This window comes from Sus scrofa, chromosome 9 (genome assembly GCF_054392235.1).
Source record: "Sus scrofa isolate SSC_HxYL_T2T_F1_AM1 chromosome 9, Sscrofa_HxYL_maternal_Yorkshire_Landrace_v2.0, whole genome shotgun sequence".
NCBI classification, from domain to species: domain Eukaryota; kingdom Metazoa; phylum Chordata; class Mammalia; order Artiodactyla; family Suidae; genus Sus; species Sus scrofa.
Genome location: NC_139391.1, coordinates 55,258,011 through 55,402,189, shown reverse-complemented (window position 1 = coordinate 55,402,189; position 144,179 = coordinate 55,258,011). Strand labels below are relative to the sequence as shown.

Below are 144,179 nucleotides of genomic sequence, written 5' to 3'. Positions count from 1 at the left end.
ACCAAAACTACAGCAATTTAGTAAAGATGTGTAGTCTTTCTTGAACTGGATGGACCCACTGTTCCGCAGCAGAAAGTAAAATAGATCATTAGAAAATGTGCCAATATATCTTGATTAGAAATTATTTTCAAAACCGACCAGTTACTGATTTTGGTTATAGTTAAAATTTAACAAGCGCAGCCGTTTTAAAAATCGATATCAACAAATACGATTTAGTTAATAAAAAATTCCTGCCAACAGGTATGAGAAAAGGTGCTCAACATCAGTGATCACTAGGGAAATGCAAATCAAAACCACAGTAAAATATCACCTCAAGCTTCTTTAGGATGGTTATAATCAAAAAGAGAAGATAACAAATGCTGGCAAGGATGTGGAGAAAAGAGAACCCTTGTGCACTGTGAGTGGGTTTTTGAATTGGTATAGCCACTATGGAAAACTGTGCTGAATTTCCTCAAAAAAATTAAAAACAGAACTATCATATGATCTAGCAATTCCACTTCTGGGAATACATTCAAAGAAATGAAAACACTATGTGGAAGAGATATCTGCACCCCATGTTCATAGCAGCATTACTTACAATTAAACACACACACACACACACACACACACACACACACACACACACACACACGTATGTTACTCAGCCATGACAAATAAAGAACTCTTGGTATTTTTGACAACATGGATGGAATTCCTGAGAGCACTATACTGAGTGAAATAGGTCAGACAGAGAAAGACAAATTCCATAGGATCTCACTTACATGCAGAATCTAAAAAAAACAAAAAAATCAAACTAATAGAAAAAGGGATCAGAATCATGGTTATCAGAGGCAGGGGTAAGGGGAGGGTGAAGTAAATGAAAGTCAAAAGTACGGACGTCCAGTTATAAGATAAATAAGTACTAGGAATATAATGTACAACACAATCACAATAGCACTGCTGTGTGGTGTGTTTTAAAATTTAGAGAGTAAATCGTAAGAGTACTCATCTCATGGAAAAAAAAATACTTTTCCCTCTTTTTCTGTTTTTGGTCCCTATCTGAGATTATGGATGTTCACTAAACTTATTGTGGTAATCATTTCACAATATACATATAAGTCAATTCATTATGCCGTGTACCTTAAACTTATACAGTGCTCTACGTTAATTATAGCTCAATAAAACTTGGAAAATAATAAAACAAAGGACACAATATTTATTTATTTATTTATTTATTTATTTATTTATTTATTTATTGTCTTTTGAGGGCTGCATCCATGGCATATGGAAGTTCCCAGGCTAGGGGTCAAATCGGATCTGCAGCTGCTGGCCTACACCACAGCTCACGGCAAGGCTAGATCCTTAACCCACTGAGCAGGGCCAGGGATCGAACATGCTTCCTCATGGATACTAGTCTGGTTTGTTAGCACTGAGCCACTACAGTATCTCCTCGTGTTTTATTTTTAATGAAAAAAAATTATATAATAATTAGCAGAAAAACTTAATGACATAGTTAAGATTCGTATCATTTTTATAAGGCATAATCACCACACTTTATTTAGCTGAAACACTCTCTATTTATCTGAGTGGAAATAATTATGATGAAAACCTTTCCAAAATTTTTGTTATAAATCTTTAAATAAATTTCTATCTTAATGAAAAAAATGGACAATTAAAAAAACTAGAAACAAACATTTAAGATGCAAAGAGACAAGAAGCATCTCATGGACAAAGCAAAGCTAGAATTGAAAATTTCTTCTTCACGGAGTTCCTGTTGTGGCTCAGCAGTTAACGAATCTGACTAGCATCCATGAGGACACAGGTTCGATCCCTGGCCTTGCTCAGTGGGTTAAGGATCCAGCATTGCTGTGAGCGGTGGTGTAGGTCGAAGACGTGGCTCGGATCTGGTGTTGCTGTGGCTCTGGCGTAGGCGGGCGGCTACAGCTCCTATTTGACCGCTAGCCTGGGAACTTCTATATGTCACAGGTATGGCCCTAAAAAGCAAAAAAAAATTTCTGAGACCCTTTATCAACTTGTTTTTGCCTTCTATCTTTACACTAATTGTAATTTTTTAATAATGACATGTGGTATTAATAATGGCGTATATGATGAAAATTGTATTAAATGTGTTAATGCAACCTTAATGAAATATGAAAAAGTAACTTTACATCCTTGCTTAGAAATGGGTTATTTCATTATTCAACAGTGGGATTCATCCAACTAAAATATATGCAAAAATGAGATTCTAAACTGGAGGAATTGTGAGCTGAAGATGATTAATAAGATCATCCTGTCTTTCTTCAGTCATGTTACCAGTAATATACAAGTCACTACAGACTACAGAGACTAATTTGACTTATTCTGGATAATGCAGGCCAAAACTCTTGAGAGGAATTGGATAAAACAAATGTTTTTATTTTTCTAATACATTTTGTCCCCGAGCCAAGACTTGCAAGATTTTGCTTGGAATTACATTCTGTTACTTGCAAGCAAAGAGTTCCCTTGGCTGTTAGGTTGGCAGAGCTAGTAAAATACTGCTCATCTGAGGCCATTTAATCTTAGGACTTTGAAAACCTCCAATCTATTACTGCTGCCAAATCTAACCTCCTGTGAGCCGTGCCCTGGGCATGGGGTTCACCATCCTTCCCCGTATGGAAGGTGAAAGTTTCTTCTGCCCATGGTTTGGTTAATACACTCAAACAGAATCAACATGATGCAGTCTTTCTTCAGGAAAGCCCGATCCCCCAGCTTTTTGTTGAGTTAACAGTTATTTCCTTAGTGCCTGCTGTGTATTCAGGCTCCTTGTGAGGTCCTGGGGATATTTCTGCTTCCAGGGGACTCAGAGTCTAGTAGTGGGTAGAGATGCATAAGCAAATGATTGTGATAAAATGTGCATCTGATTATAGAAGTGGACACAGAGGGCTATGGTGTTTCAGAATTCAAAAGAACTAGCCATCTGAGGTTGGAGTTGAGGTGGGGTTGTACCAAGTATCTACCGCCATGTAACACACCAGTCCAGAACTAAGTGGCTTAAAACAATGGGCATCAATTTGCTCATGATTTTGCTCTGGGTCTGGCTCAGGCACACATTTCTTCTGTGGTTGTTTCTTGGGATTACTCATGGCGATTATTCAGGTAGGGTAAGAGAATCAAAGAAAGATATCTATGGAGTTCCCGTCGTGGCTCAGTGGAATTAACCTGACTAGGACCCATGAGGATGTGGGTTCGATCCCAGGCCTTGCTCAGTGGGTTAAGAATCCAGCATTGCTGCAAGCTGTGGTGTAGGTCACAGATGCAACTCAGATTGGGCATTGCTGTGGCTATGGCTGTGGCACGGGGTGATAGCTACAGCTCCGGTTTGACCCTTAGCCCGGGAACCTCCATATGCTGCAGATACGGCCATAAGAAAAGAAAAAAAAAAAAAAAAAAAGCAAAGAACCAAGATATTTACCTACTTGGGCATTAGGTAGAATTCCAAGCAGGGTATCTTTGGTCTCCCTCATGTGGCCTATTGGGCAAATTCACCCAGGTGTTTAATACAGTGGATGCAATGTCCAAGAGAGTGAGAGCAAAAACTGCAAGGTCTCTTGAGCGAAGGCTTGGCAGTCATACAATGTCACAGCCACTGCAGAAGCTAGTTACTTAGAGAACTTGTCAAAGGAAGACTTTTTGAGCTGAGTCTTAAATGATTAATATTAGTTTCCTATGTAGGGGTGTGTGTGTGTGTGTGTGTGCGCGCGCACGCGTGTGTGTGTGTGTGTGTGTGTTTGTGTGAATGTGCAGTACTATGTAATTCCGAAAGGTATTCTGGGATGGACAAAGGAAGCATTCCAAACACAGTGATTAACATGAACAAAGGATGGTGCAATATTTGTGAAATTACAAGTAAACATATGTGGATGAATATAGAATGCATCACAGCTATGAGGGGTGGGGAGCAACCAGAAGGGGAATAACAGTGAAGGGAGTGACAGTAACGAGTCTGGAACCATAGGAGAGCAGATGGTTAGGAGCTTAAGGGAAAGGCTGAATGACTTGGGATTTATCTTCCAGGCATTGGGTAAGCTTGAGTGAGTAACAAGGAAGCATTTTTACATCAAGGTCCAGGCCTGTGTGGCCTGGGGAAGTTACTGAATAAGAATTTGTTCAATAAAAGCAGCTTAGTGGTGTGGTCATATTTGCCACTCTTTTAAAACTGGGATGAAATTGTTTTGTGCAAATGCCCTCCCTTCAGTGGTGGCTCCCAAATATTTTAGGGTAGCAGTGTATCCAGGAGAGGAATGGTGGGGAGGAAAAGATCTGGAAAAGCAGCCTTGGTTTTACTTAGCTGGTATTCTTACTTGGGATGGTCTTGGGGTCTATGGAGATGATGGGGGCGGGCACTAAGGCACCCCAGGCAACCCCTTGGCAGCACCCCTAAAGAGCCCTTTATCTCTAACACAGCAATTGACATTGATACCCTACTGATGGACCAAAGAGCTTAGTTTTTTGCACCATTTTCAAATGTGTGTGTGTGGTTCTTTGTCATTCTCACCCTCTATAGATTCATGTAATCACCTCCACGATCAAGGAACAGATTCCTTCCATCACAACAGAGTCTCTCCTTCACGCTACCTGCTTTACACTTGCACACTCTCATGTCTCTTCCTTTGAGTTTGATTCCAGGAATAAAACGTTGTTAGGAGAATTAGACTGACAAGATATGCCTCAGTTATGCTCCATTTTCTGGGAGTCTTATGCATCATATATTATGAGTTACGCAGAGTGTTTTGGGTTTGGTTTTTGCCTCTCAATACTGGCATTAGCTGGCTTAGAATGGTGTGGGTGAGGAATTTGAGACTCTATGTTGGTCCCCAGCTTACAGATTTCTTTGTCTTGGATGTCTCTTTTGTCTTATGGGGACAACTTTTATGGCCTCTCTGCCCTCCCTCACGCCACCCAGCAAAAAGGGAAAGCTTATCTCATATATTTACTCTCTCTTCATTGGCAGAGGGCACTAATTCAAATGATAACACTCTTTCATGAAATCCCAATAAAATATATATAAAGGTATTATGTGTTGGGGACATAAAGAATCACCACTGTTTTGAAGTGGCTCTTTTCCTTTAATTAGTGACCACTGAAAACAGAGTGATTAACGGTGGTGGAGACAATAATGACAGAGATGACACCGATGAAGACAGTGATTAAGGAAGGTAGTGGTTAAGAAGGATACAGGCAAAGGTCTAATTTAGCATTGTCCAGAAACAAAATAATCCTGGATATTCACGTTTCTTTGATCTGGATTGTGGCTATTACAGTAAATATTTCATTATGAATTAACCATATAAAGGACCCACCTTGGGAGTTCCCATTGTTGCTCAGCAGAAACGAATCTGATTAGTATCCATGAAGACACAGGTTCAATCCCCTGGCCTCGCTCAGTGGGTTAGAGATCTGGTGTTGCCATGAGCTGTGGTGTAGGATGCAGATGCAGCTCAGATCCCACATTGCTGTGGCTGTGGTGTAGGCCAGCAGCTGTAGCTCTGATTGGACCCCTAGCCTGGGAACCTCCATATGCAGCAAGCACAGCCCTAGAAAGAAAAAAAAAAAAAAGGACCCACCTTTCCTTATCCATGCGGATGTCCCTCTTGGATTTCCATTCACCCATTGGTTCATGGACTATTAAGGTAAGGATATTTCCTAAATAGAGGAAAAGAGGAAAGTTGTTTCTTTCCTGAAGGAAACCCTCCTTCCTAGCATGTCCATTTCTTGGGTACTCTACCTAAACCCTAGAATATTTCTTAGACTCCTTTGTCATCCTCTCTTACTAGCTAATCCCCTCTAAATAGCTAACGTTCATATTAAACCTTCATTGTGCAATTTCTGTCTTCTTACTTTACCCCAAATTATATATGAACTAACGAAATAAAATGCCTTTTCACACTGTTCTTCTAGTACAGTGAGAGATCATTTGCCTTACATTTTCTTAATTTGGGGGGACCCTCCAGATTTATTCCAAAATTTCTGAACTATGTTGCACAGAGAATGGTGGTCAGCTATTTGTACTAAGGAAGAAAGACAGAAATTACATAATATGAATTTAAATACATGCAATCATTACATTGTTTAAGATGTCTGTAGACTTAGGGGTGGTTTGTGGTGGAGTGAGAATTGGAATTTCATGCTGACTCTTACCAATAGCAGTAAAAGGGAATTTACAGGGAACCAGCTCCTCTCAATTGTCTTTATTATGAATATTAGGTAAACTTCCTATTTGCCCTGTGCTATTTTTGAAAACCTCATTAGAGCGGTAAAGGGCTCCTGAGATGTTTAAGTTGAATCATCTTGAAAGATAAAACATAGCCAGACATGGACTAGTGAGCTCATAGCCTAGGTAGGAAGTAAGCCAGAATGAGCAGAGATGCGAAGTTGGGAAACAGCTAAAAAAGAGTCCCTTTACCTGCAGGGCCCAGTTTTGTTTTTTGTTTTATTTTTAAAACTTCTTTGGAAGAACTATAAATGCTTCTAGTTGGTTCTTCATTGGATTTTCAAGATGGGCCCCAAACAGAGTTTACTGAGACCTTGAGAGAGAAAGGTTGAGAGAGTTTGAAAAACCGAAAGCCACGGTGAAGGCTGGATAGTCAGTCCAGGAATATTCCAAACCTAACATAAGCTTTCATAAACTTAATAATTATCCTGCACCAAAAGGACCTGCAGTGTCACAGAAAGCTTTGCCACTTAAGGCCTAGCTTGGAATATTGCTCAGACTTGATATCTTTTTTTTTTTTTTCCCCTTTCTTTAACAAAACTCCTTGCCAATGAATCAAACAAGCTGGGATGGAGGCTTTAAGATGTATTTTATTCCAAGCCAGTGGATAATTGGGATCCTTGGTCTTATCTGCCAAACGAACCATGGGTCTCCTGGCCAAAGATATGCTGGCCACATGTGCAACAGGATCTCCTGCCAAAACGCCAACCATAGAAAGTCCTCATTAATAATTTCATGAGCAGACAATGTGATGATTAGTCCCAGCTCTTCACATGCTGGGTTTCAAGGTATTAGAAAACCCTACCCTGCCTGTAGAAGTGGTCATTATCTAAGCACAATGGAGGAGTAGCATCTGTGAGGAGGACAGAGCCCCTCATCGGCGGCTGGCAGAGAATTCCTCTGCCTGCTTTTCTAGGCTAGGAGCTGACATTGCCTGCAGCCTAAAAGAGGTTTTTGTTTTTGTTTTTTCTTCCCCCTGCCTCATTAAGAAGGTGCTGCAGGGATCAGAGTAGTTCAGGCAGAGCTCCTGGACTTTCCCAAGTATATGGAACCCCCTCTCCCTTCTACTCCTAAAGAAAGGCTGTTGCTATCTTTGGCTGATTCCATTTTGGAGGGGAGCCCTACCACCCAGTATGCATCCAAGTCTGCAGCACAAGGACCTGGATTTCAGCTACTTCATTTAAAGGACAGGGATGGGTGGGGACAAACAAGAGGACAGAAGAATCATCCTGACAAATGCCTCCATCCCTACGTATCCCCCAGGCATTATCAGGGGGCAGAGAATTTAGAAGCCGTCGATGAGAATTTTCCCAAATCTTATCCTGAGTGTCTCTTCAGTAGGATTGTCTGGACACATGACAGAGATTAGATTCTCTTCATAAACAAGTTTGTTCCACATACAGACCAGTTCTTGACCTTATTGTGGTTTCCTGCCCTAAGTAGAATTCACACCATTTAGTTGAGTTTCCTTAGCAACTTACCTGTTTTATTATATCGGTTGCTATGTAACAGTGCATTGTTTGTTTAGAGACTTGTCTCTCACATGATTTTCTGAACAACCTGCTTACTAGGATCAACATTATCAGCCCCTCAAAGAGTGATCAGCACAGAAAATGCTTAACAGCACTTCCTGGCCTGTAGAATGTAGATATTTACACTGGTCAATGGATAGACCCGCCATTCTCCTCTTTCAATTTTCTTATTTATTCCAATATCTCTTAAATACAAGCCAAGAAAATACAAGAACCAAATGACTTAATATTTCAAAGTAAGTAAGAGTACAGAGGATCTGGAATCAGATCTTGGCATAGCACTAATTATGCAACCTTAGGCAGCTTATTTAAAATTTCTATACTCACAGTTTCCTTGTCTGTAAATTAATTTAAAAACATTACCAAAACCATACAGTTGTGTGAAGATTAGGTAACATACATAAATGCCTGATATATGATAACCAAGTAAATATCAGCTATTGTTATTTTTACCATTTATTACTCTTCAAGTATAGGATGCCATGTCTGTCATTTTAAGGTTGCTACCACATCATTTTACCAATTATCCTTCGTAGCCTTTATGGAGTGTCAGGAAAGATGTGGTACAACCTTGCTCTGATTGCTCTTTCATAAAGATCTTTGAACCCTTTGGAGAGGGTACATTATAAAGCTGAAGTATTCAATGTTTATAGTTGGAATGGATGGGCAATGGGGCCCTACTGTACAGCACAGTGAACTGTGTGTGATTGGGTCACTTTGCTGTACAACAGAAATCGAAGAACCATGGTAAATCAACTATACTGTAATAAAAAACAAAAAAAATTTAAAAAGCTGAAGAGTTCTAATGATTTGTAGCACCAACAGTCAAAATAACTAGGGATTCCACCAAGGAGCTTAACAACCTTTAGAAGACAGTATTTCCAGACGTTATCACGTCACCAGGAAATTTAGTTTTTTGCAGTGGAGTATGGTAATGCACTTAGCCGTGAGGCTTTTATTTTCAAACAATTTGCATCGGATTCATCTGTGTTAGGAAAAAGGAAACAAAAAAAATTGAGTCAGCTCAAACTGATTGTCTCCTTTCATTGGCTTCTGGGATTCCACTCCACACAAACAACTACAGTGTCAGCTGGTATTTCAGCTGGAAACATCTGCAGGACCCTAAATCTTTTCTTGCATCATTTTTTTTCTTCCTGTTACATTTTTTCCCTCTTCTGTTTGTGATTGCACTCATTGAAAAAAGTGGGCTTGGAAGAGAGACAGTTATGGCCACAGATGGAGTGGAATAATTAGATACAGAACAAAATATAGAAATAAGGTGATTATTGGATAATTAGGACAAAAACTCAATTTACTTAACATTTTCAGGTGATCAGAAATAAAATGGCATTTCGAAATCAATGAAATGCCACATAGACATCATTCAATATTTTGCCTCAGCTTCCAATTAAATCTCTCAGTTCCAGAAATTATTATTGTAAAATCATTGATTAGTGACAAAGATACATAACTCATAATTTTCATCTGATTGTTAACTGAGGCAACAATGCAGAAATATCATATTATATGAATATAGCATTGTGATATGTTAATATTATATAACACTATAGTCATATAAAATATACATATATTATTGTATTTATTTCAGTAATGACCTTATGGTAGTAGGGTATCTATTTCATTGATGACTCTCCTTTCCCATCTGATTTGATATGAGAAGAGAATGCAGCCAAATCAGCAAGCTATCCTTGGGAAAGAATAATTGATCGGGTGTAGGTTAAGCTTCATCAGAGGAACTCTCATTCTTCAAAGTCTTTAAACATAACGTGAGGATGCCACAGACAGTCCGATGGCAATGTCTTGCCATTCAGTAGCCAGCAAGCCCAGTATTTTCTGAAGTTTCTGCCTCCCCAAATATGTATAAATTGAGAGAAGAGAAAAGATGACATTGAGAAATATTCCTACACTCTTTGTAAAAATGAGCATCATAGACCATCACAACTGAAGTATCAGTAGAATGTTTGATCTAGACTCAGTCTTTGGGTGTGGCTTGCTGTGCACTTACCAGGCCACTTAGGTAGCTCTTTGGCACATATATATTTGAGAATTCTTGCCCTGCAATGTCAAGGAATCAGGGGAGCCAGGGATAATGTGAGGATACCAAGCTTTCTAAATTTTAGATTTTCTCAAATGGAGCCTGAGAAATGCTTCTTGGGACCGTTAGCATTGACTTGTAAATAAAAATACCGTGAGGTTGCCAAGAGCTAACTAAATACCCAGCAGAAAAGTAAGAGTTACATTATTTCTCTTAGTACTCTTACCCTCATTTGGAAAATGCTGTCCAGAAAACTCATAGCTTGGGAAAAGTAGGCATTATTACATTTTATCACCTTTCTTAAAGATCACTCTGTTATGTGATTTGTGATTAGTTAATTCTCTACATGGCAAAGCTCTCTGTTTTGTTCTTACATATTTTAAGTCCAGTATTCAGATAGATTCCTTTTTTTCACTTTCTTCCTAGAACCGTAATCCTAAAGAAAAAAAAAAATGTGGACCAAATTCCCTCCCAGACTAATAGAAAACAGTCTTCTACAAATTGTGAGTCTATATGTGAGAACTTGGGAGTTTATATACAGATATATGTGAATGAATGGTTGTGCGAAGAATCAGAAAACTTGGCCAACACCATCTAATTGGCACGGGTCACTTAGACCCAGAAGGCCCTAACATTGCATTTTTTAATTTAAATTACTATTAATGTTGTTTATTGTGTTATTCAATTCAAGAGGGTCTTTGCATCCTCCCCTTTCCCATAGATTGACACTTGCTCTGGAAATCCTTGGAAGCATCCCTCACAAGGTTTGGCACTGCCTTTTGTTTCTGTTATCTGCAGAATCTTTCTGGAGTCTGTAATGCATTAGGAGTTCAAAAAGGAAAGGTGACTGCAAATGTGCTTTGCAGTTTGACCAGATGTTCAGCTAGTGTTGTGAAATACGTTCAATTATACTATAAATAGAGGGCAGAAGAGTACTATTTACCACTTGATAATTAAGAAAATGTGCAGAATTCTGAGACATATCTCACTCCCTTTACTCAGTTACTATAACCATGCTTCTTCCAGTAAAGATAAGTCTTGCAGATGTTAGAGAATGGATTTCATAACAGGAGTCTCTTTAGAATAGCATGAGAGAATGCAGCTTAGAATGCAAACCAGAAAAGGTTGGATTTCGTCTCTTTTTTCCCCAAAGTAATAAAAATGAAGACAAGAAAAAGATGCTATGAAGAACAAAAATCTCTAATCTAATTAAATATTTTTCAAGTCTTGTAGGTAAAAAGATACACATATATTGTGAATAGTTTACTTGTCCAATTGGACTACTATAGTTCCATTTAAATAATTATTAAAATAAATAATTTAATTAATTTATTTATTTTTGTCTTTTTAGAGCCGCACCTGTGGCATATGGAGGTTCCCAGGCTAAGAGTCAAATTGGAGCTATAGCTGCTGACCTACGCTACAGCTCTCAGCAACTCTGGATCCTTAACCCACAGAGCAAGGCCAGGAATCAAACCTGTGTCCTCACGGATACTAGTCAGATTTGTTTCTGCTGAGCCACGATGGGAACTCCAGTTCCCTTAAAATTTTAAATGGGAAAAACTATATTAGTCTTTCATGGTTAGTCACATTACCTGTCTTATGTGAAAGGTGTTCTACCTTCCTCCCCCTGTGATTTCAGGTGTGGACAATAAGGACAATTTCTTTGTGTCAGTTTCATACGCAGTGAAATAGGAATTATGGCCAGTATCATATGGGTAAGCTCCTAACTTAATGAAAGAAATTAAAATTTTGGAGAGGGCAAAATCTATCCATCTGTGTATCTGTGTATTTATATATCTATCAAATCATCTATCTTTCTATTCATCTACTATCTATCTATCTATCTATCTATCTATCTATCTATCTATCTATCTATGCATCTATCTAAAGGATACCAGAGATGAAAATTCCAGGGTAATATATAAGTTGCATTTTTGGGTGGCTGAATGTTGATAAAGGACTTTCCAGCCTTCCAGTAAACGTTAAACCAGCCACTTAACATTTGCCTGCTTCCCCACTGTGAGAACAGAGCAGACATGTAAACAGAAATGCAAACTTCCCAGAATAACATTCCTGATGAGTACACAGGGATTATTCACCCAAATTCAAAATAAGTCCAGGGTATATGTTTCTCGAACAGCCCTGGCAGGAGCTTGCCCATTGTCTATGGCTCCGTCTCTCCTTCCCCTTTCTCTCTTTCTCTCTCTCCGGTCAAAATTAAATACTATCACTCTCTAAGCACGATGATTGATGTCTGGGCATATCTCGCCTGTGGCATGTTTGGGTTATACCAAGCTCTCATTTCCTCCAGCTGTTTCCGAGGTAACTGTTACATAAGATCACCCTTGCCTTGCTTACTCCTTTACAGGAGGAACCGTTGTGGTTCAGTTGTCTCCAAATGCATTTCAGGGCAAAGGAGTACAATAGAAGAAGCAGGAAAAAGGCATGGCTTTGTGAACTGATGTACAGCAAAGCCAAGCGGAAAATTTAGACATTACATACTAAGTTTGAAATATGTTGAGGTATGGGTAACTCTGGACTAAGGAAGACTATTTTTTACAGAAAAGATACTCTGGTCTCATCGCATTCACTTCAAGTGTTTTGTTTTTGTTTTTGTTTTAGACATCTGTGATATTTTTAAATGAGTTTTTGAACAGAAAAGACTGTCATCAATTCCTTGGATTAATGCCCCATTTCCATTAGCTGTTTGACAGTATCTTCTCTCTTTTTTTTTTTTATTTGTTTCTTTGTTTTTTTTTTTGTATATTCTTTTACCATATAGGCCACTCCCAAGCATCTCTGAATGTAGTCACGTATAGTTGAGTGAGATTTAACTTTAAAAATTGATGATGAATGAGGGAAAAGGTGTTTGTTCGAGCTGCCATGCATGTCTGAAAATAAAAATAAAAAGCATGTGGGAGAAAGAGGATCAGAAGGGAAGAAAAGAAAGGAGAAAGGAAAATAATAAGGGAGAAAAGAAGGAATAAAGGATGAAAGGAAGGAAGGAGGGAAGAAAGGAGGAATAGAAAGGAGGGAGAGAGGATGGAAGAGTGGAGGAAAGACGGAAGGAAAAACGTCAATACCACTATCCACTGACTAGAATTACTTTTGGAAGAAGCTTTCGGAAATAACTACCACTGCAGGCCTATTGTCATTTGGTTCCAAAATGAACATGTTACCTGAGTAAGAGACACAGTATCAAGTTCTGATTCAGTGATTTGGTGTTACTGTGGAAAAGACACATTAAGTCTTGCTCTTGCTTTCTCATTAAAAAAAAAAAAAAAAGAAAGAAAGAAATCGATCCCACAGTACTGGCCTCTGGGGCTCAGTCCATTCAGATTTCAAAATATTCCAAGCTTGAAGGCTCCCACCATTTCCCTCAGAGACTATTTCATCAGCCAGCTGATCTGAGACATAAGGAAGTTCTTCCAGTTATTATTCCCCAAGTTACTTTTTTTTTGTAAATGTCATGTCATTATTTATACTGTTTTCACTATGCCTCATTTTTATACTTTGGATTTTATAGCCTTCAAGTACTAGAAGATGGTTGTCATTTAATGCTCTTTATCCATCCCGTGGCCAAGAGAACACAGAAGAGTTATTAAGTTGTGCATTAACTGGAGGTTTTTAAGCTCTATTCATAAATCAAGAATCCTCAAGTCTTGGGAGACAGGGATATGGTAAAAGGAAATTTACCTTTCATGTTTACATTTATTTTTCAGTTCCAAACGTGTCTATCTACTGACGTGGCCACTGATGTTCTGATCAAACTTTGTGTGTGAATGAAACCAGTGTGTGAATGAAAGCCCGTAGGCTTTCTGGGTAAGAAGGAACCTTCTTGGAGTTCCCGTGGCTCAGAGGAAGCGAATCCCACTGTGGAACCATGAGGTTGCAGGTTTGATCCCTGGCCTCGATCAGTGGGTTAAGGATCCAGCGTTGCTGGTATAGGTCGAAGATGTGGCTCGGATCTGGCATTGCTGTGGCTGTGGTATAGGTCAGCAACTGTAGCTCCGATTTGACCCCTAGCCTGGAAACCTCTATATGCCCTGGGTACAGACCTAAAAAGACCAAAAAAAAAAAAAGAAAAAAAGAAACTTCTTGAAGCAGGAACTCCAAACTGATTTTTAGATGCAGAGGCCTAATGCACCTCTTCCAAGAGAAGGAAACACAACACCTCCCCATCCTGGAGGAACAACGGAAATCGCAAAACAGATTCTTTGAGCACCACTCACAGATCAGGCATTCTGGAAATTCAATCGACCTCATTTAGTTCGCATCCCCATAAGAGAAGTTTATCACCAGTTCAAAATGATGAAAAGAGGATTAGTGAATAATTAACTTATTTAAGTTCCCAGAGATTTTCATGGCTGGAATCACTGTGTGTCATTCTGGGATGGATGTGGAGACCTGTGGTGGTTCCATTTTTCCCAAAAGACTATATTTTGAAGCACTAAACAAATACCTAACAGCCACTGGACCAGCTTGGCTCTTCATGGAGAACATTTTATTTACTTCTGTGATGAACAGGTAATTCATTAACCAGGAACTGTTATGTGCCTAGTAACATTTTAGTACTGGGGACACAGTCGTAAGCAGAGCAGGTGAAGTTCCTATTCACATAGGACTTATGTTCTAAATAAAATAAATAGATAAGATGCACAGTTTATCAGAGGGTTACAAGGACTGTAGGAAAAAAAGAACAATAGAGGATAGCATTATACACACATACATATATATGTACGTACATACATACATAACTAAATGCATTTATAGTTTATCTGACCATGTTATTTGCTGAAGGAGAACAATAAAGCAGGGAAGGAGGTTAGATAGAGCTGGAGTGGTGAGGGAAACTCCCTCTGTAGGTGACATTTAGAGCAAGACTTAAAGAAGGTAAGGGAATGATCCAATGGATTCAGTGGGATGGGAATACTAGGCAGTCAGGTGCAGAGGGTCTGAGGTTGGTTGTCTATGTTCAAGGAAACACAGGAGACCTGGTCCAACACGGACAAAGTGTGTGAGAGAAAGAGACTGGGTAGACGATGTGGTCAGAAAGTGGTCCAGAAAGGTTCTGTTGTCCCTTGTAAGCCATCGGAAGAACGATGTTATCTTGAGTGAGATGAGAAGCTATTGGACAGTTTTGAGCAGAATATCATTTTTAGAGGGTCACTCTAACAGCTATTTTAAAAATGCTCCACACACTTAAAAATGTGAAAGCAGGGGTCAAAATAAAGCCAATTAAGACTTAATAGCTAATAATGACTCCACATCATACAAATAGACATTTCTTGGAATGCTATTTTACACTCATTATTATGTTAACTTTTACAACGTATGTGATGACTTTCATCATTAAGTCCTTTGTGTAATTTCTGGTTGAGGCTTTATGAAATTTTTATGGCAGTTGATCCAACACACATGTAGGGGTATACTTGACAAATAAATTTAGTTGTTTTGAAATGTTTTAATTAAGAGCATTTTGAGATTTTTATGGCGATTGCTGTGGTAATTGGAGATGCCTAGGGAAACAATGATTTTTCAACCCTAAATACACACAAAAACTACCAAGAGACTTTTAAAGCATACTGTTTGTCCTTAGAGATACTGACTTAAGGATTTCTTTGGGACCCAAGCGTCTGTACTACTTTTTAAAACTTTTTAATATCTGTTCAAGATGAAGAAACACATGTAACTCCAATAGCTGCAAGGATGAAAGGTGAAAAAATCCAGAAATATTTTAACTTTGAATTACATTATTTTAAAGAAATACATTTCTTAATAAATATATAAATAAGTATATTTCCCTGTGTAAATTTTCTGTCTACTGCTCACAAGTTCATCAGGTCATCATGTATGTATTTTGAGGGTAAACCTCCTGGTTTCTTCTTTTACCCATATTTCCTTATTTTCTTTAAAAAAAATTGTGTGTGTATCTACCTTAAGCTGTTTAATTTTAAAAAGTAAATTAAAAATACAGTACTTGAACACTCAGCTGATAATTAATTTTTCACTAATACTTCAATATCTATATGGACCAGCTCAAATTTTTATGAAAGAGAAGGAATGTTGAAAAATAACTAAGCAGGAGTTCCCACTGTGGCTCAGTGGGTTACAAACACGACTAGTATCCATGAGGATTTGATCCCTGGCCTCACTCAGTGGGTTAAGGATCTGGCATTGCCATGAACTGTGGTGTAGGTTGCAGATGAGGCTTGGATCCTAAGTGGCTGTGGCTGTGATGTAGACTGGCAGCAATAGCTCTGATTCGACCCTAGCCTGGGAACTTCCTTATACCACAGGTGTGGCTCTAAAAAGCAAAAACAAAAAAAGGAAAAAATAACTAAAAAAATGGTCAAGTTTCTATAAAGAGAGATATAGCACTTTCAGACCTAGAACATACAGCTATTTTAAACAAGGGGTGTAAGGAAGGGCTTGATGTGGGAGGAGGATTTCCCATTTTCTCATAGCCTCCCTTTGGCCCAAGCTGTTTAAAAAGACATTGCATCCCAAACCCCCAGTGCATCGATGCTATAAAATTGGTGTGATGATCATTGTACAACTACAAATGTAATAAATTCATTGAGTAATATAAAAAAAGACATTGCAGATAATTACCACTTTTATTTTTTATTCTTTTATTAAAGTATAATTGATGTACAATGTTGTTCCAATTTCTTTTGTACAGCAAAGCGACTCAGTTACACACACACACACACACACACACACACATTCTTTTTTATATTCTTTTATATCATGATCTGCCCCAAGATATTGGATATGGTTCCCTGTGCTATACTGTAGGACCTCATTGGTTATCCTTTCTAAAAGTAATAGTTTCCATCTACTAACCCCAAACTCCCAGTCCATCCCAACCCCTCCCCACTCTCCCTTGGCAACCACAAGTCTGATCTTTATGTCTGTGAGTCTGTTTCTGTTTTGTGGATAGCTTCATTTGTGCCGTATTTTAGATTCCACATATAAATAATATCTTATGATATTTGTCTTTCTCGTTCTGACTTACTTTACTTAATATGAGAATCTCTAGCTGCATCCATGTTGCTACAAATGGCATTATTTTGGTTTTTTTATGGCTGAGTAATATTCCATTGTGTATATGTACCACATCTTCTTTATCCATTCCTCTGTCGATGGACATTTAGGTTGTTTCCGTGTCTTGGCTATTGTGAATAGCGCTGCAATGAACATAGCGGTGCATAGAGCAGACAATGACTTCTTAAAACCAGGATTCAGGTAATTGCTGAGGGAAACTGGGGAAGGTCAGCCCACAAGGCTAGAACTAGCCTTAGGGACAGGCTTAAGATCTATGCAAAGGATCAGTGTTGGGGAGAGAATATTCTGCAGATGGGCAGGAATGATTCAACAGAGACCAGCAAACAATGCTAACACTTCGTAAGTCTACCTCTTGTCCTGTCAGTGGACAGTGTGGTCCACGGGGTGGAGGGACTGTTCTGTCTACTGCCCCACATTTAGTCCTCTGGGAGCCCAAGATTCCTCCAGCTGGTAGCTCCAAGACTCAGAGTGTTAGAATTCTCTACAAGATCCATTCCAACGTCCTGAGTGGAGAGCAAAGAGAGAATCGAGAATCATGTGGAAAATTCTAGAGGCCAATCCAGAAAATGGTAGATGTAACTTCCACCCTCCTTCCCTTAGCCAGAACTCAGTCACTGGGTCCCGATTAAGAGCAAAGGGAGGAAAATGGGTAGGATTACCTGTCACAGGAGCCAAGGGATATTCTGCTAAAGGTAATCTTTAAGAAAAACAATTTCAAGATTATTTTTAAATTTCAGACGGAAATATGCGGATTATATCTAGGAGAGCACAGATAACTAATCTTTCAACATGATCCAATCAATTATCAAATTGGAGCCAAAATAAAGAGTCATAGGTATCTGGGAGAATGAGCATCTGCTGCCTGGGATGGACTCATGTGGAGAATGAGGTCCAGGGCCAGGAGCCCACCTGTGGGGAAGCACAGTGATACAGATGACATTGACTCTGAGCCAAGCAGTGAGTGAGGCTTAGAGGTCTTTGTACTGTTTCTGTTTGGGGCCAACATTGGAGGCAGACGTTGAGGAGAGACAGAATTAGGATGTGGGTGTTTGAATTTGTGCCAGCTCCAGGGGATGGAGTAGGGTTGAGTCAAGCCAAGATTCAAGCAGGTTTTTATAGTTCTTTTCCATCTTCACATGGCCTGGACTCACCCTGTCACTCTGCAGTCTAGATATTTGTTCTTTGGAATGCCTGGAGCCATCTCTAATGGGATACCGGTTGTAAGCACTGCACTGGCCCTTCGAGGATGGTGGGTGGTTGGGAGAGTGTGTGGTTCAGAGACTGTGTCCTCACCTGCTCTGTGCTAGTGAGAAAACCACAGCCTGCCTTTTCTCAGAAGTATCTATGGCCAGACCTCATTGTAACGTACATTAACATGGCCATGATCTCTTCTTACTGCAAGATGGGAAAATCCTCTCATAGCATGTGATTTTCTGACATTCCCCATAATAGGTATGTGTATGCATGTGATTGTGTGCACATGTGTGTGTAAGAGAATTGCAGGAGACTAACTTTAAAACCTTTCTTAAGAGACAACTGATGTCTGTCCAAGAGCAAGTTTTGAGATCATTCTCTAGTTGTCCCAGTGTAGAACTAACACGTTGTCCCAAATCTTGGCTGCCCTTCAACTCACATCTTCTTACTGCACAGCCTACTTTCCAAGTTGGATGTAAAAACTCCAGCTAGCACCCATTCTGTCACAAAGGCTGGGGATGAAATGCTAGCTTGGTATTTGTGTGGATTTTCCCAATGTGTCATAATACTTTTTATTATTATTCCCAGTCAGTCATGCAGACAAGTTCTGATCCACAGGCTTGGAACCAAAGAAATAAAGAAATGAATCTAAAAAGAAGGGGAAAAAAAATTTAGAGCCTAGATGATATTACTGGGTTCTTTCCTTTTTTTGCCTTAATCTTATGTTTCAGATTTTTTTTCTTTCAGTTTAGAAGGAAAGTTTGGTGGAATTTGATTCAATATTTTCTTTTATAGTTTTGGCCTTCTGATGGGAAAATCCACTGCTTTTTTTGTCCACCAGTTGGACAGTGAGCTAGCCAACCAACAAATATTTATGAAGATCCTATCATGTGGAAAGGCCTTCTGTTAGGTAAAGTTCAGATAAGAAGAAGGTCAATTGAACTTATTTTAATATATTTATATATATACACATACGGAGAATATGTGGGCATATACCATATATAATTACAATATGTACATGTATATACTATAGCATAATGTATACTATATATTATATAAATTATTATATCATTATATACATTTAGTTCCTATTATATAAAAAGCACTGTGCAGAGTATCAGTTGAGATGAGATTATCATTTTGAAACATGGGCAGGGACAATGGAAACTGTGAAAAGCAAGTGAAATATCTCAGTCAAATCCTTTTCTAATTATTGCTTGCAAGTTTTTTCCCAGGCATTCGTCTTCTGCATGTACCAGCATGACCCTGCTGGGAAAATGGACCATGCAGACAACTGGAATGACTTTCACAGCAGGCCCTGGGCTCTAGGTCTGTCCTTAATAATATATAAAGAAGACTAGGGTAAGTTCAAAGATAGGGAACATCAATCCTTGATAACGCACATTTTTCAGGATGGTGCGAGAAGTCAGGAATGTGTGACGTGACGTTTAGGGCAAGAAAATGACAGATGTGGCTGCTGAGAGACAGAGCTCACATTACAGTATAAGCACTCATTTTCTCCAGAGCTGGAAGTTTAACCCACAGCTTTCACTCTTCCAAGGGCAAGGTGAGGTTTCAAAATGTTTTGGGACATCCTGGCCAGTGGCATTCTGGGCTTTATGAAAGCCTCAAATCACAGAGTGCAGCCCAGAGGCCAGCTGAGTTTTGGAGTCAGAAATTCTAAGACAGATTTGCTTCATCTGTGGCCCTAGAAATATAGCACATTTGCCTTCTGTCTGGAACAACAGCTCTCTCGCCTTCCTCCTGCCCTCCTGCCTGGCCTGCCGCCTTGCCCTTGAAGCCTCAGAGGTCACCTACTGTAGAAAATTTTTTTCATGACTCAAAGCTGTGTCAGATGCCCAGCCTCTGAACTCAAACAGCACTGCACATGCACTGTGTAATGGCATTTTTCACACTGCGTATTTTCTGCTTGACTGCCTCAACCTCTGAATTTTTCCTCTGGGGGTATGTTTGGATTGTGTTTCTAAGGCAAAGCACAATGTCTGGCAATAGGACCCCCTCAATAACGCTAGTTCACCAGCAGATGAATCAGTGCCCAGCAGGTCTTCCAGAGGCCCATCTGTATTAGAACGTGAGGCCTTCAGGGAACCCTTGCCTCGGGTTCCTATGGCAACAGGGTGCTGCGTTTCACTTAATGTAGAACATCTGAAAACAGGCTTGTGTAGGAGGGGCCCTGGAATGCAGGACAATGAATGGCTCATTAGTGTCAGTGAAACTTTCCTCCATGTGCAAACGCACACACCATTAGCATCTGGCCCTGCATGAGTGGGGAACTCCAACAGATGTTGCAAAGGCTCCCTGGCCAGCTTCTCCTCATTCACAAAAATGTGTTCTTTGCTCTTCTCTTATCAGCCTTGAGAAAATAGGATGATCTTCTCAAAAACCCTCAGTTGGTATCCTTTCCATTGCACCAAATCCTTTTCCTCACCGTGGCTTCTGGAAGGAGCAAGAACGAATGGGCAGGTGGGCATCACTAATAAGACTATATGTGTTGGGCACAGTGTGTGTGTGTGTGTGTGTGTGTTTATGAGAGAGAGAGAGGGAGAAATACTATTAGTTTGTTAGGGCTACCGTAACAAACTAATAGGCTTACACAACAGACATTTCTTATCTCACTGTTTCAGAGGCTGGAAGTCCAAACTAAGGAGTTGGCAGGGTTGGTTCCTCCTGAGGCCTGTAAGGGAGAATCTGTTCCAAGCTTCTCTCCTTGCTTCTGGTAGTTATGGGAATTCACTGGCTTGCAGAGGGTTTTTTCCCTCCCTACGTCTTCAGATCACTTTCCCTCATATGTTTCCACCTCTGTGTCCAAATGTCCCCCTTTAAGAAGGACACAGTCATAATGGATCCAGGCTCACCTAATGACCTCATCTCAACCTGATTATCCGCAAAGACTCCATTTTCAAACAAGGTCACATTCACAGATACTGGGGGTTAGGATTCTAGGATTGCAACATCTTTTTTTTGAGAAACACAGTTCAATCCATATCATATGTGAAATTATTTCAGGCCATTTTAAGGTAAAACTGAACTGAAACACAGAGAAGGTAGCACATTTGTGGTGTTACATTGATCTGAAACCCAGTCTGTTTGATTCTGATCTTCTGCCTTTTCCATTATTTCATGCTCTAAGAAAGAGAGAGAGAAGGGTGTTCTGCAAAGAACTCTGTCCATTCACAAAAATGGCAAAGCCAAATGAAAGATACATAAAGATGGGAGAAGTTATTAGCCACTGATACCCATTGAGAAATTTTTCTCTTTTACTAGTTTGTTCCTAATTAAAATTGTATTTCAAACTAAGGTGGAGGCTACGGCTGCCAGCCAAAAATCTATTCCACACATTTACTCTCTAAATATTCATTGAGTCTGTGATGTGCCTCATGATATTCTAAGAGGTAAAAAGCGCTGAAGTGAACAAGACCTATCCCTGCCCCCATGGAGTTTACTCTCTGGTATGAAGAGACAGTCAATAAACACGTAAGCAAAGCTGATTTCATTCATTTATATTTATACTTGTTTACATTTATCCCCTCATAATAAGATTCAGGTAATGAAAAAATTAGTGCTTGGTAAAGAGATGGAAAGTTACTGGGAATGATACGACTGGCTGGTCAAAGAAAGGAAGAGAGAGTCTCAAGGAAACGGGTAAGAGGTATACTGGTATCTGAGGAAAGGGCATTTCAGTATAAACCAAAGAGCAAGTGCAAAGGTCCTGAGGTAGGCGCATGCTTGGTGGGTTTGAGGATTCCAGAAACAAGGTCAGAATGAGCCCTTGAACATTTATTTAACTCCTATTGAGGGCCAATAAGAAAAAAGGAATTGATTTCGTCAAGACATAGAGTCAGAAAAAAGTATAAGGCATGTTTAGGGCAAAGTGAAGTATATTCCAGGATAACATAGAGCAGATGTTATAATAAGGAAAAAAATATCTGTAACAACAACCATTTCAGTCATCATTATACCTAAGAATATCAAAACAAATATCTCTGTTTTCTTTGTGCTTTGACCTCGTCCATGAAATTGGTCGCCATGGTTAGTCAATTTTCTCTCAGTCATCCTTTCTTTCTGGTCACCCACTGCTACTCTGAAGGACCCTCATCAGGGCTCATTCAGATCACTGGCCATTTATCCAGCTGATTCTTTACATCACCAATTATTTCCTTAAACCTAGTTCCATTCCCCAAAGCACTGCTCTCTGCCTCCAAAATATAAACGTATACCCCTTCCCACAGTTCTGAACACATTTCTCTGGTCAGCACACCCAAAGATCCAAGAGCAAGTAACTCAGAGCAGGGGAGTATTCAGGGACATGAGGAATACTTATCCATGAATATCTTTGTGTTTTTCTGGCCATACTGAAAAATGTCCTGGCCCATTCCCCCTTCCCCTCCTCATTTGATGTAGTCCTTGGCTCCTGGAAGCTGTGTGTATACAACATGACCGCGTTCCTCGGGCCTCTGTCATCTGTTTAAGGAGGTGACACTTAGCCAAGCTGAGCCCAGTGATGTCTTTCACCTCCCCAATTTAAACGAAAAACTGGAGAGATTTCTCCCTTGTTGCTGAAGTTGTTGTCGTTCCAGAAGTATGGATCCATAAGACGTAAATTTGGGAGAGGTCATGTGTTCAACACTTAGATTTGAAGAATCAGAGGAAAGCGGCAGAGGAGTGCAGGGTGGGGAAGAGAGGGGGAGAGAGATTCATGAGAGATAGAGATAAGGAGGTGGGGGAAGGGAGGGGAAAAGGGAGGGAGAGAGTGGAGAGAGGAGGAAAATGGAGGAAAAGAAAAGGACCTCTGACAGCATTTAAGCCAATGTTTTGTTTGATTCCAAACCTTAGTTGCATTGCTGCCCTTGGTTTTTCTGGGTCACCCTTGCCTATCATTCCTTTTGGCTTAATTTGAATGTATTTCTGTTGATGTGCAACCAAGTGTTCAAATAATTCAATTCTTTTTTCAATTTTGCCTCCATCCCAATGTCTGCTTCTAGGCATCCCCCTCTTAAGTGGGTGAGTCAGTTGGCATCACATGAGTACTTGACAAATATGTCTACTATGTACATTATTTTGTCTGCTAAAGTGAAATTTATATTCTTTAAGTCTCTACCATTTGCTGTCCTGAGATGAAACCATAAAAGTAGACTATTTTTCAGTTACTCTATTGTGTTCTGCATTAGGAAATACAAATTACAAAAGATTTTTTTTTCAAAACTATTTATGAGGGTGTTAGATACTTAACCTGAAGGATGTACAAATGCTAAAAGTTGAAGTCTTACGGTCACATTCAATTAAAGAATAAATGAAATGAAATTAAGGCATATGCAGAAAGATAACATTCAGTACAGGAGTAGGATTCCATCTGTAAATGTGAGTACATAACCTCCATGGGCCCTGCAGGATGCAATATTGGATTAACAGATTTGTGTAGGAATAGAGATGAGAAATAAGGAAAGTAGCATGTATCTAATGCATACTGTGCCCCAAGCCCTTGATATGGAAGTGTGAATACATTTTATATGATTTAATTTCTTTAAAACTGGATGACACAGACATAGAGGAGGAAATTGAGATTTAAAACATTTAAACCACTTATCCAAGACTCTGTGGCTCTTAGGTCTAGGGTTAACACACAGGTATCTCTAATTCCAATAGCCAATGTTCACCCCTTTCTCTCTTCTGCCTTCCAGTCTGTTCTGTCTTGATCCTCATTTGGAGTAAGGGTTTATAAAGCACAGTTGGTGGGTTCCAGAATTCTGTGAAGTGATGGCAGCCTGGAATCAGATGCTTCTAGTTCCATCTCAACCAGAGATCCTCCACTCAGATAAGTTTGGTTCAGTGTAAGGAGACTTCTCTGTAAGGCGTCTTTTGAAAAAAATATTCCATTGATTTAAGAAGTTTGAAAGCCGTTAATCACAAACAGTTGCTAGGTCATATTTGTCTGGGAATGCCAGTGTAATACCTCTCAATCTAGGACTTTGAACAGATATGAATCATGACTTTTGCAAGGGATAAAAAGAAAGCTTAGTCCTTTTTTACATGAAGCATAAATAAGGAAAACTGGGCACAGGGTTAATTATATACATCACAAAATCCCACCTGAAACAGGGACGCTGACTTAACTAAAATGGGGAGAACAGGAAGGAGATAATCTTTGTATGACAGTAAACAAATAATAAAAAAAAAATAGATACAATTCTTTTTATTAAATCAGGGTGCAAAATACAATGGCTTTGACTTCAAAATTGCCAACTGCTTGTCTAAGAATAAATGCTTTCCTGCTAAAAAGATGACTTGTTTTTTTTTTTTTTTTGTCTTTTTGCTATTTCTTTGGGCCACTCCCGCAGCACATGGAGATTCCCAGGCTAGGGGTCGAATCGGAGCTGCAGCCACTAGCCTACGCCAGAGCCACAGCAACGCGGGATCCGAGCCGCGTCTGCAACCTACACCACAGTTCACGGCAACGCCGGATCGTTAACCCACTGAGCAAGGGCAGGGACCGAACCCGCAACCTCATGGTTCCTAGTCGGATTCGTTAACCACTGCGCCACGACGGGAACTCCTAAAAAGATGACTTGTAAACCTAGAGGAAAAGCTTCATGACACTGTATTTGGCAATGATTTTTTTTTTGGATATGACACCAAAAGCACAAGAAACAAAAGCAGAATGAGACAAATGGGACTACACTGAGCTTAAACAATTCAGCACAACAAAGAAAATAATCAGCAGAGGAAAACAGCAATCTATAGAATTGGAGAAAATATTTGCAAACTGTATATCTGATAAGGGGCTAATATCCAGAACATACAAAGAACTCCACATGTCAACAACAACATCAATAAAACACCACAAATAATCTGACTAAAAATTGGACACTTGAAATAGAATTTCCCCAAAGAAGGTATATAAACAGTAGACAGACATATCAAAAAATGCTCAACAATAAAAATCATCAAGGAAATGGAAATCAAAACCACAGTAAGATCTTGCCGCACACCCATTAGGAGGGCCACTAAAAAAAAAAAAACTCACAAAATCACCAGGAAATTACAAGTGTTGGCAAAGATGTGAAGTTAGAATCTTTGCACACTGTTGGAAAGAATGGAAAGTAGTGCAGCCACTATGTAAAACAGTTATGAAAGTTACTTAAAAAATTAAAAATAGAATTATCAATTGATCATCCACTTCTAGGTAAATATCCAAAAGAATTGAAAGCAGGATCTCAAAGAGATATTTACACATCCATGTACATTGCAACAACATTTCTCAGTAGCCAAGAGGTAGAAGCAACCTAGATGTCCATCAGTGGATAAATGGGTAAAGAAAATGTGGTGTATACATACAATGGAAGATTATTCAGCCTTTAAAAAGGATGAAATTCTGACATATGATACAACATGGATGAACCTTGAGGACCTAATGCTAAGTGAAATAAGTCAGTCACAAAAAGACAAACGCTGTATCTGAAATAGTTGAACTCTTAGAAACAGAAAGTAGAATGGTGGTTTCCGGAGCTGGGGGTGGGGGAAAAGGGGAGTTTTTGTCCAATGAGTATAGAGTTTCAGTTTTGCAAGGTGACTACTAGAGATCTGTTATGTGACAATTTACATACAGTTAACACCACTGTACTAGTTACCTGAAAATTGTTAGGATGATAAATTTTATGTCTGTTTTTCTCCTATAAAAAATGGATAAAATGGATACACAAACAAACAACTCGTATCCAAGAGGGAGTTAGATATTAGCAAGAAGCAAGTTTAGGGTTTCATTGAACCACATGGTACAAAACTGGTTTGGACCTGACCCACTTTCATGGTGTTACCAAAACTTGGCCTCTGTCCCCTGGTCCGGAATAGAAACACAGAGACAGAGTTTTGAGCAAAGTAGAAAAGAATAGCTTTGCCAGGCAAAGGAGGCCACAGCAGGCGAATGCCCCAAAGACTGTGCCCTCCTTTGGGAGAGAATATGAAGTGCTCTTACAGTTTTAGAGTGGAAAACAGGGCCACAGACAAGGATCAGAGTAGATGCAAGCTTGTATTCTTCTTCAAAGCTGGTGTTCAGTGGTGCCGGGACTGGTTCTGGTGGTCCTTGAGATTATCATTCATGACCTTCTTTCTGGATTGAAGAATGCTTCATCAAGTTGTTAATATCTTTCATTTGTTCAGGGTTTATTTCTACAGAGGAGCTCAAAGATAATGTTATATATATTCCTAGAGGAGGAACCAGGACCCTGCCCCCAGGCTGTACTATTATTCCTTGGTGGCTCCTCCCTGGTCTCTGCATCCCCTTCCTTCCCTGATTAGCAACTGTTTGAACTTGCCTTTTGGAATTCAGGGAGGCTGAAGGAGGCCTATTCCCTGAAAATATGAAATGGGGACACAGAAAGGTGTTTGTGCCCAGAAGCCCCACAGGGGCTTGGTTTCATTGGTTATGGTTTTCTCTGTAGGTAGCTGTTTTCATTGCACAAAATTGTGGTTGTTTATTGGATCACCTTAGATGCTGGGCTGAGAATCCAAGGGCCACCTTGTTGCAGAGTGTATTGCTTGTGTATTCAGTCAGGTCAGAAGGCCGACTCGCCACAGAGTAGTGTTCACTCTGATGGAAGCAGTCTTGGGCCTCAGGCCAGAAACTTGGGAAGCACCCAAACTGATGGTATTTTGAGGTAATGATTACAGAATGAAAAAGACACCAGGATGCCACAATATGCTGGTTGAAGTCCTGGCTCCATCCTTTAATTCTTACGTGACCACTTTAACTCTCTAAGATCCTACTGCACAGCCCAGGGATCCATATCCAATCTCTTGGGAAAGAACATGATGGAAGACAGTATGAGAAAAAGAATGTGTGTATATGTATTACTGCATCACTATGCTATACAGCAGAAGTTGACCCAACACTATGAATCGACTATAATAAAAATAAAATTAAAAAACTGAAATGATCTTCAATATGAAGTGGAGTTGATAATGAAGTTTATAATGAACTTCATTTTATAATCAAAATGTTTATATATTATATAATATATATATAATGTATATTATATAGTTTATAATAAAAAAGATGTAAAGTAATTGAGGGAGTTCCTGTTGTGGTTCAGTGGGTTAAGGACCTGACATCGTCTCCTTGAGGATGTAGGTTACATCCCGGGCCGTGATCAATAGATCTGGCGTTGCCACAAGCTGTGGCATAGGTGGCAGTGTTGGCTATGGATCCAGTGTTGCCTTGGCAGTGGCTTAGGCTGCAGCTACAGCTACGATTCAGCCCCTAGCCCAGGAACTTCCATATGCCACAGGTGCAGCCATAAAAAGAAAACAAAAGTAACTGACACGGTATATGGTCCTGTTCTTTTCCTCCCACAGTATTCATCACACTCTGCTTTCTGTTCAATGTCTACCTCCTTCACTACACTGTAAGCTCAGGGGGCCAGGGATAAGGTTGGTCTTGCAGGCTGCTCTGTTTCCAACAATGAACCCAGAGAGATAGTGCCTGGTAGAGAGACGTAACTGGACAACTATTTACCAAATGAATGAATAAATGATGAGTGAATGAATGCATTGGATCGTGCTTTGTCAAGAATTTTTAAAGTATAAGGAGTTGTTCCTTGAGTTTTTTCCATTTCGTGAGACTTAGCTAGTTAATCTGCTGTCTGGAGAGGATCCTTCTATTATTCAACAGTTGTTAGCAGGGGATGATGCTGGGGAGACGCATCGCTCATGATAAAATATTGACTTGACACCCCCTTGTCCCCCAAACTGCCTCCCGCAATCTTCACCTCATGATAGGATTATGACGTCTAGGAAACAGCCCATTTCTTTAGAGAATAAAAAGCTCCCTCTGTTTCTCATTGTTTCTCAGCCTAACCTTCCTCTCCCCACCCCTGGCCTCCACCCCTGCTCTTTTCCAGGCGCTGCCCCCCGACCCCATCTTGTCCCTAGGCCACTGCTGGAAGTGCGAGCTGCCTTATGTGATTTATGGGCCCAGTGATGCCGAGGTCAGAACACAGATTGTTTTGCAGACATCCCCGAAGTCCCTGTGCGGTGCTGGAGATGCAAGTCCAGAGGGACAGTCACAGGATATGGGGCTGAGTTTGCAACAAGCAGTGCAAAGTGGCACAGGATATCTGTCACCAGACAAGCAAAACAGTCATTGTTTTCTCCCCGCCCTGTGACCCAGGCCTGGGTCTATAAAGAGACAGCAGCTGTGGTTCTGACACCCAGATAAACACTGAATAAAGGACAGTGGATTCGAAGGAAACGAGATGCTGTGTGTGTATATGGATGGTGACGGAGGTTTCTGGGGCTCCATTTCTCTCTGGGGTTATGTTTGCCTAAACAATGTGAGTTCAAAAGATTCCACGGGTCATCCCCCCAATCACTTAATCAGCGACGTGCTACGTATTGAGGGGCCAGGCACTGGGCTGAGGGGCTGAGGCTGACATCATGTTATCACCTGAGCCTTCAGGCCAGATGAGCTTGCTCTAGGTGCAGGCTCACCCCTCCCTCTCTGAGCAACCTCAGATAGCCTGTCCATCCTCGTGGAGGAGACAAATTGTGACCAAATACAATGACATAATGGGTATTAACACCTGGGGATTCAATAGTATAATATATACTTACGTTTACATATAAGACACAGTTCCCGCCTTTAAGAACTATGGTATAGCTCACTGCTTTTTTGTTTGTTTGTTTGTTTGTTTTGTTTTGTTTTTTAGGGCCGCTCTTGTGACATATGGACTTCCCAGGCTAGGGGTCAAATCCGAGCTGCAGCTGCCAGCCTACGCCACAGTGACAGCAATGCCAGATCTGAGCCCTGTCTGTGACCTACACTGCAGCTCACGGCAACACCAGATCCTTAACCTGCTGAGCGAGGCCAGGGATCGAACCCACATCCTCATGGATCTCAGTCAGGTTCTTTAGCCTCTGAGCCAGGGAGGCTCAGAAGGGAGCTCCTAGTTCACTGCTCTTAACTTTGCTGCCTAATAGAATTACCTGGGGGAACTTTTTAAAAGTGCTAAAGCCCAGGTCTTACCTCCAGAGATGCTGAGGATATTGCTAAGGATTAAAAGTTCCCCTTGTCATTCTAAGGCACAACCAGGATGGAGGAGGACTCTTGGACAAAATACAATTAACACTGGCTGAATTACAGAAACCTGTATCACCAAATGCCTAAAACAATCTTCAGACGACTTTAGTCTCAATGGCAATATTCTCATCGAAATTAGCCAGATGAGTCTTGCAAGTTTCCTACAAACTCACCGAACATTTGACCATTGTTTCCAGAGACTGCTTCTAGAATGCATATTTACCCACTTTCAAAAAATTTTCCTTCTCTCTAGTAAAAGTCTTGGTTTCTTTTGTCTTCCCTCCTCTCTGGGCTAAAAAAAGCTTGAGACTTTTATCTCATTAAGATATTTTTGTTGCAAGCCCAATTCCCATGAAAGCCAACACAGGGAGAACAGGAAGAAGCAAGAGAGAACATGTAGGGCCTTTTCCGACCTCCTCCACTTCTCTCTTCCTCCCACCCTCCTCCAACCCAGGCTCACTGGATTCCTATTATGCCCATGTTAATGTCTCCCGAGCCTTGGGCACTTGGAGACATTGTCAACTCCACAGCTTATGTTGGTCCCTTCCCTTCCTCTTCCTCCCGTCACCCTGGCCCAAAACACCAATCAGCTTTGCCCTTGGGTATTGGCGAGAGCATGAACATCAAACATTGACGTGAGTATCTTACTGACGGAAGCCTCCTCCTCCTCCAGTAAAAGCCCAGCTTCCAAGCTAGGGACTCAACACCCTTAACGAATATCAGTAAATTCATCTTCCTGGACACCTGGATGGGGGCATGAGACAAATGCCATCTAAAGATGCAAGTCATTATCCAAGGCCACTGCAAGGAGAGTGAGGCGTGCCCACCGCCCACTTCCCAACGCAAGGCCTAGCTCTCTATTTACAGAGCACAGTGTTGCTGTAATAGCGTAATTGATTTATAATGTTTTCCTCCATATTGTACCATGTGTGCAATTAGTTACTGAAAGGAAATGCAGCTCAGCTCACTTGCCACATCTGCTGCTGGTCAGGGACATCCAATTTCATGCCCTATTTTCCAGATGGCTTCATTAACATTCAGGGAAACCTAGAGACATGGCCAGAGCTGCAAAAGAAGCCCAGGGAGCTCAGGTATAATTGGACCTGGGAGAACTACCCCAGGTGGAAGGAAAACACAGCACCATCTCAAAATGCAAGCCAAACACACAATGTTTTGAGAAAGTCACAAATGCTGAAGGGATCTTCTTTCCCCCATTCGATTCACGTGTTAGTTCATTCATACTCATTCATATTCACTGAAGACTTTGGAGGTGCCAGTTTTCTTTGATTAGATGGTGGAAAGCAAACATATATGTTCCATGCTTTTAGGGAATCCACAGTCAAGTGGGAGGGACACATATTAAATAAATAATCATACCCATAGAAACATGAATGTGGAAGTGATGGATATGGGTTAAGAGGGAAGTACAGCGTTCTGAATCAGGGGAGGCTTCCCTGAAGACAAGGTGTTAAATCTGAGATGGAAAAATGAATACAGGTTAGCTCCAGAGAGGCAGAAAGGCACTCTAGCTTAGAGGAAAGATCTTGGTGAATTTCCCAGAACTGTAGGAAAGCTGGTGTGGCTAACATAGCCCCGGGAGGTGTAGCTAAGTCTGGAACTAGGAAGGAGCTAGATAAGTGAAGGCTTTGAGGCTTCTATTATGAATTTTTTACGTGGAGGAGTTCCCTTGGCGGCTCAGCAGTTACCAAACGCAACTAGGAGCCATAAGGATGCAGGTTTAATCCCTGGCCTTGCTCAATGGGTTAAGGATCCAGCTTTGCTGTGAGCTGCGGTGTAGGTCTCAGATGCGGCCCAGATACAGTGTTGCTGTGGCTTTGGCGTAGGCTGGGAGCTACGGTTCTGATTGCACCCCTAGCCTGGGAACTTACATATGCCCTAAAAAGCAAAAAAAAAAAAAAAAAAAAAAAAAAAGAATTTTACATATGAAATGTAAAAGAAAAAAAAAAGTCAAGGGATTTCCCTGGTGGCCCAATGGTCAAGGTTTTGGCATTGTCACTGCTGTGTTTTGGGTTCAATCCCTGGCCTGGGAACTTACTTCTGCATGCTTCAGGTATGGCCAAAACATTTTTTAAATTAAAAATTTTAAAACATAGTCAAACTCAGAAATGGTAGAAAAATGGCTTCCAGGTGTTGGAAGGTGGAGGAAAAAGGGATAGGGTGGTAAACAGGCATAAAATGAGGATTTAACATATAACATGATGACTTGATAACAGTGTATTATAACACTGAAATTTGCTAAGTCGATGTCAAAGGTTCATATATATGGGATAGATGTGCTAATTAACTCGGGGTGGGAGGAATCTTTTCAAAATGTATACCTCTGCCAAATCATCAAGAAGTTATCTCTCAATATCCCACAGTTTTGTCAAGTATATCTCGGCAAAACTGAAAATATTATATGTTAAGTTAAAACAAATTTTTAAAATTAAGCTTTTTAAGTAGAAGAGATAATATGATTTAAAATTTAAGCTAGGGAGTTCCTATAGTGGTGGAATGGCAGTATCCATGAGGATGCAGGATCAATCCCTGGCCTCGCTCAGTAGGTTAAGGACATGGTGTTGCTGTGAGCTGCGGTGTATGTTGCAGATGTGGCTTGGATCTGGTGTTGCTGTGTCTGTGGCATAGGCCAGCAGCCACTTTTCCAATTTGACCCCTAGCCTGGGAAATTCCCTATGCCGAAGGGTGTCCCTAAAAAGTTAAACATAAATAAATAAATAAATAAAATTTAAGATAGTTCTTTTATGTGCTCCATGGAGAATGGAGACAAGACTGGGAGGCCAAGGAGAGGAAGCAAGAAGAGTCGTTGGAATCCAGGTGATGGATGGTTGTGACTTAGTTTTTGGTGAAGACCAAGGAAATAAGTGAAAGAGACAGTTTAGAGAGATTATCTAAGAAGCAAAGCTCCATAAGATGTGGTGGCAGATTAAAAGTGAGGAGGAAGAGAAAATGGTAAGAAGAATGTTCTGTTTTCTTTCTTAAGCAACTGTGTGCATGTAGATGACATTTACTGAGCTGGGAACAGGCAGAGTGGGAGATATTAATTTTGACTCCTTGTCATGGAGATGGAATTGAAAACAAGAGAGTACCATAAATCAAGTTGAGGAAAAGTGTACACTCAGCGGAGAAGAAGGCTCAAGTCTGAAGCTTGAAGAATTCCAACTTTGGAGGTCAAAATTGGAGAAGGACCTGGTAAGGAAGAAGTGTATCTGGAGAAGAAAGATAACCAGGAGAATGTGGGACCCCCAGAAGCCCAAGAAGAAGAATATTAGGAAGGGGAAGATGCTCTGCTGGATGCCTTGGACTTATCAGATACAATGAGAACTGAACAATGTCAGCTGGGTTTAGAAGCTCGGGCAACACTTATGGCCGAGAGAAGATCAGTTTTGGTGGATGCATGGCATATTTTCAAAGACTCAATCTCAAAAGGAGATTGGCACCTAAGAAGTTATGTAAAGGGCACCCGTATGCTAAAGAATTCTTTTTCTCTGTGAGTTCCGAAGAGGACAATGGGGTGATTTAAATGGGTAGGTGAGTAGAGACTTTGCCTGCATGTCGAAACTTTAAAAAATTATTTTTGAAGTTCCCTGTTGTGGTTCAGTGGGTTACGAACCCAACTAGTATCCATGAAGATACAGGTTCGATCCCTGGCCTCGCTCAGTGGGTTAAGGATCCAGCGTTGCCTTGAGCTGTGGTGGAGGTCGCAGATGCGGCTCAGATTCTGTGTTGCTGTGGCTGTGGCCGACAGCTCTGATTTGACCTCCAGCCTGAGAACTTCCATATGCCACAGGAGCAGCCCTAAAACAAACAAACAAACAAAAAGCAACCCCCCCCCCCTTTTCATTTTCCTAAATCCTCTGGCTGCTCAGAATATAACATGGAAGAAATGAAGAAACTAAAAAGTACTGGAATGGGGAATTGTAGCCTTTTCTCATGCTACGTTGGGAACGCTTCAACTCCATGTTTCAGATGAGGAAACTGAGCCAGAAAGGTTAAATTCACAGGCACTACGTAAAGTGGGGACTTCAATCTAGAAGTTTCTTTGCAAGTTCATGGTTTGATTGGGAGCTGTTCACCCTACTGATAATTGAGATGCAGATGTAAGAGGGGACAATCAGCCTGGTGACCTGTAATATAATCTATACCTTGATACAGAAATACATGTCCATGTATATGCACACATTTTTAAAATGACTGGTTCTATATCAAGCACAGAAAGAAAAACACATAGAAATACCACGATTTCTGTCCTCAACAGAGCCTGTACTCTCAATGCCAAGATGTCGCATCTATTTCTAAGCTGCCTGGATAACTTACAACACAAGGTTGCCAGGCTGAATGCAAAATGAGAGCTATGGATCATATTGGCTGCCAAAGATTGGATGTAAGTGAATTTAAAGTACCTTATGAAGTTCAACTCCAGGCCCTCCACTTGTACATACAAAGTCCTGGAATGGACCCTGCCAGTGTGTTCACATGCTCGTATGTTTTGGTAAAATGTACAGAAATAGAACAATTTAATTGTAAGATATTTCAACTGTCTCTGCTTTGGCTTCAGTTGCATCACGTGTCTCCTCATGCTTCTTTGTGGGGGAGTGAGTGCCTTGGACACTTAGGGATCTGGCTCAAGGGAACTGGAGCTGGGGATGTGTTTATTTCTTGTTTAGTGGGATATGTTCAGAGGTCTCACAGTCACTCCTGTGTATTGTTAGATCACAGTGAGCGATCCTGATGCAGGACTGACCTTCAGCAACACTTCTATTGCCTACTCTGCCAACTCATCAGCATCAGTACAAGGGTTCTGGGCCAGAAGTCCTTCCCCCCACAGTCATGTCCAAGGGTGCCGGCCATGAGAAGCACCTCTGTGAGTAATTGTCAGTGAGTGTCTCAATTCACATACAATTTATTTTTATTTTTTGCCTTTTTTAGGGCCACACCTGCAGCATATTGATGTTCCCAGGCTAGGGGTCCAATCGGAGCTACAGCTGCCAGCCTACACCACAGCCACAGCAACACAGGATCCAAGCCGCCTCTGCGACCTACACCACAGTTCATGGTAATGCCAGATCCTTCATCCACTGAGTGATGCCAGGGATGGAACCTGCAACCTCATGGTTACTAGTTGGATTTGTTTCCGCTGTACCACAAAGAGAATTCCTTTTTTTTTTTTTTTTTTTTTTTTTTTTACAATTTCTGACTAGACAGTGCATAAGAACACTTAAAAGTCCTTGCAATTTTATTGTCTTATATGAAGAAAACCTAATAGAGTTTTCTTCAAACTTGACAGCAATCTCCGACTACCATTTTTTTTTAAATCCATTATTCATGGTAGAGAGATGACTGGGTGCTCTGTCTCCTCTCTCGATAGTAAAAGATACTACAAAACTGTCCTCTGAAGAGGTGAGCAAACAGAATAGAGTCAAAAAATGTATTACAGACCTGTGTCAGGCTGTTTGCTGATGCATTTGGGTTATGTAAAATTTGTGGTATTCATCAACTTCTAAAATTTTCCAAATAAATATTTCTTCTTCTCAGAAATTATTCACTTTGGAAACTAATTTCGTATTATATTTTGTATTTTTTATTTTGCATTTTTTTTTTTAAAGAGCATCCTCCCCAAACTGTCTATACTGCAGGTCCCATAAAAAACAAATCTGCTTTGGAAGTTCCCGTTATGGCTCAGCGGGTTAAGAAGCTGACTAGTATCAATGAGGATGCGGCTTTGATCCCTGGCCTGGCTCAATGGGTTAAGGACCTGGCGTTGCCATGAGTTGTGGTGTAGGTTGCAGACATGACTCAGATCTGGGGTTGCTGTGGCTGTGGTGTAGGCCAGCAGCTGCTGCTCCACTTTGACCCCTAGCCTGGAAACTTCCATGTGCTGCAGGTGCTGCTCTAAAAAGAAAAAAGAAAAAAAAAAAAAATCTGCCTCTGAGTTCAGTGAAAGAATGTGCCACAGTGGGAACTCCCTTTATAACCGGCTTTTAAAACAAATGTTGAACATAGTCTGGTTTTCTTGGTCCAAAAACAGTTTAACACAGCTTTTTACTTTCAAAACTCCCTCCTATAGGTTTTTGTGTTCATTCGTGCCTTTGTCAAATATGGGTCTGTGGTTGTATTAGATTAGAATTATTAGATTTAGGAAATGAAAATAAAGGATGTCCAGTTAACATCCAGTTAATAAAGGATGTCAGAATTGCTGACAGAAAACACAATTTTTCAGTATAAGTATGGGGTCTCATTTGTTATCTATCAGCAATTCGAACTTATGCATGTGTCTGGTGGTTTATTTGGCAACCCTACCTGGGGTACAATATGCTATTCCTGATTTTAGAGCCATACAAATATGAAAGAAAGTGAGAACAAAGACGATAATTTTATAACTATACAACGTACTGTATTTTTAATTTATTATTTATTTTATATATTTATTTATTTTTTCAGCCACACTTGCAACATATGGAAGTTTCTGGGCCAGGGATTGAATCCGAGTCAGAGCTATGACCTGTGCCACAGCTACAGCAACACCAGATCCTTAATCCACTGCACCAGGCAGGGGATCGACCTGGCACTTCCACAGAGACAAGCCGGATCATTAACCCACTGCACCACAGTAGAAACTCCTATTTTTTAAAAAAATTTTATTGGCGTAGAGTTGATTTACAGCGTTGTGTTAATTTCAGGTGCACGGTAAAGTGATTCAGTTATATGTAGACATGTATCCATTCTTTTTCAGATTCTTTTCCCATATGGGTTATCACAGAATATTGAGTAGAGTCAACTATGTTTGATTCCCTTCTGGCAACGGGAAGGTTTGAAGTCTCCCTGAGAGGTTGGTAGAATTACCTTCCTACACACTCTAAAGCTACCCTTGGTTTCATGACCCAGTCCCTCCTTGAGAAAAAAAACAGGTATTTGCCAAAGCAACTGAAGGACACCTGCTCTGCCCAGTCTTCTGTGTGCTGCCCTTACGCTCAGCCCACACGCCAAGGATCATTCCTTTGCCGGGAGCCTCAGAGGCTTTCTAGCAGAGGGCCAGGCAGTTCACAAAGGAATATCTTCCAAAGGACCACCTGTTGCAACTTTCATGGCTTCATAGATTAGCTGCAGTCGCTCACAGGTTCAATTCAGTGTGGGTGGAGACCCTGTGAGCTCTCCCTCCTTACATGTCTGGACATGTTCTGGAACCTCTCCGTTCTACTTGAAGAGTTTGCCCTTCTTTGAAAGTGTGACAGAGGTTTACACTAGGGGAAATTGTGGAAAAATAAAAAATCTGCTTTAGAGTGAGCCCCTTGTGTTTGGAGACTTGGTGAATGTTTTAGTGGGTGTGTTATGGCGATGACACATGTTTGGGTGAATGCATTTTTGAGTGTTGAACTTTGAGGACACGACGGTTTTTCAGGTCCTGAAACTGGTGTGGCATTGCACAGGCTCTAGAATTAAGTAGATTCAGTTTCAAATTCATGAGTTGGCCTTTTATGACTGAATTTTTCTGAGCCTCTATTTGTAAAATGTGGAGGTGTCTACTGAATTGTTATAAACATTAAAAAGATAATGTGTACAAAGTGCATAGCCCTGTTACAGATATAGCAAATCATTGTGAGATAAATGTTAGCTATTGTCCAATGCCCTTCACAGTCTGAGGTTCTGAGATTATACATTTGATGAACTTCAGCCCCCAAAATTAACAATGATGAATTTTTGTTTTTGTTTTTTTTTGTTTTTTTGTTTTTTTGCTTCTTAGGGCCATACCTGCAGCATATGGAAGTTTCCAGGCTAGAGGTCGAATCTGAGCTACAGCTACTGGCCTACACCACAACCATAGCAAGATCCGCGCCACATCTATGACCTATATCACAGCTTGGCTACGCCAGATCCTTTAACCCACTGAGTGAGGCCAGGGATGGAAGTTTCATCCTCATGGATTCTAGTCAGATTCTTTTCCGCTGAGCCACAAAGGGAACTCCAACAATGAGGATTTAAATAGACCAGGAATTTGTGTGTTTGTAAACAAGACTGACTTAGTTCTAGAATGAGATCTTACTATGGCAATGACTGAAAATATATCACACGTCTCTTAGTTGGTGTATGTTTTTGGAATTTGCTCAAGGAGAATGAATTTGGGTTCTACTTTTCTTATTTCTCTCTCCAGCACCTGGCACAACATAAAATACATATTTGGTGCTCAGGAAATAATGTTTCATGGAGCATGTGTTCTTTTCTGCCCTAAATGAGAGTAGGAGCTTGAATGTTTATTCCATGAAACCCTTGGTTAGAAATGAACAAGAAAGTAATTTAGTCCCAAAGACACAATGAGGCTTGTTTGCCTTTCGGCCCCTCTGCAGAACTTCTAAAATGTGGTTGTGAGCTTCGTTGTGGACAAAACGTGCCTACTGGCATTTTAAGCAACCATTAGCAATGGGATCTCACTTTTAAAAAGGTGCAATCGCAAGCATGCTAGGTGAGAGTTGTATGATGGTTTCAGTTTTATGTCCATATTAGCACAGATTAATATGCTCAACTGCCTGCTAAGCTATTTCTCAGTATTTTGCAGAAAACTTTTTTTTTTTTTTAGGGTAAGTCATCTTGATTTGATCTATTTTTCTAAAATAGCACTATCACACAACTCAGCAAATCCAAATAATGAATACATCAGACAGAGAGGCTTTATAAAAATTAGTTTATTTCCTGCCCACATCAGGAATGTGTTGTGTGTGCAAAATAAGCTGGAAGATTAGTTTATGAGAACTTTAGGTCCACCTCGAGTGCACAGAGATAAGTTCTAAAAATAAAGCTGAGTTCGGCTCCCCCACCTCCCCCCGCCCCAGTAAATGCTGAGCCTGAATCTTCCGGAGATTTGAGAATAAACACACTGGTTAGCATCATTCTGCAGTGTCACAGCGCCACCTTTCGGTACACGGTTTTTTGTTTCCTAACGGTGAATTTCACACAGCTGGTTCCTCCCGTGATTTTTACAATACAACTTCCTTGGTTATGGCTTGACATAATTTCCCTGGAGAGTTCAGGCTTAGGGTATGATAATATACCTTGGATCTGCAAAGCATTAAAAGGGAGGATATTGTCAGATATACGATCTACCCATGGACACAGGCCAGATGCATTTGTAACTAAGAGAGAAGGCCCTCTTGTCCTAAGTCCATCCCTAAATGGCTTGGCTTGGCTGTTATCTATCAGCACTTTCCTTACTTTTGCAGAAAGGCTTAGTTAATTTCTTTCTTTGCCTTCCAGCTATGTTGTTGGGAGCTTGGTTATGGCCATATATAACAGGTGACAAAAATGTCTTTTCAGAGAAATAAAACCAAGAGAGCAACAGCAAGAACTTTACAGTATTTTCAAAATTGCTTCTCTGGAATACTTACCCACAGTATAGAGTGAGTTGTAATGAATTATTTATAGATGGGGCAGGCTTTGTTATGTTAATTAATTAGTTAATTAGGACTCGGGTTGCCTTTTTGGCATTAACTGAAGTTAGACTCGAGTTACAAATATAAAACAAAGTTATCCTGGCCAACCTGTTGGAAGGAACTTCAAAATAGTTAGAGATAATGAGATTTTTGTGTTTTATGCTTTTGGCTGCTAGTCAGAAACCTTGAAGGAAAAACAAGCTGAATTCTCTAAAGTCAGGTTTAGTGCTTGCCAAGGCCTTAGAATCCCAAGTTAACCATTTTGGCTGAATTTCTAGTGCTGTCCCAACAACTAGTGAACTCAACGAAAATACAACTCATGTTGTTTGCTGTTATGTATCCAAACAGAAACAGTTGTATTTTTCCTCCTTGGATTTGCCATCAGAAATTTTGGCTTGTGAGAGACATAGTCTAGGTTGGCATCATTGCAAAGCACTTGTTCTATTCTGAGTTCCAAGAGGAAAATAGTGGAGAATTGTTATAGATAGACGCTCTGGTCTCTACTTTTAGTTTGCAGTTTCCTAGACAAGGTCGGCAGGACATTTTGGTGAGAATATTTCAGCTCCTCGACTTCACGAAGCCCTATCCATCCATCACCTTTGAGGTCAAATTTTATTTACTTAAAGAGCCACTCTAGGGAGTTCCCGTCGTGGCGCAGTGGTTAACGAATCCGACTAGGAACCATGAGGTTGCAGGTTCGGTCCCTGCCCTCGCTCAGTGGGTTAACGATCCGGCGTTGCCGTGAGCTGTGGTGTAGGTTGCAGACGCGGCTCGGATCCCGCGTTGCTGTGGCTCTGACATAGGCCGGAGGCTACAGCTCCGATTCGACCCCTAGCCTGGGAACCTCCCTATGCCGCGGGAGCGGCCCAAGAAATAGCAAAAAGACAAAAAAAGACAAAAAAAAAAAAAAAAAAAGCCACTCTAACCCCTTCAATAGCAGTTTCTCTCTACTCTGAATCTCTCTAGCTCTTTTACCTTGACAGTGTGCTGGGCAAGGAATATGGAAAATTCCTAGAGCTCTCAGACCATGTCTTACCTACTTTGGTGCTTTATGCCTAGTTAGCTCTCAATAGATGATTTTGAATAAAATTATGAAAATACATGTGGCAGAAGCACAAGACATTTCCAAAAATGCAGCAGCCTAGCTCCATGTGGTACAAACATCTCTGTCAATAGAAAGACACCCACCTCCTTTAGAAGTGTCTTCTGCTCAATCCACATTCTGCTGCCAAGGCTGACTAAAAACAAATCTGAATACCTTTTTCCCTACCTTAAACTCTCTCTGCCTTTTTCTGCTCCCCTCGCCCCCATACACTCCAAACACCTTAGGTGGGTCTTCCAAGCTTGCACTGCCTGTCTCCAATCCAGTTATACATTCTCACTTCTCACCATTCCACTCTATGTGTATGTTGGTCTTCTTGCACTGAATTTCTCTATTGTTAGCCCTTTATGAAATGTTCTTCCCTCAATTTTCTGCCTGGACAACTTTTTTTGCCATCATTCAAGACTCAATATAAATGTTTTTAGCCTCTGTTTAGGATTTTCCAAATCTCCAAGGCAGAGTAAGACTCTACTTTCTCTGGGGTTTTACTTTAATTTTGTTCATTTTTCATTATAGCCACTGCAATGTCCTATATCAAAACTTTCTACTTACATTAAACCACTTACTAAATTTAAGTGACCTGAAGATAGGGACAATGTTCATTTATTTAAATCTTATAAGCAGCTGGTCCAGCGTGTAATACGTACTGCGCTTCCACAAATGTGTGATCGACGAATAAATCAATAACCCTGAAGGGTAATGATAATAATACTGGACTTGGTGGATCTGGGTTTTAGACTCAGCTGCTATTTTTTTCTATGCGATCTCCAGCAATTTAACCTCACTCATCTCAGATTACTAACACGCACACGGAGTGTTTCAGATGCGGTGGCCTCCCTGGTGATACAGGACCTGTGAAATTTTGGTTCCTGAGTGAAGCTCATCAAGGCAGGCTCTCAGGGAGTGTTCAAATTCAATAGGTCTTAAAGTCATTCGTCATGAAATACGCTTCCATATTTGGTCACTCAGTATATCTGAAGGTAAATATGAAGTTAGTAAGGAAAAGATGGGACTATCTGGCAAGAAATGGTTAAATTCTGGAGCTCCTAGTCAGTTTTGAAGGAATAAAATACTAGTGGCTAAATAGCTTAGTGAACCACTTGAGGTTAATTAGTGGACATCAAAGAATAAAGGGACATATCATGCTAACATCTAAGTGACCATTCTTTAATAAGCTCTAACCACATTCCGTGTCACATTGAATTCCAAAAAAGTAAAATTCACACACTCTTTCCAGAGGGTGGAATTAGCATTTTCTTAGCCATTCTAAGCAGAGGTGCACAGGACAGTTGGCTGAGATGCCAGTTTCCATTCGTGTCATAGTTTACGTTGTTTTCACCTTCTCTGCCTCAGTTTTAAAGAGATCGGAAATCTAGGCAACAGAAGATCGTGGTTCTCTACATATTCAGCTTTCTGCTCCATATCTAATGCTGTCTAGCTGGCATGTCAAACTTAACCAGATGAAAAGAGAACCCTTGATTGGCCCCAATGTCCCAATTCATTTCCCTAAGTAGTACCAATTTAAAGAAATGCCATCCTCATTCACTTAATGGGTTACGACAAAAACTTAGAAGTCATTCCAGATTCCTCTTTCCCTCAAACCCATTGTCCAGTTCACCAATCTGATATCATTTTAACCCGTGTTCTGAATCCAACCTCTTCTCATCACTGTCACTGCAACCACTCTTTCCAGGGATACTGTTATCTCTTTCTAGATCTGTGCAATCAGCTCTGACGTAGTTTTTCTGCCTCCACATTGCTCCCTTACACAGAGTCTCTCCTACATATAGCAGCCAGAGTGGTCTTTTTGAAGCATAAATCAGATTGTTACCCCCTCCCCAATACACACACTTCACAGTTGCTCGTGGCTTCCAAATATACTTTGAATAAAAATGAACTTTTTCAGGATCTACTTCCCTGGGCTCGCAATGCCTCTAACCTCATCTCCTTTTCTTCCTCATTTGGTCAACTTGGACTCACCCATCTTCTCTTCGGGTGTTGTAAGAGTGCCCCCCCCAATCTTCTCATATCTCGGCTTTCGTACTTAGGGTTCCTTCTACACTGAATGCTCTTCCCATATGGCTGCCTTATTTGCACCATTTAGGTCTGAATTCATGACCTAAAGACCTTCTCTGATCCCTCTACACAAAACAACCTCTCCTGTTATAATCACTCTCCAAAATCACTTGGTTGTGTCTTCTTCATGGCACTTACCAGAATTTAATTACCTTATTTATTGGTTTATCTATGTATATATTGCCGTCCTATTAGGTGGAGATTCTGCCTGTCTTATGATATGTTGTGTTCCACACTCTTAGAACATGATGAGCACATCAGAGACCCTCAACACATGTTCATTATCTGGCTGACCAACCAAGCTTTCCTCTTTTTATATGTGAGCTTTAGGGAAACAGAAAACAAAGAGCTGATTAACAATGGGTAGCCCCGCAAACAATACAAAATCCTTTGATTTAGAAAGGAAACTCACAATACATAGATCTCAACTAAATATGCACAAAGCTTTTTTTACATTGTCTCCTTTTTTCTCTTTGACAAAGGTTTAAACAGATATTTATCAGAGTACCTCATGTACAATATATATTTACACACATTTCCTTATGTATTAGATAGATAGATAGATAGATAGAACCAAATAATCACCCAGAGTTATTGTAATAGGGCCAAGGTGGGGCGGGCACATAGCCCATAGCACGCATGGCCTTTAGCACAAGATCAGTGCTGGTGACTTAGCACAGGACCATTAGAGGCCCTGTTCTGCAAACAGTGGTCCACACAGCAGAGGGCAGTGAGGAGAGACTGTGGGCTGTGTCCTACAGAGCTCCAGAGCCCTTGCTATGCCAGCCACTTGCTGGGCTCAGGCCCCACTGCTGAGACCAGCTCAGCAGGATGGGGCTGAAGAATGGGTGCTGTGAAACTTAAGGAAAAAAGTTAACATAAAACAAGACACAGAGACATTTATCTTAAGTAAAGGTGGGAACCGGGGACTCAAGGTCTCAGGGACCAAGAGCACCGCCTCAAGAAATCACACTGCTTTTATTGTGCTCTTTAGGATTAGGTCAAATGAGCAGGGGGCTATGGGTGGAGGACATAGGGTTTTTTCTTTTTTATTATTTTATAAATTCTTTTATTATTTTAAAAGTCACTTAGCTGGTAGATGATTAAGCTTTTACTCTTACCTTTAGGCATTTAACAAAATTGGCATTTGAGTTCGCTATCTATGCAATGCATTTCAGAGAATTCTCACTATGCTTCCACATACTTGCGGCAACCCAGCGTGCCTAGGTTTGCACCTTGGTTCTCTTTGCTAATGCATCTTCTGCTAATGAGACCACTCATAAACCACTTGGCCATGAGGTTCCTCTTTCTCTTATTCTTTGAGGACAGATTATGCTTGTGCAAATGGTATGCCAATCTGCACAGGTCCAGCGTGCCTAGACCAATGCATTATGTCCTCATTCATCTGACCCTATGAATAGCTTACGCCTTTAGGTCTTTGTTCTTAAGCTTAAGTCATTTACCATCACCGTGACTGTTTTTCAAGCAGGAAGATGGGATAAAGTAAAGCAGGACAAGATGGAGTTTTCAGCAAAGAGGCTAAGAAAATATTGTAGAAACATGTCTCACGACACCCCACCTCCACAATCTGATGGGTTGGGACCCAGCCAATGTTTGTTCCGCCTAAGGAGCCTGAGGGCTGACTGGGACCTGGACACCTTGCTCCCTCAGTGATGGCTGGGCAGAGCCTGGAGGCCTGGCCTGGAGGGCGCTGCTAGCTGCTAGCTGCCTCTTCAGCTAGGCCTGGGCACTGGCACAAGGACCCATATTGGGTGCTGGGTGCACGCTCCTAGGCAGGGTGACCAGCCTGCACCCCAACACTTAGGAGGGTGAAAGGTGATGCTTGGTACTTTGAACAAGTAAGATAAGGGGATAACGGTGTTGCTTCGATCATGGAATTTGTTGTGTTAAAAGCCACAAGAAGGCACGGAGATGGAATTTAATGCCTTCCTTTCCCTTTCTTGGATATCACACCTTCAGAGAGTTGCAGAACAGAGCATAACACTTGTTTTGATGGAGTTTTACAGGGACATTGTGACCTGACCATGACCTGATCAACATGGACAGTAAGAACAAAGGACCAGACACTGAAATTTACAACAACCAACCACACCCCTCCTTCATCTTGCCTATAAAAAAAAGCTTTGCTGAAGCCTTCAAGGAGTTTTGAGTTTTTAAGGAACGAGCCACCTGTTTCCTTGCACGGCCCTGCAATAAACCGTTCCCTGCTCCAAACTCTGATGTTTTGGTATTGTTTGACCTCACTGTGTATCAGGCACAGGGACTTGCATTTGGTAATATGGTAACATTAACAGCCCAAAAGGAAATAGGCAGTCTACTAAAACGGAGTTATTTGAGGAAAGTTTAATAAACAGATAATTTACAAGGATGTGAGCAAAGTTTAGGAAAGTATTAAGGAGGGGTCCCAGGGCTAGTAACAGCAGGGGGCTATTATCACCCCCAGTCTCGAAGGGTGAAGAAGCAATTACCTGAACCCAGAGAGAGGTACATAGAGAAAAGCCTCCTGATGGCAGCTGCAGGCTTTGATGAAAGGATGGAGCTAACTCAGTACAACCTGCCAGAAATGGGTTAGGGAAACGACTATCCCAACTGCACTGTCCTTCTGCCTGCTGGGTCTCCTGGGGTGGAGTCTCCTAGCAGAGCTCTCCACCAGAGGCCTGGGGCCCCAGGATGCTGTGTACCTGCCTCAACCTTGCAGGGCACAGAAAAGGCAGAGCATGTACAAGAATGGTTCTGAAGGAGCAAACGGAAGACCTTTAGCAATTCAGAGAAATTTACAGAAAACTATAAACTATGGCCCCATCAGAAAAGTCATCTGGCAAAGTAGACACAGAATCATAATCTAGGATTCAAGCAGGGCCTGATAAACCTAAGTTTTCTGCCAAGGTTCAGATCCATTGTCTTCTCTTCTAGGAGGGAAGGAAAGAAGATACTTGATAGTGATTCACCAAAAAAGAAAAAAAAAAAGAAAAAGAAAAAAGAAAAAAAATGATTAGGCAGAGTGCCCAAATGTAGTACTTTCTCTTTCTTTCTTTATATCTACCTTTCATGAGCCTAAGATAGTGACGTTGACTCAATCTCAGAAATGCAAGAAACTACCTAGCAGGAACAAGGTTGGCCTAATGCCACAGCTCTCAATGCCAAGTTTTGTGGTCCTCAGAAGCCTATGTTTTTAATAGAAATTCACCTGAAAGAAAAAAAAAATAGATTTTAAAAAGTTGCTGAGAGTTCCCATCATGGCTCAGCCGAAATGAATCTGACTAGGATCCATGAGGACTTGGGTTCGATCCCTGGCCTTGCTCAGTGGGTTAAGGATCTGGCATTGCCATGAGCTGTACTGTAGGTCACAGACATGGCTTGGACCTGGCATTGCTGTGGTTGTGTGTAGGCCAATGACTACAGCTCCAATGCAACCCCTAACCTGGGAACCTACATATGCCATGGGTGCAGCCCTAAAAAAAAACAAAAAATAAAAATAAAAAATAGAAAAATATAAAAACTTTTTGAATCTAAACTAGAGAAACATGCAAGGCAAAGGAACTTATGTTAGATTTTACTAACCTGTGGCCTTCCAGGCATTCATTTAAAAAGCAATATCATATTGATCACAATAATGAATCTGATTTTTTAACAACTTTCCCATTTATTATTATTTTTTTTCACACTGTCAGCGGCATATGGAAGTTCCAAGGCTAAGGGTTGAATTGGAGGTTCAGTTGCCAGCCTTGGCCACAGCCACAGCAATGCTGGATCTGAGAAGCATCTGCAATCTACACCGCAGCTCATAGCAACTCCCTCCCAGGTAATTTTTAAGAGAAATCCAGAGTTCTTTCATGGTGCAGGGGAAACGAATCCAATTAGGAACCATGAGTTTTCAGGTTCAATCCCCGGCCTCGTACAGAGTGTTAAGGATCCGGCGTTGCTGTGAGCTGTGCTGTATGTTGCAGACACAGCTCGGATCTGGTGTTGCTGTGGCTGTGGTGTAGGCCAGCAGCAATAGCTCCGATTAGATTCCTAGCCTGGGGAACCTCCATATGCCGCACATGCGGACCTAAAAAAAAGACAAAAAAAAAAAAAAAGAGAGAGAGAGAGAGAGAGAAATCATAGCTGCTCAGAAAGCTGTAAGTGGTATTTTCTTCATGATAAACAGAGGCGCCAGAAAGATTATACATAGGTCCTTCCTTCCTTCCTTCCTTCCTTTTCTTTCTTAGCCCCAAAAACCCTCCATAAGAGAGCAAAAGCAAAACATAAACATTTTCTTAATTTCTGCTTTTTTTTTTTCTTGAATCTTTATTGCTGTATTTATTTGACCCAAAGATATTTGGGGATGAAGATTTCAGAATATTTCACACAACTTCTATGAATGCAGACATAGAAGAGAAGAGTTGGAAAGAATAGCCAAACAAGTTGGGAGGGAAATCAAATGGGCTTGAAAGAACTGGGAACTGCGTGATGGAAGCAACATTCCCCAAGATCTGTCTCAGACTCTGACCTTGAACTAGGAATCCTCGACCATGGGGTTGTCTGTAGATCACAGCGAGAGAGTCCTACAGGTGAAAGGAAGAAGGAAGAAAGTATAAGAGACATGGAGAGAAGTTACAAAGAGTAGAAAGATGGGGGAAAGCCTAGGATAAGAGAAAGAAAGGAGAGAAAGGGAGAGGAGGGGTAGGGAAGGGAAGAAAGGAAAATGGAGTGAAGAGAGTCAAAACCACACAGGAAACCAGCCGGCTTAGAAGGCAGAAAGGCCGTACAGATCTTACTTTTTCCAGGCACAAACAATTTTCAGTAGGTGATTTTTAAAGTTTTTGTTTGTTTTGTTTCCTCTTGGAAATTTAGTTCAGCAAGGGAAACCCAAATTTATTTTGACAAATGCATCATTAAAAGAAAAAAAATGCCAAAAGACATTGAACATCTGAATGATTTAACATGTATATTGAAAAAGCCTTTAGTTCCCAGTCCTAAACTGTGAAGTAACCAACTTCATAATTTGCAACTTAAAATGTCATTTTCAGAAAAATAAGTAAAAAGCTAGCAGCATTAAAGGATGCCACATCGTAATAAATCAGGATGAAGGGAAGCTATGTATTTTTATTTTTTTGCTAAGAACCACACACACACTTTACTAACGGCACACACACACACACACACACACACACACACACACACACACACACACAAAGCTGCTTCTAAAGGAAGGGAGATTTTGAGGCGCTAATGTGAATCAGTGGGTCTGTTAGTATATGGGAATGTTTGTCATGCTTGCTTGACGGTGGGACTGATGAAAATATGTATTGTGCACACGCGTGTGTGTGTGTGTGTCTACACAGAATTTTAACTATGGAATACTTTATGCACTTTAAAGCAACTTTGGGGTTCAAAATGAGTAGCAGATTTATTAGGCTAGTTTCTTTTGGGAGATTTCTTTTGTGAAAGAGGAAGAAAGAAATACAGTATTTGTCATCTAAGTCTTAGCCTCTGACAGTAAGGAATTGTTCTTGCAATCTCATTTCAATTGTCCTAAGCAGTAAGATTTCCTTTGCTCTGTTTGGGAAACAAGTTTCATAAATAACTCTTTCTACACTCAAGGAATTATTTTCTGACATTCAAGTCTAAAGCCCTTTCCTTTGTTTTATTTACCTATTCCCAATTATACATTCAGAACCCTCTGAAAAAATTATTTAATCTATCTGGCTAGGGGTGATAACAGTAAATGAACAACTGGAGACTTTTCTATTCAAATATGCGTTTCCTGGAGTAACGCAAAGGAATTTTGATTGTATGGAAATGCAGTGCAAATATGGAGCATGTGCGCTTTCAGGTTTCACGGGAAAGAGCCCTGTGCAAGCACGAACTGAATCAATGACGAGAAGATCTTTGGGGTGGCCTCAGAGGTTAGATCCCACATAGCGGATGTCAGAAGGCTCCCGCGTTTGAATAAATGTATTCTGAAGTAGTGAATTCCTGACTAATTAGAAATCACAATTTCTTGCCCAATGTATATCATTAACTATGCTTCTGCTTCCATATCCTTTGGATAATAATATAACTTTTCAACAGGCAACTGTACTTCTAAAATTACTGGAGCTAAAAGATATTGATAATTTTGATATGTTTCTATTTTTAAAAAGTATTTCAATGATCTAATTGAAATCACCTTTCAGACTAACAAGTAAATGAGACTGAAAATAAAAACTTTTTATACTTTTCTGGAAAGGGATTTTTTTTATCAAGTAATATTTATTGATAACTTTAAAAATATCCTTAACCTTTGCTCTCCAAATTCCTTTATAGGAAGTTGCTGTAAAAATGACAATCATGAAAGCATCCAAAATTAGTTTATTTTATAGGTATATTTTCAACTGAAAAATAAACATTGACATTGAAACAATTAACATAAAAAGATTAGTTGAATAAACAATGGTGCATTGCTTAATGGACTATTATGCACACTTCAAAGGAGTCATATTTCAAAATATCTACTGATGTGACAATCCTCAGAATATAATCTTAAGTTTTAAAAAGCCAGATGGAAAGGTCTTCTGAATGTAACTCTGATTTTGGAGTAGGTGCATCATATGTCTTTGTTACAGTAATAGTAGAGGAAAGCCCAACTACAAGTCCAGTCTGTGACCAGGAAAAATAAATTTACTTGTACACAAGTACACATGCATCAGAGCCCAAAAGATGATACAAATCATACTTTCTTTCCTATAAAGTTCACTTTCCAGTTAATAGGGAGTCTACTTTGGAGGACAGTTAATATTTCTTTTACATCTGAGAATCTCTTCTTCGAATCTTTCTTTTCTTGAGATGGAAGTCCTGCTCCATCCCAGAGAAATGGGATGCAGGTTTTGATTTTCTGGATGTTTTACATTTCTAATCCTGAAGGGGGCGCAGTGCATTGCTTATGAGGGTTTTAGATTTTTCAGGTTTCAGTTTTGTGCTTTTTTTTTTTTAAAGAATAAATTATCAACAAGACAAACAAGCAAAACAAGCATTTCTTTTAGCCAGTATTAGCCACTTCTAGCTATTATACTCAAAGCTCTTCTCATCTGGGTGGGGGATGCATGGATAAGAGAGAAGAGGAGAAAGAAATTCTAGACACACAAATTATTGGAAAAACAGTATTCAAAATATTCTGAATGATTACTCTTGGGTTTGTGGATTCTGGATGACTTTAATTTTTAGTTTTATTTTTCCTTTATCTTCAGGATTTTCTAAAAATGAATATATATATCCTAAAGGAATTTTTCCTTTGAAAAAAGTCATTTGAAAGAGAATATATACATGTTCAAACTGCAAAATATTGATACCATTAATCTCCAATCTACTTCAATTTTTGCATACCTAACTCTTTTAGTCCAGTTACAGACACAAAAACATTTAGTAACTAGCAATTAAAATAAAAATAGAACATAAAAATATCCATCCCAGAGAGAAATTGTTTAATAGAGTACTCAATATTAGCTTCTAAATTAGATATGGATAAGATATTTTCTCTTGATTCATTTTATTTATTGTTATAACTGAGTAATAACAAACTAGATTTGCCAAGAAATTTGGTCAGGAGGGATATGCCTTTAGGATCAACATAAACCCCACAGGACAATTCAGATTCCAGTTATGTAAGCCAACACTTTTGGAGAGGCAATTGTGTTATTATGTTACTAGTTAATACTGAGTCTCTCTTAGAGGTTCAAAAGATTGGGTTCTGAGTGACAGCAACCCCCCATCCTCGCCATGGACAACCCTGGCTTACAGTTATATAAGAATTATTTGATCATCCTTTAAATATATGTTATGTGGAATTCAATAGATCACATCCAATGAAATCATTGTGAGAAGAAGTTTTAAAATTTAAGTTAATGATGTCACTTGTAAAGTGTCACGCATCATGACTGGGGCTGAGAGGAAGATGTCAGGTTTGCTAATTAAGTGGTGGCTGTTTCATCGGCTTTCCACTGGCCTTGAAATTCAAACTTCAGAAGATGGTAAACTATGACCAGCACTTGGGATGATTCACTCTTTTGTTTGTTTGTTTGTTTTTAGCAAATTAAGGCAGTGTGATTTCAACCTAGCAATGACTGTGTCTTTCCTCTCCCAAAGCATCATCTGTACCAAATTGTACAATTTGGCATCTGCCTTGACAACTCTAGCAAGCAATCATTTTGACAGGAAACCATCTGTGTTGAACAATATACACAGTGCCGACACAAAACAGAAAGGGAAAGAACAGTCCCTAGGAACAAATAATTGTCTGGAATGACCCTGGAGGTTGGTATTTGGAGTCTCGGGGGAGGGGGGGACGTATGCCAAGAGTTGAAGATTTGAGAAAATTCTTTTCCAGAACGGCTTCAGGGACAAAGACTCTCTCTTGAGGACTGAAATGGCGAGAAAGAAATATTTAATAAATAGCTACCAGCACTGGATTAAGAAGTTGGCTCTAATCTGTTCTCTTCCATTAACTCACTCTGTTTCCTGCGGTAAGCCACTTGACTTCTCGGTATTTTGTTCTTTTTTCTGCATGAACTAGTTATATGTTTCCTTGCATAAGTCACTTCACATTGGTTTGTCTATATAATAAACTTCATTATTTCTGGGAATTGTCTGTCCTTCTTTTCCATGAATTGCCCCAGCACCATTCCAAACAATGAGCCTGTCCCCTCCCACCTCTGCCAAAATTCATTGCTCCAATCATTTTTTTTTACATTATTCATTTACTTTCTTTTTAATTGTGGTAAAATTTATATAGCAAATTTACCATTTTAAGCATTTTTAAGAGTATGAGTCAGTGGCATTAATTACACTCACAATGCAACCATCACCACTATCTATTCCCAAAAGTTTTTTGTCACCTCAGACAAAAACTCTGTAACCTTAACCAACGATGCCCATGCTTCCCTGTGCTTGGTCTCTGGTCATCTCTACTCCACTTTCTAGCTCTGGGAACATCCGTCTTCTAGATATTTTGCGTGAGTGGAACCATACACGTTTTTTCGTTTTGTGTTTGTCTCTTTTCACTTAAAATAATGTTTTCAGGGTTCACCCATGTTGTAGCATATATCACAGCTTCATTGCTTCTAATGGCTGAATAATATTCCGTGGTACAAACATACCTTGCTTTGCTGTGCTTCACTGATATTGTGGTTTTTACAAATTGAAGGTGTCTGACAAGCCTGCATTTTCAGATGATGGTTAACATTTTTTTTTAGCAATAAAATATTTTTAATTAATCTATGTACATTGTTATTTTAGACGTGATCCTATAATAGACTATAGTATCTGGAGTTCCTGTTATGGCTCAGCTGGTTAAGAACCCAACTAGTATCCATGAGGATGTGGGTTTTGATCCCTGGCCTCACTCATTGAGTTAAAGGATCTGGTAAGCTGTGGTGTATGCAGCTCGGATCCTGGGTTGCTGAGGCTGTGGTGTAGGCAGGCAGCTGCAGCTCTGAATCATGTCTTAGCCTGGGAACTTCTACATGTCATGGGCGTGGCCCTAAAAAGAAAAAAAAATAGACTACAGTATGATGTAAAATAATTTTTAAATACACTAGGAAACCAGAATATCCATATGGCTCCCCTTATTGAGATATTTGCTTTATCTTAATGGTCTAGAACTGAACCTGCAGTGTCTCCGAGGTGTTCCTATATGTATCACCACATTTTAACCATTGCTCCAATCACATTCTTTCCCTTGTGATTAGAATAGGGGCTAAGAGATTCCAACTCAGAATTGTCTGTCTATTCTCTCAAATTTCCATAAATTTGAGATATCTTGGCAGCAACCATTTCCCATCATACGTACAAGGAAACTAAGAATATGATTCTGGACCAAAGATAAGAACAAAACAGACAAAGAGACTATGAAAAGATACTCAGATGGTTCATTAGTTCTTAAAGTCAAGCTTTACCTTTTTCCTCTGGATTTTGGGAGAAATTCAAACATTCATATCTATTCATTTCTTTTGTTTTTCTTAAATTAGTTTGTCACTTGTAACAAAGTGAAAACTTATTTCATATTTTGTAGGCATTTGGTATCTGATTTGCTCCTATCTTTAATTAGATGTATCACTTATAAATCTTTGGTTCTCAATAAAGAAAATAAATGACTCTATGCAAAATCAACATCCTAAATGATACGAGCTCTGTCATCCCATCCTGTTCTAACTATAGTTTTGTTTCTATTAGGGTCAAAGTTTTGGTTGTGGCTAGAGAGGGTACAAAGTACATTATTCCTGACTTAGTGGAAGAATGGTAGGACATCCCCACAGACAAATACAAAATAGCTCCTGGTGCCAGCTTTAGAAGAAACTAGAGCAGGATGTGCCTGTTCCATCCCAGCTTTACTAAGTGATTCTGATTTCTCATACTTGGGTCTGATTGTCCCTCCAGTATTATTAGAAATTGCAAATGAAAAATACCGTTTAAGCAAGTGCTTCAGATGCTATGCAGTTGGCAAGATGTGACTCCTTCAGATCTAAAGTTGCTGGGAGAAAGAATTGTCTGATTGTTGTCAGAAGGGGACTGCCTGAGGTGGATCTCTTTGCTTACCGTCCATAGGCACCTAAGGGCAGTAGCCATCAGAGCTCAAGGACCACAACCAAACTATACACCGGAAACGGTAACCAAAGGCCTAGTAATAGCCCTTTGAATCCGGATCCTCTGGTGTGATTTATCTCCTCAGTTTCTTTTCTGTCCATTTTCAATCTCCTGCCTTGGCATCTTTGCTTGTGTAGTTTCTCCTATATGGGCATGGTTCCTGTTCTCCTAGTCTCAATTCCAACTTTATCTGTTGGAAGAAAGTTTAGCTTGCTTGATCACACAGTGACTGTCTCTTCCTCGAAATTCAAAGTGTGTGAGGTTAGCATTATTCATTTGAAAATCACGTGGTGCCTTCTAAGCATGATGCTATGTATTCTAACAAATAAATTCAGTGGCTAAACCCAAGAGAAAACTTAGCCTTTATTTATTTATTTATTTATTTTTGTCTTTTTGTCTTTTTGCCTTTTCTGGGGCTGCTCCCACAGCATATGGAGGTTCCCAGGCTAGGGGTCTAATTGGAGTTGTAGCCACCAGCCTATGCCAGAGCCACAGCAATGCAGAATCCGAGCTGCGTCTGTAACCCTACACCACAGCTCATGGCAACACCGGATCCTTAACCCATTGAACGAGGCCAGGGATCGAACCCGCAGCCCCATGGTTCCTGGTCGGATTCGTTAACCACTGAGGCACGATGGGAACTCTGAAACTTACTTCTTATTCATGGCATAGTGCAGGTTTCCAGTCATCTGACATTTTTCCTCCAAGAGTTGATCCAGTAACCCAGATTCCTTCCATCACACTCTCCTATCACATATGCCCCAAGACATTAGCGTCTTCTGTATCCTTCCAACAGATCAGAGACACCAAAGCACCTCAGCCTAGAAGTGACAAACTTGCATTTTCTTTATATTCTATTAGAAAAGAACTAGTCACATAGCCTCACCCGTAAGTATGTTGAGAAATGTAGTTTCTGGCTGGAAACAGCCTTCGGAATTCAACTCTAAACTATAGAAGTAGAAGCTTGCATGTTGGTGGATGGTTGGTTAGCTGTCTTCTCCACACATTTCTTGCACTTAACGTACATACTCACTATAAGCAATATTTCTCATTTCAGGCCTTATATTCTTTTTTTTTTTTTTTTTGTCTTTTGTATTTTTAGGGCCACACCCACGGCAGACAGATGTTCTCAGGCCAGGAGTCTAATCAGAGCTACAGCTGCCGGCCTATGCCACCTAGGAAGCAATGGAAATATTATCTTTAAAAATATGGTATTGTGGGAATTCCTGTTATGATGTAATAGGAACAGCAGCATCTCTGAGGTGTGGGATGCAGGCTTAATCCTGGCCTGGCACAATTGGTTAAGGATCTGGCGTTGACACAGTTGCATAGGATCTAATCTCTGACCAGGGTACTCCATATGCTGCAGGGAACCCCCCCCCAAATGATATTATGCTTTATTCAATGATATTTAGGGAGTTTCCACTGCAGCTCAGTGGGTTAAGAAACTGACTAATATCCATGAGGATGTGAGTTCGATCCTTGGCCTCATTCAGTGGGTTAAAGGATCTGGCATTGATGCAAGCTGTGATGCAGGTCACAGATGTGGCTCAGATTCCGAGTTGCTGTGGCAGCTGCAGCTTTGATTGAACCCCTAGCCTGTGAACCTCCATATGTTACAGGTGCGGCCCTAAGAAGAAAAAAAAAATTATTTCACAAACATTTATGGAGCAACTGCAATGTGCCAAATATTATGCCAGATGTTTTGGCAAAGGAAATAAATGTCTTGGAGTTCCTGACCATGAGAGTTTACAGTAAGACCAATGAGAAAAAGTCAGTTATGAATGTATAGATGGACAGAGCCATACAGATATATGTACAGAATGGAATGCAGTCGACGAACAGACCCCAGAGGGAGAGTCTCTCCTTCTTTTAACAGTTTGATCTGTTGAGATGCACTCTAGATAGAAACCATTATCCTCAATGTTACTAATAAAAAAATGAGATTGACATAGCACAATACCAAACACTCTCATGTCTATTATGTGGTTCCCCCCCCCCCCATTATAATCCCTTGGGAAGATTAAGAAACCATAGCTCAGGAGTTCCCGTTGTGGCGCAGTGGTCAACGAATCCGACTAGGAACCATGAGGTTGCGGTCCCTGCCCTTGCTCAGTGGGTTAATGATTCGGCGTTGCCGTGAGCTGTGGTGTAGGTTGCAGACGCGGCTTGGATCCCGCATTGCTGTGGTTCTGGCGTAGGCCAGTGGCTACAGCTCCGATTGGACCCGTAGCCTGGGAACCTCCATATGCCGCGGGAGGGGCCCAAAGAAATAGCAAAAAGACAAAAAAAAAAAAAAAAAAAAAGAAAAAGAAAGAAAGAAACCATAGCTCAGAGAAGTAAAGTGAATTTCCACAGACTGTGTTCAATGAGTGAATGGCTAAGGTTGGAGTTGTTCCACTATTGCAACAAATTGATTCATGTCTATTACTTTCTTAGATTCCTTCAAGCTTTATACTTCTTAGTGTGTGGAAGTCAAGAGACCCAATGACAGGGCCAGGGGATACGAATGATCTCCTCAGAGCTTATCACTTTGTGAGTGTGGAGGAAATAAGAGTCTTAATGAAGGGATGGGTTGGCATTTTACAAAGCCACATGTACCGATTAAGATCCCTAGGTGGGCATCAGCTTGCTATTTTCAGTAGGTGTGCTAACTAGTAATTTGATTATATTCTTCCCTGGAGTTTCCAAAATAGGAGGAATTGAATCAGGGGCCAAACCTCCTGGCTATTCCTTTGACTATAGCAACAGTCCTGAATGAGACGGAGTCCTTCACTGAGCCTGCAGAGCAGGACTCACAAAGCAGTGTGGAGCCCACGTTGGTTCCAGACCTGCTTGCCAGCAAGCAAGCTATGCTGGCACAGAGCTGTGTTGCAGCTACACCTACTGGACTTTCCCTAAACCACAGTAGGAGGTTCAGTAGAAATATCCTTGGTGTGACAATCTAAGAAAATTTAAAAATTTCATGCCAATCCATCTTTGTCTTTAATGACCTGCACTTACACATGTGGGAAATAAGATAACTTCCTGTGGGAAGAAATAGACACAAAAGGTTATCTTAGTTTCCATATGCATAAGGATAGCTTTTTAGGTAGTAGAGAGATGACATTAAATGTTCAATTGTAGACCAAAATACAGTAAGGGGAATGTTTCTATTCTACCCAAAACGAATGCGAAATCATTGATGATATAGAAATGCAATAACATTAGAGTCTATAAATCTATTTCTAAAATACATTTATCTGCAGAGTAACCTGTGTCTCTTTTCTTCTGGTTCTAAAAGAAAGGTCAGATTTAATCATCAATGAGATTGAAGGGAGAACTCTCATTTTGAAGCTCCACATACCACCCCCAGACTGAACTCACTTTGTGCTATTTTTGGTCCTTTTGCCCTCTTCCTCTCTCTTCCAGATTCTTCTGCACCCCACAGCTTTCCCAGTCCCCCTATAAACTTGGTGCAAGCTGTAGTCCACGAGCAGCCACACCAGCCACAGCATCTTGGATTCGTTAAGAGCTTTGCAGATGAGCTCAAACTCATTTTTCATCTTATTCTTGAAGTCATCTGATTTAAGCTTGTCACATTTTCTGGGCACAAAGCTCCAAGCATGTTTTATTCATTATCTGTTCTCATCTTTGAGACAAACACCTGCAATCCATTTTGGGGTCAGGAGACATCTATGAAGTTTCAACCTATCATGCATAGGTTTTTGGGTCTTTCCTTGAGCCAAGAATCCCAGTAGCAGTGTGTGGTTCACTGCAGCTATTTGGTGGCCCATTCAAGTACTAGGGCCAGTTGTTCACTGTTTTTGGTCCTGGCATTTGAGGACAAATTGGAATTAAAATGTAAGTAATTATTTATTAAACTTTTACATCATATGACTTAAGTTTAAAGCATTTTCTCAAAATGCTTGAGAAATGATGGCAGAGAAAGGAAGGTAAGTAATAATGAGTTAAAGGCTGTTGGCCTGAGTATTGTTCCATTAGCCTTCGTACCACCTCATAAGTCACTGATAGTGACCATAAGTGGGCAAAACACTGGGCTGCACAGGATGAAAGCATGAAACTTGGTTTTGTCAATCCTTCCAGGTAGCCTGGGCCAGTTGCTCCATTTCTCTGCCTTGACATACCTACTCTTGGGAAAGGATAATTGTAAGGTGGTGAATCATTTGCACAAAAATGCCTTCTTTTCCAGGTGCTCAAAGAGAGCCCACGACCTTGATTGCGTATTCTTTTTTAGAAGTTTTGGAGTAAGAACATGAGCCAAACTGTTGTACAGCTAGATGGTATAGTAGATCAGTAGTAAAGGGAAGTATTCTGATTCCTAGTCTACTGATCTTAGGATGAACTTTGTCCTGCACAGTCTTTCTTGGCAATAAAGAATTCAACCATTTTCAAGTAATTCAAACTGCTAGAGGAAAACCAAAATTGGGTTAAAGTTTAGAGATAACAATAAACATATGCTAGCCAATTCTCCCCCAGCTTTCTACATGCTTATCTTCGTGTGGTGTGACAAAGCGATGTTTAACTAACTAGCTAACTAATTACACTTATAAATAAAATGGAAACGGCCCCAGAAAGTTAAATGCAAATAAGTCGTGCAAAGAATTCTATGGGGAGGAGCTATTGGGAAACACCATCCTCTTTGCTTCAATTCACAGAAAAACAAATAAAAGTGGTAGGTCAGAAATCAATGGGTCAGTCAGAAAACCACCTGGACACCAAGCCCAGCGCTGCTTATGGGCTCACAGCATTGGAATAACAATGGATAGAATGTGTGGCCATGATACACAAGGCTGGGGGCTGAGCCAGCTGACCACAAAGGATTGTTTTACTTTCTGTCTTACATTCTAGTAACCACCAGCCAGGTAACATGAATTTCCTCCTCTTCACCTGCTGGGAAGATAGAAATCATGCCCTAACACAGACTCTACCTTCCCAGGCACGGCTAATGTAAAGAAAAATATTCACAAAAGCTTGACCCCTTCATCGATACTTATTGTGAGCCTGTATTGAGGCTTTAAGGTATACAAATATGTATGATATGTAGTCTCTATGGACCAGGACTTTATGATCCACTTGAGAGAAATAGCAGTTCCTGAGAATTTAAGCAGCACTAGAAAAGAAGGCCAAGTTGGTTAAGTCAAGTTGGTTATGATAATAACAAAGGAGCACCACAGGTGGAAAACACAGGGGCTTAGAGGAGGCTACATATGAGCTAGAGGGGTTGAGAAGACTTCTCAATGGAGAATTCTGAGTTGGGTATTGAAGGATGGGTAGGAGTGGGGGGGGGCAGAAATAAGACCAGTTGTGGTCCCTAACAGAAAAAATAAAATCTGGGGTGCAAGAAAAGTCATAGATGGGAAGAAAAAGGCCATCTGGACAGACTCAGTGGTTCAGATACACATGCTCATGGCCCCTCTTACATGAAGCCAGTGAGCTCAGTAGGGCTGCTTGTTCGCTACAGAAATATGCACTTATTTCTCACCGCCTCTTTTTTATTTATTGTTCTAATCACTGGGCATAATAGCAGCCAAGTCATCGGAGGATGGTGCTGTGACAGGCTAATGGTCTCCGGCTTTGAAAATAACGTCTCAGTTTCTCTGAGGCCTCTTCTTTGGCAGCAGGAGACCATTAGCTTGTCACGTTGTCTGGCCCTATTGACATTATCTTTTAATTGCCCCCTAAGACCCATCTCCCAGGCAGTATGTCTGCAATTTTCACAGCACTGGGCTTTTTGGACAGACGTCCCAATTCATTTTATCATCTAACTTCAGAAGGTCTAAGGGTGAAAGAAGATGAAAGGCTTTTCAGAATGTAGAGGAGCATGACAGGAAGGAGCAGGCAAGGCTACATTCGTGACTATTAAAGACAAAGTAAAGTTGCAAGGAAGGCAAGCTATTCTGCAAGAATTCTAGAAACAAATGTGTGTGTGTGGCTATATGTCAGAACAAGTATACCAAGTTAAATAGGGTATTCAAGCCAAAACTCCAATTTCTAAGCCGAGTGTTTTTATAGTTTTGTATAGGGCATAATTAGGGAAGCAGAAGACCGCCAAATCCTGGAATATTTGCTCTGCCCTCAACTTGTCTTTGGAGACGGAGCTGCATGGCTGGGTGGTCCTCTCTGTGGGCTCCGTTGTTTCTGTCAAGTGTCTAAAGTGTTATTTTGTCCAGGAGGTTGGCCAGCTGTTCCCTCTCTCTTTTGAGGACACGATAAAGTGAACAAGCTTAAACTGTGTGAAAAGCTAAATGGGAATGAGAGAGCAGTTGGGGACGGTGGAGGTTTTGAGATCAGACAGTGAAAGGGAATGGGAATTCCTCGTTGTGAACAGCTGGTTCTGGTGTGGGATGGGGTGGGGGTAGCCTGGTCAGGAGCCTCCAGGTGGGCAGGGGTGGGTGAAGGAGGAGAGGGTTAGGAAACAAGAGGGACAGGGTAGCGCTTCCTACGGTTTAGCCAGTCCATGGTGGAGGTCCAGTTCGTGGAGCCAGTCTCTGGATCCTGAGACTGGCATGCATGTTTTGTTTTTTTTTGTGTGTGTGTGTTTTTTTTTTTTTGTGCCATGCCTACTGGCATGCAGAAGTTCTCCAGCCAGGGACCGATCCCCCAACAGCCTCAACCCTATGACCTCAGTGACAATGCTGGATCCTTAACCCACTGCGCCCCTGGAGACCTCCAGGGATGGGCACTATTGGCGGGTGTGTGTGTGGCGGGGGGAGGGGGGGGTGGTTCAGGCACAGAGTGGGAGGTGGACTCCGTTTCTTGGAAGGTCACTTCTCTCTGGCTGGAGGCCTGGGAGTTGGGCCTTCATCATCTTACTGGCTATGAACTTCCCCTGGAGGTCGTTAGTTAGGAAAACGGGTTTGGCTTAAATACTCCCCCATCCATGTACCGTCCTAGGACCCAGTGCACAGGGACACCAGGGGTTTGCTTATTTGGGGATGTGCTTTTCCTCGGCCCAGCTCTGGGAGAGATGGCTCCCTGCCCGTGTTCCCGGCTCACAATAGCATCGTGGCTGCCAGCCTCTGATTAAAGGCCTCCCTGGGGCCTTCGCTGGTAGCCTGTCCTCTTTCCCTCTGCCCCACCCTCCTCTACATTCCAGAATCCCCTCCCTCTTCCTGTTATTGTCCTGCTCCTTTCTGATAAGATTACATTTGTCCTTATGAAGAGGAATTTTTCTTTCCTGTACGTTAATGGTTTTCAAAGGCCCACTAATGAAAAGATCCCTATCCCAACACCAGATAATTTATACTAAGTGTTGAGGGATCTGAGAGGGAATGGGGGGCCCGGGGGGTGGGGTGGGGGAGGCCCGATTCTCCTTTAATCACTTACAAAACATTTGACAAGACTATCACCGAGCTGGTGAGGCTGGTTTCCAAATGCCGTTTTGTTTTGGCTACAGGGAAAGCAATTGCCTTTTACAAGCTGGAGTGAATAGTTCAGCTGGAAAGGGGAGTCCGAAGATGTGAGGCCCAAAGTGAACTTCGCTACTGTGCTTAGTTGTTCACATATGGTTTGCGGGTGAGTTCCTTCCTACTAACCTCAGCTTCCGCATTTGTGAAATGGGGCTGTTCGTCTCCGCGGGGTTCTCGTGAGGGTTAGTGACATAGCCTGTCAGTCATTCTGTGTAAGTGGGAAATATAAGTATAAATATAAGGTAGTTTGATGACCTAAATATGCCAACTGTGACTAAGGTGAGATGCATGAATTCTAGGATACAGGGCCCATAAAGGGTTTTAGAAAGTCAGGCATCATCTTCCTCTTTCTATCCAGCTCTGCACTGGATCTCAGGGATCTGGATAAAATGCCGTAGAGATCTGTTCAAGCCCTACCACATGGAAAATGGTCCTTCGCCTTCATTGCATAGGTGACAAAACTGAGGCCCTCAAAGAACATGAGAATCATTCGAGTTGGTGCATCTTTTCACAACAAAGCCAGCACTAGAATCCAGTCAGGATTTGAGATACGTGAGCCTGTTCTGTCCAGTCCAGCACATGATTTCTCCCACTGGGAATGGGACTGCTGTAGATTGTCCTTTAAAGACACATTGGATAGGAGTTCCTGTTGTGGCTCAGTGGAAACGAATCTGACTAGTATCCATGAGGATGCAGGTTCGTCCCTGGCCTCCCTCAGTGGGTGAAAAGGATCTGGAGTTGCCATGAGCTGTGGTGCAGGTGGCAGATGTGGCTCAGATCTGGCATGGCTGTGGCTGTGGCATGGCCCAGCGGTTACAGCTCCAATTTGACCCTTAGCCTGGGAACCTCCGTATGCCACAGGTGCGACCCTAAGAAAGACAAGTAAATAAATAAATAAATAAATAAATAAATAAATAAATAAATAAAGACATCTTGGATGTAAATGGAATAAGCCATGCATTGACTGTGGGTTCCCTAGCATGAAAGCAAAGGGCTTAGATGCATAGTTACAGCCCATGTATCTCAAGGCCGCTAGGGATCTTCTGAGTTCATTGTCTTCTAATCTGTCTTCCTGTTCCTGTTGGCTTCGCTGACTTACCCCTCTCTTGGCCCTGATTGAGCCCCTTGGCTGGCTAACTTACCAGAAGTTGCACTGGAGGGCAGTACTCTGGTCTGCTTATCAGGTTCAGAGAAATTTGACCTCCCTTAGTGCAATGGCAAACCTTCTCCCACCACCTGGAAATAAAACTATTTCCGTGGAAACCATAAGAACGTAGGGGAAAGCCATTGATTCCTATGCCAGTGAGGCTGGAGATACAAGACCCAGCAATTCTCAGGAAAAAAAGGGTCTGAAGCCATGCTTCACCAACTTAGATGCCAATTAGCGTCATTGGTGGAGCTCGTAAAATGTTTAGATGCCCAAGCTGCAGCCTAGGGTGGTGACTGGCCAACCTTATCATGGATCAGAAACATTGCGGGGCTTGTTAAAACAGATTGCTGGGCTCCACCCTCAGAGTTTCTGATTCAGTGTGTTGCTTGTGGGGTCTGAGGGTTTTCAGTTCTAACACACTCCTGGATAAGAGTGTCTTGCTGGTCCAGGGACCTCATTTTGAGAAACATGTCCCTAGACCAATTACATCAAAATTTCTGGGGATAGGATCCAAATATCTATACTTTTTTAAAACTGCCTGGGTGATGCCAATGTGGAGCCAAGCTTGGGTATAGATAGGCATACCCGGAATAGAGGGCAATGCAAACACCAGAACAAGAACTATGGTGGCCCATTCATGCTTCGAATCTTCCCAAGGGGACACCGTCCTGAATTTTCTCTGGAGAGTGTGTCCTTCTGATGATCTGATGGGGAGGCATCTACTTCTTTGGTATGTGCTACTCAATTGGAAGGACATTAAGAATGTGGTGCGGTGGAAATGAATCCAACTAGTATCTGTGAAGATTCGGGTTTGATCCCTGGCCTCACTCAGTGGGTCAGGGATCTGGCGTTGGCATAAGCTGTGGTATAGGTCACGGATGTGGCTTGGATCCCTCGTTGCTGTGGCTGTGGCATAGGCTGGCACCTGCAGGTCCAATTCAACCCCTAGCCTGGGAATTTCCATATGCCGAACATGCGGCCCTGAAAAGACATTTAAAAAAATGAATGTGCTGTGCTAAAATATCCCTTCTTATGCTTCTTTCATCCCTTCTCCCTCCATTAATTAGTTACCTGAGCTTTACAAGTTACCCATGCTTACTCCCTGTGTCTCCCAGACCCTGGAAAGTCCAGCCTGAATTCCTGAGGGATGCTGGAAGGAGTGAAGTGAGAGACTGACACGTGTTCCCATCCCATCCCTGTAGCCTGGAGACATTTCCAGCTGAAAGAAAAGTATAAAAGACACAGTAACTGTGAAATGCTGAAGGTTAGTATCTTCTCCTTACATGGTTATCTGTAGTCCTGGTCACACTCAAGAAAACAGCATCTCTGTTCTGGGGAAACTTGGCAGGAAGGATGTAACAGCTTCTTACCACCTGAAGTCAGTGGAAAGACACTTGCTGAAATGGAGGCAGCAGATATACACCTGATATTTAGTCATCACTTAAGAGAGCTAACAATTACTATTGATCTGTTCTATGATCATGCTCATTTCATGCATTTTCTTAATTTGATCACAGCAACCTTATGAAACAGCCATTAGATTTCTATATTAGAGAGGGGACATTAAGGTTCAGAGAGGTAATATAGTTCACCAAAGGTGGTAAAGCCAGGATTCCTACTTAAGTCAGACCTAGTAGAGCAGTGAGAGCTAGAGTTTTCTGTCCTTTGGACAGATCAGGATGGGAGACTGGGCATCAACAGAGAGCTAAGGCCAGTCAAGTACAGAGACTGGAACCACTATGAGTAGGAGAACTGCTACAGAGGCTTGAGAAGGAGGCTAATTTGGGAGGAAAGGGGATGGTTCTGAAGACTATGAAACCAGATTCATAATTTGGCTTGAGACCTCCTTCCTGCTCTAGGACAGTACTTGGTCAATGAACAAACACAAAAACAACACAAGCTTGAAAACTTTATTCTCACTTGCCAAAGACATTGTTAACGTGATTTAGTCATTTGTGTGTACACATCCATAATAGAGTTGCAAACTCCGGAGACATGTCATAAATGCTGACTTGCAGCTTGTTTTTTTGTTTGTTTGTTTTTGGCTTTGGGGTTTTTTGTTTGTTTGTTTGTTTGTATTTTAATCTATTCATAATTCAACCTGAAAATTTTGTTGATGTTGATATTTTTCTAAAGTATGACTTTAAGGAGTGTATTTTATTATACTGTATGAGTGTCTTGTATTTAACCTGTTCTCTATTGTAAGGCTTTTGCTTTTATCCAGTTGTCCTCCTTATAAAACAAAATTACAATGAAGGTTTTATCAAATTTTGCATCTTTCCTTATTCCTAATAAACAATTCCTAGAACGTGAACTGTTGGATCCTGCCTATGCATATTTTTATGGTCTTCTATACCTATTACCAAATTCCTTTACAGGAAGTTTTTGTTTTGTTAAACTAGTTTTCAACCCTCATTATCAGAGGATCCCCATTTCTGGCAGCCTTGCAAACACTGGGTATTGATACTTTTTTATTCTTTATTTTTTGGGACCACACCCATGGCATGTGGAAATTCTCAAGCTGGGGGCTGAACCTGTGCCACTATGACCCAGCAGAGCCTTAACTTGCGGTGCAACAGGGGAACTCCTGCATATTAATACTTTTAATTTCCAATTGGATAGGTGAAAATTTGTGCTCATTGAATTTTTTATTGTCATCACATTTTCCTAAAAAAAAATTATTTAACCAACTAGAATTTCTACACTAGTCATGGGTTTATCAACTTCCTTGTAATCAAAAATGTTTGCTTAAATCATAATTTAGATACATTGATACACTTAATCACACTTTCTTTTTATGCTCTTATTCTACCTTCATCTTCATCAACTCTGGACTTTCTGACTTAGAATTCCTACATAGAGAGTGCATATATAATGTATGTCTGGATGGGAGTGTTATTTCCTCCCCAAACCCTGTGTTTTGGAACTAAAAAAAAAAGCATATATTTTTTTTTTCCTTAGGAAAACCCGCATTTCTACTTGTGTTCATTTCTCTACCATTCTCCACCCGCTGTTAGCCACCTCATTTCCCAATTAACCCAGGCATCCTTGATTCTGGGGGTAAAAGGCGAAACTGAGCACTGTGCAGACAATATATAATACCCCCACGAGGGCGTCAGAATTTGACAGCCTTCAATAGGTTAATTTTTCAAAGTGGTAAGCTGATATTTCTGTATAAAATGCACATCTGCAGGGTAAATGGTATTAAGTGTTGGTGAATTATGGTCCCAGCCTAGGGGTCACTTGGGCTTCAATGCTACAAACACCTTAATGCTTTTTTGAATGAAGGCTCCACTAATTGCTTCCATATGACTCTCCCACGGCCCCTCCTCCCCGCCTCCATCACTGTCCCTACCCCCTCGCTGTTGTGCCCAAGCACAGAAATAATGAGCTATGAAACTGTACCATATTGATTGGGGGCTGATGTGAGAACAGAACCTGCCATTTTTTCCCTGGATTTGCTTTGACGCTTGACATTCAGACAACTTTGGGGTCAAGTCCCAGAAGTCCTGAGTCCTCCCTCCCTGCTCCCAACTCCCCATTCCTTTAAACCACTGGGAGTGCACACTTAGACTGTGAAGGGGGCAGCCAGATCATCAATTAGCTCAACTGTTGGGTTGTCTGGCGGGAGTGGGATCTGAGGGCTTCTTAAAGGCTGTGCTGGCATGTTGATGGGGAGGAGGAAAAGGAAAGGCGTTGTGAGGATTTCCCAAGTTGCCCTTGGAAGGGTCGTCTGGGTGAGGCCAGCCAGTCCCGAAATTAGTCTCCTGAGGTTTTTCTCCACCTCATCTAGATGACCACGCACAGCCTGCCCACCACAGGCTAGAAGGAGTGCTGAGAGAAAACTCAGGCTGGCCTCCCAGAAGAGATTAAAGTCCAAGGAGGAGGGGGGAGGGAGTGGGATGGACTGGGAGTTTGGAGTTAGTAGAGGCAAACTATTACATTTAGAATGGATGGACAGCAAGGTCCTACTGTATAGCACAGGGAACTCTATCTGATCTCCAAGATGGAAAAGAATATTAAAAAGTCACTTTGCTGTACAGCAGAAATTGGCACAACATGGTAAATCAACTATGTTTTAATTAAAAATTAAAAAGAAACATCATTAATTTGGTTAAAACAGAATCAGCAAGAGATCTGGCAACGTGCAAACATGAAGAAGCCTTGCATGTATTATGCACCCATTGCACGCCAGATGCATTGGTGAGCATCCCTGACTCTACTGACCTGACTTCTTTGGGAGGCTGGTAGGAACATATGGACGTCAAGCTGCTTGCCCAAAGATTGCTGCTCCATCTTAGAGATGGTGGGTCTGGATTCACACATGGATCTGCCCGACCTCAAACCTGAGCTCTGAAGCAACATAGCTTATGGTGTGTGTCCTGGAGTCATGCAGACCTGGGCTAGAGGCTGTTTTACTCACAAATTGGGTAACCCAGAGACACTCCATTTTCATGTCTGTAAAATGAGATAATCTTTCTATATGCCCTATGCAACTCTTGTGAGAATAAAAGAATGCATGTGAAATCACAGAGTTTATAGCACCCGTGGAGCACTCTGAAGATGTTAGCTAGTATTAGTTGTTACTATTGTTACTATTACTGTGTCTTCCTAGGAGCCACTCATCCCCACACATCATGCTCCTTGACATTCAATCAGAATTAGAGTTCCCTGTGTCAGCCTCCCCCAACTTTAAGCTGAGCTTCTTCTTCTGATGCTTGACCTGACAGCATCTCTTGAGTTCCTGAAATGCTACCTGCCCTAGTCTCTTGGCAATGATACACACTGCCCTTTCCCTTTAATTATATTATTGAAGCAGTATTTTTATTTTATAGCTGTTTAATTTTGCTCATGTTTATGACCTATTCTCCCTCAACTAAATTGTACGGAGCAGGGGTCTCACATTTCTTTAAGTTTCTCAGTGCACCTGGTTTGAAGCCATGCCAGTATCGCTGCTCAAAAAAGTTGGAGAATTCTATCTTAATAAATAACAGGGTAATAAAGAGTATAAAATCTTGTGTTAGATACCCCTAAAGAAACTGGATGGAGCTTGTTTTTCTGTCCCACATCACGAGTCTGGGTCTGTACTCTTACTCTGGCTGAGGCAGGAGGTAGATGGGCTCCAGAATAGACATTTGCCACTAGCCTCTTATTTGCCCTTCTTGAGGCAGGAGAGAGGTACAACCAGCCTCTTCTTTGCACTTCCTGAGGAAGGAGATAGGTGGGCTCCAGGATAAATATTTATAACCAGCCACCTATCTATGCTTCAATATAGAAATAACAGGCACAAGGCAAATAACTGGTACTTGTCTTCTGTGAACTTGTTAAATGGTTGTAATGACAGAATCAAAAGAGCCCTGCTTGGAGAGAATGAAGAGGTCATGTGCCCCCCATCCTCAGGGTCAGGGAGACCCCAACTACCCATGCGCAGAGACACCATTCTGGGTCAGAAAGGGAGGGGTGTCCAGGCCATAATAAGGGTGGACAACTTTCCCAGCATGCTCTGTTTTGGAATCCATCTTGGCCAAAAATGCACACACGGATCAAGGGAGGGCCCTAGATCTGGTCATGTGTGAAAGAGAAAACAAAATAACTGGCCAAAGGAAGACAAAGACCCAGAAGAACTGTCCTATGTAGTCATTTAAATCACCTCTCTGGCACGATCCTCATTCAGGCACCCGCACTTCTTTGGGTGTGTATTACTGCTTTACTTCTGCCTTGGATAAACAGAATAGTTCTCTGTATTTCTGTACTTTCCCTCATGCTATACTGTGTTTCTAACAATAAATTTTATACCTATCTTTTACAGTCTTTCCCTCCTTGAAACATTCTTGCTTTCAGCAGGGGGCAAGAATCAGAGCAATTCTGCTTTCACCTCTAGCTAGTCTTAGTGGCTAGGATTTCTGGTTGTCATCCAGGGCTTCCCAGGTTCAATTCCTGAGCAGAGAATTAAGATCTTGCTTCAAGCCATCACTCACTGCTGTCTCCCTGAAAACAGGGCCACTGCAGATGGTGCTGGCCAGCTGGTATTTGGTAAAGGGAGTCTCTTTTGAAATAATTAGATATTAGTTTTGAAAAACAAAAAGAATAAAACAAAACAGAAAACCTAGGTGAATGAAACAGCCCCCAAATTGAATTCAGCCCGACTAACCTGAATTTGTTTTTAAAGATTTTATTTTCTCCATCATGGATATGGTCTTTGTAGCTAAACAAATAATTGACATGCATTTTTCTTTACCCGAGACAGTCAGGCTGAATGTATTTACTAGTAGGGTTCTTTCAGATAAGTTTTGTAGAAACTCAACACAAACTAACTTGAGGGGAAAAAAAAAAAAACAACAACGGATGTTAGAGACGAATTAAAAAACCAGAACAGCTTTCAGAGATCTTAAAAACTAAATTCTAAACCATCCTCCTCTCACTGCCTCCCCTACCTCTTTTTCTACCTTCCCAAGTGACAGATGTATTCTCTGCCTGTTTTTTTTTTTTTTTTGAGTTCTGAGATTATATTTTTAATACTCCACAATCAAATAAGAAAAGAATTTTCTCCACTAGCTCTACTTAAGAAGAATTCTGATACAAACAGGAGTATGGGGTATTATAATTAGCATAGTCTGGGTCCCATGTACCCTCCACTCTCACTCTTGCCTGCTTTGTTTAGAATGGCCACTGTTCGACAATCTTAAGACAGCAGGCATGGAAAGGTTAAGCAATGAATATTGTTAGATTGCTGCTCTTGTGCTCACTCATCATGTATTTATTTAACAAATATTTACTGAACACTTAAGAGAGAATGAACAAGAAAGATGGTTATTACCCTTATGGACCTTGTATTCAAGGTGGGAGGAGGGGTGATTAAATAATGCCTAACAATAGGTGAGGTAAGTGCAGTGGGAGGAAAAGTTTGGGTGCCCCAGGAGTGCCCGACTCAGGGAAGAGATGGATCCCAGTACTGGGATGAAGCAAAGTCAGTTTTAGCTGACCTGGTGCAGAGGAAGGGAAAGAGCATTTGGCACCTGTGGGAATGCCGAAAAGGAGGAGAAAAAAACAAGCCTCGTTTGTTCATGTATTTATTTAACAAATATTTACTGAACACTGAAGAGAGAATGAACAACAAAAGGCTCAGAATGGTTGACCCCAGGAGGGTTGCCCTTCTTCTCCAGGACACCTCCATCTGCCCACCTCCTCCTGAAGTCAATAGGGTCTTCACTAAAATCCTTGAGTGCAGGCTCAGTCCAGGCTCTTCAGTGGACCTTTCTAGGTGTATGTGTGCCAGACATCTGAGTTTAGAAGATGGAAAACCTTGCTTTCTACCATTCCCATCACAAAAGGTAACAAATTGTTCACTGGACAAGTGCACTGGGCAATGGGCAATGGAGGACTCTGTAACCCACCTAGACAGCTGGGCTTTGAGACTGTGGAGCCCACATTGTGCTTTTCTGTGTCACCTTTGCTTTCGGTCATGGAGCCTGCTCTGTGTCCCAGCTGAAAGTACCCCCATCCTTCTCTTAATCACCCTTTTTGCACCTCTCTTGGGATATGTATGCACTTTCTACTTAAGGTTACATTTATTTGTGTTCACGTCTGCGCTCCACAACGGCTCCCTGAGAACATGATCAAGTTGGTTATCTACCTGTCCTCCCTGTCTCTGTCAACAGGGCGTTTCCAGAGTAGGCACTCACGGTGAAATGAATGCTTATATGTTAAATAACATATGCCAGGCAGTATTCTATTTTATCCTCACAACACTTCTATGAGGTAAGCGAATTTATCAACATTTTTCAAATGTGTAAACTGAGGCACAGAAAGATTAAGTAATTAGTGAAATGTCAGAGAGCTTATAAATTCTGGAGCCAAAATTTGAACCCAAGAAATCTGGTGCCAGAGTCCAAGACCTTATCTATTTTGCTATACTGTCTGTTGAGTGCCAGATCAATTGATGCATGGATGGACTGATGAATAAGAACAAAACTGGAGGCATAGAACCCTGGAGGTGGAGCACGGAGGAAGAATGACCAATGGAAATACATGGGACTGAGAGTGTACCTTAAAAACCACAGAAGTAAAGCTGGCCAGTTAACGATAATTGTTCTAATGCCCTGTTGGAAAAGTGTGGAAGTACTTTCCCAGGATTGTAAATAAGTTTCTCCAGTGTACATACCAAACCCTACCAAACTGCAAGCATGGGGTTTACGATGACTGAGAGTAATCTTGAATTCTACCATGCTAAACTTAAAATAATTTTTATTTCCCTTTTCTCTTTATTTCCCCAGATTCCTCAAATCATTCTTCAGCCCTCACTTTGGTCACGTAAGTGCCATAAAATAATCATAAAGATGCCTTAGAGGAGAACTTATTTGCTTTACAAGTTAGAGGTCAAGCTTAAGGGTCTTTTCCATTTTGTTGAGAATAAATGATGTTTCTGAAGAGTTTCTAGCTTATCTATTGAACCCCTCTTCAGCTGGGAAGGCTGAGCTAGAGGGATGATGGTGGCATATAAAGGATTGGTATTTTATTTGAGGTGTGATGTAGAATAATCCCTGCTCTGGATCATCCCCTCCTCCATCCCAGATCTCAGATACCAGTGGATATTGCCTCTAAAGTTCCTCCAGCTCCAAATCACTCTGAGTATTCAGAGACCTGGGTAGCTGTTCAGAGTGCTTACAGACCCTGGGTGTCAGCCACTGCTGGGGGTGGCATCACGTCCCCTTTCCTCCAAGTGCCACTTACCAAGGTGCTAGAACAGATCATTTACCAAATCAATTCCCATATATGTGAGAGTTGCAGATCTGTGTCACCAAGTCTGTACACATACACCTGACAGGCAGGAATGCATGTTCCTAATCAGAGAGAACAAGAGGAAACAAGAAATTTTAACTAAACTTTCTAAGCACTTCCGTTGGAAGGTACTTCTTAAAAAACTGGTGAAATAATTTAAGAAGACAACCTTGAGAAAATAGCATCTTGGAATTAAGCAGAAGTAGGAGTAGGAGGGAGGCTACTGCTAGTGACACAGTTCCAATGTCTGCTTTTTATTGGTAGGCCTGGGAGGTGGGGGATTCCAGTTAAATGCGCTGGAGCTAAAGACTTACAGACATTCCTCATATAATTTATGGCTCTGCAAATTGCCCTAATTTGTTTTTAAAAAAACACATTATTGAGAAAATTTACATTTTTTATAGTTAAATAAGCATTATAACTTATAGACCATGGGCTTTTATTTATTTACTTCCTTATTCATTTACTTGTTTACTCTTAATTGCCTTTCCATGTATATTATTCATCTTGTTATTAGAGGATTAATCTTTCTCTTATTTATTTGTAAATACTTTTTAAGATTATTATTATTATTTAAGATTATTATTATTAACTATACACACCTACTATGTATATAGTTTCCTGCACCCCAAAACACCAGTCACATAGTTCATGCTTGATAATGGTGCTCATTTTTTTCTTTCGAATCCTTAACATATTAGTCATAGTTATTTTAAGTTCTCTATCTGATTATTTCACAAATATCTGCCACATTTGTGCCTGGTTCTGATACTTAACAGCTCTTCAAGTTGTGTTATTTTGACTTTGTTTTTGTCTTTTAGTATGCCTTATAACTTTTTGCTGAATAGTGGACAAGACTTATTAGGTAAAAGGAACTAATATAGGTAGGCCTTCATTCTAAGGTTTTATTTTATTTATTTTTGTTTTTTTTCTTTTAGGGCCACACAGAAGTTTCCAGGTTAGGAGTCGAATTGGAGTAGCAGCTGCCAGCCTACGCTGCAGCTCACAGCAACGCCAGATCCTTAACCCACTGAGTGAGACCAGGGATCAAACCCACATCCTCATGGAGATTAGTTAGGTTTGTTACTGCTGAGCCACAACGGGAGCTCCAGAGGTTTTATGTTTTTGTGGCTACGAGTTAGACCGTAGGTGTAGTTAGAGGTGTCAGAGGCCAAAATTTTCTATGTTGTCCTTGTTTTATTTATTTATTTATTTTTTCTCTTGCATTTTTGGACTTTCCTAGGAACTTTTTCTTAATTATGTTTTAAGACTTGTACTTCTTTTACTTAAAATACCTGTGACTGTATGGGAACCCTATTACTGTGGTAATAAATGTGGGGATGGGAAATTTCCTATAGTCCTATGATTAGGTCCCAGTCTTTTAATGAGGCTGTGGCCCTATTGTGATACTCACAGTGTTTCTCAGTCCCTCTCCTCCTTCTGTGACATAGGAAATCTGGGGAGGAATGCAGCCGGGTGTTTCTTATGCCCCCATGTGGAATGATAGAGCTGGCTTACATTACATATTTCCCTTTTTCTAGGTTTGTGAGGGTCTTATAAAGCACAAGGTGATTAGGCTCTGATAAAGCAGAAGGCAGGCTTTTGTTAAAGAAAACAGAATGCCCGGAGTTCCCGTTGTGGCGCAGTGGTTAACGAATTCAACTAGGAACCATGAGGTTGCGGGTTCGGTCCCTGCCCTTGCTCAGTGGGTTAAGGATCTGGTGTTGCCGTGAGCTGTGGTGTAGGTTGCAGACGCGGCTTGGATCCCGCGTTGCTGTGGTTCTGGTGTAGGCTGGTGGCTACAGCTCCGATTCGACCCCTAGCCTGGGAACCCCCATATGCCGCGGGAGTGGCCCAAAGAAATAGCAAAAAAAGAAAAAAGAAAAAAGAAAGAAAACAGAATGCCTCAGGCTTATTTCAAAATGATTACGTTTCTCTTCTTAAAGGAAGCATGTAGGAATGTTTCTCAGTTCCTCACCCTAACAACCTGATAGGGTAGCTGGAAGTAAAACACATCAAAGTGTGGCCATTCTCCTAAGAGTGGAGCCCCAGCCCCTAGCATTTTTAACTCTCAAGATCGTACTGAATCTCTAACAATCCACTAATAAGAGTTTAAGTTCTCCTATTGTGGTGATGGCTCCAGAGGTGGACTTCTGTCTCTGGGCTGCTGCTCTGCTGAGCTATGATTATCTGACTCCACCGATCTCCCCAATTTGGGGAATAGTGGTTTGAGGGAAAGTTCATCCTGAAGGGCTCTAGCCCATTCTGAGAGCTTTCTGAAGGTGTGGAAATTGGACTTCTAGGTTCAGAGCCTAACCATTCAGCAAAAGCACCTTCACTGAGTGGGGTACCTCATTAAGTGAAGACTCAGTATTGTGGGATGGCAATGAGGTAGCACGTGTCTGGTAGAGGATATGAAGATGCTGCTAATGTTATCATGACCACTGTCTGCTCACCAGCCAGTCATCTGCTGTGCAGAGAGATCATAAAAAGTGTATTGAATCTAATTTATTGCCCAGCTAAGACATCTGTAAGTGTTATAGGAACTCTGAGCACATAATGGGGGTGGGTGGGCTTAGGGGTCTTATACCTTGATATATTTGAACTTTTGGACCTCTTACGAATAGGGTCATGTGGTTGCTTCATTATGTGGTGAATGGTCTGGAACATTCTATTTTAATCCTGAACTTGGTAGAGGGATATTCCACTTAAACAAATATGTTGCAATGAATTGAATTTTTAAAGCTCCACCTGAAGTCAAATTACAGAATTGTGTTTTCAGCAGATGAGGAGCAGGCATTTACAGCAAATGAGACCTGAGAAAGCAGGCCATGCTTTTAGTTGAGGCAAGACATGTTGAGGGTAGTGGTGGCTTTGTTATAGGATAATAATTCCATGGGTCAGGAGACACCATTTGGGTGAAGTCTTAGAACACCAGATGGCATGAGTAAGTGTACAAAGTTAAAACATCTGCAGATTTTTCTATATGGAATAAAAAGCAAATACAATTTTAAAAAGCAATGAAACCCATAAAGTTTATGGATTGGCTTTGAAAGGGAATAAGCAAGCTATATGGAGACACTAGAGAAGTTAAAAATGAGTACTTCAAAGAGATCAGCAAGTGTTTTCTGGAAACTTCTTTTCCTCTGAACCTTTTTTTTTTCTCCTATTATAAAAGTAATTATAGAAAATTCTGAAAACATAGAAAAGAATAAAGAAAATATAAATCCTACTCAATCTTAAAATCCAAAGTAGTATCTGTTCCCAATTCAGTGTATGTTATTACATCCTTCCAGCCATTTTCCCCCCAATAGTGACTTAATCCACAGTTATCAGGCAAGATCTCTCTGTGGATTTAAATATTTGAACCAAGACCTGAATGTCATTTTATTGCTAGCATTAGAGATAGCACCAACAAAGAGAGTGTAAGAATGTGGGATAAATTTGGGGCTTGATAGCCTCTGAGGCCATCTCCAGTTTAGTCAGTGAAATTTGGGGAAAAGGACAGCTCTTCAGTAAAATAAGGAATTGCCTCATCTGGCATTTTCGGGGGAAAGTATGTTCCATAAGCAACCAGTGGTGAAGATGTTAATTAGTATTCACTGGCAAACATAGTTTCATGATAAAATAAGTTAAGAAAACAAAATAGTTCCATGATAAACTTAGTTTAAACATAGTTCCATGATAAAATAAGTTGGGTTGAATAAAATCAAACAGATTTCTCTACTGCAGAATTTCTCATACGGTTTCATAGGCTATTATGCCGTGCTGATCTCTGAGACACGAAGTGGAGTGTATGCAGCATTTCTCAAACACTGACCAAGAAGACAATGGCAGAAGGAACTCACATCCAAAGTACACCCTTGGGGAAATTTCCCCCTGTATCCATTTGGAATGATTCTCTGCTCATGTTTCTAGAGATGTAGGAGGGAGCAGTCAAATATGCTGCAAAGCATAGTCATGAGACGCTATGGCAGAGCTACCAAGACGACTTTGCCAAGCAAGCAGCAGGGCACCCTATGTTCCATCAGGCACTCAAGAATTATCAAAAGAATCAACTGAAAAAGCAGACGAGGGGCTACTGTCCTGGAGGAAGTCAAAGAAAGAAGGTGGTAAATCACCAGACATGAGTCAGAGAGCATCACAGAATTAAAGCAAGGCAGTCACTGACTCAATCCAGCGATGCTTGTGCCCATTGCAAAGCATAAACAAAGCAAATAGGCTAATCAGAGCCTCGTGGAAGCTACATTTCTCCTGGGTTATCTCTTTGGGATTAGAAACTTCTTTTTGCAGTTGAAAGCATTCACGATGGAGGCTACTTTCTTGGTTTTAAAGAAGGCATGTCTTAGGAAAGTTACTTTTTAAATTGGGCTGTGATGATACAATTCACTCTCCTATGGAGGATTGTGTTGTTTTTAGTAGAAGTAAGTAACCTCTGCTCACTCTGACACTGTAATACTCCTGTGGGAAATAAGGCAAATGATGCAGTTTAGAGAGAGGTTAAATAAATGAAGTCAAGAGTGTAGCAGTAATAAGGCAATGTGTCTTCAAGAGGGTCATGACAATTATTTTATGAATATATATCACTTGTACAGATCGTCAAAGGGTTGGAAAAAAACAGGCCTTGTAGTTCCAAGTCAGAGAAAAAGCTTCGCTCAGGAGGGATCTTTACTATGGAGGAATTGGCAGTAGTAGAAATGGCATGGGCTTTAGAGGAAGACGGATCTGGGTTTTAATTCTGCTTTTCTTGAATCTCTTTTGCCTCGCACCCAGGCCAGGACTGGAGTCAAGCCATCAGTGCACAACCGTAAAGGGTTGCAAGATCCCAAATCTCTTGCATCATGCTCTGTGTTAGTTCTTTAGCAATATGACGTGGGCATGGGCATTTTACTGTTCTCTCAAAGCTTTAATTCCTCATCTGAAAATTTGGATTAGTGTTCTTCAACTCATAGAGTTCAAATAGGGTCAATTTTGAGTATACCTAAGGTGTCCGGCAAGGTTCTCAAGTACGTACTAAGTGACAAAAAGTATTCACTCAACAAGTCATTAGCAGGCCAGGCATATTTTGCCTTCTTTGGTGTTCAAGTTACAGGTTATCAATGTTGACATTTTCTCTAAATGGTAATAAAAGACCTTGATTATCAGTCTCTCATGTTCCAAGGGAAAAGCTATTTAATCTGAAATGGCTGTGTAACTTCGGAAAAATGATTTAACAGCTCTGTTTTCTGTCTTGTATCTTTTGAAATAACTTCATCACATCCTAGAACAAAAGAGATTTGGAGTTAGGAGCCCCAGGTAAGAGGCATAGCTTTTTGCAATTTTAGACCAAGCCCCTGAAAATTTCTGAGTCTCTGCTTCCGTATGCATAAATGCCAGTGCTACTTGCTCAATTTATTTCAAAGTAATAGACTCAGGAATAATTTAGATAAAATATTGGGAAGTATCAAGCAGAATGTAGCTCTATGTTGATATAAATGGAGGCAGGAGACTCACATGTATCTGCTGTGGGAGGCTCCATGAAGGCACAGGGATCTCGGGCTGGAAGGTAAGAAATCACGGTTCTTAGTCTAATTATATCTGCCTATGTTGTCTTAGACATCTAGTTTTACCTTTTTGTTCTTATTTTATTATCTGGTTAAAAAAAAAATGGGGGGGAGTGGAAGAGAAAGAGATTTAAATAGGATTCTAAGATTTCTCACTGTTCCCCATTCTAAGAATCTACAAATATCACAACTTCTCTGTTCTGCTTCGATTACAAGGGCTAGAGTCCACATTTATTAGTCTACTTGGATGCACTTGTTTCTGGAGAGATACCTGCCAGAAACATATGGTGTCATTTGTTTCTGTAAAATTACATCTTTTACATTTTCTCTCAGAGGAAACACATACACCATTTGGCCTCTTTTTCAAAAGAACATTTTGCTCACATTCTTGCTGTTCAGATACCAGGTGCCAAGAAGCAAGCGATCCCACAAGAATTTCAGTTTGGCGCTACTGAGGACAAAGAGGTCATTTAAAAATTTCTCAGTCACAGGCAGGTTCAACACCTAGTTTGAAGTATGGATCCTGATTAATTGGGTTGTCATTTTCAACAGTTCTGAGCTTTGGCCTTTCCATTTGCCAGAAGAGAAAAAAGAAAGCTTCATTCCTATACTTAATTTTCACAAACTTGAGCCAACAGAATATGACAAAGGCTGGCTGTTTCTCAACCATGAGTTTCTTCTCCCTACAATACTTAGTGGTTCTTTTCAGTTGTCAAATTGAGGTAACACATAAAACTAAAATTCAAAAGCAAGAAACTACTCCCATGAGATTTGTTGTCAACAGAAAACACACACACACACACACACACACACACACACACATAGATAGATGCAAAGATAAAAATACACATTCATTTATCACATATACATAAGATATTTCTTATTCTTTGCTAGTCCCTTTGGGTTTTTTAGGAGACAGAATTTTTGCTTCCATTATATGTTTGCTTTGGTCTTCTTATTTCTTAATCAACTAGTTAAGAGTAATATATATTTATGGTGATGGTAATGACAGCTGGCACAAACAAGTGCTTATTATATGCAAGGCTTTGCATTAAGCTCTTTACACACAACACTATCCCCACAAACTCTATGAGATCAACATTGTGATTATTGTTTGAACTTTATCGATGAAGAAACCAAAGCCTGGAGAGACCAAACACTTACTCAAGGACACACAGTGTTTGAGCTGGTCTTCAAATCAAAGGACTTCTGATCCCAAATCCCAAGTTTTTGGCTCCTCTTCTCTATTCTTCACACCAATTCCCAAATATGAAATCTCAATCAACCAAAATCTTTTTAAAGCTACAAGATGTTGAAACCCTAACCCAGCAATAACTAGTAAGCACCTATTGTCTAGCCTGAATTAAACCACTCCCTAGGTATGAAGCAAAGAGTTGGTAGAATCCATTCTTAGTCTTGAAGAAGGAAGGGACACTATATTACAGGTTGAACTTGAAATAGGACTATTTTTAACAACAGAAATGGCAATTGAATGTAGATTTACATATCCAAAGTATTATATATTTGGCACCTAACCAGGATATTTTAAATGTGAGCTGCACAGGAAATATAAGCATGTGAATGAAGCATTAGCCAAAGGCTTTAGAGATCTGTGGCCATGAAAAGAACTGGAGAGGACAGGCTTTGACACAGACATTCACATACAGTAAAAATAAAAGTAAAAACATATACTAATCTACTGGCCAAAAAATATATATTGCTAGGCTTCAATCTCTGTTGTAGAAAACAAAATTCCCTAGCAATTTAAAAAAGGGCCGCTCACTGACAACCAGAGTTTTCAGAAAGCTGTGCAGAAATGCAAAATCTTGAGGTGAGCATTTGGGGCAAAGCAGAATTGAAATAAAGAGAATTATACCGTGAAATGACCACAAAACTTTTAGTATTTTCAAACTACCTGGTCCTTGTAATATTTTACTGCAATACAAGAAACTATGAATCATCTCAAAATGAATACAATCATCTTTGGGGAAAACATAACACCACTCATAATGTAGTCTTGTTAGAATAGGTTCTACCCATTATGACAATAAATTAACAAATATTCATCAAATGTTTCAATGTGCTCTGTGCTGTGCCAGATATTGGAGAGAGAACAAACGAGTACAACTCAAGGTTCTCATGCTCACAAAATTGCCAATTTGATTTTTAACTATCCTTGAGTTTTAGTTTATATTCCAGCTGGTGGTGGGTGATAATCAAGGCGAAATGCCCAAATCCTTCCCTGTGGGGAATTTGCTGCTTGCTTCAGCCTTTCATGGAACTATTATTCCTTTTTTTTTTTTTTTTTTTTGGTCAAATGGTGTCCACACTCTAAGGGCAAGGCCCTGCCTGCCTAGCTGGGCAGAGAGGACCGCCCAGCAGCTCTTCCCCAGGGAAGTTTGATCCCATCTCACAGTTATTCCTGGAGGGGGAGGTGCAGCTCTGTGCTAATTAAGGCAATGTTGGGAGTGACAAGTAAATGAGCACAGGGCTACCCCAGCTCTGCCTGCCCTTTCAGAAAGTAATCAAGTCAAATTATCTATGAGAAGAAGCTAGGCTCACGGTTGAGGGGGCGTGCAAATGAAAACCAGATGCAGACAGAGGCTGACTTGAGAAAGTCCAGGAGCTTTATTTGAGAGAGAGAGAGAGAGAGAGAGAGAGAGAGAGAGAGAGAGAGAGAGAGAGAAAGGAACAGTGTTTTCTCCCTACCCCCAGCCTCTACTTACTTTTAAATACTTTGCTTCCTCTCTTGTTCATGTCTCCCCATCTCTGTTTGTTTCCTTCTTGGAAGGAGGAGCCCAGAGGATGCTCTGACATGAATGTGCCTGAACTCTGGGTGAACTTCTAGCAATGATAGGAAGGGGCCAGGACTGATTTGAGTCTGAAGGTGCAGACTGCAACTTTTGGTTCAGACTGCAAGTCATTTGTGGATCCTTGTGATTTCTTTAGGCTGCTCGTTCTCTACCAGGCAGTGTTACTCACCAGGGTACATCTGGTAATGTTTGGAGACATTTTTTGATTGTCACGGTGGTGAGGGGTTTGGATACTGACATCTGTTGGATAGAGGGCAAGGATATTCCCACAATGCACAGGACCGCCCCCCACAACATAGAATTATCTGGCCCCAAATGTCAGTAGTGCCCAGATTGAGAAAACTGCTTGACTAGGGACCATTTGGCAGTCTATAAGTATAAAAATGAGAGATGGAGTATCCTTTGCCACTGCCTCTGTGGAACTGTAGCCCCTCTTCTTTATCAAGTGCCTGGCATTTCCGGTGTCCTCATTTGAAGCTGGAGGCTGAAGCCACATTAGAGCCAAACTCTCTTCTGATGATATCATCCCCTTGGAGATAAAGCCGTGGTGATGTAAACCCTCACCTGTGGGCTCTCTCACTGGGCTGCAGTCCTTATTCTTCCACTTATGTCTGAGAACCATAGTTCCCTTTCTGAACAGAACCACCTTCAAGAAGTGCCACCCTAGCAGATATTGGGCACCCATCACATCACCTACTTCTCTCCTCCCCTCCCCCCACTTCGCTGTGTATCCCGTGACATCAGGAGGACTTAAAGGGCTTAGAGAGGAGAAGAAGCCCAAATAGGTGAGTGCCTATGGAGTGTGCGGTGGAAACGGAGAAATCCAGTCACTTTGTCTTCAGGCCATACACTACATGGCAAATGGGTCTCTCAATCCCAGGCATTTCTAGATGGGTTGGTGACAGTCGACAACATTCATACTGAGCAATACAGGATCAGGTAGTTCAGCAGTGGAAAGGGGCAGATGGCATGGTGTTGGTGTCACCATAGTGCCCCTTGGTGCCTGATTCATTTTTTTTTCTTAATACACGTCCCTTCCTATGCCCACATGACCAGGTGACCAGCCCTTCTAAATTGCTTTCACTGTATCTTATAAAATTCACAGAGTTAATCTCTGTTTCAGATTCTGTGTATTCTTGTGAGGGGCTGTCCATCATTTCTGTTTTCAACAGAACAAATACAGTTCAGCTGGTTGATTGTTTCGAAGTTCCAGAAAGAGAAACAGAGGAAATTTCTAATCTCCAGAGCCCGCTCAGTGTTTGTTTTGATGGAGAAATGAGCTCCGAGGGAAGAAGCGACTGTGTGACTGTGGGTAAGGACAGGATTCCACTAGAGGGTGTGGTGACATTGACAGCTTTCAGTAATCAAACGGACAGTTGTCTGTACCTGATCAGGTGTGTCTGGGAGTGGGCATTCCAAAGATTAGGGCTCTCCTGCCCCCACACTGGGCTGGAAGGCACATTGTCTCATGCCAGGCTTTATCAGGGGGCAATGCAAGCAGGAAAATTTAGATTCAATTTAGAAAAAAAAAATACTTAGCTGCTATTTCTTATTTTCTCCCTTCTGTTCTTTTTTTTTTCTTGGCTCATAGACACACACACACCGAAAGCCCTATTTCAAAGGGTTTTCCCTTTGCCATGGCAAAAATACCAAATGCCTGCAAAGAGGCTCCGAGGGTGCCTTGGATACTGATGGGCTTGAACAAAATGATTTTTGGATGCAGTGAATATAACTCAGTCAGCAGCAAGTGGATTATATTTCTCCTAAAATCCACATCATGTTAAATGAAAGGAAGAGGCCTTAGATCAAAAGAGATGCTAAATTTCGTTCAGCCTCAAAAGATGATGGGCAAGTGCCTCACCTCCCCTGTTTTAAGTTTTTACTCTATAGGGAAAGGGGGCTACCCTAGATAAACTTGGATGCCCCTTCTAACTCTGAGAGTCTGTGGCTTTCTGAGCCAGAACGCGTCTTGTTCAGACATTCTTTCAGCTTTCCTTCATGGTGAGAATGGAGCTGATGACAGGTGAATGAGGTTGAGATCTGAAACGAGATTTGTCCAGTTGGAGAACTCCCGTTGGCCTTCACTCACTATATATATATATATATATATATACATATAAAGCAAAAAAAAAAAAAAGAAAAAAGAAAGAAAGAAAGAAACTCACACAAGCCATCTGGAACTGAGACACTTGTTTTGTTTTCAAGGGGCTGCACGGGGGAGAGGCAGCAATGATCAGGCAGTTCAAAACAGCCTCCTCAAAGTCTGATAGAACATCAGGAAATTGCATTGTTTCAAGGGCCTGGGTTCTGCTTAAGTTGAATGAAAAGCAGGAGTTGAATTTATACCACATACCACTGCATAGCCTTTTGTTCAGTCAGCCTCTGTTTGCTCACAAGGAATAGTGGCCTGAGTGATTGCAAACAGATGCAAGAAGGGTAACAGTGTGGTCTGAATAGAGGGGCGGCTAATATATGAAACTACATTTTTATGAGGCCACTCACAGGGCCTTAGGAGATGAGAAGATGGACTTCCACTTTGCTACAACCTCTTTAGACTGGTGGAGCAGATGCTCCTCTGTCCATATGGGCTGTAAGAACAAATATAACTTCAACAAAGTAGCTAGAATGAGAGAAACATCAGTTCAACTCTGAGTAATCAGCTCCAATATCAACATTACCTTTATTTGCTCAAGAAATAGTTATCGAGGGCCTGTGCTTATCAGGCAGTGTGATAAATGCTGGCGATGCAACAGGAGATAAAGTAGAAGTGATGTCTGCCCTCAAACTTATCTAGAAGGAATTAAAAAACAAACCTGTAAGGGCATATATGACAGCTTTTTGATGGGTGCCTGGTAGAATGGTCTTATTTAATCTTCCACCAAAATGCTGTTTTGTATAGTTGAATAAATAGATGTGTAGAGAGGTGAGTTGATCAGGTGGTCAATAGATTTCAAAATCTTTCAGATCCTTGCAACCTGCCATGCTCTCATGTACCACACCAATGTAACTCTTCGGAGACTTGTTTCCTCATCTCCATTGTGAAGATATGGAAAATAATTACTAGGAAATTGTCTTCCAAACATAATTCCTATTTGGCTACTAGCAAATTCCCAGGGCTCCACTTCCATAGGACTTTTAAAAATGTTTATCTTTTTTTTTTTTTTTTTCATTTTAGGGCCACATATTCAACATATGGAAATTCCCAGGCTAGGGGTCAAATCAAAGCTACAGCTGCTAGCCTACACCAAAGCCGCAGCCACGCAGGATCCGAGCTGCATCTGCGATCTACACCACAGCTCACGGCAGTGCCAGATCCTTAAACCGCTGGGTGAGGCCAGGAATTGACCCGCATCCTCATGGATTCATTGCCCCTGAGCCACAATGGGAACTTCTATCTTTGACTATTTTCTTTCCTAGATTTCTTTTTTATTTCTCAGAGTGCTCGTCAATCTTCTTTACTGTATCATTTTCTCTGGCTCCTTTGGAATGCTGGTGTTGCCCGAGATTTCATTTTTTTCTTTCCATCTTTTCTATTTTAGCTATTCTGGTGGTTACATAGATCTCATAATGATTTCAATTTCTATGTTTTTGGTGAATAAGGGGAGTTCCTTTTCATATGTTTATTAGAAATTTGGATATTTTCATTCGTAAATGCCTATTCAAATCTGTCTTTTCTTCCCCACTGACTTGTAGGAATTCTTTATATGTTCTTGATATTCATCCTTTATTTAGTAGATGTATATTACTGTGCTTTGACTTTTCCATCTCAGAAGTGGTTTTTGATAAATTTAATTATAGCACAATTTATTGATGAGCAATTGGTGGTTTCTTTTGATTTGTGATTTTTATTTTTGTGAACTATTTAAGAAATCTTTCATTGTATGGAGAGTCTCCTATGTTTACTTTTTTTTTTTTCCTCCATTTTCCTTCTTGTCTTTTTAGGGCTGCAGCTGCCACATATGGAAGTTCCCAGGTTAGGGGTCTAATCAGATCTTCAGTCGCTGGCCTACGCCACAGCCACAGCCACAGCAATGCTGATCCGAACCGCATCTGTAACCTACACCACAGCTCACGGCAATGCTGGATCCTTAACCCACTGAGCAAGGCCAGGGATTGAACCCATGTTCTCATGGATACTAGTCAGGTTCATTACCGCTGAGCCACGATGGGAACTCCTTTTTTTTTCTTTTTAATGGCTGCACCAATGGCATATGGAAATTCCTGAGCCAGGGACTGAATCAGAGCTGCAGCTGTGGACCTAAGCCACAGCTGCAGAAATGCTGGATCCTTTAACCCACTGTGCCTGGCTGGGGATTGAAGCCGCACCCCTGCAGTGACCAGAGCCACTACAATCGGATTCTTAACCCACTCCGATGTTTACTTCTAAAACTTTATCGTCATATCTCTTATATTTAGATTTCCTACCTACCTGGGTCAGTATTTGTGTATGTTGATAAGTGAAGTTACATGTGTCTTCATTTAGCTGTCCAATTAACCCATGACCATTTGTTGGTGAATTCATTCTTTCCTCCCTACTGATGTGTCATATTTGTGACATATTGGGAGCTAGTGTGTGCAAGTCTATTTCTACCCTTTCTATTCTGTTCCATTAGTCTATCTGTGCCCTAATACAACACTGTCTTAATTATGAGAGGTTCATAATAGCCTTAATATCCTACAGCATTTCTTCCAGCTTTATTTTTATTATTCCTGACCCTTAGCATTTCCAAATTTTGGTGTATATCAGCTTGTCAATTTGCATGCACACACATGTGCACCTGCTGAGATTTTAAATGGGATGGCTTTGAATCTAGAGATAGTTTGTGAAGAACTGACATTTTTTCCTATATTGAGGCTTCTGACCCATGAGCAGCATATAACTCCATTTATTCAGGTCTCATTCAATTTATCTCAATAGTGTTTTGTTTCCAGTGTAGATACATTGTACATATTTCTTCAAATTTGTTCCTGAGTATTTGAGGCTTTTTAATGCTGATATAAGTGGTATCCTTTAAAATTTTATTTCTTACAAGTTTGTTGCCAGTTCATAGACTTGAAGTTGGTACTGCACATTGACTTTGTAGATAATATCCTTGCTTAATTATTAATTCAAACAGGGTTTTTTTTTGTTCATTTGATTTTTAACATATCTTGTTGACTAAATATTGTACTGTCTTTCCCATAATTATGACTTATTTTTTCTTCATTGCATTGGCTAGAACCTCTGATACAATTTTTAATAAAAGTTGTGTTAGCATAAATCTGGTCTTATTACTGATTTCAGGAGAAAAAGTACAATATTTCCCCACGAAATCTGTAGGATTTTTGAAATATGGATTCTCAACTTAAGTAAATGCTATTTCTAGCTCACAAACAGATCTTCTCATGGATGGGTATTGAATTTTGTTGAATAATCTTGCTGCATCTAATCTATCAGGATTATAAGACTTTTTTTTCTTTGAATTTAGAGAATTTACATTAATCAATTTTCAAATGTCAAGCCTCCTCGTATTCCTGAAATAACCCTCTTGTCTTTTTAGGGCTGCACCTGCCACATATGGAAGTTCCCAGGTTAGGGGTCCAATTTGTTGGGCTGCATTACTTTTTCATATATTGTTATATTTATTTTGCTAATTACTTTTAAGGATTTTTTCATCTATGTTTAAGAGGAAGCTTGATCTGTAATTATCAATCATTATTGTCAAGCTTTGAAATCAATGTCTTATATAAGAAGCTGGCACGTGTTTACTCTTTCTATTCTCCAGTAGAAATATTAGAATATTTGGAAGAATTCACCAGGTGAAGCCATCCATTTCTATGTCTCCTTTGTCAGCTTTGATAAGTTATATTTTTTAAAGGAATTTTTGATTTTATTTAATTGTTGAAAATATTGGCATATAAGTGTTTATTATATTCTCTGATTATTTGAATGCTTATAATATCTATAGTTCTATACATTTTTCATTCCCACTGTTATAGTTTGAGTATCCCCACTTCCCTTTCCTAATCAGTCTTGCATGTTGTTAGGTTTTAGGCCTAAGTTATCCTTTCACTTGCTGTCCTATTAGGTTTTGCTTTCTCATATGAATTGGGAGTTATCATTCTTTATAACTCTGTAAATTATGCATATAGTGAAAATTGTTTCTTTCTTGACTATTTGATAAAATTGGCAAAATCAGTGAGGTATATAGATTTTCTTACGGGAAGATATAAAGTTACATAAGATTTATTACTTGACTAGAAATAAGACAGTTCAGATTTTTAATTATTGTTAGTTATTTTTTTTTACTTTCACAGGGAAACATCCATATAAGTTTCTGAACTCATTGATACAACCTGCTTCATAACATGTTATTATACTGTCAGTGTCAAAGAGTCACTATCTGATTCTTTTTCATTTCTAACAATGATTATTTTTGTCTTTTATATATGTCTTGTTCGGTCTCATCACATAGTTGGTTTAAAAATTTGTAATTGTTTCATATGTCAAATTTTAGATTTGTTGATAACATCTGTTTTCTATTTCCTTAATTTGTGATTTTCGCCTTTTTTTCCTTGCTTATGAACTGAACTTTTTTTAAAATCTTTGATAAGTTTGTTTTACCATTTTACCTTAAAGTGTATTTTATCTCACATTAATATAATCAGACCATATTTTTCTTGGTTGAATTTTTTGAATTGGGGCTACATTTTTTTTTTTTGGTCTTTTTAGGGCTGTACCTGCGATATATGGAGGTTCCCAGGCTAGGGGTTGAATCCAAGCTGTAGCCACCAGCCTACACCACAGCTGCAGCAACGTCAGATCTGAGCCACCTCTATGACCTACACCTCAACTCATGGCAGCGCCAGAGCCTTAACCCACTGAGCAAGGCCAGGGATTGAACCTGCATCCTCATGGATACTAGTCAGATTCATTTCAGCTGAGCCAAGATGGGAATTCATACATTTTTATTTTTAACCCTTCTGTATCCTTATGTTTTAGATGCATATATTATAACTAAATAGCTGGAGTTTAAAAATTCAAATACGATAATTTCTGTCTTTTACCTGAAGCATTTTATCACTTATGTTAGTTATAATTACTTATAGATTAGCCTATTTGTATACAACCATTTATTTTTTATTTGTATTTTCTTTTGACCATGCCTGTGGCAATGTGGAAGTTTATATATAACAATTTATCATGTAACTCTATTTGTCCCACCCTTCTGTGTTTCTTTCATTTTTTTGTCCTCTTCTAATCAATTATGTACTTATTCCCGATTCTCTTTTTACTTATACTAGTTCAGAAATTATGAATACTGTTTATTTTTTTTAACATTCGCTCTTGTAATTACAACATGAACATGCAACTAATCAAAGTGAATGAATAGCAAACTCTCCCTCATCCAGAAGGATCTTTGGTTTCCTTTTTCTTTTTTTCAAACTCCTTACTGAGATATAATTCCTACCATACAATCAACTATTTAAAGTGAAGAATTCAATGTTTCGTCATATATTCACAAAGTTGTGCAACCATTACCACAATCTAATTTCTGGAAAATATTCCTTCCCCCAAAAGAAACCACTTGTTCGGGAGTGGATAAGCAATGAGATTCTGCTGTATAGCTGAGGAAACGAAATCTAATCATTTGTGATGGAACATCACGATGGAGGATAACGTGGGTATATATATGTATATATATATATATATATATACACACACATATATATATATGAATGACTGGGTCATTTTGCTATACAGTAAACATTGACAGAACACTGTAAATCAACTACAATGGAAAAAATAAAAATCATGTAAACTTAACAAAATAAAAAAAGTAAAATGAGCTTGGGACAACAACAACAAAAAAGAAACCACTTGTTCATTAGCAATTATTCCTCACCTCCTAATATCCTCCCTCACCCCAAGCAACCATTAATCTACTATCTACTGGTACAGATTTGCCTATTCTAGATATTTAATATAAATAACATAATATATGATCTTTATGTCTGGTCTCTTTCTTTTAGCATAACGTTTTCAAGATTTATGACATTGTAGAATGTATCAGAACACTTTTACGACCGAATAATATTCTATTGGAGACATAGCACATCTTACTTATCCATTCATTGGTTGAGGGATATTTGTGTTGTTTCTGCTCTTCGACTGTTAATAATGTTATAAACATTCATGGACAGGTTTTTGTGTGACCATATGTTTCCTCTCTCCCACCCCTCCTCCCCTACCCTCTGCCTCCCTCTCCTTTTCCCTCCACTTCTCTTTTTTTCTTTTCTCTCTTTCTCTCTCCCTCCCTCTTTCCCTCCATCTCTTGGAATATGTGTCTGATAATTCCCTTTTATGAAATTTTTACTTATCTATTTCTGTTGCCCTTTTTTTACTAGTCTCACTCAAAGACACCTCACTTACTTATAAGTTTAATTATTTTTGACCACGTGGCATGTGGAAGTTCCTGGCCCAGGGATCAAACCCAGGCCACATCAGCAACCAGAGTCACTGCAGCAACAACACTGGATCCTTAACCTGCTAAGTTACTAGGGAACTCCACCTATTTATACTTTTAAACTTACCTTCGGTGAGACATTAATCCAAGATAACTGGAAGCAATAAATCCCTGGACACAAAGCCAGGGACACCTTTTCCTTATTACAGTCTGTATAACTACCATGAGACAAAGGTTGACTGAAAAGACCTACCTGTATTTAGTAACTTGAGTTGACACCAGCCAACTTATTATGCTTAAATGCTGCTGTTTATACAATACCTGTTACTAGCACTTGAGTTTGAATTAGCTAATGGAAAACAATAGAATATGTTATGATTAGAGGGACTATTGTATGTTCTAGTAAAGCAGACCAGGGTCAAAATTCTCTTTAACCTTTACCAGGTGTATTGTATTGGGCTTCAGTTTTTCCCATTTGTAAAATGAGGATAATGATAAGATCAATCTTGTAAGATTAATGCCAAGGTAATGCATTTAAAGATGTGAAACACCCAGCAAAATAATTGAAATATAGTAAAACTTTTAGTAAAGTTTAGCCCTGTGCTCATTATCTCTGATTATCAGGCAGTTCAAGAATGGGACACCGGGTAGGTCAGTCTTAAAGGAAATAGGATTTGGAAAGTTCACAGATCTTCAAGAAAGAGTGGTGACCTTCTGGAAAGTCAGGCAACACTCATGAAGGTACCAGCTCTCAAAAGGAGGGGATAGAGATATGAATGGTGCAGAGATTAATTTTACTAGTTCCACAATTTCTCCAGGGCTAGTCTAGGAAAATAAATTGCTTTAGGTCTAAGGTTCCTTGGGAAGTCTGTTCATACAACAATAGTACTTTGATGACTTTCTTAAGTGTGAGGTTGAAGAATGTGATAGAGGTTAGGTTCACATCTGAACAAGGACCTGCTTGATACTGCCTTATACTCATTTCCGCCCGTCCAGTCCTCCGAAACACAGCCCCAAAGAGAAGTTGCTGTAAATTCCTATTTTAAGATGTCAAGATAGGTGACCATGTACATAAGGGGAAAGGGGACAAAAGAAGGAAGCTGAAAGCTAAAGGACACAGAAGGACCTTGGACTCTGTGTGGTGTGTGGGAAGCATTAGAGATGCTTCCAGATGTGATTAACTACAAAGAAAAGCAAGGACTGTAACTGAAGCCAGAATAGTGCCTATGTCTAGGGGAGAGGCACCAGAAGGGATTGCAGGGCAAGGGGGTGGGGGTTATTTTGGTAGGGCTGTTTCTTGCCTTGTGTGGAGTTAACACTTATGATCATTTGCAAAACAAGTCTATAAATGTTTTATCCACATTTCTGTATTATCTTATATTTCTCAGGCTTAAAATTGAAAAGAATTACCATGTTAAAATTTAAAAATATTTAACAGCACTCATTACTTTGTGAAAGTATATTACACACACAGCCAGTTTTTAGTTATTTTCATTGATTACCCTCCTTAGAATGATTTATCATGTTCTGATCTCCAGCTGGTTTATTTTATTTATTTATTTATTTATTTATTTATTTATTGGCTATGCCCATGGCATGCAGGTGTTCTCAGGCCATGGATCAAACCCAAGCCACGGCAGCGACATCAAGTTCTTAACCCGCTGAGCCACCAGGGAACTCTCCTCCAGCAGTTTTATCCTTGACAACTGGCATACTTTAAGCCGTTTGCCACACTCTCAGATGCTGGAAGCAGTGCCTGGCTTTTACCCATTATCCAATTTAAAAGATAATAGTCACAATCTTTCTTACATCCATCAATAATCAATACCAGCTATTTGTTATTATAAATCCAAACAATGCTTATAAAGCGGTTTGTCTGCCATCTTCCTACTCCCACCCCCTCAGCTTGCACTGAACCCCTGGCGTGGGGAGGCTCAGGTGCAAGAGTTTGCTCCAAAGGGAGCCCGGCCTGACCAGAAATCTGGAACTCATCTTTCAACAAAGACAGAAAGGAGTTCTCATGTGACACAGTGAGTTAAGGATCTCGCATTGTCATTGCAAAGGCTTGGGTCGCTGCTGTGGTGTGGGTTCAATCCCTGGCCCAGGAACTTCCACATGCTGCAGGCACAGCCAAAAGAAAAACAAAACAAAACAAAACAGAAACATGAAGCAGCCAGATGCCCTAAGTGCAGCCTTTCCTCTAAAGGGGTTCAGAGTGTTTCACTTCAAAAAAATCATGCCATTCTGTCATACGGATTTTGAACAGCAGACAACTGAGACGAAACAGTCAAACTCTCTGTCCTCCCCCTATTTGCCTAAATGAGGACCTAAATGTGTAAATGGGTCCCCCCTTCTCCCCTCTACCAGGAAGAACAGAGGTTAATCACTAGAGACAACTACAGACCCTTATCAACCCTGAGATGGCGGCAGAGAAATCCACATAACGTACCTTACAAAGTAAGTTTTCTCTTCCATTAGTTTCCCCATATATTTACTGGTCCACAATTTGCCACCTAAAACCCTCCTTCCTCTGTCCTGTCACTTTTCTACAAAAGCACTGTCTTGGCTCAGATGCTTTGTAAGCCCCAAGATCTAATTATGTCTTTGAGTAGCTCATCACTGAATAAGCCCCTGTGTATGCACAATACACATGTTAGTGTATTAATAAACTTCTCTTGTTTTGTACTTGTTAACCTGTCTTTTGTCAGTCTAATTTACAGGGCCCCATTAGAGAACCAAAGAGGGTACTGGAAAAAGGTTTTCCATCCTTTCCCAACTTATCTCTTCACACATGTGAAGATTGCCCTTGCAATGCCCATTCTCTAATTTCTGGAGTTGGTTTACCTTTTGAGTTATGGTTATGGCCCCCTCTCACCACTACCTGTCATGCAGAGTGGTTTCTCGAGGCTATTCCTCGACTCTGCCCCTGGAATCAGTCCTTCTCTCTGTCACTCTCTCTACTCATGCACAGGATAACACCACTTAGGCATTTGCTTCCCAAATTGACAGACTACTTTTCCCCTATCCTCTGAATTATTCGTTCCATCAATGCACAGACTATAATAGTTTCCATTTCAAACCAAAAAAAAAAAAAAAAAAAAACAACCCTCCCTTGATTCCTGGTAGACCCTACAGCCTCATCCTGCCTCATTTCTCTCCTTAATTCACACACAAAATCTTCAAATGGCCATATTTATTTCCACCACTTCCTCAAAATACATCCATTCATGAGCCCATTCAAATCAAAATTTCTTCCTACCACTGCATTGAAACTGTTTTTGTCAAGATCACTAAAGACATTCATGTCACCAAATACAACTGTCAACTATCTCTCTTCATCTTTGTCAATTTTTTTTTTTTTTTGGTCTTTTTGTCTTTTCTAGGGCTGCACCTGCAACCTACACCACAGCTCATGGCAACGCCGGATCCTTAACACGCTGAGTGAGGCTGGGGATCGAACCTGCAACCTCATGGTTCCTAGTCGGATTCATTAACCACTGAGCCACAATGGGAACTCCATCTTTCTCAATTTTTATTCAGCATTTAACATGAGAGCACCCATCTTGAAAGAACTATCTTCATTTGACTTCGGAAACACCCTACTTTCCTAGTTTTTTACCTGGCTGGCTGTCCACTCCTTCCAGCTTTTCTTTGCTGCATCCCCTTCTCTTCCTGACGTTTAAGAGCTGGACTGCTCTGAGAAGGATCCCTACTCTCTTGTGCTTTATATGCATTTTCTCTTTCACTTGGCAGCCTGACTTTATAAACCATTGTATGATGAGGTCTCCTACAATGACATTTCTAGCCCTAAATTCTCTCATGAATTCAGACTTGGAAATGTAATTGCCTTCTTGACAACTCTGTCTGGCTGTCAAATAGGCATATCAAACCAATCTAATGAAAACAAAACTTTCATTTTTTCCCCCTTAAGCTTACTTTTTGCTCCATTGCTTCCAAATCAAGGAATATTACCTTCATTCTTCTGATGATTCAGGCCAAAAACTTTCTTTTACTCTCTGAATCTAATCCATCAGCATATGCTGTCAGCTGTATCTTGGGAGTGGGTTAGGTCTCCAACAATTTAGACCTCCACAGCTGTGTCTTAGCCCAGGCTGTTCTACTGTTACTTAATCTCTTCTCCAGCAGCTACTGTCTCACCCGTTTCTTTCTGGTCTACCCGACCCTGCTAGTGATTCCCTAAAGATCTTTCTGCACGTAGCAGACTCAGTTTTTTGTTTGTTTCTTTCGTTTTCTTTTTCTTTCTTTCTTTTTTTTTTTTTTTAATTTTATGGCCATACCCACAGCATATGGAAGTTTCTGGCCCAGGGATCAAACCTGCACCTCCACAGTGACCTGAGTCACTGCAGTCAGATTCTTAAACCACTGCGCCACATTGAGAACTCCAGACACAACTATTTTTAAAAAATGAGTATCACGTATGTTTCATTCTTTCATAAAATCCTTCCATGGCTTCCCCTTACACTTTAAATTTAAATTCCTCATCATGACCTAGAAGACATTTTATGACTTGTTCTTCACTTGTATCTCCTACTAGTTTTCCCTGTCTGCATTATAGTCTAGCAACAATAGGCTTCGGGATTTTTCTTGACTATGCCAAATCTATGCCTATTTTGCAGCCTTGACTTTTGTTGTTCTGGCTGGTGTATTCAGCCCTAATTGTTGCATGGCTATATTCTCCTCTGCAGAGGGTTCTTTTCTATGATTCACTCTAGAGTTCTCTGCTTTTATTTAACATACAGCTTCCCCTCCACTCCTAAAGCTCTCTGCTACTTTTTTCCCTGTTACCTGGCTTTTAGCAACTTTGTACATACTGACCTTGCTTTGCATAGTCTCTGTACATGATCAGCATGGATCACCATCTCAAAGCCTACTATAATCTACTTTTAATGGACTCTTGTCTTCTTTAGAACATGAATACCAAGATCGCATGTGTAACATGCAACTAAAGTGATACAACTTCTCAAAACACATTACAGACTCCCAAAAACTGAAGTGATCATTCAGATCCTTAAGTTATAGTAGATACAGAGTTCTCCTGCTCTGGGAGAACAGTGCTATTTATATAGAAATTGGCCAAGATATTAACCTCCGGCTACATCCTTGGACAGGGAAATGGAGTGAAATCAGCTGGGTCTTAACTCTTCCCAAGACAAATATTTTCCAACCCAATGAAAGGTTTATTTATAGGTGCAGCGAAACATCTTTCTTTCCTCCTGTGCTCCTTGGAAAACACTGAAACTGAAACAAAGTGAGTTTGAAAAGTTGGTGAACTAGTTTAATAAGTCATCCTTAGGTTTGGACTTGAAGGTAAATTTATCAAGAGAAAGGTCAGAGCATGCTCCTTGAAGCTACTGGAAACCAAACTCCAACACTAACCACTGATAAACAAATGGCTTAAACCAAATAGCTTAGAGGTTAAATTGTGACCTGAAAAATATGTCTCGATATTCTAGGGGACTCAAAAAATGTAAACTTTTTTCTCAGTTACTAAACCAAACCCTTGGCCCACTAATTAAACAAACAAACAACCCTACAAAAAAACAAAAACCAATTTACACTAAATTCCTATCTTCCTAACTTTCTTTGAAGGCAACAGTGATTTTTGAAAAATGTACATATCCTCAAAAAATTTGTAGGACTTCAGAGGCTACAAATAGCACCAGAAAACACGTAATGTATATCTGTGAGACAAAAATCTTTACCAATTTTGGTGCTCAAACCACACTATTAAAACTCTTAATTTTCAAATAGAGTATGTCAGCAGCTTCCTCTGTTGAAGTTTTGCATAAAGTTAGCCATGGCTTAAGTATTAGGGAATCAGGAAGTAGAAAGGGAAGAAACTAAAAGTCAAGGTGAGTCCACTCTCGTATATACGTTGCTGGAAATCACATCGCATTCAGATTTATTTGGGGGTAAATAAGGAAGCCCTTCTTATATTGATCACAACTTATTCATTTTAAATAGGAGAATTTCAAATGGATTCTCCTGGGATCTTTTCGTAAGAAAAAAAAATTCTGGAGGAAATCATTGAAAGGTATGCAGTGATTCTTCTTTTAAAAAAAGTAAAAAGAAACATTTTTAAAAATTTATTTTCTGCACAAAAACTCTGAAACAAACCTATTTCACAGGTTTTTTTTTTCCCATATAATACACATTCAGTAACTCAGATACATTTCTGAAATCAGAAGAGTTATTTGGGAAATAACAGAACAAATTTGAAAGTAGGGTGTATTATTGTCCATGAGTATTCCCAGACATGTTATGTTCCTGACCCATTGGACACTTAATAATGCTTTGTTAAATAAATGAAAAAACCCTGTGACACATAAACTCCAAGACATCAAGTATACATTTCTTACCAAAAAAAGAAAAAGCAGGAATAAATCAGTAGCTAGGACATTTTTATTCCCAGTTCGGCCATGACTTTTTGTCAAAGCCTTGATCACACTATATTCTTTAATATTTAAATATTTTAAATTTTAGCAAATTACATACACTCATTTAATTATTACTTTAATTTTTTTTCTAGAACATCTTTTATGATATATACAGAGGATTCAAAGATTAAAGATACAATTCTGCCTTCAAGGGGTTCATATCCAGAGAAAGAAAGAAGGACGTAAACATAGAATTACAATATAGTGTAGCAGGCACTACATGAGAAGAATGAAGAGATTTCTGTAACAGTACATTAGTAAGATGTCAAACCCATTCTGGGGAATCATGGCAGGTTTCTAAGACAAAATGGGGTTTAAGCCAAAATTTGAAGAACAAATAGAAGTGACCAGGAAAAGAATGTGTGAGAGAGGAAAGGCTAATCCTAGGAAAGGCACAAAAAAGAGAAGTGAGAGACATCACAAGGTAGGGAAATAAAAACAGTTCTATAGTGGCTGACAGAGTAGTTGGAAATAGAAGAGTGGCAAAGTTAAAAACCTTCTGCGCTCAGATGGAAAATTTAAGTGTATAAAGGGGTGGGTATAAAAGAGTGGGGAGTAATAAGAACCGTGACAGCTGGAGACTGCAAGCCAAGCTTAAGATATTTATAGCCATATGAATAGGTAAGGTACTATATAAACCAATTATTCTGCAGGCTGGAGATAAAGCCCATGGTTCAGTAATGTGTGATTCCATGTTAAAGATTTGATTTTGAAAGACCTTGCACGCAATGAAATATCATTTTAACTTTATCTTCAAACAGTAGGAAAACTCTGAAGAATTCTAAGTAGGGTAGTTAACCTAATAGTGTCTTAATACAAAACAACAACAAAACTTCTCTCTAGGCTATGGAGGAGATTGTAGGTTGCTTGAGTACATACAGCTAAAGATCTATGTCCATAATCCTCATCAAAGTAACCAAAAATATTTAAAAAAAATAAATACTCTAAGTCCTGAAAATTAGAAAAAGGAATGTCTTGGAGTTCGCATCGTGGTGCAGCAGAAACGAGTCTGACTAAGAACCATGAGGTTGTGGATTCGATCCCTGGCCTCACTCAGTGGGTTAAGGATCTGGTGTTGCCATGAGCTGTGGTGTAGATCACAGACATGGATGTGATGTAGGCTGGCAGCTGTAGCTTGGATTGGACCCCTAACCTTGGAACTTTCATATGCCATGGGTGAGGCCCTGAAAAGCACAGAAAAAAAAAAAAAAAGAAAGAAAGAAAGAAAGAAAGAAAGAAAGAAAGAAAGAAAAGAAAAGAACATCTTGATCCCAGAAAATTCAAATATTTAATTGAACATAATAAATATTGAACTACACTGGAAGAGATGGCCCAGTTATTGACTGTCTACTCAGGAAGGAAGACTTTGTCTCAGAATTAAATGTAAGAGACTCACTACAAATCTTAATTCAGGAACCAAAATCAAGAATGACTCAAGGTCACTTTGGATCTCAAAGACACCTCTGGAAAAGACAAAAATTTTATAAGCCAGACCAGTCAAATTTCACAGAACTGTACTTCTATCTCAGCAAAGATGACCATGAGAGTTAAAAATAGAACACTGCTGTGGTTGAATACTAACTAAAGAAGACTGGGGGCTTGGGGTTGGCATATGCTTAGGTATATTTAGAGCTGAATCACTTTGTTATACAGCAGAAATTTATCATAACATTTTAAATCAACTACACTTCAAAAAAAAAAGAAATCCAGAGTTCCCATCATGGCTCTGACTAGCATCCATGAGGACCCAGGTTCTATACTTGGGCTCACTCAGTGAGTTTAGGATCTGGTGTTGACATGAGCTGTGCTGTAGTTCGAGATGCAGCTTGGCTCCTGTGTTGCTGTGGCATGGTGTAGGCCAGTGGCTACAGCTCTGATTGGACCCCTGGCCTGGGAACCTCCATATGCTGAGGAACGGCCATTAAAAAAAAAAAAAAAAAAAAAAAAGACCAAAAAACCCAGAAACAAATAAACAAACAAACCCCAGATCTTTGTTGTCTTCAGAATGTACAACAACAGGCTTTATTTCAGGTCTCCCTGTACCTCCCCTGCATATCTGCCTAGGAACTTCATTTTTAATTTGTTAAAAAAATCAAAAAAAAAAAAAAAAAAAAGGAGTTCCCGTCGTGGTGCAGTGGTTAACGAATCCGACTAGGAACCATGAGGTTGCGGGTTCGGTCCCTGCCCTTGCTCAGTGGGTTAACGATCCGGCGTTGCCGTGAGCTGTGGTGTAGGTTGCAGACGCGGCTCGGATCCCGCGTTGCTGTGGCTTTGGCGTAGGCCAGTGGCTACAGCTCCGATTCTACCCCTAGCCTGGGAACCTCCATATGCCGCGAAAGCGGCCCAAGAAAATAGCAAAAAGACAAAAAAAAAAAAAAAAAAAAAATCATCTAAGCGTACATCATCAGAATGCAGTATAATTTAATAGGCTTGTTCAGCTGCCTTTCAACTATAAGTACTATATAAGTATAATCCATCCTCTTTAAGGATGAGCAGAAAAAAAAATCATTGTTCTTTTGAAAATATAATGCAATTCAAAAGATTGGGATCTATCTGTGTTTTCAGAACAAATATCTTCCAGTAATAATCCCTCAATTAGCTAAATTTATGTTCTCATTCACATTGGGGAAAAATTGCACCAATTAAACTATGGCAGATAGTCATAAAGAAGGAGCAATCTGTCATCAGGGAAGATGGTGGTAGATGAAAAAGGAATATTTTTACATTAAATAATAATAATAATTGAGGCAGGGAACAGGACTTTGAATTTTGATTAGAATTCAACATATGCCATAAGCATAACTTGAAAAATGCTTGTAAAACTCAGAAAAAAAGGAGCAGGAATGAAAGAATATATAACATACCCTTTTTGGATATTTATATAAAAATTAGAATTTCAACAGAAATAAGCACAGCAGGTACGGAAAAGGAAATTATAAAATCAATAAAAATTTAAAAATCTTTTCTAATCTAAATGATGATTTAAGTTTTCATAATGAAGAGTGGATCACTAAAACCCAGATTTAAAGAAATAGGAGTGTTAGAAGTTTCATATAAAATTTTTAAAGAGGTGACATCTATTAAGAATTCAGACAGGAAAAATATATATTTTTTATACATATTATAAAATATTATATAGATATGCTTATAAGAGTAAAAATTCAGCTAGTTTCACTCTCTTCTGAAACACTTAATTTTGGAAACAATGGAGTAAACATACTCACAGTTCTGTGGGTGGAAAGAGGATGACACAAAAATTCTACATGAATTGAGTACATAAATGAGGGATGGAAAACAAATTCTAAATTGTGATAATTCCTAAAGAGTATTCTGCTCAATTCTGGAACTTTCTAAATCAAAAATATTCAAAGGACTGTTTCTGTTGACTATGAGATGGATCAAAATAAACTTAGTAATGGGGAGATTGTGCTATTATAGTATCCATAGAGACTAATGGTACCAACAAATAATAAATAATTGTTGTTACATGGCTCTGATAATGAAATTTGTGTCAAACTAAAGTTTTAAAATAAAATATACATTATAAGTAAATAATAAGCAAGCTCTAAAGTAAGAGGTTATAGTATTCAAGATTGAAAATGGGTGGAGGAGATTTCTTATTTCAAAGAAATGAAAGTCAATATATTTCTTTTAAATTTTGTTTTACAAATTGAAACCAAGGATGTTTGGAAATATTTCTAAAATCTTAAAACCAACTTTTAGTAGAATTTTAATAACTACACAATAAATACCTTGCAAAATGTCAAAGGAAAGCAAAAAACAAAGGAAATGCTATTTAAATTATAAATGACATGACTTTTAAAAGAAAAAAAAAGCATAGAAGATCTCAGAAAAAACTACAAAGCAAAGCATCACACAAGTAACACAAATAAAACTATAACTTGGCAGGCTGTTGTGGCCATTACCTTTTGTGTTGTCAGCAGTTAACATATAGAAAGCAAACACATACAGAAATAAAAAGAATTGGCTAAGTCATAATCATTTATTTATTTATTTATTTATTGTCTTTTGTCTTTTTAGGCCCACACCCGTGGTATATGGAGGTTTCCAGGCTAGGGGTCCAATCTCAGCTGCAGCCGCCAGCCTACACCACAGCCACAGCAACTTGAGATCCGAGCCATGCCTGCAACCTACACCACAGCTCATTGCAACCAGATCCTCTACCCACTGAGCAAGGCCAGGGATCAAACCTGCATTCTCATGGATGCTAGGTGGGCTCGCTAACTGCTGAACTATGATGGGAACACCATGGCTAAGTCATAATTATAACAGAAGGTATACATTACTCTCATTCTTTGTCCTATCGAGTAGGAAGTAATGGAAAAGCTTGAAATATGCTCTCAGATATGCTTATTTGGATAACAAAGGTTGGTTTACAAAAAATTTTACTTAGCATTCTTTTTTTTTTTTTTTGGTCTTTTGTTGTTGTTGTTGTTGCTATTTCTTGGGCCACTCCCGCGGCATATGGAGGTTCCCAGGCTAGGGGTTGAATCGGAGCTGTAGCCACCGGCCTACGCCAGAGCCACAGCAACGCGGGATCCGAGCCGCGTCTGCAACCTACACCACAGCTCACGGCAACGCCGGATCGTTAACCCACTGAGCAAGGGCAGGGACCGAACCCGCAACCTCATGGTTCCTAGTCGGATTCGTTAACCACTGCGCCACGACGGGAACTCCTTACTTAGCATTCTTATTTCAATTTGGTGCAGCCTAGAGAGGAGCTCAAAACTGAAGGAGAAAAAGGGAAAAATGATGCAGCCATATTTGCAGTTCTTTATTGAAATATGGCCCATTAACTTTCCTCTCACAGTACCCATCACTTGTTAGAAATCAGGTCACATATCAACCCCCAATAATTTCATATATCAAGTTCCTAAAATACAGTGTTTTCATTGATTTCTTTCATGCTTTTATTATTTTATATTTGAATATAAAATAAGTTATGGATATTATACATTATATTTTGTTTATATGATCTTAAGTGTATGGTAAGTAATAGGTACCAAAGAAAGGAGAAAAACAGCTCTAAGATATAGTAATTAATCAGATAAAAAAATCTGTTAAAATTGTGTTTTGTTTGCCTATTGGGAGAATTCTATCCATTTAATAAGATTTGATAATAATTTAACAAAAATAGCATTGGTATGAAAATTGAGGAACATTGTTTTTCCCCTGAAATTAATACAATTAACCTGAGAAATTTAACTTACTATAGGGTTTTCATGAATTTAATATGCTTGAAAGACAAAGATGAACATATATGTACCTACTGTAGATCTGCATATTTTCATAAACATTCATCGAATATTCACAAAATGTTGGTGCTTAATTTAAAAATCATTATATCCCCCAAAGAAAATAATACTATCTTCTCTGAACACAGTAAATTCAAACTAGAAGGAAATATTGAAATGCAATCCAAAACAAACTTTGACCTTAGAAAATATTGTCCTAGTAACTTTTATCATAGTGAAAAACAATTCTAGAAGCACATGGTAGTGAGAAAACAGTATTTTTAAGTGCATATAAAAACATCTAGAATGCAAACTTAGAAATGTTAAGATACACCTTCATATTTCTAAATACTTTTCTTTCTACCTTAAAAAAAGTGAAATTAACTAACCTTGTGGATAAAGACGTAGAACCTCAAATGAATCAGGAAATAGTAGAAGGAAATTCCCCCACTTTAGCAGGAAAGAATAAAGAATAGCAGAAAGGGTAAATACTGGGGAAAATATAGAAAATATTTTGTCTTTATTTTATGTATAATGTTATATTTCTAAAGAAAATTATTGACAGATTAGATACAAAGGAAACCCACACTGTTTTATGAGGTGTGTAACTATGTAGAAGCAAAATACATGACAATCAGGTTATAATGTTTGGGAAGAAACTGTAAGATTTTTACATTGTGAAATATTATAATATTTGAAGGTAGATGTTGATATGGCAACAATGCATAATACATTCTACTGAGCAATCACTAAAAATAACATGAAGTATATTTAAGAATGCTAAAGGGGGTAAACACTAAATCCTCACTGACTCAAAAAATGGCACAAAAGGAAGAGGATCAAGAAGATGATGGGTCAAATAAAAAGGAATGCCATCAACAAACTATTGGAAAATAAATGTTTAAAAAGTCTGGAGTTCCCGTCATGGCGCAGTGGTTAATGAATCCGACTAGGAACCATGAGGTTGCGGGTTCAGTCCCTGGCCTCGCTAAGTGGGTTAAGGATCCGGCGTTGCTGTGAGCTGTGGTGTAGGTCACAGACGAGGCTCGGAACCCGCGTTGCTGTGGCTGTGGCATAGGCTGGTGGCTACAGCTCCGATTGGACCCCTAGCTTGGGAACCTCCATATGCCACAGGAGCGGCCCAAGAAAACGGCAAAAAGACAAAAAAAAAAAAAAAAGTGGTCTATTTACATGAGTGTAAAAAATACCTAAATATAAACCTTAAAAAATGTGCAAACTATTAAATATAAAATGGTGCTGGAAGAAATCAGAAGACATATCTAAGTGGATCAATATATCATGTTCATAGGTTAGAAGAGTCAATGTTATTAAGATATACACTGCACATAAAGTGGTGAATTGATCAATTCAACACCGTTCCAGCTGTAAAATTCCAGCAAGTATTTTGATAAGTCTAAAATTTATATGAAATTCAAAGGATATGCAAGACCAAAACAGTTTTTAAAAATAGAAGCACCTGGAGAATTTTATTCAACATCAAAACCTAATATAAAGCCATGGTAGTCAAAACGCTATGATACTGATGTAACATGTCATAGACCAGTGGAATTAGAGTCTAGAGAAAAAGCTATGCATTTACAGAAGACTGATTTTCGACAAAGTTCTCAGCCAACTCAATGGGGAAAGAAAAAATTTTTTAAACCATACTGTGCTTTTTTTTTTTTTTCCTCTTTTTAAGGCTGCACCCACATCATATGGAGGTTCTCAGGGTAGGGGTCAAACTGGAGCTGCAGCTGCAAGCCCACACCTCAACCACAGAAACACCAGATCCGAGCCACGTCTCCAACCCACACTACAGCTCAGGGCAACTCTGGATCCCCAACCTCCTGAGTGAGGCCAGGGGCCCGAACATGACCCTCATGGATGCCAGTCAGATTCGCCTCCACTGGGCCCTGGCAGGAACTCCTAAAAAAGAAATCTTGATCCTGGATTTACTCCATACAAAAATCAATTTGAGATAAAATATGGATCTAAATCCATGTTCATTCTAGGTCTGTTGATGACATAAAGAACATTAATATAGAAGAAAATACTGGATAAGCTGGAATTATTAGAAATTAAACATGCTGTTAATCAAAACACCATAAAAATAAATAAGCAAGCAAAAGTTAAGGAAAATATATTCACAATCATGTATCTATCAAATTACTTCCATAAAGCATATAAGGGAGGCATTCCTCAGCGGCTGAGCAGCTTAAGGATTTGGTGTTCTTGCTGCTGTAGCACATGTTCGATCTCCGTCCCGGGAACTTCTGCATGTGGTGGGTGTGGCCAAAAGCGTAAAAAAAATATTAATGGAGATTTTCTATATCAGTCATTGTTCACCTTTTTCTGTAAAAGTCCATTTAGTAAATATTTTAGGATTTGGCAGCAATAGTGTCTGTGTTGCAATTACTCCACCCGTCACTGTGTCCTGAAAGAGGCCATCAATAACAGTAAACGATGGGCCTTCCTCCATGCCAATAAAACTATATTTACATGTTAACTAAACTTACTGTGGTGATTATGTCACAATATACACAAATATCAAATAATTGTGCTGTATACCTGAGAATGTTATATGTCTGAATAAACACATTTTAAATTTTAAATCACAAAAAAATTTCTGGGAGTTCCCATCATGGCTCAGCAGAAACAAATCTTACTAGTATCCATGAGGACACAGGTTCAATCCCTGGCCTTGCTCCATGGGTTAAGGATCCAGAGTTGCCATGAGCTGTGGTGTAGGTCACAGACACAGCTCAGATCCCAAGTTGCTGTGGTTGTGGCGTAGACTGGTGGCTACATTTCCAATTTGACCCCTAGCTTGGGAACCTCCATATGCCACAGGGGTGGCCATAAAAGCCAAAAAATAAAAAAATAAAAAAATAAATAAAGGAAATCTAGGAAGAAAGAAGGTGAGAAAAAGTAGGAGGAAGAAATATAAATGCACTTCCATGAAAAGAGGAAACAGGACAGAGGACATGAGAGGATCTGATCCCTCTTATTTGCAAGACATGCATGGTTTTAAGAATTTACTAGGTTAGGAGTTCCTGTTGTGGCGCAGTGGTTAACGAATCTGACTAGGAACCACGAGGTTGCGGGTTCGATCCCTGGCCTCTCTCAGTGGGTTAAGGATCAGGTGTTGCCGTGAGCTGTGGTGTAGGTTGCAGACGCGGCTTGAATGCCGCGTCGCTGTGGCTCTGGTGTAGGCCGGCGGCTACATCTCCGATTCAACCCCTAGCTTGGGAACCTCCATATGCCACAGGAGCAGCCCTAGAAAAGGCAAAAAGGCAAAAAATAAAAAAATTAAAAATAAAATAAATAAAAGAATTTACTAGGCTAAAGAAGTATATAAAATTTGGTTCCACCTACCTGTCATTCTCTGCTGTCTAGCCCAGGAGAAGGGCCAAAAAAGGGGCTCAGGAATAAGAACATGGATGTGGGGTAAGGGAGGAGAAATAAGAAAGATGATTCTTCTGTATCTCCAAGTTGCTCCTTCCAACTACGAGTGGTGCAGCAATGACCTTGATACACCTCACCCAATGCAGTATCTATTTATCACACTGAGCATTCGTCCCAATATTACCTGAGGGATATGGCATATGCCCTAAAGAAAGGTTTATGGTGGAGGGGAAGGTGGGGTGGTCCTCACCCAACATTCATACATCCCTTCTTTTTCTGAAGCTTCTGAATGATACAAGCCATGCCTCATGTAAATGAGAGGCACAGACTCTGAAGCTGCACTGCTTGGGTTCCATATCGTGGCCATGCACTTGTTAGTTCTGTGGTCTTGGATGGGTTACTTCACCTTACCTCAATTCCCTCAAAGGTGAAATATAAGAATGGATTTTGTTAGTAAATACCAGTTCTTGGAACAATTCCTGGCCAACATATTGTGAAATGTTTGCTGTGATAATCATGCCCCCTTCTCCCCAAAGTCAACTTAAACCTGGTTCCAACATCACATCACCGAAGTTCTTAAGATGTCTCATACAAGGCTCCTTCTTTTTCCCATGGAGGGACAAAGACTTGAGGATTATGTGGTCCAGGAGGGAATGAACAAAGAGGCCCTGGATTGCTGATCTACACTCATCCCAGTCATCATCCTTCTGTCACCTGATGCTGGAGTCAAGCAGGTGAGGGCTCTGCGTGCTCAGTGGGCACAGAGATGCTGGTTATGATTAGATGCTTTATGTGGATCCTCATCACAGCTCTTAAGGACATGAGGCTCAGTGCCCAGCCTCCACAGCTCCAGAGAATCATCCCCAAGCTGAGATCCTATCACCTCCAGGGGAAGGACAGGTGTCTGCCACCTTACATCCCATAGCCTGTTCCTTCGCAATGGGCAGGACACCACCTCTGACAAGCCCTCCTCTCCTCTAATAGCAGAAGTTTCCATCCCTTTCCCCCTCGGGAACATCCATCCCAATCCTCTTCATACGTCTGTCCACTGAAAAAAATGCACCATGTGACAGTGGTGAATTAAGTTTTATTTGGTGCAAAATGAGGACTATGGCCCAGGAGGCAGCATTTCAGAGAGCTCTAGAAAAACCACTCTAAAGAGGTAGGAAGGGAATGTCAGTTTATATGTGATTTTGGCAAAGGGGGAGGTACTTGCCATCAAGCACACATTTTGCAGAAGGTCCCTGAGAGTCTCGTGAAGGTCACTGCTTGTCACAAGGAGCAGACGTCACCATAAGGATTTTAGCACTTTTTTTAAATATGAGGAGATGCAAGAATTGGGCTCACAAAATCTTGGCAAAATATCTATCTGCAGACTTGTTCTGCCAGTTTTCCCAGAGCACAGAGTGCCTCACTCCTCACCTCCACCCTGAGCTCCTTTCAGGGGGTGTTGAGGGTCACTAGCTGCAGCTGCTCATGATTTAATCCTTGTAGAGGCAGAGGGCCCAGGCCAATCTCCAGTGCACAAGTCTAGGATTAAGTAATTAAAGTGCTATTATTCTGTCAACTCCTCCATGGGTTTGCGAGGAGCATAAGCCTCAGCAAAGCGAAGTTGTCCTGTGAAGATATTTTTGCCTGGAGTTCCCATGGTGGCTCAATGGTAATGGACCTGAATAGTATCCATGAGGTCGCAGGTTCAATCCCGGCCTCGCTCAGTAGGTTAAGGATCCGGCATGGCTATGAGCTATGGTGTAGGTCACAGACATGTCTTGAATCCCACAGCATTGTTGTGGTTGTGGTATAGGCTGGCAGCTACAATTCCAATTTGACCCCTAGACTGGGAACGTCCATATGTCACGAGTGTGGCCCTATAAACACACGCAAACATACACACACACACAAAGATATTTTTGCCTATGCCATTAATTCATGGCAGAAAAAAAGACACTACTGATCAATCTTAATATCACTAAAAGTGGAGAAATTAAATATTATGTTAATCCAGATGCTGTAGTAAAATGTAAGCAGAAGCACTTTTGAAGTATTAAAGCCAAAATATAGAGTTTGTGTTTGGGGATGGAAGGGATACAGAGATGAGGGGAACACAACCCTTTCCCTTACAGAATGTAGCTTTTGGTTGGGATGTCACAAGCTTTAAACATAGCAGGCATGCCTTAGCATAATGACATGCACACAGAGAACTGTTCTGGCAAGTCACCACAGGCCAGGTTTCTTTTCTAAATCATAGGACTAGTCATTCCCTCTTCTGCTTTACTCCCCAAACTGATACTTTCCATCAGATCTGAGGGCAGCAAGAGAGCCTATCCTTGAGGCTCTTCCCCTCTTGCTATGCGTCCCCAAAGTCACTATCATTGGAAACTAAAAGTCAGAGAACAAAACTCCAGAAAGGAATAGACAGGTGTCTACACTGTAATAGGACATTCACTAAGCTGTAGCCAAGGGAGTTATTTGAAACCCCAGGTGAGGGTGCAGCTGTCAGAGCTGGGAACACCAGGGTTTCCCCAGAAGACTTGCATTTGCATCTGAATACCATCTCCATCTGTAAGAGAGCTGCCTGACCTGCTTCCAGACCCTCGTAGAACTGTGTGGTGGGCAAGTCTGCTTTGAATTAAGGGTAGAAACACACAGAGCCTCTTACCTCTCCTCTCCTGGCACCTGCTTAAGAGTCACTGAGCGAAAGCTCCTTAAAAAGAGGGCTCCCCCAAACCTTTTAGGCTTCGTTGCTATGGTAAAGTGGCCTTTCCTCTGTGCCACAGATGTGGGAAAGGAAATACAAGAAAGTTTATGAAGATTTAGTTTAAATAGAATTGGATTGATTCCAAATGACTTAATTTTTGCATAAGACAGCCCCAAATAAAATCTAAAACATAATCACTGTTAAGAGTTGTAAGCTTTCCTTCTAGCTAGCAGATTCTGCTAATTATACTCTGAAGTGTGAGAGATAGTTGCTTTGTTTCTTGAGTCAAAGCACCAGTCCTTCCTAAAATGCATTACCAACTTCTAACTGTTTTCAAACTACTCATCTAGTCAATGAAGTTTCTCTCTAGAGGCAGTATGGTAGAATGGCTATGCACATGGCCTTTGGGCCAGAAAAAGCTGAGTAATAACAATTGCCTACTGACCTTGAGTAAATTGCTTGCTTCTCATTGCTTCACACATGTTGATCAAAAGTGTGTTCTGAGCATTTCCTGTCGTGGCTCGTGGAAATGAATCTGACTAGTATCCATGAGGATGCAGGTTCGATCCCTGGCCTTGCTCAGTGGGTTAAGGATCCGGCGTTGCAATGAGCTGTGATGTAGGTTGCAGATACGGCTCAGATCTGGCGTGGCTGGGACTGTGGCGTAGGCCAGCAGCTACAGAGATCCCATTTGACTCCTAGCCTGGGAACCTCCATATACCATGAGTGCGGCCCTAAAAGAACAAAAAAAAAAAAAAAAAAGAAAAGAAAAAGAAAAAAAGAAAATGTGTTCCGAAGGCTAAATGCTACAATGGATAAAAAGTGTTTGGTACAGAGCCTGGCACATAATGAAGGATTTATAAGATAATAGTCATTATCTCTGTTTTATTGGCTTAAATCTAACCACTACATCATCAGAGAACTTCCGTTCAGCTTATAGCTAGTAAGTGTATTTTCCATTCCGAATTGCTAGACTCATCATCACTTAGGAAATAAAGCCAGGAAGATTTTATTTATTTATGTGTTATTTAGTCAGCCACATGGCTAGCATTTGGATCACAGACTTTTTGGAAAATATAATTAAAGCCATGGATCCCCTTCTCCCAAAAGAAGAAATACATTTTTAAAAAAACAGGACCAAGGCTCATTGATGTTCATAGCAACATTATTCATAAGAGCCAAAAGGTGGACACAAGCTAACTGGCTATTAACTGTCTATTGATGGATAAACAAAATGTAGTATTTACATACAATGAAAAGAAAATACGTCCCTTAAAGAGGAATGAAATTCTGACACATACTACAGCATAGATGAACTTTGAAGACATTATGCTAAATGTCATAAGCCAGATACCGAAGCAGATGTTATGTGATTCCATTTATTTGAAGTACCTAGAGTAGCTAAATTCATAGAGATTGAAGGGGAGGTGTGGTTGCCAGGGGCTGGGAGGAGGGGAAAATTGGGGGTTATGTGTAGAGAGTTTCCATATAAGGTGATGAGAATCTTTTGGAGCTGGATAGTAGCGATGCCTGCACAACAGTGCAAATGCACTAAATATCCCTGAACTGTACACTGAAAGATGGTTAAAGTGGTAAACTTCATCTTATGTGTGTTTTTCCACAATTAAAAACAGGTAGTACCAGGGGATGCTGGTTTAGGAAAGCTGAAAGAAGGCTTAAAAGCAGCTTTAAAGCAGCTTTACTGAGTTATTATTTGTGTGTATGTGTATATATATATATATGTATATATATATGTATATACCATATAATTCGCCTACTTTCAGAGAGCAATTAGTTGTTTTAGTAAATTTATACAGTTGTGCAACCACTGCCATAATCCAGTTTTAGAATATTTTTATCACTTAAAAATCTTAGCTTGTATACTCTCATTTTATCTTTTCTACAAATTTCATAAAAATTGAATCACACAGTATAGTACTTGTATCTGGTTTCCTTCATTTAGGATGTTTCTGATTCATCCACATCATTGCATGTACCAGGACTTCATTTCTTTTTGCTGCCTGTAGTATTCCATTGGGTGGCTCTACCACAAATCAATCATCCACTCACTAGTTGATGGACCGTGGGCTTGTTTCCAGGTTTTGGCTATTGTGATTAATGCTTCAATGAACATCCGTGAACAAGTCTTTGTCTGTCAATAAGATTTTAATTCTTTTGTGTAGATTTGTACCTAGAGTACAATTGCTGGCTTATAAGGTAAGTGTGTGCTGAACTATTTAAGACACTGTCTGATTGATTTCCAAATTATCTGTACCATTTTACATTCCCACCAACAGTGTATTCGAGTTCTTGCTTTTGAGGTGGCTTTTTACTGTTTTCATTTCGAAGCTCCATCAGCATCTGATGAGCATCTGTGTATGTGAGCAGGAAGAGTAGACTGAAACCAGATGATTACGGATTTAGTTGTTACCTAAAATTATGTGGTACATATCCAACCACTGATGAAATTCTTCATCACTGTCCTTTTTTCAAAAATATCAGAAATTTTGTATTCAACCCTACAAGCTTTTTCTTACCTTGCTCTGTTAATCTCTCTCTTACCCCAGATGCTGGAGGTCTGGAAGTCTGGGTTACACTACTTCATAAGGAAGTGTTTAATAGTTAATGAGCTACTTTTTCAGAATCATTTCCATTTCTAGGAATAATTATAGATTGAGGAGGGACATCATGTCCTGAGCCATTCTGCCTGGTTTTGAATTCTGTCTCCACCACTAACCATCTTTGTGTCTTAGGAGACACTATGTCTCTGCTTGACATTTTTTTTTTAACTGAAAATGGAGAAAATAGTGTTTACCTTGTAGAGTTGTCATGAGACTTGTAAAAGAAAACACATGTAAAGTTCTTAGAACAGGGTCTCACATGTCATATATTTTTCATTATCGATATACCTCAAAGATATTGTGGGTTTGGTTCCAGAATTCTGCAATAAAGTGAATATCGCAATAAATCAAGTCACATGGATTTTTTGGTTTCCCAGTACATATACAAGTAGTATATACAATATACTAGAGCCAACTTAATTGTACAGTAGCATTATGTCTCAAAAATGAATGTATATACCTTAAAAATACTTTACTGCTAAAAAATGTTAATCATCTTCTGAGCCTTCAGCCAAGTGAATTCTTTTTATGGTTGGAGGGTCTTGCCTCCACATTGATGACTGCTGACTCATCAGGGTGGTTATTGAAGGCTGGGGTGACTGTGGACAGTTCTTAAAATATGATAGCAATGATGTTTGCTGTATCAATTGACTCTTCCTTTTATAAATGATTTCTCTGTACAGTTTGATTGCATTTTACCCACAGTAGAATGTCTTTCAAAATTGGAGTCAATTCTCTCAAACTCTGCCCCTGCTTTCCTCAACTAAATTCTTTTTTTTTTTTTTTTTTTTTTTTTTGGTCTTTTTAGGGCCAAACCTGTGACGTTTGGAAGTTCCCAGACTACAGGTTGAATCAGAGCTGTATCTGCTGGCTTACATCAAAGCCACAGCAATACCAGATTGGTAAGATCACAGCAATGCTGGATCTTGACCCACTGAGTGAGGCCAGAGATCAAACCCATGTCCTCATGGATACTAGTCAGGTTCATTACCACCAAGCCACGACGGGAACTTCAGTTTACATATAATTCTGGATGCTTTGTTGTCATTGAAACAACTTTCAAAGTGTCTTCACCAGGAGTAGAGTCCATCTCAAGAAACTGCTTTCTTTGCTCATCCATAAGAAGCAACTCCTTGGGAGTTCCCACTGTGGCTCAGCAGAAATGAATCTGACTAGTAGCTGTGAGGATACGGTTCGATCCCTGGGCTTGCCCAGTGGGTTGGGGATCTGGCCTTGCCATGAGCTGTGGTGTAGCTCGCAGACAGCTCAGATCTTGCTTTGCCCTGGCCGTGGTGTAGGCCGGCTGCTGTGGCTCTGATTCAACCCTTAGCCTGGGAACTTCCATATGATGCGAGTATGGCCCTAAAAACAAACAAAAAACAAACAAACAAAAAGAAACTCCCCATCCGTGAAAATTATATGAGATTGCAGAAACTCAAGTGACATTTCCAGGCTCCACTTACAATATTCTTAATATCTCCACATATTTGCAATTCCTTCCTCCACTGAAAGCTTGAAAGCTTGAACCCCTCAAACTCATCCACGAAGCTAGGAATCAACTTCTTCCAAACTCTTGAGAATGTTGACATTTTGACCTCTTCCCATGAATCACAAATGTTCTTAATGGCATCTAGAGTGGTGAATCCCCTCTAGAAGTTTTTTAGTTTACTTTGCCCAGATCCATCGGAGAAACCACTCTCTATGGCAGCTATAACCTTATTAAAATATATTTCTTAAATAATAGGACTAGATTTGAAAATCAAACTTACTCCTTGATCCATGGGTTGTGGAATGGATGTAGTGTTAGCGGGCATGAAAACAACATTAACCTCATTGTCCACCTCCATGAGGGCTCTTGGGTGACCAGGTGCATTGCCATTGAGGAGTAATATTTTGAGAGAAATGGTTTTTTTTTTTTTTTGTTTTCTCTGAATAGTGGGTCTTAACTGTGGGTTTGAAATATTCAGTAAACCATGTTGTAAACAGATGTGCTGTCATCCAGACTTTGTTGTTCCATTTATAGAGCATCATCAGGGTAGATTTAGCATCATACTTAAGGACCCAAAAATTTTTGGAGCGGTAAGTGAACAATGGATTTAACCTAAAGTCACCAGCTGCGTTAGCCCCTAACAAGTGGGTGAGCCTGTTCTTTGAAACTTTGAAGCCAAGCATTGACTTCTCCGCTCTGGCTATGAAAATCCTAGATGGCATCTTCTTCCAATAGAAAATTATTTCACCTGCACTGAAAATCTGTTGTTTAGTGTAACTTCCTTCATAAATTACCTTAGTTAGATCTTCTGGATAACTTGCAGCAGCTTCTACATCAGCATTTGCTGCTTCATCTTGCACTTTACTATTATGAAGGTGATTTCTTTAAATCTCATGAACAAGCTTCTTCTAGCTTCAAAATTTTCTTCTGAAGCTTCCTCAACTCTCTCAGCCTTTATAGAGTTAAAGAGTTAGAACTTTGCTCTGGATTAGATTTTGGCTTAAGGGAATGTTGTGACCAGTTTGTTCTTTGATCTAGACCACTAAAACTTTCTCTGTATTAATAATAAGATTGTTTTGGTTTTTTGTTTGTTTTACTTTTTATCACTTGTATGTCCACTGGAGTAGCACTTTTAATTTCCTTCAAGAACTCTTCCTTTGTATACACACCTTGGATAATTGGTGCAAAAGTCCCAGATTTTGGCTTATTTAGGGTTTTCACATGTCTTTCTCATTGAGCTTAATCATTTTTAGCTTTTGATTAATTTTTTATAATGATTTTTATTTTTTCCATTATAGTTGGTTTACAGTGTTCTGTCAATTTTCTACAGCACAGCAAAGTGACCCGGTTTCTCTCTCTCTCTCTCTCTCACACATGTATAGATACATTCTTTTTCTCACATTATCCTCCATCGTACTCCATCACAAGTGACTAGATATAGTTCCCGGTGATATATAGCAGGATGTCATTGTTTATCCATTCCAAATGGAATAGTTTGCACCTATTAACCCCAGATTCCCAGTCCATCCCCCTTCCCCTCTGCCTTGGCTTTAGCTTTTGATTTAGAGTGAGAGATGTATGACTCTTCCTTTCATTTGAACACTTAGAGGCCATTGGAGAGTTATCAACTGGCCTAATTTCAATGTCATTGTGTCTTAGAGAATAGGGACTTCTGAGGAGAGGGAGAGAGATATAGGAACAGCCAGTTAGTTGCTCAGTCAGATACACACAGCATTTATTGATTAAATTCACCATCTTATATGGGTGCAGTTTGTGGCATCCCCAAAACAATTACAGTAGTAATATGAAAGATCACTAATCTCAGATCACTGTAATAAATAAAATAACAATGGAAAAGTGTGAAATATTGGGAAATTAGCACAATGCCTCAGAATGACATGGGGTGAGCAAATGCTGTTGGAAAAATGGTGCCCACAGATTTGTTGGATGCAGGGTTGCCACAAACGTTCAATTTGTAGGAAAAAAAACCCCTCAATGTCTGGAAAGCAAAATAAAACAAAGTGCAATAAAATGAGGTCTGCCTGTAAAGGAAAACTGGATGACTAAGACTAAAGCTTAATCCAAAGGCATGTTTTGAAAAATTCCAGGAAGCAGCCGGAGAGACTTAACTCAGTTTACCTCCTACATGTGAATGCCTACAAGGAACATGAAAATGGATAAAATGTAGTTCTAGAACCAGAAAACAAACTCATGTGTGTGTGGCTGTCGTGGAGAAGAGAGAGAAAGTTGAACACCCCAATGTGATAAAGATCAGAATGCAAGCTTTCTTTGGTCCTCTCATTTCTTTGATCTTTCACTCTGTAGACACACATGACACTGTCCTTTATCCTTTTCTGCTCTTCCTGCTGCTCTGTCTCCAATACAAGTTAGACTACATGCAAAACCGTACTAGATCAGTGGTCCTCATGTGGGGTCAATTTTTCCACTGCTCATCCCCATCTTCAGAAAGGATATTTGGAAATATCTGCAGACATTGTTAGTTGTCACACTAGGGAGGCCAGGGAGAGTGTTCTCCCAGCACATAATGGGTAGAGGCCAGGGATCTGGCTTAACGTTCCACAATTAACACAACAGCCCATCAAAAATAATTACTGGTTCAAAATGTCAATAGCATCATTGTTGAGGAACCCATAACTACACGCAGAATAAGCAAAGATGTCACAAATAGTTCATGGTCTAGAAGAAGGAGAGATGGTAAAAATGTGGTAGTGGTACATAGAGTTAAGTGCTGTAATTAAAATATGTACAAGCTGGGGGATGGCACAGGGGAGATATGTAAGAAATATGTGTGAGAATAAAGGAGATTACCTAAGAAGGCTTCACAGGGATGTAACTGTACAACTGGGTCCTGCATGTTCAATCGAATTTTCCTGTAATGACAGAGGGAAAACTCTAGCAATAGAAATAACAAGAGACGGTCCTTTTGTAGAAACTCTCAATTACTGGAAAACAGATTACAAAGGCTTTAGATCCCACGTTGAGTTTGTCCTTTGTCTTAGAGACAGTAGAGTCATCCCAGGGTTTAAACAACAAAATGGTAGCATCAGATGTGCTTTCTGGATTATTAAAGTTCACAGGGTAGACTTTGGCTTATGTAAAGGAGAGACCAAAGCTAGAACTAGCACTTGGGAAACAGTATTGGAGGCATTAAAGGTGACAGTGGGATCTGGAGTGGAGAAAGGGAGTGAAAATAAGACAAACTAAGTAGACAGACCCAACGACACCTCCTAACGAATTTGTAGGTATTGAGGAAAAGTAATTGAGAAAGCTCCTTCGGGTCTGGCTTAGGCAATTGTGCAGAAGCCATACAATGCAATAGAAAGGGAGAAGCTGGGATTTGTAGGGTGGAGGGTGGAAGGTATCCTTGAGTTTTTTAAACTGAGGGTTAAGTTTGTGGAGACTGTGAGTTATAGACGTGGAGACACCCATGAAGCTGTTGGATGAGCCTGGAGATCAGAGGAGAGATGTACTTTGCAGAGGCAGGTGGGGAAAAGAGGCGTGGAGCTAGGACCCAGGGAAAGTCGCTGAAGGGGAATGTCAGCAATTCACTAAGCAGTGTTGAAGGAAGGAAGGCAAAGCAAATTCAGACCTAAGTGACCCTGGCTCTCCATTCTGATGGAGACCTCCCCGAAGTAGAGGTTTTCAGAAAGTAAAAGATACTAAGTCAGGCTGGGAGGTAGAATTAAGATTCTGATTATGGGTCAGGAGTCAAGTGGCAAGAACTAGACCCATGACTCAGGCCCAGGCAAGTAGGCTGATTTGAGGTAGGACTCTGGGCTTAGCAGGAAACTGAATAGAAGGACAATAAAACAAAGAGAGACGAGCAGGTTGGGCCAAAATGTTAAGGTTGATTGTGTACACAGATCTCGAGGCACCAGCAATGAAACCACCCCTAGAATCACCAGCTGCTGTGTGGAGAGTATTCCTTGCCCTGTGGATAATGGGCTCAGATAATGGGAAGAGCTCTAAGTCTTAGGGCTCCAGGACAAACACCTAATGGGTCTGGGAGGGCAGGGCTGGCACAGGTCACCCAGACAAACAAAGTGGTCTGAAGTTAAAGCTGCATCAGAATAGCTTTTTCAGAAAGTGCCCCATTCATCCCGTCTCCGGCTTGTTACTTAGGCTTTGCAACTTAGTGTCACCGGTAGCTAGCTCCATGTCTCTTGATCTACCTTGAAAAACTGTACAACTGCAAAATTCCTACAGGGTACCAGCTCAAGGTTCATCTTGAATGAATCTATCTGACAACCCTGGGAAAACTCAGTTACTCTATTTTAGGGGCCCCCAAATACAATCTTCCCATTACGTTATTATAAAATATGCTCTCCTGAATTGCAATTTTATTTATTTATGTATGTATGTATTTATTTATTGTCTCTTTAGGGTCGCACCTGCAGCATATGGAAGTACCCAGGCTAGGGGTCAAATTGAAGCTGCAGCTGCCAGCCCATGCCACAGCCACAGCAAACGCCAGATCCTAGCTGTGTCTGCGACCTACACCACAGCTCATGGCAACACCAGATCCTCAATCCACTGAGTGGGGCCAGGGATCAAACCCATGACCTCATAGATACTAGTCAGGTTCATTACCACTGAGCCACCACGGGAACTCCCTCAATTGTAATTATTAATTTACATGGCCTGCTGTTTTTATCTTGATACTCCTTGTGCTTTGGGTTTAGTGACAAATTAGTACATACTCATTGGTTAAAAAATAAAAAATGATGATCTCTTAATGTATATTTTGATTTCTGCATCCTTGCCATCGAGTTTATTCCTTAGTAATTGGTCGGTGGCTTTTTCTTAAATTTGTTAGTCATAGACACATGCATACATACAGATAGACAAATTTTTGTTTGTTTAACAATGAAAAACATTCCATCTCTATGAGGTTGGTATGTTCTTGTTTTAATAAGCTGCCTCACAACCATCACCCTAATCTTATTTGACTGGTGCATTGGGGGGATACAAAATGTTTAAGCTGAAATTCTCAAATTATATTTGGCAGACTATAACGTGTTTTCCCTCTCCCAGCACCAAACTATACAAAAAACACCTGATCGAATTTCTCAAATGCTGTAAGGGTTTAAATAATGATATTAAAGTGGTCTAGGCTTAAGCCTGACCCCACCGCTGGGGCTCACGTAAACTAGTGGGGCAGACAGTGCTTGGGCATCTCATTGAAAGGGCTAAACTGCAGGTGGGAAAAGAGCCTACAGGAGGGAGGTTAGGTGTGACGTATCCAGAGGTCTGTCTGTGTTCCCTGGACCAGCATTAGTGGCTCATACTCAAGCTCTGTAAAAGATAAGGCACAGATATAAGATAATCCAGCTGTTTGGCATAATGCTATGATCTAGTGGAGCGAGAGTATAACTGGTTCTGCACTGATGCTCTGGTAATACAGTCTAGAAGAGGAGCTTCTACCAACATCTACGCAAAATCCAACGTAAGTTTGATGAAGCAAGAGCTGTACCCTGGTGCCGAAAGAGTGCACAGATTTTTCTGACAAGGATATAGATGCTCTGTGGTGGGCACCGCAGGAGGGGCAAGAGTGGGGCACTCTGAACAGAAGAGGGTTACTGAGGCAGAAGAGGAAGAATCTCACTAATACCAGGTGGCCATGGCAACGCAAGAGACAGTTTATGAGCACAGGAGACAATCCTTCAAGTTGCTCTCAGAAACAACTGGATTAGATTTTGAAGGCTTTCGGAGATTTCGTGGGAGATGGCATTTATGAAGTTATGACTGATGCTGTACTGATTATAATCATAGTTGGAAAAACCTGTAGAAATATACCTTAGTGTACTTGATGGAGAGACATTTAGATTATTACCTATTGGTAGACACTTGAGTGATAGATTAGCTTTCTCCCACAACTGATTTTTTTTTTACTCATATGTTTTTTTCTTCCCAAATGTCTTAAAATTGGTATTTGGAAATATTTATCCATGTATTCAGTAAATATCTTTTCAGAGTCTATGAGATATAATGAATGCTTTTTTGGATTCCAGATCAGGCAAATATGGGCTTGAACTCTGTCCTTGCTACTTAACCAGTTGGATGACCATAGTCAAATTTCTTAAACTCTCTGTGCCTCAGTTTCCTCCTGAGTAAGATGGAAATAACACACACACATGCAGACACCTACACACTGCTACTTTATTGAGTTGTTGCAAAAATATACATATCATACTTACTCTAACTTCCGATATACGGTAAACGTCTATCATTGTCAGCTTTAATAACCAGCTTTGTCATCTCTTATGTGCATGACATCGTGTTATGCCCTCTGAGGAAAACAGAGGAAAAAATACTCCCTAGTCATTGTCAAGGAACTCTAGTCCTTTTTCCACCGAGTTAAGTCTTTTTTTTTCCGGAAGTGTCATGTTGTCATTGAAAGATGGACTTTCTATGATTCTTGCCTTCATATCAGACCCCCTCCTTGGCTTTTGTGAATTAAGAACAGCGTCCTCCTTACTAGTCTCTTTTGTTGCGAGAAGTAGGGAATATATAACACTGGATTTTTGGTTTTATTTCCTTGCATTAGTGTTTTTTGATTCCTCTGGGGAACGTACTGGTAGAGATGGAGAGAAGAAAAGCCAAGAAAGAGGGACTGGCTTGTGCTTTATTAGCAGCTCTCCATGGTAGTGGATGTTTTCCCCTCTTATGTTCTCCATTCCCACCTGGGGCATATTCAGGAAATTGTTTGTTTTAGGGAAAAGATACACAAGAATTAATTTTTAATTATGCTTATGAAGTTGGCCAAATAACCACAATGGAAGAGTAAAGAAATAGAGGGCTATACTTCCAGTAGGATCTCCAGCTTCCGGAATTTGCTAATGCATCTTCCTGGCTTCCTTGCTGCAAGAGACGAGGCAAAAGGTGGAGAACGATTTAACCTGGGCCACCTGGTGAAGCCCTTGCAAAGTCTACAGCAGAGGTCAGACCTTCTGAGCAGCAAGGAGCAGCGAGTCCTGGGCCCCGTCACTTGGACCATCACTGACAGCAGCTCTGGTCCAGAGCATTCAGGAGGGGGCCGAATGATGCAGGAGAAACAGGGTAACATGCTGTATGATGACTCACCGTGGCAGACTTATAATCACTTTTTAACGAGGTGAATATGTTCTTCTCCACTCAGCACAGGAAGTAAAGGAATCAAATGAGAAAGCCGGGAGCTCTATGAAGAGAAATGAGAAAGGTGGAGATGTGGAGGGAGTGACCACTGGCTTTGCATTCTTTTCATATTTACCCCTTGAAATGCTTGCTAGTTCAAAACCAGATCTAGGCACCTTCATGAATATTAGCTTGCCCTATGCTCACAAAATCCATGAGCTGCATCTTATATTGATTTTATAGTTGTGGAAACTCAAAATAAGAGGGGAAATGATTTCCTAGGATCGCACATAGGAAGTTGATCAAGCCACCGGAACTGAATCCACATCTTCTGATTCACCTTTTCTTTTTTTCTGTAACCATTGTTTCTAATAATTTCATGAAATACCACAAAATGTCTTGTGATTTTCTCAAAATATTTTAAACAGTTCATGAGTTTCTGTACTCCAGCTTTCAGTAGTTACTTCCTTTCCTGAATTCTTAAGCTCTCATTATTTAAATAGCTTGATTTTTCTATTATACTTTGTCTGAGAATGAGAATATAAGTACCCAGGACAGGAGCTGTCTTCATTTTGTCCTTCTGTCTTTCAAAATATCATGGGTGCCTATTGATTCATACTGGTTGTTCAATAAACATTTGTTGAACCAAGGAATTCTTTCTGACTCTTCTCTATTTTGTTTGTTTGTTTCTTTTTTTTTCTTTGTCTTTTTAGGGCCGTACCTGCAGCGTAGGGAGGTTCCCAGGCTAGAGATCAAATCAGAGCTGTAGGCACTGGCCTACACCACAGCCAAGCAATGCCAGATCTGAGCCACATCTGTGGCCTACACCACAGCTCGAGGCAATGCCGGATCCTTAACCCACTGATGGAGGCCAGGGATTGAGCCTGCGTCCTCATGGGTACTAGTCAGATTTGTTTCCCCTAAGCCACGACAGGAACTCCCTCTATTTTGTTTCTTATTGTCCTTATGCTTTTCATTTTGAGCGATTTTTAGTTTTCCGCTGTCAAACACTGTGCTTAGCACAAGCCATCCATTTTCTCATGTAGATAGAATTATTATCTTCCTTTTGTGGTTAAGGAAATTGGGGACATGGGGTTCATTTCCATAACATCCCAAAGTTTGAGCCTTCATCAGCCCGATCCCAGAGGCCAGCCTCTTAATCACAATCATGACGGTATTTTGCCTCAAGACCACCCATCAGTGTAGTAATGGGACCTAAATCCGAGAGTACTGTAGTTGTCATAGTCATCATTAGACCCTTCGCCAGGGGAAATTAACTCGTCAAAAAGCTGTTCATTTCCTCCGGCGAGCTCCCTCCACCTGGACTAACATGGCACTTCCCCAGGGTCACCCTGTACCCTGGCACACACTGCAAGTAAAAGCCTGGGAACATCAACCTCCTGCACCAGCACCATAAATACTCCATTCTAATCACCCTCCTAAATCATCAGCCGGAGTCCTCAGGATGCTAACTCTTTCTCTTCGTGCCTCTCCGCCTCTCCCGAGGCTTTCATCTGAGCCTTTCCCTCCCGACTAAAACCAGATATGTAAGGATGGCATTATATTTCTTCACAGCTAATAGCCAGACTATGAAATCATTCAGCAAGCAACTCCCTAGCCACGGGAATCCGTCGGAACACATTTCCTTCATTTTTATAACCCTGAAGATGGAAGAGGGGCCGGGAGCTGGATGAAGCAGAGGGATATTGCCAGGTATTGTTAACGGTGTCCCTGGGTAGTTGATGCGAGAGCAGCCCAGGTCAGATGAGAAGCAAGATCTCCTTGGAAAGGCTGGGGCGTACCCGGGGGTGGGTCGACCCATATTGGATTGATTAGGAAGCAGGAAGTGAAATCTGACATGGCTGACACTTAACACCCTCACCGCATCCTGTCTCCTAGACGATGAGAATGAAGATATTGTACGTTCAGGGGCACAGACGTTTTTATACCTCCTCACGAAACGGGAAACAATCTTCAGGGGCAGGGTGAAAGGATAAGGAAGCAGAGAACGCCTTCACGACTTTTGGGAAGATGGGGGATGTGAGCAGGAAGTTGTACCCGGAAGGAAACATCAAATCCTCTATTTGGGGTGAACAGAGTAAATGAGTGTTCCTCAGCCTGGGCAAGGAAGGATGGTCTGGAAGAGAGAGGGGGAGATGAGAGAGCAATTCAAAACTGAGAAATCCAACATTCATGTCTCTATTACCTGAACCAGTTGAAACTTTTTCCATCGTTTTTATTCCCGGTGGATTCAACAGTTTCCGGAATTGAAAATGGTTTCAAACTCACATTAATTGCGTAAGGCTACTCGAGGACATGTGGAACTGATGCACGACTGTGAGTGTCTAGATAAGCACAGGCGACTTGATAAACAGATGACAACTCATAATAACACAGTCTGGAGATTTGAATGGAACCTGGGAATCGTCCTTTTCGAAAACCTCTGTCCCACTTCTACCAGTTATAAGAAAAAGAATGTGTGTGTGTGTGTGTGTGTGTGTGTGTGTGTGTGTGTGTACAAGACTGGGTCACTTTGCTGTACAGCAGACACTGACAGAATATGGTAAATCAACTCATACAAAAATGGAAAAAAAAGAGAAAAGAATTTCCTTCTGAATCTCTGAAGGCAGAGAGAGAACTATTTCTTTTTTTTCTTTCTTTCTTCTTTCTTTTTTTTTTTTTTTTTTTTTTTTTTTTTTTTGTCTTTTTGCCTTTTCTAGGGCCTCTCCTGTGGCATATGGAGTTTCCCAGGCTAGGGGTCTAATCAGAGCTGTAGCTGCCGGCCACAGCCACAGCCACAGCAATGCAGGATCCCAGCCGCATCAGTGACCTCCACCGCAGCTCACGGCAACGCTGGATCCTCAACCCACTGAGTGAGGCCAGGATTGAACCCACAACCTCATGGCTCCTAGTTGGACTCATTTCCGCTGTGCCATGACAGGAACTCCAAGAACTATTTCTGACCCTCTCTAGGAAAGAGGTAGTTCTATTTCCCTCAGTAACCCATTTCCATGCATAAACAGCAGGAAATCATTCTTTTTTTACATTCCAAACTTAAATCTCTTACTGTAATTGATGACCATTTCATCATAGTGCACTTGGGAAAGAGCCAGCCCTTGACTACTTCTTCTATGGTGAGAGGTGTGGTTGCATCAGCAGATGATGTCCATTCTTCTGTCTGCAGAGGGGTGGATGGGCAGGACTTTCTCTACAAATAGGGGCCACAGCTCCCAAATACAGCTGGAGCTGAGGACCTCACTGGGGTGGCCGTCCAGGGGTGGCACCACCAGAAAAATCACCAATGATGATGATGACAACAGTGATAACAGCTGCAATGACAGCTAACACCAAAACAGCATTTCATAATTTTTAGAATATTTTCACATAAGTCATCTCATTTGACAGCCACTTTTTTTTTTTACTTTAAAATACTTTTAATTTATGGACAGCTCTTACTTCACCCTCACAAATAGCCAATTAAAATTTCCAAAGAGATTTTGAAATCTGCGAGTTTGTTTCTGTTTTATAAATAGGGGAAATTGTCAGGGGGAGAGATAAATTAGGAGGATGGGAATTACCTACACACTACTGTATACAAAATAGACAGCTAACAAGGGCCTACTATAGAGCACAGGGAAATCTACTCAATAAGTTTTAATAATCTATATGGAAAAAATAATATTTTTCCCACATAGATTCACTTTGCTGTACACTTGAAACTTTTTTAAAAATTTCCAAAGAGAAAATATAAATTTGAGACTCTCTGATGTCTTTTTTTTGGGGGGGGGGCTATGCCACAACATGTAGAAGTTCCTGGGCCAGAGATTGAACCCGTGCCTCACAGCAGTGACAATGCTGGGTCCTTAACCTGCTGAACCACCAGGGAACTCCATTTGCTATGTTTTTAAATGGATGTCATTCTTCTCTTCTCCAAAGTACATTGTCCTCATTTCAGTTCTTTGCTACATTGATATGATTCCCACAAAGGAGATTCTGTTTTTTTCTCCTTCCCACTTTTATTTTATAAGATTGCATAATTCTCTTTGTAACTGCTATTTTCCTTCTTTACATCCCTAGCTGCCATTAAGCCTTCACAGCTCCCTCACACACACACACACACACACACACACACACACACACACACACACACACACACGGAAAAAACTCTCAACAGCAAAAGGAAGAACAATCTCTTGGTTACCTGAATCAAAAATTTCTTATTTTTTACCCACAGGGTCCATGTGATTTGGCTTCTTCTCCTCACTTATTATTATTCTTGAAAGGTACTCTTTTTTTTTTTTTCTTTTTCTGCTGTAGTTATTCCTCCCACTCATGCATGCCTACCCACACATGTGTATGCATGAATGTGTGGGAACGCCCTTCTAAGCTCATCTTACTGTGAGACACAGGCACAGGCTGGGTCCCCACTTGCTGGAAAATATTTGAATGTATTACTTAAGAAGAGGGAATTTGAACAGTTTTAGCTTGCTTTCTGGTTGAGTCAATAACAACATTGTAGAAAGGTCATAGGACTTGGCGTCAAAAAGACTTAAGGGAGTTCCCGTCGTGGCGCAGTGGTTAAGGAATCCGACTAGGAACCATGAGGGTGTGGGTTCGATCCCTGCCCTTGCTCAGTGGGTTAACGATCCGGCATTGCTGTGGGCTGTGGTGTAGGTCGCAGACGCGGCTCGGATCCTGCGTTGCTATGGCTCTGGGCCGGTGGCTATAGCTCTGATTAGACCGCTAGCCTGGGAACCTCCATATGCCACAGGAGCAGCCCAAGAAATGGCAAAAAGACCAAAAAAAAAAAAAAAGATTTAAGTTAAAAAGACTTACCCCAAGGATCTGATGTTGCTGTGAGCCGTGGTGTAGGTCATAGATGTGGCTCGGATCTGGCGTTGCTGTGGCGCAGGCCAGCAGCTGCAGCTCCGATTTGACCCCTAGCCTGGGAAACTCCGTATGCCACGGGTGCTGCCCTAAAAAGACAAAAAAAAAAGACTTACCCCAGCTTTGGGACCTTGGGTAAGACACCTCGCTTTCACTGAGCATCTATTGCTTCTGAATCTGACATGAACATTCTCATTGGAAGCTTTGGCAACAACTTAAAAATGGCTTGCTGTGCAATTTTTCTCATTAATGGCCCATTTGATATTTTTTTTTTACTTAACCTTTGCACATGGAATTCCAGTCATTTTATAGCACCTTCATGAAACACTATTTTTGCATTGTCTTAGAGGGAAAGTAATTCTTTAATGAATCAGATCTTTAAAAATAAATAAACTTGATTTCTTGCTTTGGGGATATTTTATGTTACCGCTGAAACTCAGAAAGAAAACATTGTCTTATCTGCCCTGTGCACCCTAGCTGGACTGTCTGTCACTCCTATTGTTCTGGCCGGGTCTCATGGTATGTTTCCCAGCCCAGTTTTCTAACTGGAACTTACAAAGCTCATTGCCCTTCACTTTATGGCATCATCTTGCTTTTCTGAAAAAATTTTATTAATAACTCCTTTCCTCCTTTATACTAATTGCATCTTTCTGCCACTCGTTATTAGCTGCCCAAGGCAAACACTGTCTCTTTTCTTTAGTGAATAAATGAATTGGTTTATTCAAATCAATATCTCTCCAAAATAAGCATAAAGGACAGCTTCAAATTTTCCATATGTAAAGAGCTTTAAGCAGTCTAATAGGAAGTGAGTTTTCTTTTTTTCTATGTGATATTTTAAAAACGATAGTCGATTTACAATATTGTGCCAATTTCTACTGTACAGCAAAGTGATCCGGTTACATATCTATCTCATATTATCTGCCATCACGTTTTATCCCAAGAGAGTGGATATAGTTCCCTGTGTATACGGTAGGACCTCATTGCTCATCCATTCTAAATGTAATAGTTTGCATCTACCCTTCTAACAGAGCATCCTCTGCAGGGAGGCTGGCCCACCCTCTGCAGCTCTTCTCCAGGAAGTACCCCACGGCTTACTTTTTAAGCTGCTGTGGCTGTGGCTCCATTATTTTACTCTTCCTTCTTTGATTAATAACCACATTCCAAATCCTGTGAAATCAGATTGTTATGATCATTATACAAAAAAAAAGACAAAAATAAAATGTCTTTGGATTCTATTAAAAAAAAAAAAAACCCACGCTCCATTCAGTCATTGCTTACCTTGATTTTTTTTTCTTCTCTTAAAGGGGTTCTACGCAAAGGTGCACATCATCTCTCCTTCAGGCGTCTTGTCCTGGCGGTCCTGTCTCTGAAGACTGGGCCACCACCCCACTCTCCCTCATTCCTAAAGGGCAGGAGTTGGAGCTTTGAATCTTCCCTAAGCTCTTCATCCTTCTTTGCTTTGATCCTGTCTTTATGAATCTCTTCCTTTTGATTTTTGATTTTTTGCTATCTCTGCTCAAACTTCGTTCCCCTTTTTCCTCTCTAGTCAATAATTCTATTAAATGATGCCACAGCTGGAAATATCTGTATACTTCTTTAAAGTTTGTGGACTTGTATTTTTCTTTCATGCAAAGTCTTCCCTCCCTCCCTCCCTCCTTCCTTTCCTTCCTTCCTTCCTCTCTGAATGTTAATTATTTTCTGAAAATTTTTTGAATTAGTACAGGGCAATTTTTCATTCTCTTACAGTTTCAATTTGTTCTAGTTTTAACAAGACCTTTTTCACCTCCCAGGTACTAGTGTCAATTTGTTCGAATCTGGGAAATTTAATTTAGCCTTTACAAAAGCACGAATGACTAAAACAGGTACTATTATTCACTTAACACTCCTCAAACTCCACCACTGTGGCCATAAATCCAATCTAGTCTATTTCTCCACTTTTCTTGGTCAGCATATGTCCCTGTGAGGTCATTGGCACAAGCAGCTCATTCTCACCAGGTGCATTAGAAAACCACTGTCAATACCATTCTTCCTGCTGTGTGTGATTTATTACAAACATAGCAATGACGATTATCAATATTGTTTTTCAGATGAAAGTAATATTAAATGATTATTTATTGTGTTAGGCATTATACCAGATATTTTCTCACATTAACCCTTTTATGGCTGTAAATTTTTTTTTTTTTTGCTTTTTTAGGGTCACACCCATGGCATATGGAGGTTCCCAGGCTGGGGTCAAATTGGAGCTGCAGCTGCCGGCCTACACTGCATCCACAGCAATGCAGGGTCTGAGCTGAGTCTGCAACCTACACCACAGCTCACGGCAATGCCGGATCCTTAACCCACTGAGAGAGGCCAGGGATCGCACCCGCAACCCCAGGGTTCCTAGTCGGATTTGTTTCCCCTGAGTCACGATGGGAACTCCATCTAATTTTTTTTTCTTATAAAATATTTTTTTGAGGCAGGTAAAAAAGTAACCAATTTTATAGTTTATTTACAGATACATATTATTATAGATAGAATCTTGGGATTGACAAGAGTAATTACCTCTTGAGCCGCAGGATCAGAATCCAAATGTGTGTCTCCGAATTTATACTGTCACACAAGTCAATTTTTACCTTAACTTTTTTTGCCATGAAAACAGTCATGAAATCATGAACACACTGAGACATGGGGATAATAATCAGTGTAATTGATTAAAGGTTAACATTCTACCATATTTGTCTCAGAATTATCATTAGTAGTAGCCGTACTGGTATTTGTAGGAGACACCATAGCAGTGATATTTTACATAAAGGAAGTATTGAAGTTGCAGTTGGCTAATTCTATGTGCTCCAGGGCGGAATTATCCTTCTCAGTCAACATAGCCAAGATATAGTGTTATGTTGGAGGAGTGTTGAGTGTTTATTGAATGATTTTGTTTGTGGTTTTGTCTTGTTTTGTGTTATAAGGATCGTGTTTCTTTAATTGGTGTCTAATTTAATTTCTCTCTGCTGCATCAATAGATGGCTGAGGTGGGGGGGGGGAGACCATGCAGGGCAGTAAAGCGTCTCTACTCGTTGCAGGAGTAGAGACAGAGGTCCTCCAGCTAGAGAGTAGATTGCATGTCACGGTGCTGCTCCGGTCCCTCCTCATTCAACGTTAGTGATTTTCTCATTATTGAAGGGTGGGAAACACCAGGCGGCTTTTTGGGTTCAGTGTGGGGAGCCCTTGCTTATTTATGGAACCCACTTTCAATGAACCAAATGTAGCTGTACATGTGGCTTTCAGAGTTCCCGTCGTGGCTCAGCAATTAACGAACCCGACTAGGATCCATGATAACGTGAGTTCGATCCCTGGCCTCACTCAGTGACTTAAGGATCTGGCAATGCCATGAGCTCTGGTGTAGGTCGTAGGTGTGGCTTGGATCCAGCATTGCTGTAGCTGTGGTGTAGGCTGGCAGCTGTAGCTCCGATTCGACCCCTAGCCTGGGAACTTCCCCATGCCATGAGTGTGTCCCTAAAAAGCAAAAAAAAAAAAAAAAGAAGAAGAAAAGAAAAGAAAAGACAAAAAGGCGCTTTTGTCTTTGGGACTTATACGTCAAGTGCGAAGTAGAATGAAATGGAGATGTTGGTACCCTATTCCCAACTTTGGAATTGGGTTTTGAGAGAAATAGAATATGTGTTGTGTATGTTTAGAATGTCTACAGATGGGGTTAAGCAGGGCCACCCCCTATGCTTCTAAAAGGCATGGACCTGAGTTCTTGTATTTAAGAAGACTGTGAGAGAACTTACCCAGTTAGGGTGTCCATAATTTATGAAGGATATTGGGAATTTCAATAAAAGGAAAACATTTTCAGAAAATGAATCAACGAATAGTTTCTTTGATATGTTAAAGCTAATTATATGCCTGCTTGGATCAGACACAGTGGAAACAACTTTGAATATATTTCCTCATATAACCCTCAGAATTGCCCTAGTGAGTATTCATAGTCTATTCAATAAATAAGGCAACTGAGGCTTAGAGAATTTGAGCAACTTATATAAATGATCCAGTTATTATGCGAATAGAAAAAATTCTGTCTAAATCTGGTGATGTGGTCTTACCCAACAGGCTGGAGGTTGACCTTTCTTCCCTGCAGGGCCTATGAAATCCTAGTATTTAACATATTAAAATTATCAAGCCAAGTAGGAAAAATAAATAAATGAAAGCATGAAAGGTGTGTCTGTTCTTTTATGTGTTCCCACAGCAAACACTGCCTATTAGCCATCCTGTCCAATTTATATTGAATTTTCAGTCATTTGACCTTTTATTTGTTTCATTAGCACATTACATCATTTTAATCTCATATAGCACTAGGTACTAATACAGAGAAGTTCAGAAAAAAAAACATTTTTTTCCTCTAGCTTAGCAGTTCTCAAGCTTCATGAGACTATAATAGCATATTTTTATTTTCACACAATACACTTCTTCCCAAAGGAGTTACACGAATTTTTGTTTCTGTTTTCCAAATAAAAGAAAATAGTGATTACAAAATTAATACTGTTTCAAGACTGTCATTATGCTCTTGGGATACTGAAGACAAGAAATGGAGTTAGTCTCTATGTACAACGCCTGGTACGTAGTAAGTCATTGTTCAATGCTATTTAATATCATTACTATCGTTAATAAAAAAAAACACGACTGAGTTCCCATTGTGGCTTGGTGGGTTAAGGACATGACACAGTGTCTGTGAGGATGCAGATTCCATCTCTGACCTCGATCAGGGGGTTGAGGATCTGGCATTGCCGGGAGCTGTGGCACAGGTCACAGATACTGTTCAGATTCAGCGTTGCTGTGGCTGTGGCATGGGCAGGCAGCTGCAGCTCTGAATTGGATTCCCAGACCGGAAATTTCCATATGCTGCAGGTGTGGCCATCAAAAGAAAAAAAAAAAAATCATGACAAACATAGAGCTGCAGCAATGCAAGAGTCAGGTATATGGAGCCCCAAACCCCGAACAACTAACTTCAAGAGAACTCTGATCATGGCACAATAAAAACCTGCACAAAAAAACTTGTTGTGAATATATGGCAACTTTTTTTTCTTAGTCAAAAAGACTTGTGTAACGTTGGCAGCATGGATTTTCTAGTAGAAATGACATTAACCAGCGTCTTCTTTATTTCTGTTCTAAAAGATAACCAGGAGTGAAGGGAAGAGCCTCTCCTTTCATATAAACTTACATGAAAGTACTGCCTCCGGCTCAGTTCCTGCTAATAGTAATTTTCATAGTACTTATGTAGAATTTTCACACAAATTATTTTAGCCTTTAAAATGCTCTAATAGGGTAGCTGCAGCGATTTATAGAGAGGGAAACAGAACAGAGGTTAAGTGAGTTACTCAAGGACGTGGAACAAACAGCCCACATTTTCCATCTCCGAATCAGGGTGTTTTGAAAATTCAGCCTCACATCTGTGGGTGTGGAGCATATTACCAGCACGAATTACCATAATAAACTGCGGGAAATCCACTTCAGAACAATGAATGATGATGCTTGGAGAGCAACAAACAATTAATCATTACCAAATTAATAAATGTGTAATGTTTGTGTTTTCATTGTTAGACTAGCGCTGCGCTTGTGTGCTTGGCCAAAGCTCAGTGAAGTTCAAATCCCCTGCTGTGAGGGGCAGAACTGACTAACCACTGTATCTGCTGGCCTTCTGGACCTCCCACTGTGGTCTCTTGGCTCTTGGGGAGCTATTTTTTTAATATTCCAAATATAATTATAATTTAAGAGTTACAACGTACATATTATCACTGTAACACATGCTATTTTTTTTTTCCAGAAATGGATCTACCATAACAGTTTCGGTGTTTGAGTGTGTAGGATGTGCCTAGCATGACACGTTGCATTTTACTGCACATTTCCACTAAGACCGTAGCTGAAACTTGTGTTCATCCATCACAAAATTAAACCCCACAAATGGAGTTTTAGTCAAAGTACCCTCTCTCTCATCTAAATTAAAATCCTATGAGGGTAAATATACCCAAGACGTCAATTTAGGCTGAAAAGAATTTTATCATGCCCCATCTTACAGAGCGGGAAAAGGAAAACAGAGGGAGTTTGAATAACTTGGCAAATATCACGTGGCCAAGTTGGTGGAGTGTAAGAAGGTATTTGAATCTAGGTGGTTCCGCTCTTAACCATTCAAAACTATTACCTCCCAAAGTCTTGCCAGTTAGGTAAGCAACAAGACTCTAAGGAATAAAATTTGGGCATTAGAAGACAAGAAGCCTTTAGTTTCAACTTCTGACAGAAAAGCTTTTCAGCATGAAATTCTTTACCCAGACAAATGATCAGATGCGTTGATAAATGTTTCAGATATGTTGGGATTGAAAAATTATCTTATCATCATCTTTTCTGAGGATGATATTAAAACAAATGATTTTCAACAAAACGTAAAGTATGAAGAGGAGTTCCTGCCGTGGTGCAGTAGGTTAAGAATCCAACTGCGGAGTTTCCATCAGGGCTCAGGGGTTAACGAATCTGACCAGGAGCCATGAGGTTGCAGGTTCAGTCCCTGGCTTTGCTCAGTGGGTTAAGGATCCGACGTTGCCGTGAGCTGTGGCACAGGTCACTGATGCGGCTCGGATCTGGCGTTGCTGTGGCTCTGGCGTGGGCTGGTGAGGAACATGGTGTCTCCACAAGGATGGATGGAGCTCTAGTCTTATGCAATTGAATCATCTCTTTAATTCAGAAGATGAGATACTGGCACAGGTTTTTTTTTTTTAATAAGTATGCAGTAAATTACTGTGAAATAAATATTATATGGATTTATGGAAGAGTTGGATGGAATTATGCAATTTCCCTAATTAAAAGAAAACCAACTTTTATGCCATAAACATCAGTTTTCTCAGTATTTTCCTCATGAAAAACTAGGAATCTCAAACTTACCTCTCAATCACCTAAAATGTTAAGTTTCAGAAAAAGATCCAACTCAAGGCAACGCTCCCGAGAAAGAGGCGGCTTGGAGGTTGGCTTGCCAGGGGAACGTGTCTAACCAGCATCTCTGATGTTTTTTGCAATTATCTAAGCTGAGTGATTTTTCTCTTGGAAGCTCCTATTACTTATTCAACTTCATTTTTTTAAGCCTGAACGTCATACAGCAAGGAAGTCATTCAAATGTGTTGAAATATTAGTCTCCCAGTGAAGACTCTTAAAACAACATATTATTTCAACACTCCCTGCTTCAAGGCCCAGTTGTTTCCACATTCCCTGAGTCTCAACCCGTATCACAGCCAAACCTTTCTTCTCCATGTGTCTGAAGATTTACATTTCCAACCACTTGGAGGGAAAGGCTCTGATTTCATTCCAGCCATGATGGAGGCAAGGTCCATGGTGGCATCCGAGTGTCAGTTCTCTCCTTGGATGAAAGGCCTTTGGTCTTGCTCCTCGTGGTTTCATTACTTTTGCTACATGCTTTGTTTTGTTTTTTTCCTCCTACTGTTATTATTTTAGAAAAGGGGTTTAACACTTATTAAAATGAAAACCCACATGGACCTTTGGGTGATACAGATGCCCATAAAAATCTCAACTGTCCTCCAAAGCATGTTTCTCAAAACACACAAATGGTCCTCACTTCTTTCCCTCAGGTCATAAGAAGGTGACACTTGGGTCATAAATAACACCTGATTCAGAATATAGCACACTTGGGAGTTCCCACTGTGGCTCAGCAGAAATGAATCTGACTAGTATCCATGAGAATGCAGGTTCGATCCCTGGCCTTGCTCGGTGGGTTAAGGCTCCGGCGTTGCTGTGAGCTGTGGTGAGGATCCTGAGTTGCTGTGGCTCTGGTGTAGGCTGGCAGCTACAGCTCCAATTTGACCCCTAGCCTAGAAACTTCCATATGCTGCGAGTGCGGCCCTAAAAACCACAACAACCAAGAGTCTAGAACACCTTCAAGAGTCAGAATACTGTCTTTCAACTTGTGAACTTCACTCTTTCAATTTGTTGACTCCGCACAGTAGGTGTCACCAGTGGATTTGGCTTTACCTTTATAAACTTAGGTCAACGCAGCAAATATTATTCAGCAAAGAAAACACAACCATTGCTCGCACTGACACCATGGAAGACATGCAGCTCGGTAAATAACCAAGCTTACTCTGCTAGGTTGAATTACTAATACAGGACCCATGGTCATAAATACCGCACAAACTCGTGAATAAAGTGCTTGGGGTATATTGAGAGAGAAGGGATGGATTCAGCAAGTTCTAACATACCCGGGAAAGAGATACATCGATACAGCGCTGCAGAAAAACCACCCTCGTCAAATCCTCTCCCACATTTCCCCCACTTGTTCTTACACTAACAAACTATGTTTGGCTCACGTGATGCCCTTCTGCCCCCTCTGTCACAACCCACACTCTGCTCTCCACAAAGTATGGTCTGCACTGCGAAATTGGTTTCATATGCCTTCTCTCCCCGGCTGCCCCCTCGCCCCCTCAACGGCCTCCTCACCACACTGTCACGAGGGGCGTTGCCCGTCTGCTTAGCAGAGGGCAGGTCGGGCCAGGAAGCCTGGTGTGAAAGAGGAGTTGCTAGTGGTTTGGCTGGGAGAGCAGAAGTCTTGCCAAAGATGGGTTTGCAGCTCGATTGACGAGGGATGGATGTGGCCACCGGCTGTTCTCCCCACAAGGGCTTCAAGACAAGTTGGTGAAAACTGACAGTAAGGCCTGTGGAGATTGTGTCAGAGCCCCCTCTCAGCTCACACACACAGGGTACAGCCTCCGGGGGCCAGCAGACGGGTAGCTTCATTTCCACGGGCCACAGATTTTGACGTTCTATGTGCCCTTGTAATTGGCCTTTAAAGGGCTTCCCTGAGCAGATTTGTGTGTGATGCTGAAAGGTTTCCACACACGTGTCATAGAGACCCCACCCCCACCGTACACCACAGACACGCCACCGTCATTCACGGACCCTCTGGTTTCTGTTTACCAAGTCCTTGGTCACCTTGGGGTCCAGCACTGAGAAAGGCAAGAGTTCATGTCAGGTCGAATTCCCAGAATGTCTTTGAAACTTCACTTGCTGATTCCTCAACGCGTTCCCTTTATAAAAAATGACAATCTTATCATAGTCTCATGGAAGTGTTGTGTCCTAAGTGTAAACTTAACCAAGAGAAACAAGGAGATAAGATGGAGAACAAAGCTCCCACTGCCTTTGGCTCGGCTCACGTGACCAAGAGAGAGACCCGCATCTGACGTTAAATTTAGGATTAGAAAAAGCAAGTTCTGTAGGATTAGCAAGTCAGCTGATGATATTTTGGACCAACTTTGTTCCAATTCACCAAACACTTGTGAGGCACCCTCTGGGTGCCAGGCACTGGACTAAATATTTCGAATTCAAAGAAGGAGTTCCCTTCGTGGCCCAGGAGTTCTCTTTGAGACTCAGCAGTTAACGAAATCGACTAAGATCCACGAGGATGAGGGTTCGATCTGTGGCCTTGCTCAGTGGGTTAAGGATCTGGTGTTGCCATGAGCTGTGGTCAAAGGTGCTGCTTGGATCCCGTGTTGTTAAGGCAGTGGTGTAGGCTGGCAGCTGTAGCTCCAATTTGACTCCTAGCCTGGAAATTTCCATATGCCGCAGTGTGACCCTAAAACAAACAAACAAAAAAGAATAATAAAAAAATTTTTTAAATGACGTGTAATATGTGGTCTCTGACCTCAAGGAACTCACAGAATATGCAGATGGGAGAAAAGCAACAGTCACTGGAAAGGTGAGGTGTAGTGAGTGTTGAAAGAGCCAGGATGCTGTCAGGTTGGGAGCACAGAGGAGATATCCAGAGGCAGGACTGAGCTCTGCTGTGTGGGATTGTCGCGATACCCTCAAACGGGTCTCTGGCTTCTAGCATGACCTCCCCATTTGCCTGCAACTCTGTCTCAGATGATTCCTGGCCTGGCGGTGTCTTCACCTCCCTTGGGTCTCGGCTCCAAATGAGCTTCTCAGTAAGACTGCCTCCAAATGACAATTTGCATCCCCATTCAGATACCCCTGCCCCCTTCTCCCCACGTTAGTGTTATGCAAAGCATTTCACCGTGAGCGCTTACTACCTATCTTACGTTAATTGCACGTTGTGTGTCTTACGTGGCTTGACTACCTGTTTCTTTAAGTCAGAGACCTAATGTTTTGTTCACTGCTGTGTACCCCATACCTAAAATAGTGCTTGACACTTAGTAAGTGCTGAAAAATGCTTTTGCATGAGTGCATAAATAAATAGAAAGATATTTATGGTGATTTTCCCATTTGCTACCCCCCAAACACACACCCCAGTTCTCACCAGTTCTGTGGCTTTCTCTTTCTAATATTGTAACTCTATTTTTGGTCGCACATCTCTCCTTCTTGGAGTCAACTTTTACTTGGATATTTAAATCCAAATGGCGTGCATGTCTATCCTAGGAAGGCAAGAAAATTTCCTATGCAGATAGGTGGGAATTACAAGTGTCAGTGAGACTGCATGGTTTCTAAGGCATGTGTATACATGTGTGCTGCTCAGGTGCACGTATGTATGTGCATGAGTATATTTATGCGCATGTGTCTCTGCAGCAAATGTTTCCTAGCTCTGTCCATTGGAGGAACTTAGAGGTAAAGACATCCCAGGATTGATGAGTGTACCGAGTGCCCAAGTCTTGATGTCTAAACTGAAAGGAAACAAGAATCCCGAGAGGCATGGCTGATAGAGTAAGTGCAAGGTGAGCCTAGAACATCTGGTTGGGTCAGGAAATAAGGAAGCACTAAAAGCATCATGGGAACATAGCACAAAGACACAGGAGCCAGGCTGAACAGGCTCCCATGTGCGAACTCTGGAACCCTGAGCATCACAGCGATTATGCATAGGAGCAAGCTATAAACCATTGGAAAAAACACAAGTCTAAGCAGATAATATAGAGAAAAAGTAAAGAGATGGGGAGAAAGAGAAAGAGGGCTTCTGTTACAAGAGAATGTTGGGTGCTGACCAGGGAATGGAGGGGACCATGGTGGAGACAGGAAGGGATCATTTACAACCATCACAGTAAAGACTGGATCAGGCAAGAAGCATCATTGGGTACTAGATCTTGGGGACACTTTTGAGGATGCACAGGACATTTGCATGATGTTAAGTATCTCCCTGCAGACTGCTTATTGCTAGAAGGGGAAAGCTAGTAATTATTCAGTGGGAAAAACACACACCTTGAGCAGGTGATCAAAATTAACATCTCCGGTGAGGGGCAGTTGTTTAGCACACGCCTCACGGTGGGGAGGGGTGGGAGGGGGTTACCCTGAGGAGGAGTCACTATTATCTATTTTGTATTCTGGATGGAAATGCATAATCTGAATGTATGCATGAAAGAGTATCAAGCAAGCCCCACATGAGGACAATTTTATTTTTTCACAAAGGCAGTAAGTGGCATTCTTCAAAAATATCCATGTGATTGAAAAACAAGAAATGCTGTGGAAGTGTTCTAGATTAAATAAGGCTAAAGGAATAAAAATAGTAAATGAATAACTCATCTAAACTGGATCCTGTATTGGAAGAGAAAAAGTGCTATTCAGGATCGGACTTGACAGATCGAACCTATGAACGGTCAGCTCCCACACTGTGCCAATGCTGAACTTAATAAAACTGGTAACTATACTATGATCCGTGAGAAAAAATATTCCTGTTCTTAGGAAATGCACACTTAAGTAAGTATTTAAAGGTGAAGAGCCATGATGGGTACAATTTACCCTGAAATGTGTCTGAAAAACCAAAAACAAAAACATGTGAGGAGTTCCTATCATGGTTCAGCAGAAATGAACTCAAATAGTATCCATGAGGATGTGGGTTTGATTCCTGGCCTCGCTCAATGGGTTAAGGATCCAGCATCTTGGAGGGCTGCGGTGTAGGTTGCCAATGCAGCTCACAGCCTGAGTTGTGCTGTGGCGGTGGCTGTGGCTGGCAGCTGCAGGTCCAGTTCGACCCCTAACCTGGGAACTTCCATATGCTGTGGGTATTAGCCCTAAATAAAAAGCAAAAAAGAAAAAAAGAAAAAAAAGCCATGTGAAGAGTGTATAAATAGACATACTGGGCAAATGACAAAGCAAATGGATCAAATGTTACCAAGAGGTGAATCTGGGCAAACAGCACATGGGCGTTTTTGTACTGCAAGTCAGCCCTCCCTATCCGCGGGTTTCACATCCACGGGTTCAACCAACCGCAGATCCAAAGGGCTGTACTGAGCACTGCGTATAAGGGATTGGAGCATTCACAGTTTGTTGTCCACTGGGGGTCCTGAAAACAGTCCCCCCGTGGATACTGAGGGATGACAGGATCCTTATTTTTCAGGTTTTATTTCCAAATAAAAAGTTTAATGTATGTTAAAGGCGCAGCCGCATATTAGGGAAAGTCTTCTTCCCTGAGTTTGTGCAGCCCCCTGGGAGAGTCTGTGTGCCGCACCCCCGGGATCTCACTAGCACCTCCCTCTTTGGGACCCGCCCCCTCCTGGGATGGCACCCCCAGCCCTAGCGATGCAGTCAGTGTGCAGGAGACCTTAGCGGAAGCTTGTGGAAAGAGAGGGTAATCGCATCCTGGTATAATAAACACTTCAGACTTATTTACAACACCCTGTTTTCCTGGCCACCTGAGACCAGAGGAACAGTTTCGCTCTGGTTCTGTTCCCAGGCCCCTGGCCCCCCACACCCAGGGCTTCTAGAGCCTTCCTTTCCCAGACTCTTTCCGGTCCTCCTCCTCACACAGTTGCTCCCGACCTAGTTCTCTGAATCCCCGTCGTCCCCGGGCCGCACAGCTCCCAGCTTCTGCCACCCTGGAAGAGAAGCCTCATCAGGTGTTTTTCACAAAAGGACCATTTACCCCAGGGATGCAAGAGTCCACTTCCTAAGAAGACAGAAATGGCTCCACCCAGATTTTTTTTGTCTGAAATACCAATGTTTTCTCCTCCTGCTACACACCTCTTGCTCTGTTCCTGAGGCTGCCGATGTTTCGAGAAGAAAAAGATGGAGTTCCCTTGTGGCACCGTGGGTTATGGATTTGGCATTGTCACTGCAGCTGCTCAGGTCGCTGCTGTGAGACAGGTTGGATCCCTGGCCCAGGAACCTCCACGTTTCGTGGGTGTAGCCAAAAAGGAAAAGAAAAAGATAAGGAAACATTCCAGACATATCGAGTGTTTGTTTTAATCTCCAAAACTGCGCACAACGCTTTACAGAAATAATTTTATTCACAGTGTTCAAGACATAGGTACTCTTGTGGTCTTCCGGGTGATAGAATTGTCATTTATCAGTGTCTTGGCCAAGGTTTTATGTCTTATCTCTCAAACTCCTCCAGGCACATGTTTCTACCGAGATGGCCGAATTCCAGTTTCAGAGAAGACAGACAAAGCAAGCTACTGAGGAGTCTGCAAAGACAATTAAGTGTGGTGAAGGTGTGGCATTCATATATATATATATATATATATTTTTTTTTTTTGTCTTTTTGTCCTTTTAGGGCCGCACCCGCGGCATAAGGAGGTTCCCAGGCTAGGGGTCGAATCAGAGCTGTAGCCACCGGCCTACGCCAGAGCCACAGCAATGCCAGATCCCGGCGGCGTCTGCAACTTACACCACAGATCACTGGCAACGCCGGATCCTTAACTCACTGAGCGAGGCCAGGGATCGAACCTGCAACCTCGTGGTTCTTAGTCGGATTCCTTAACCACTGAGCCACGATGGGAGCTCATGTTTTTTTGAGAGTACTTCGTTTGCTAGGCTTTAATTAGTATCTCTGGGCACTCTGAAGTAAGCTGGGAAGGACTCTGCTGCCCTCTAGTGGACTTCCCACACTATGACGCCCATCAAGATGTTCCTTTAGTTCCTTGCCTGTAAAATCAATACCTGAAACCATCATCAAGAGGTACCTGAGGTAGAATCCATTTCATTTTGATGTAGTATCTGGACACAGAGACTTCTCAATCCCAAGCCATGCTGGAAATTAACCTGCGGTGCCAAATGACTGTCACCTATCACACCCTCATGTTGGAGCCATCGTTTTTGAAAACAATTTGAACTACAGAACAGTGTACACCATGATTTTTTCCATACTCTAAATTTTTCATCTTTATAATATACTTGTGGCATAGATATAAGTATCCCCACTTTGTAAAAGAAAAACCTGAAGCTCAAAGAATTTGACTTTTTCAACTCTCCGTAGGTAACAATGAGGCTGAAATATAAATACATTTCTTCTTCATTCCAACCCAGACTTCCTTCCCTCCCTCCCTGCTTCCTTCCTTTACCTCCATCTCTCCCTCTCTCTCCTTCCCTCCATCTTTCATCCACTCTTCCCCTCCTCTCCCTCCTTTCTCTCCCTTTCTTCTTCTTCCTTTGTTTCCACAGCTGTGTGGCCCTTGGGAACAGGAGCTATTGCCCTGCCCTCTGGAGCAGAGTCTGCAAATGAGACACCTACAGATGCCTGAAGTGGGGTCCTGGGTGGCCTTTGTCCTCCTGGTATAGGGCTCTCCTTTCCTTCCTGTCTTCCTTCTGTGACAACAGTATGTGACTCAAGCTGTAAAATGAGACTGGTTGACACGGTTGAGCCGGTGAACACACACAAGCAGCCCTCCCCCAGGAGGACTCACTGCCGAGGAAAAAAGAGGCTTCCGTTTGTTAAAGTCGCTGTAGGCAGAGCTTTTGAAAAGTTCCTGACAGCTGCAGTGCCCATCAGGTGACAGCAGTGGGCCAGGACTGAGTCCCAGCCTCCTGAGCTCACGGTCTATGCTGCAGGGCTGCAGGGTCCAAGGCTCTCAGAGGTGATCCCAATCCTAGCCATCCCTTTCCCCAGCCTTCCCTTTAGACACCCCCCCCCTTTATATAGTTTTCCATCAAAAATATTTGGCTAGGGAGTTCCTGTCATGGCTCGGCGGTAATGAACCCAACTAGTATCCATGAGGACACGGTTTCGATCCCTGGACTCCCTCAGTGGGTTAAGGATCTGGCATTGCCGTGAGCTGTGGTGTAGGTCGCAGAAGGATCCTGAGTTGCTGTGGCTGTGGCATAGGCTGGCAGCTGCAGCTCCGATTCAACCCCTAGCCTGGGAACTTCCATATCCTGAAGGTGTGCAGCCCTAAAAAGCGAAAAAAAAAAAAAAGACTAGGTTTGAAAGAGGGAAAAAAAAAATCAGGAACTAGAAGCTATTAGAGGAACAAAAAGCCCATCTTCACTTAAATAATAATCTGCAACATGGGCTAGTTTATAAATTATTTTCTGAAAGCCTGAGGCCACAGACAGTTGACCCAGGCTGGAAAAGAATAGCCTTGCCTAGAGCCCTCACTTCTTCCTAGCTACTCCTTCACATTGATCCTTTTTTTAAAGATTTTTTTTAATTAAAAAATGTTAATTTATATTGTTGTGCCAATTTCTGCTATAGAGCCAAGTGACCCAGTCATGTATATACATATATGTACACATTCTTTTCCTTGTATTATCTCCTATCCCTGCACTATATAGTAGGACCTCATTGCTTGTACATTCTAAATGCAATAGTTTGTATCTACTAACGACACCCCATCCATTCCAATACCCCCTCTCCCCCTTGGCAACCACGAGTCTGTTCTCTATGTCTGTCTGTTTCTGTTTTGTAGCATAGCAGCACTATCCACAATAGCCCAGACATGGAAACAAGATAAATGTCCATCAACAGATGAATGGATTAAGAGGATGTGGTACCTTTTTTTTTTTTTTTTTTTTTTTTTTTTTTTGCTTTTTTGGGCCACACCTACAGCATATGGAAGTTCCCAGGCAAGGGGTCTAATTGGAGCTATAGCCGCCAGCCTACACCACAGCCATAGCAATGTGGGATCCGAGCCATGTCTGCCACCTACACCACAGTTCACGGCAACACTGCATCCTTAATCGACTGAGCGAGGCCAGGGATCGAACCCGTGACCTCATGGATACTACTTGAATTCGTTTCCACTGAGTCAGGACAGAAACTCCTGGTGTGGTACCTTTCTATCCTTCCTCATGAATGCCCTGGTGCTGAGGATGGACCCAGACAGCTCTGTGCAGATGCCCATACAAGTGCCCACCCTTGTTCCCTGGACTCCTCTTTCATCAGACCCACCTGCTTTCTCCTGGGCCCTCGGGGTCGCCACAGGCTCAGAGACTACATGCTCTGCCATCCCCAGCCTTTCTGTAAAAAGCCCCGGAAGCTGGAAGCTCCCTTCAGCATCCAGGGACTCCATCCAGGGCTCACCTGCTACCCCTGTTCCCAGCCCTGTCCAGAGCTCAGTTCCATCCCGTGCCTTGTACTTCCCCCCGCCTGTTCCCAGGCCCTAGGGACAGGTCCTTAGAAGAGACCACTCAACCACTTCACCTGTCCCCCTGGAAGCCCACTCAGCTGTCCCTGGGCTCAGGTCACATGGCGCTGGGTGCCCTGTCTCTGCCCCAGGTGGACAACTGTCACTCCACACCCAGATCCAGGTCGAGGGGAACTGAGAGACTTAGCACAACATGTGGAAGCTTTTTCACAGGCTGATTCACATGCATTAAAATGGGACATCAATCCTCCTGAATAAACTTTCTCTAATTCTTTCAAACACTGGGGTGTGCCTACTGGGAAAAGCCAAGGGAAGACACCTGTGTCCATCCCTTGGGAACTTCATCTTTTTCTCTTTTAATGCAGCAGGGTCACGTGTCCATGGGCAGCAGCGCTGCCTTCAATCCAGCAGTAACAGCTACAAGATACTGGGTCAGGGGTTCCATCTGGCAAAGGTTTTGGCTCAGCAGCTGCCAGATGGGCAAAGCTTAGCAGTAATTCCTGCAGTGGCTCTTGGGTCCAAGGTTAAGACTTTCTTGGAGAGCCCTGGTGTAAGAAAGGAGTTCAAATGCACGATGGCAGGGAAAAGAGAGCAAGAGCTTCTTCCGTTATCTACTGGGGATTCTACCCGCTTCCAAGGACCAGGTCTTACAAGCACTGATCAAATTGATTATCGTCTTCTTTGCACCCAGTCTCTACATGGCTGGGTCTCTGGTAACCACATCCCACCTTCCCAGCGGTTTGCCAAGAAAGATACAGTCCAGATGAGCAGATGGAGCATTTGCCACCGTTCACTGGCTTCTCTGGCTAAAGAGCTGGTCCCGGTCTAGACAGAAGGTGAGGTTGGAATGTCAGTTGTTACCGCTCTTTGTTGTAAGGGTGGGGATGGAAATGGTCTGGCTGAGAGAAATGAACTTGGCTGTATGGCAGCAGGCTGCAAACCTAGATCAGGGAAGCTACCGAACACATGGTAGCTGCTTAGGAAGTGGGACCGGATTTACCCAAATCTTATTCGTAATCATGGGATGTTGGAACTAGTCGTGGGTATTTCAACAGAATACCAAGGGACCAGAGTCCACCCAGGAGCTACAGGGGTAAGAGCGGGGCGGGCAGTTGAGCAGCCTCTTCCACTACTCAGCCCTCCAGCCGGGCAGCCCTTTTCTGATTTATTTCCTAGTTTCAAGCCAAGCAAAGTGAAGCAGAACCCAGAGTGTAAAGTCAGATGGCTGGGACTGATCTTAAGGGCTCTTCAGCATCCGTAGGCCCCCGTTTGTAAAATAAGGATAATAATAACGATCACAATGGTAATAATTACAAAATTTGATGTAGCATTTACTAGACGCATGGCATCCTTCTGAGCACTTTACGTTTATTTAATATTAATAAGTCACTTATTTACATGTATTGCAACGAGCACTGTTTCATAGCAGAAATGCTGCTCATAAGAGTGTTAAATTCTGGAGTCATCTCATGATTAAAGAAAGTATATATGTTCTGGAGTTCCCGTCATGGCTCAGTGGTTAACGAATCCGACTAGGAACCATGAGGTTGCAGGTTCGATCCCTGACCTTGCTCAGCAGGTTAAGGATCCGGCATTGCCGTGAGCTGTGGTGTAGGTTACAGATGTGGCTCGGATCCCGCATTGCTGTGGCTCTGGCGTAGGCCGGCGGCTATAGCTCCGATTAGACCCCTAGCCTGGGAACCTCCATATGCTGCGGGAGCGACCCAAGAAAATGGCAAAAAGACACACACACACACAAAAGATAGTATATATGTTCAGAGCCACCCCTGAAAATTCCTTAAGGTTCCCATAAAATATAACACATGCTAGAGCTGCCCAGGCAAATGGATGCTAATTCCTTGAACATGATCCCTGTAGACAGATGCTGCTGGGGTTAAAGGAGAGGATGCCCGTGGAAAGCCTATTGCTGGTCCTGATGCAGAATAAGGCTGTGATGTGAGTTTGTATTATAACTGGGTTCCCAGGGATGCCCGGTGATGTGAGTTCAAAATATAACTGGGTTCTCAAAGGTGCCCAGTAAGCTGGGCATCATGGCAGAGTCTTCATGGATGGACACGTGAGGAATTGAGTGGAGGAGGCTGGATGGACAGGTGGAAAAGCTGAGCTGCAGTAAAGCACCAACTATGTCTTCAGCCAATTCCATGGGACTCTCTGGAGTTGGGGCAGCTGAAGGCTGTCTCCAAGGAGGTCTGACAGCTGATAGCTGCCTGCTGTTGGCTGCATTCCTGAAGGGAGAAGCTTATGTGTCATCTTGCTGCACCCACCACTTTGACTGATGCTTGCAATAATTATTATTGTTGCTGCTGTTGTTGGCTGGTGTCATCACATTCTACTTGGAAAAAAAAAAAAAAAAAACTCCATCTTTGAATGTTTTGGAGGGCGTTCCCATTGTGGGTCAGTGGAAATGAACCCAACTAGTATCCTTGAGGATGTGAGTTCCATTCCTGGCCTCGAGCAGTGGGTTAAGGATCCGGTGTTGCCACAAGCTGTAGTGTAGTTTGCAGACACAGCTGAGATCTGGTGTTGCTGTGGCTGTGATGTAGGTTGGCAGCTGCAGCAATGATTCAATCCCTAGCCTGGGACCTTCCATATGCCACAGATGCGTCCCTAAAAAGAAAGAAAAAAAAAAAGGTTTTGAAAGTTCTTGATTTAATGCGCTAACAGTCCTCTAAGAGATGGCACATTGGGTGCTAGAGAGCAGGCTGCCTCCTGGAACCACAGGGCAGTCAGGTCAAGGTCAAGGCTGGGTCATGACCCAAGTCCCTTACATTCTGTTCTGCACTCACTCTTTCATCCTCAGTTCTTCTCTCAACCACAAGGTGAATCAAGTCTTTTTCAGTCTAGACCATGAATCATTGAGAGAAGGAACCCCAGATCTATATTTCTTTCACCAGAGTCTCGGTATCTTTCTAAATCCAACCTTTGCCTCCGTAGACATTTAGGGACTAGGGATGCCATTAGAAGAAAAAGGATCTAGTCTGTGACTCTGGGATTTATAGAAATAGGATGTGTGAGATTTATCACCATAATGGCCTTTGGAGAGAATTTTCATGGTTATAAATTAAGCCTGGTATAAATTATGGCATAATCTGTGTCTTCCCAGGAAGAGCGTGGAAGTGGCAACATGGGGGATGTTATCAGCATTGTTACTGTTACTAAAATTTGAGGCAAATTATCTACAGTACTGTTGCTATCGTGTGTGATTGGAGGCGAGTGTACATCTGTAAATATTTGCTTCCAATGGAAAGTATTTTAAGAGATAAAGTCTAGATATGAAATATTGCAGAATCACCAGTGCAAAAGTAAAAGATAAGAACTGAGCAACCAAGGAGTGTGTGGGAGGGTCAATGTTGTCTGTATCCTAATTTTTTTTTTTTTTTTTTTTTTTTTTTTTGCTCTTTAGGGCCCTACCCGCAGAATAAGGAAGTTCCCAGGCTAGGGGTTGAATCAGAGCTGTGGCTGCTGACCTACATCACAGCCACAGCCACGCAGGATCTGGGCCACATGTGCAACCTACACCATTACTCACAGCAATGCCAGATCCTTAACCCACTGAGCAAGGCCGGGGATGGAACCTGCAAACCCACGGTTCCTAGTTGGATTCGTTTCTGTTGCACCACAATGGGAACTCCTGTATCCTAATCTTAACACAGCCACTGCCATGGAATGCAAAACTCAGTTCTGAGTTTTTGGTACCCAAAGAGGTGTCAGCAGTTAGCAGCCCTCTGAGGATTTCCTCTTTTAGTAGGAGTCCCACCTGAGGCAGGTTCATCTGGAATCTGGAGATTTCTCTTGTAGACGGCAGGCAGAGAAAACCTAAATTTTCACTTGACACTTCAGAATGTGTGTCTATGTGTTGGGGTTGGTGTGTGTGTGTGTGTGTTTGAATCATCGTATTTATGGTTGTGCAAATTTGTGGTGGCTTAACACGTCTCAGCGTATCATATGTTCTGTGTAGGACCTACCTCTAGGTGCCCCGAGAATATTCAACCAGCATTAACCTGTAGGAGAAATACTTTTCGGATACCAACTTCTAGGCAGATGACAAGTGCAATTGTCCAGTTGTCATTCTTGCCCCAGAGGGTTTGACCAGGATGTATTAATGAGGGCCAGGCTGCTGCAGGCGCTCCACGAGGCTCCTTCTCAGTTTAGCCGTCTGGTCACCCCATCTCCCAGGCACAGCCCCCACAAGCAGAGATGCTGAGCTCCTGGGGAAAGTGTAGGGAGCTTGAGATGGGGGCAACTGAAGAAGGTGCTTTTCCTTTGTAACTTGGGTTTAAAACAACACACCCTGACCCCCTTGCATGGTTCCAAACAAGCTATCGGGAGCCCAGAGAGTCTGACGACATGGGAAACTCCAGACCAGGTAAGTAACATGTTCTCTGACCTTCTCAGTGTTCACTGTTACTGGCTGACACACTTGAATAGGTGTCTTTCTTCTCGCCCTTTGGTAAGAGAGGAACGTGATTGTTCCTCCACTAGATCATCTTCAAAAACGGAAGCCAGCAGCTTATGTTCCCGATTAATATGCCGGTGTAACTATTTGAAAAAAGGGCTAGGAAGGTATTAGAAACGAGCCCTTTAAAAACTTGCCAGCCTTCTATCAGTGATAGGGCTTGCTTTAAGAGCCTGATCCCAATCATAAATAAAGGTTAGTGAGCTTTTGCAAGGTGCCCTGTGAAGTAGGTACTCATATCAGCCTGTTTATAAATAAGGAAATTGAGGCTTAGAGAGTACTTTGCTCAGGATTACTGAACTGGCGGAAGGGCGATCCTGACCCAGTGGAGTCCAATGGCAGAACTAAACCTTTTAGCCATCACACTTACCTTTCTTTCATTTAGATGTTAGAGAAAAACTCGGACTTCCAGTCGTGGCTCAGCAGAAACGAATCTGACTGAGTCTGTTTCCGTTGTGTACATGGACCTCCTCTTCCTAATCCACTCATCTATCCATGGACATTAAATGTGTTTCCATGGCTTGCTCTTCGGAAGAGGGCCGCCTGAACATAGCGGGGCATTTAATTTTGGAAAAGAACATTTTCTGGATATATGGGCAAGCGTGGTGGGTGTGCTGGGTCCTACGGTCCTTCTAGGGTACTTTTTCAGATGCCCTGGATCCTGTGGTCCATAGTGGTTATACAAATGGACCTTACACACCCAGACTGTAGGAGGGCACCTTCTTGTCCACTCCCTGTCCAGGTTCGATCCCTGCCTTGCTCAGTGGGTTAGGGATCCAATGTTGCTATGAGCTGTGGTGTAGTTCGAGATGCAGCTTGGATCCTGTGTTTCTGTGGCTGTGGTGTAGGCCAGCAGCTGTAGCTCTGATTTGACCCCTAGCTTGGGACCCTCCATATAAAAAAAGCAAAAAAAAAAAAAAAAAAAAAACCAAAAAAACCAAAACAAAAAAACTACAAAAATGTGTTCCCACCTAAATGTCCATCAACAGAGGAGAGTATAAAGAAAACATGGTACATACACACAGAGGAATATTACGCAGCCACAAAAAGGAGTGAAATAATGGCATTTGCAGCAGCATGGAAGGACCTAGAAATTATCATGCTAAGTGAAGTTAGTCGGACAGTGAGACACAAGTCACAGGCTATCACTTATATGTGGAATCTTAAAAAAGAAAAGGGACACAATGAACTTCTTTGCAGGACAGAAACTTACGAAGGAAACTAATTCACAGACTTTTGAAAAACTTGTGGTTACCAGAGGAGACAGCTTGTGGAGGGCAGGGGATGGGTTGGGGGTTGGGGATGGAAATGTTGTAAAATTAGGTTGCGATGACAGGTTGTAATTAACTATAAATGTAATAAAATTCATTGAGTTAAAAAAAAACAACCAAAAAAACGTGTTCCCAGAGTGACATACTCAATGCATAAGGCAGGGGGCAGCAAGGGAAACAGAAATTATTAAACTACAGTCTTCAACTACAGTGAACTGAATTTTCATAAACCACTAGGATCCCTGGCTTAAAATATGAAAATCAGTTTTCTCTAAGAAACCCAATGTCTTTCTCTGGTCAGTTGACTACAGTTGGTACATTCCTCAATTGGGGCCTCACTCTCAGGCAAAGTCGCAGGCCCCTGCCTTCTAGAATGCTCAGGATGAGTGCCCTCAGAAGTGGGACTGATGGTCCTATGAGATGTACCAACCCGAAAGAGGTCTTAGATTAACTTTCTTGGCTTTTTCGTTCCCAGTCACCTTGACTGTCTCTGGAGCCAGGGGGGGACCAGGAGGCAGACCCTTCATCGTCCACTAGGTGGCAGTGGAATCCCACCTCTGATGGGCTCTGTGCCTCTTGCCTCCAAAATCTGGTGAGAAAACCTCCAATCCACCTGCCCAGGGAATTTCAGGTTAACTGACTAAGTCATTTTAATTTTCTTGGGAAAATAGTTGCAGTCATACATTAGATAAGAGGCTCCTGAGGCACCCAGACCTGCGGTGTGAGGAACCAGTTTTTTTTTTTTTTTCAAGCTTCTGAATGTAAAGATGTTTCTTTTCCTGCAGTCGTTATATGCCCTGCACCCAGTCCAAACAGCAGGATCAAAGCTCCATCCCTCCTTCATGCAGTGAGTTAAGAATCTGACTGCAGAAGCTCTGGTTGTGGTGGAGGCACAGGTTCCATTCCTGACCTGGGGCAGTGGGTTAAAGGATCCTTCCTTGCAGCAGTTGCTACTCAGATCCAATCCTGGCCTGGGAACTTAACATACATATGCCAGAGGTGCAGCCATAAAAATAAATACCTTTTTTTTAAAAAAAAAAAAAAAAAAAAGCTTGCTCCTGGCAGCACCCCTCCCTAGGCCTGTTTACTTCCTTCCCTTGAGTCCATTTTCCAAAACCAGGATGGATTTTGTGCTTGGGACCTGCTAATAACTTCTGTCGGTGTCTTCTGTCCATTTCCTTCCCTTTGCAGTACAGTGGATGCCAGTCCACAGCTGGCTACAGACTTTGCAGGATCAGACTTGAGCTGTAGAGACAGGAAATGTAAGTGGTAAAAAGAAACAAAATTTTCAAATGAGCTAAACATGGAGATTGGGATATTAAAAAAAAAAAAAAAAGTCTTTCTCTTGCTCTTTCAAAACTTGTATTTCCCCTATGAATATATGTATAATCACCTCTACTGCAAACCGTTTTTGAAGGGCAAACTTGCCATAGTCGGGGACAATTTGTAGTTTTAGTTAATTTGGTGTGCATGCTATGAAAAGGTATGCAGTGCAGAGTGAGGACTCATAAATGTTACTTGAGGCTGACATGACTTCCGGCAAATTTTATGTAAGGGTTCCTTTGTCTTTGTGACTTTAAAGTCCTTCACCTACAGGATCTCATTTTTCCACTTAGAGTGATAACAAAGAGCCACAATTATTATCC

The 144,179-nt window shown here is 41.0% G+C and overlaps 1 protein-coding gene across 10 annotated transcripts; it reads left to right on the top strand.

Annotated features, from left to right (window-relative positions):
* The first annotated feature begins 50,088 nt into the window (after window positions 1-50,088).
* On the top strand, window positions 50,089-123,224 carry LOC110255457 (uncharacterized). 10 transcript variants are annotated; one of them, XR_014816739.1, is made up of 8 exons: window positions 50,089-50,299; window positions 59,818-59,936; window positions 62,096-62,244; window positions 69,254-69,291; window positions 115,377-115,567; window positions 117,197-117,334; window positions 119,856-119,904; window positions 121,813-123,224. XR_014816739.1 is itself a non-coding variant. In XM_084978377.1 (7 exons), the coding sequence occupies exons 3-6, from the start codon at window positions 62,236-62,238 to the stop codon at window positions 117,313-117,315; spliced, it is 357 nt and encodes a 118-aa protein (XP_084834503.1). In that variant the 5' UTR covers window positions 50,089-50,299; window positions 59,818-59,936; window positions 62,096-62,235; the 3' UTR covers window positions 117,316-117,334; window positions 121,813-123,224. The 10 variants fall into 10 exon arrangements, 2 of the variants coding, with proteins under 2 accessions (XP_084834503.1, XP_084834504.1); XR_014816743.1 differs by lacking the exon at window positions 115,377-115,567 and having other exon boundaries at window positions 69,254-69,290; XM_084978377.1 differs by lacking the exon at window positions 119,856-119,904.
* The last annotated feature ends 20,955 nt before the right edge of the window (window positions 123,225-144,179 follow it).

What these genes read in the sequence shown, in the direction of transcription:
- LOC110255457 (XM_084978377.1), top strand. An exon ending in CAGCCCTCACTTTGGTCACG is followed by an intron (nt 69,292 to 115,376) that starts TAAGTGCCATAA and finishes CCTTGCTGCAAG; the next exon opens with AGACGAGGCAAAAGGTGGAG. An exon ending in AATGATGCAGGAGAAACAGG is followed by an intron (nt 115,568 to 117,196) that starts GTAACATGCTGT and finishes ATTTCTTCACAG; the next exon opens with CTAATAGCCAGACTATGAAA.